The sequence below is a fragment of the Hordeum vulgare genome, chromosome 2H (assembly GCF_904849725.1).
Source record: "Hordeum vulgare subsp. vulgare chromosome 2H, MorexV3_pseudomolecules_assembly, whole genome shotgun sequence".
Classification (NCBI taxonomy): domain Eukaryota; kingdom Viridiplantae; phylum Streptophyta; class Magnoliopsida; order Poales; family Poaceae; genus Hordeum; species Hordeum vulgare.
In genome coordinates, this window is record NC_058519.1 from 187,984,294 (window position 1) to 188,128,472 (window position 144,179).

The following is a 144,179-nucleotide window of genomic DNA, read 5'->3' on the forward strand; positions in this document are numbered from 1 at the left end:
TACACTTTCTCTGTAAAGCTGTCCATCCATCACAGTAAAGGCCTTGGACCTGCAGACGATCTGTCGAGCTTCAACCTTGTCTTCTCGGAGTTCTCACCTTAATATTTATGGAATATATGGCACTATCCAATCAGGCGTAATCACCAGAATCCACATCACTAGATCTATGACTGCTGGGACGTCAACCTCAGCCTGATTGGGGCGCTTATTGTTTGCGGGGGCTCTTTAGTGAAGGGATCTTACTCCACCGAAGGAGAATGTATGTGTTCCAGAAACACATTTCTAGGTACAGGCCTCCGAGTGGATCCGATCTTTGCTAGATCATCAACTCCTTGATTCTTCACTCGGGGAATATGGTGGAGTTCCAAACCATCAAATTTCTTCTCAAGCTTCGTTACTGCATGGCAATATCCAGCCATGGCACGGTTCCTGACGTCCTACTCCTTCATCACCTGATTAACCACCAAATTTGAATCACCGTATACCATCAGGCGCCTAACACCGAGTGTGATGGTTGTACGTAACCCGTAACGGAGTGCCTCGTATTCGGCTTTGTTATTGGAGGAATCAAAGTGAATTTGGAGGATATAACTGAGTTTGTCACCCTTTGAGATACCAATACAATGCCAGCACTTGACCCATTCCACATTATAGAGCCATCAAAGAACATGGTACAGTGTGCCGAGTGGATTTGAATTGGCAGCTGTTGTTCTATCCACTCGGCCATGAAGTCAGCAAGCGCTTGAGATTTGATGGCCTTCTTTGCTTCAAACTTAATATCAAAGTATAGGAGTTCAATAGCCCATTGGGCCATTCGACCAGTCGTGTCTTGATTGTTGAGGATCTCAGACAATGGAGAATCGCTGACGACTGAAACTGAGTGATGTTGGAAGTAGTGTGCCACCTTCTTCGCTGATGGAAATATACCATAGATGAGCTTCTGATAATGAGTATACTTTGCTTGGAAGGATTCAATACTTCGGAGATATAGTAAACTGGACGCTGGACTTTATAAGGCTTGCCCTGTTCTTCTCGCTCGACAGTGAGAAATGTACTGACGACTTGGTTAATGGCTGCAATGTGTAGGAGCAAGGGTTCTTTGCTGTGCGGAGAAGCAAGCACTGGCTGGGTGGAAAGCAGGGCTTTGAGCTCAACAAACGCTGCTTCTACCTCAGGATTCCACTTGAACGTATGAGACTTCTTCATTAGTTGGTATAAAGGCAAAGCTTTCTCTATGGGGTGAGAAATAAACCTACTCAAGGCTGCCGAGCAGCATGTGAGCTTGTGGACATCATACACACACTCAGGGTGTTGCATTCGGACAATGACACCGATCTTCTCGGGAGTGACGTCGATCCCCCGTTCGGAAACGAGGAAACCGAGTAACTTACCACTAGGAACTCCAAAAGTGCACTTGGTTGGGTTTAATTTGATATCATATTTCCTCAAGTTGGCCAATGTTTCCGCCAAGTCAGTCAACAGGTCAGAACCTTTGCGAGATTTGACTACAATATCATCCATATAAGCCTCGACATTCCGACTGATTTGGTCGAGCAGGCATTTCTGAGTCATACACATGAAAGTAGCACTAGCATTTTTCATACCAAAAGGCATGGTGATATAACAGAAACACCTGAAAGGGGTGATGAAGGTAGTCTTTATTTCATCTGGCCCAAACGGACGGATCCGATGGTAACCAGAGTATGCATCGAGAAAAGATAAACACTCGCATCCCGCAGTTGAGTCGGCAATCTAATCGATGCGGGGGAGTGGAAAATGATCTTTTGGGCAGGCCCGATGTCACATCCCTGGAACCCTAACCATAGTATAGCATTGTGCTCATATCTTCTTTGCATTGCATCCAAGAAAATTGCAACAAGATCAAAGCAAGTGGTGAAGCAAAACTCAAAAACCCTAGCCACTTCTCAAATTCAAAGAAATTCCAAACTTGTTAAAATCAATGAACCCAAAATGGCCTCAAGAAAAGTTCAACTTTTCTGATAAATCTTGAAAGCAAATCATCAGGGAAGAAAACTATTTCTGAAACATATTTGGCATTTTATTTAAATTCAAAAGGCCACTGAATTCAAGTTTAAATTTGAATTCAAAAACTATTAAGTTTTCGAAAATGTTGAAAACTTCAGGAATGGTTGGAAATATTCCAACTAATATTCTGGTGTGTTCAAAATATTTTTATAAACTATTTTGGAGCTGAAATAAATAGAAAATCAAATTAGTTAGCAAACCAGAAAACAAAACAAAAAAATGAAGAAGAGCTTACCTGTCGCCCTGAGGAGGCCCAGCACACCAGGGGCAGGGGCGTCTTCTTCCTCCTGCCTTCTAGCAGAGGAGCGAACGCCCACGGCGGCTCCTCCACCTCCTGCTTCGTCGTGCCACGCTCCGGTGCGCCCCAGGACAGCGCGACAGCGGGGATAACCTCCCCGAGCACGTACCTATCCATCCCCGCTACCCATTCCTCCCCCTCCTCTCGGTTCCTTCCTCTCCTTCTGCCGCCATTGATAGAAGCTCGAGCTCGAGCTGCCCGAGCCTCTGGCCACAGGATAGTCCCTCTGAGCGCTCCAACCTCTCCGCCTCGTCAAGCTAGCCGCGTACGCCGAAGCTTCTGATCTCCCCGAGCCCTGATGCGCCATATCGTCGTCATCTTCAACCTTCAGCCGCCGGCGAGCTTCGTTGGATTCATCACCCACGGTGCCTCCCCGAGCCATCCGAGCTTTCTACTGCCCTCACCGTGAGCTTGCGCTTGTTTCCCCTCTTCTTCCCCTCGGTTTCGCGCACCCTAGACACTAGACCGACGAGCCCAAGCTCCGGCCGTCGCCCCAGCTCGTCGCCGGTGACCTCCGGTCCTCCCGAGTCCTCCCTGAGGCCCGTACTGGATGAGGCCGAGCCTGGGCATCCTACGAGTGCTGTCGGCCCTCGCTCACGAGCACCACAGCCATCTCCGGCGACTCTTTGGCAAAGATTCACCGCGGATCTGGTCGCCGCCGGTCAGTTTCTGGCAGGATCTGACCTGGCCTCGCTAATCCACAGTTTTAAACACTAAGCAGTCGCTGACAGTGGGCCCTAGACACAAGTCAAATGCAATCAGGGGCTAGTCAGCGCGGGATTAACCCTGTGAGGCTGACCAGTGGGTCCCCCCTGTCGGGTTTGACCTGACCAGGTCGGCCGACGGCTGACGCCATGTTGACGTGGGCCTGACGCAATAAGTAGCTTTTCTGATTTAAAAGAATTCCAAAAAATGCCGAAAACTTCTATTAATCATAGAAAATAATCTGTAACTCCAATGAAAATAATTTATATATGAAAAAGTATCTGAAAAATCCAAGGAATCTGAATATGTCATTTTCAAACATGTTTGAAAATGTTAACTTGACCAAACATGTAAAATGATGAATAGGTTAATTTTAATAAATACTTTGGAGTTAGAATTTGAAAATCATTTGAATTCCACTTCAAATGCTATGATCAAACAATGTTCAATATGATCAATAAATACTTTGGTTGCTACATCAACATACCACCTTGCATCCTCATGCCATGCTCATGCATCATCTTGTTGCATATGATTGTAATTGATTTATATTGTTTTTACCGGTAGGCCCCTCTCCTCCGAATTCCTCCGAATATCCGACTGACGGATATTGTCCCTCTAATGAGCAACAAGGCAAGCAACCATTTTGATCATCCCGATAAATCCCATGTTCTTGCACCTCCACTTACTTATTGCATTAGGATCAAATGCTTCAAATGCCTTTGCCACGTTAGTTGAACCCATTTCCTTTGCATGACCTGTCCTTGTCACAGTAAATAGCTGAACCTTGCAACCTAGCATACCTGGTAGATGCTTGAGCCATGATGTGCCTTATCCTGCTATGCATGCTATGCTTAGAGTTGTGAATGGTCTGTCATCTAGGTGATGAACAGAATTGTGAGAATGTTGCTACTTTGATTCCTCTATGGAGGATCCTTTGCTGCAGTCCACTGCTGAGATGCTAGAGAATAGAGACAGGGATGCTCGTGCCCTCCGTATGGAGCTTTATGCTACATGTGCCCGTTTGTGGACGGCTTTGACGCACCTGGCACCGGTAGTCCAGAGAGGGTATGGAGATATGGAGATGTTGAACCCTGTTAGAACCCATCTTTCGGCTCATGTTGACTGGCCTGCTATAGGAGGAGTCACCCCTCTTCGTGGACCTCTACTACCACCAGTCAGGGGACCAAGGCCACATCCGTGTCCTTACAGATCCCCGGGATCTCAGGCTAGAGTATTTCCTGATCTGCAGGTTGAGCTTCCAGGCCATGGAGGCAATCTTTATGAGATGTTTTATGCGGATGCCTGAACCGTGAGTGGAAGGATAGTATGGTAGTAGATGTACTTTCATAGTCCTGTGTGACTTCTGAAGTATGCTTGTGTCGTGAAATGAATTCCGGAGGCATAGATAAATAATGTATAGGAAGCTTGTAAGCCTCTGATGAGTAGTTTCATATTTTCAGTACTTTCTTCTACGGTTAAGGTTGTACTGAACTATGTAAGGGTGTGTATGAACCATAGTGTATATATAGCAGTTGCTTGTTACCATGCTGTTCGGATATTCATTTCCGCATTCCATGTGTTCAGTGCATTCTTAATCCATAGCTAGCATTGATGATGATATTGGTCTAAACTGTGAGTTTGTTTGTCAGGATGGTGTTCACCAGGTTAAACCGTGCCCCTGCTCATGAGCAAGGCGAGGGTAGTCAAGCGTCGCACGAAGAACTGCCTTACCCGCCCTCTCTGGCGGAAGTTATGCTTGAGGCAGAGAGAAACAAAAGGGAGCCAACCGACTGTTAGAGCGTATTGAGAAAAATACGGCTCGTCAGCCTAGGAATGCTGCAGTGTCCCTCAATGACTTTGTGAAGCTGAACCTCCAAAGTTCCATCACTCCGTCGATCCCCTCGATGCTGATGATTGGCTGTGCAGTATTTCACGTAAGATTCGCTCTGTGAATGTTTTTGAGGCCGACAAGGTGACCTTTGCGGCGTACATTCTGGAAGGACCCGCCAATCTGTGGTGGGAGAACTTTGAAGCTATGCGTCCTGCTGAGCCAGCAGCCACATGGTCAGACTTTAGTGCAGCCTTACGTCTGCACCATATTCCAGAGGGCCTGATGGACAGAAAGAGAGAGGAGTTATGCCTATAGCTGCGAGTTCGGTAACCTCACCCGGTATGCAACAGAGGAGGTGTCTACTGATGCCAAGAAGCAAGCAAGATTCCGTAAGGGTCTAAGCCCTGAGCTTCGTCGTGATTTGCATCTCCATGAGTGTACAAGCTTCCAAGCCCTGGTCAACAAGGCGATCAATGCCGAGACTGGTCATACCGACTATGAAGCCACAAAGAAGCACTCCCGTCACTCTGGCTCATCGTCTGGTTCCGCGTTTCCAAAACGTAGGCTGTGGGTTCCAAACAGTTCTCTGCCGCCAAGATACACTCCGAGGCCATCCTATGTGGCGCCTCAGACGTATCAGTCCAACCGTCCAGCAAAAACCTATGGTGGTCCAGCTAGCAATGCTACACCACATGCCAACCAAGTGATCTGTTACAAGTGTGGAGAACGAGGGCACTATTCCCGTGAGTGTCCTCAGAATGTGGGTGCCAAGCAACCCGGAAACTCCGTTGGGCAAGGCAAGTTGGGCAAAGCTTACTATGTGAAGCCAACTCCTGCACGTGGCCGTGTGAACTATGTTTGAGCAGAAGAAGCTGCAGAGGATCCCGACGTCATACTGGGTACGCTTCTTGTTAATCATCACCCAGCGTCGTTTCTATTTGACACTAGGTCTTCTCATTCTTTCATTTCAGAAAGTTATGCACAGTTGCATAACATGTCTTTCTGTGACATGCCATTCCCATTGGTTGTCCAAACCCCTGGTAGTAAGTGGCAAACCTCCAGGATAACCTATGACAATGAAATTCTAGTAGACACGCTAGTTTTTCTAGCATCATTGATAGTCCTGAAATCTTCGGATATTAATATCATCTTGGGTATGGACTAGATGTTAGCTCACTATGCCAAGATTGATACTCATTCTAGAAATGTTCAGCTTACCCATCCCTCGGGTGAGATAGTCAATGTCTCTACTCGAGTTGCCAAATGCCAACTCTATTCCCTCAATGCCAACCCTCTTCCGGAACATGAAGAAATTCCGGTAGTCCGTGACTTCCCAGATGTTTTTCCAGAGGAACTGCTAGGAATTCCACTTGACAGAGATGCAGAGTTTGTGATAGATCTTGTTCCGGGAACTGTTCCAATAGCCAGAAGACCATATAAGATGGCACCCCTCGAGCTAGCCGAACTTAAGAAGCAACTAGATGAGGCCTTGAATAAAGGTTTCATTCGTCCTAGCTCTTCTCCCTAGGCTTGCCCCGTCCTCTTCGTCAAGAAGAAGGATGGAACGGATCGGATGGTTGTAGATTATCGACCAGTGAATCTGGTCACCATAAAGAACAAGTATCCACTCGCCAGGATCAACGATCTGTATGATCAGCTCGCGACAAGGATTAGATTGCATTCTCATGCAAGATCATCATGTGATTGCATACGCATCTCGACAGTTGCGTCCACATGAGGATAATTATCCCACACATGATCTTGAGCTTGCAGCTGTAGTCCATGCACTCAAAACCCGACGACATTACCTTCTTGGTAATCGTTGCGAAATATTCACTGATCACCAAAGTCTGAAAAATATCTTCACCCAGCCGGATTTGAATCTCAGGCAAAGACGGTGGGTTGAGTTGATCACGGATTACGACTTAGGGATAACTTACACCCCGGGGAAGGCCAATGTTATGGCTGATGCACTAAGTCGTAAGTCTTATTGTAACAATTTGATGCTACAACGAGGTCAACCATATCTCTATGAGGAATTTCGGAAGTTAAATCTTCATATTGTTCCTCAAGGATTCCTTTATACCCTGGTGGCGAAGCCTACTCTTAGGGATCAAATCATAGCTGTGCAGGCTTATGATAAGGGTATATCCCGTATCAAGGAGAATATTGCTAGCGGAAACACTAGGGATATCTCCATCAATGAGAAAGGTGTTGTGTTCTTTCAGAACCGTTTAGTGGTTCCTAAGAGCAAACGTCTGCGGCAATTGATCCTTAAGGAGGCTCATGATTCTCCTCTCACCATTCATCCTGGTAGTACTAAGATGTATCAGGACCTACGCCAGAGGTTTTGGTGGACTAGGATGAAGAGAGAAATTGCTGAGTTCGTTGCTAACTGCGACGTTTGTCGTCGTGTTAAGGCAGAACATAAAAGGCCTGCTGGCACCCTTCAACCGTTAGCTATTCCTGAATGGAAATTGGATAAAGTCAGCATGGATTTCATTACCCGATTTCCCAAGACCAAGAAAGGAAATAATGCTATCTTTGTGGTCATTGACCATCTCTCCAAAGTAGCTCATTTTCTTCCAGTTCGTGAGAGTATAACAGCTAGCCAACTAGCAGAGTTATATATCTCTCGAATAGTGTCTCTTCATGGTGTTCCCCTGGAGATTGACTCAGACCGTGGGAGTATCTTTACTTCTCGCTTCTCGGAAAGTTTTCAGAATGCTATGGGGACTCACTTATCTTTTAGCACTTCTTTCCATCCGCAATCAAGTGGTAAAGTAGAAAGAGTGAATCAAGTCCTAGAAGATATGCTCCGAGCTTGTGTTGTATCGTTCGGTATGAATTGGGAGAAGTACCTTCCATTCGCCGAATTTGCTTATAACAATAATAATCAATCAAGCTTGGGCAAACCCCTTTTGAAGTTCTGTATGGACGAAGATGTCGAACACCTCTTAATTGGTCAGAAACCGGAGAGAGGCAACTCTTTGGCCCGGATATGATCCAGGATGCAGAAGAGCAGGTTCACATTATTCGTGAAAAGTTGAAAATAGCCCAGTCTCGTCAAAAGAGCCAATATGATCGTCATCATAAGGCTGTGACCTTTGAAGTTGACGAGAAGGCTTACCTCCGGGTTACACCTTTGAAGGGTACCCATTGATTCGGTATCAAGGGCAAGTTGGATCCTCGTTACATTGGTCCTTTTCGCATTCTTGCCAAACGAGGAAAAGTTGCCTACCAGTTGGAACTTCCTCCGCATCTTTCCAAGGTTCATGATGTCTTCCGCGTCTCGCAACTCAGGTGTTGCTTTTCGGATCCTATCCGTGAAGTGGACCACGAAACGCTTGATCTCCAAGATAACCTTTCATACCGAGAATACCCTGTTCGTATTCTTGATCAAGCTAATCGTACCACTCGATGTAGAAACCTCAAGTTTCTTAAAGTTCAATGGTCCAATCATTCTAGAAAGGAGGCAACAAGGGAAAGAGAGGATCGTCTCCGACTTGAGTATCCCGCGTTATTCCCGACGACTTCTAAATCTCGGGACGAGATTCTTTTGAGTGGGGGTGAGTTGTGACATCCCGGGAACCCTAACCAAAGCATAGCATTGTGCTCATATCTTCTTTGCACTGCATCCAAAACTTGTTAAAATTGCAACAAGATCAAAGCAAGTGGTGAAGCAAAACTCAAAAACCCTAGCCACTTCTCAAATTCAAAGAAATTCCAAACTTGTTAAAATAAATGAACCCAAAATGGCCTCAAGAAAAGTTCAACTTTTCTGATAAATCTTGAAAGCAAATAATCACGGAAGAAAACTATTTCTAAAACAGATTTGGCATTTTATTTAAATTCAAAAGGCCACTGAATTCAAGTTTAAATTTGAATTCAAAATTTTTAAGTTTTCAAAAATGTTGAAAACTTCAGGAATGGTTGGAAATATTCCAACTAATATTTTGGTGTGTTCAAAATATTTTTATAAACTATTTTGGAGCTGAAATAAATAGCAAATCAAATTAGTTAGCAAACCAGAAAACAAAACAGAAAAAATGAAGAAGAGCTTACCTGTCGCCCTGAGGAGGCCCAGCCCACCAGGGGTAGGGGCGTCTTCTTCCTCCTGCCTTCTGGCAGAGGAGCGAACGCCCACGGCGGCTCCTCCACCGCCTGCTTCGCCGTGGCATGCTCCGGTGCGCCCCAGGACAGCGCGACTGTGGAGATAACCTCCCCGAGCACGTTCCTATCCATCCCCGCTACCCATTCCTCCCCCTCCTCTCGGTTCCTTCCTCTCCTTCTGCCGCCATTGACAGAAGCTCGAGCTCGAGCTTCCCGAGCCTCTGGCCACAGGATAGTCCCTCCGAGCGCTCCAACCACTCTGCCTCGTCAAGCTAGCCGCGTACGCCGAAGCTTCGGACCTCCCCGAGCCCTGCTACGCCATATCGCCGTCGTCTTCAACCTTCGGCTGCCGGCGAGCTTCATTGGATTTGTCGCCCACAGTGCCTCCCCGAACCGTCCGTACTTTCCACTACCCTCACCGTGAGCTTGCTCTCGTTTCCCCTCTTCTTCCCCTCGGTTTCGTGCACCCTAGCCACTCGACCGACGAGCCCGAGCTCCGGCCGTTGCCTCAGCTCGTCGCCGGTGACCTCCGGTCCTCCCCAGTCCTCCCTGAGGCCCGTAATGGATGAGGCCAAGCCTGGGGATCCTCCCAGTGCTCTCGTCCCTCGCTCCCGAGCACCACAGCCATCTCCGACGACTCTCCAGCAAAGATCCGCCGCGGATCTGGTCGCCACCGGTCAGTTTCCGGCAGGATCTGACCTGGCCTCGCTAATCCACCATTTTAAACACTAAGCAGTCGCTGACAGTGGGCCCCATACACAAGTCAAACGCAATCAGGGGCTGGTCAGCGCGGGATTAACCCTGTGAGGCTGACTAGTGGGTCCCCGTGTCGTGTTTGACCTGACCAGGTCGGCCGACGGCTGACGCCATGCTGACGTGGGCCTGACGCGACAAGTAGCTTTTCTGATATAAAAGAACTCCAGAAAATGCCCAAAACTTCTAAAAATGATAGAAAATAATTTGTAGATGAAAAAGTATCAGAAAATTCCAAGGAATCTGAATATGTCATTTTCAAACATGTTTGAAAATATTAACTTGACCAAACATGTAAAATGATGAATAGGTTAAATTTAATAAATACTTTGGAGTTAGAATTTGAAAATCATTTGAATTCCACTTCAAATTCTATGATCAAACAATGTTCAATAATAACCAGCAACCCATCATACCATTTCCATGCATGCTAAAACAAGATGATCTGAGCATCAAGTCGAATCAATTAAAACGGTATTCGAGAATACCTCGTTTGAAGTGATATTTGAATTTGATTCAAATCCACTTCAACCTAATAATGGTAGCTACATCAGTATACCATCTTGCATCCTCATGCCATGCTCATGCATCATCTTGTTGCATATGATTGTTATTGATTGATATTGTTTTTACTGGTAGGCCCCGCTCCTCCGGATTCCTTCGAATATCCGACTGACAGATATTGTCCCTCTACTGAGCAACAAGGAAGCAACCATTTTGATCATCCCGATAAATCCCATGTTCTCACTCCTCCACTTACTTATTGCATTAGGATCAAATGCTTCAAATGCTTTTGCCACGTTAGTTGAACCCATTTCCTTTGCATGACCTGTCCTTGTCACAGTAAATAGCTGAACCTTGCAACCTAGCATACCTGGTAGATGCTTGAGCCATGATGTGCCTTATCCTGCTATGCATGCTATGCTTAGAGTTGTGAATGGTCTGTCATCTGGGTGATGAACAGAATTGTGAGAATGTGTTCAGTAAGTAAAGGTTGTGTGTTGAACCTGATTTGGTAAAGGTACCGGTGAAAGGCTATGTAGGAGTACATGGCGGGTTGTTTCATTGGAACCGTCCTTAGGAACTGAGTTCCGTGTATGTAATCCAAGACTAGATACTACCACACGTTGGGATACTTAATTCACCCTCTCGACTTATTAATCGCTTAGTACTCGGTCCAGGAGTTGCAAGTAGTTTCTGGTGTTTATAGTCATGCTGGAGGCCGTGCACAGCGCTGACCTGAGAGGTGGGTTGTGATGCGGTAGGCAGTGGCATGGTGTACCAAGTGGCACCCGGATGGTGGGCTTCTGAACCCTGCGTACATCGTTTGGGGCCGTGGTGGAAACCTCGGCCGGACTTCCGTGCGGGTTACCCTCAGATAGGCGATAGACCAGGACTAAGTATTAGCATGGTTAACGATCGTGGCCGACTCCCTTGCTGGGCTTCCGCTTGAAGGTTGCCGAGGTGCATGACGTGCACATGGCGATAAGTGGCGAGAGCGTGTGTGAAGAAGTACACCCCTACAGGGTTATGATCTATTCGAATAGCCGCGTCCGTGGATATGTACTACTTGGAGACATATGTTGTTCATAGATAACTTTAATGGCTACTCATAAAATTTTCAAGATAAGCGTGAGTGTCGTGGACCACATTTCCGTATGGAGCCGGAATGATTCCACAATGGAGTATTGTTGTGGTGTTAGTGGACTCGTGTGCGCGAAATCAAGTTGTCAAAATTATTTGAAAATGCAAGTTGTCTAGCCACGAGTCAAATGTTGGCTTTCTGCATGAAACCCCACAATTCCTTATTGATACATTGCATGAGTAGATAATTATCCTAAAGTCTTGCTCAGTACCTCCGTACTCACGTTTGCTTAATAATTTGTTCAGAGGTTGTTAATGACCCTAATGGAGGGTTCATCCTAGACATCGACGACGACGAGTAGCTGGTATCCCAGCTACGGTCTGGCCCTAGGGTGGGCTGTAGTATAGTCAGGCCATGTGCCTTCTAGTTTCATCTATCTGTACTCTTACAGTTTAATTACTTCCGCTGGCTTGTAACTTGAATGACTGTTATGACGGGTCGTGAGACCCCTATTGTGTAATATTATGTGTGAGGCTCTTCCGAGTCTTCTAAATAAATTTTATATGATTATGGTAATGTTGTGATGCCATTGATGTATCTATACATATCGGTATGCCATGCGTACATGTGTTGTACTTGATATGTACGGGGTTCGATTACCTAGCCGTAGGCTTTAGTAGCATTCCTTACAGGGAAATGCCCCTTTGTGATCCAACGAGCCATGGTAGTTCGCTTTAGTAGCATTCCTTACAGGGAAATGCCCCTTTGTGTCCGGCATGTGTTCTTCTTAGCTGCTGTGTCTGTCCCCGTTGGGGAAATGTCACGCGATGTAATGGAGTCCTCGTAGCTTGCTACGACTCGTCTACATTCGCTGGTGACCGACACCTGCTTTGCTGGGTCATGTATGCCTGTCCCTGTGCGGAATTGCCGGTTTGGTTTATGACTAGATATGTCGATCCGGGTTCTCTGTCACTAGATTGCTAGCGACACAATTGCATACGCGAGTCAAAAGGCGCAAACGGTCCCGGCTAAGGTAAGGCTGCAGCCGTGGGGATAACCGTGCGCCGCAAAGATTCCTATGGCTTAGGATCGGGGTCCCGACACCCGATTGATATGTTTAAAGTCAATACACATGCAAAGCGACTTGTCTTTCTTGGGGACCATGATGACATTCGCAAGCCACTCGGAGTGGTAAACCTCGCGTATGAACTTAGCCTCCAAGAGTCGAGCCACCTCGTCGCCGATTACTTTCCGTTTCTCTGCCGCCGACCGATGAAAATGATCTTTGACAGGCTTGGCCTTTGGGTCGACTCTCAGTTGGTGCTCAGCAATTTCCCTAGGTACACCCGGCATGTCAGAATGGTTTGATGCAAAGATGTCCCAGTTCTCACGGAGGAACTAGACGAGCGCGGCTTCCTATTTGTTGTGGAGTGTCGTCGAGATGTTAGTCGGGGCAGCCTTGGGATCTGTCTGGTGAATATTCAGTTTCTTCACGTCACCCGCTGACTGAAAAGAAGACTCAGAAGCGGGCTTCTTGGAATGCAGCAAATCAGCGGGATCAGTATTCTTCTTGTATTCTTCCAACTACACCATAGCCATTTGATGGTCGGCAATCTTGGAGCCTTGCTGAAGGCACTTCTCAGCCCTTTGTCGATTCCCTGTGACTGTGCTCACACCCTTGGGCCTGGGCATCTTCAACTTGAGGTACGAGTAACATGGATGGGCCATGAAACGGACATAAGTCGGTCGACCAAGGATGGTGTGATACGCGATGTGGAAGTCTATGATAACCCACAAGTATAGGGGATCGCAACAGTTTTCAAGGATAGAGTATTCAACCGAAATTTATTGATTCGACTCAAGGGGATGCCAAAGAATATTCTCAAGTATTAGCAGTTGAGTTCTCAATTCAACCACACCTGAAAGATTTAGTATCTACAGCAAAGTATCAGCAGCAAGGTACTATGATAGCAGCAGTAGAAACAGTAACCAGCAGCAGCAAAGTGACAACAGTAGCAATTGAGTACCAGTAGCAGCAGCAACAGAAGTAGCGGCAAAGTAACATAGAAAGGACCAGTAGTAAAAGACTCGTAGGCATTGGATCGGTGATGGATGATTATGCTAGATGCTATTCATCATGGAACAGTTATAACACAGAGAGATAAGTCTAGCTCCAGTTCGTTACTCTAATGTAGGCATGTATTCGTTTGTAGTCATACTTGCTTAGGGAAAAGAACTTGCATGACATCTATTGTCTATCCCTCCTATGGCAGCGGGGTCCTTATGGAAACTACGGGATATTAAGGTTCTCCTTTTAATAAAGAACCGGACCAACGCATTAACACTTTGTGAATACATGAACTCCTCATACTATGGTCATCTCCGGGAGTGGTTCCGGCTATTGTCACTCCGGGATTGCCAGGTCATAACACATAGTAGGTAACTACAACTTGCAAGATAGGATCAACATAATAGGTTCAGATCTAAAATCATGGCACTCGGGCCAAAGTGACAAGCATTAAGCATGGCAAAGTAGTAGCAACATCAATCTCAGAAAATAGTGGATACTAGGGATCAATCCCCGTCAAAACTAACTGGATTACATGATAGATCTCATCCAACCCATCACCGTCCAGCAAGCCTACGATGAGATTACTCATGAACCATGAAGAGCGTCATGGAATTGGCGATGAAGGAAGGTTGATGATGACGATGGCGATGATTTCCCCTCTCCGGAGCCCAGAACGGACTCCTGATCTGCCCTCCAGATGAAGAACAGGAGGTGGCGGCGCCTCCGTATCGTAAAATGCGATGTACTCTTCTCCTTGATTTTTTTTCCGGGCAAAACGGACTAAATAGAACTCGGATTGGAGGCGGTGGAGTTTTGTGGGGCCCACAAGCCTGTCAGGCGCGGCTAGGGGGGCCACGCCTGGTGGTCTTGTGGGCTCACAGCTCCACCCCTCCGGTTGATTCTTGCGCCAGTATTTTTTATATATTCCACAAAAATTCTCCGTAAATTTTCAGGTCATTCCGAGAACTTTTATTTCTGCGCAAAAACAACACCATGGCAATTCTGCTGAAAACAACGTTAGTCCGGGTTAGTTCCATTCAAATCATGCAAATTAGAGTCCAAAACAAGGGCAAAAGAGTTCGAAAAAGTAGATACGATGGAGACGTATCAACTCCCCCAAGCTTAAAGCCTTGCTTGTCCTCAAGCAATTGAGTTGACAAACTGAAAGAGACAAAAGAAAAACTTTTATGAACTCTGTTTGATCTTGTTGTTGCAACTATGTCTAACTCATAACCAGAATTTCAGCAAGATCACAAGCTAACCACATAAGCAAATGACATCTAGGTCTCACGGTAAACTCATATCAATGGCATAATCAACTAGCGAGAAAATAATAACAAGTCTCTAACGTCAACACTTCAATCAAAACAATCATGAAGCAGTACAAACAGATGGTATCTCGCTAGCTCTTTCTGAGACCGCAAAACATAAATGCAGAGAACCTTCAAAGACCAAGGGCGGACTAAACATTGTAATTCAAGGCAAAGAACATCCAGTCACAGTCATACTCAATCACAGTTAAAAGTAAAGCATAAAAATGACAGAGGTGCTCTCTAATTGGTGCTTTTATAAGAAGAGGATGACTCAACAGGAACATAAATAAACACGCCCTTTGCAGTGGGAAGCATTGATTTGCAGAGGTCCTAGAGCTGAAGCCTTGAAAACAGAGATAGTAATTTTGGGTGGCATGCTTTCATTGTCAACGCAATGACCAAGAGTTTTCACCATCTTCCACGCTACACATGCTATAGGCGGTTCCCAAACAGAAAAGTAAAGTTTTGACTCCCCCACCACCGATCAATCACACTCCACGACTAGCTGAATCCTCAGGTGTCGTCCATACCAACATCAATCCAGGGGGAGTTTTGTTTGCAATTATCTTTTCGATTTGAGCATGGAACTGGGAATTCCAATTACCGGCCCCTTTCTCGTGAATGATAGTGAATAAACACATATCGAGGATAACACGCCTAGCATGGAAGATACTGATGGCCCCCTGTCACCACATGAGCGGTTCGGGCATGCAAAACAGATTATTTCTTGAAGATTTAGAGAGTGGCACGTGCAAATTTACTTGGAACGGCAGGTAGATACCGCATATAGGTAGGTATGGTGGACTCATATGGAACAACTTTGGGTTTATGGAAGTGGATGCACAAGCAGTATTCCCGCTTAGTACAAGTGAAGGCTAGCAAAAGACTGGGAAGCGACCAACTTGAGAGTGACAACAGTCATCAAAATGCATTGAGATTAACTAACATTGAGTGCAAGCATGAGTAGGACATAAATCACCATGAACATGAATATCATAGAGGCTATGTTGATTTTTTTTCAACTACATGCGTGAACATGCGTCAAGTCAAGCCACTTGAAACATTCAAAGGAGGATACCATCCTATCATACTACATCATAGTCATCTGAAAATTCATGTTGGCATCCAAGACAAACCATTATAAGCTCCTAGCTAATTAAGCATGGCATCAGAAACTATGATCTCTAAGTTATCATTGCAAACATGTTTCTCTCACAACAAAGCTGAATCAGGAACGATGAGCTAGTCATATTTATGAAAACAAAATAGATCGAGTTCATACCAGCTTTTCCAGGCTCAGTCACTTCATCATATATCGTCATTATTGCCTTTCACTTGCACGACCGAACGATGTGAACAATAATAAGCGTGCTCGTGCATTGGACTAACCTGGAATCTGCAAGCAAATACAAAGGAGAAGACAAAGTAATATGGCTCTATGACAGATAAACAGATATGCATGCGAGAGCCACTAAACATTGTAACCATGGTCTTCTACCTTGACCCAAGGAAAAAAGAAAACTATTTACACGGGAAAGCTCCCAACAAGCAAAAGAAGAAAAATAAAATCTTTTTGGGTTTTCTCAAACTAGACAGACACACGAAAAGAAAACTAGAAAAAAAAATAAACTAGCATGGATGATACACTGGCAAAGTGTGAACACCGACAAACAAAGTGAAAGCATAAGCAAGAATGTGCGGTCGTTGAGAAACACGTGCTCCCCCAAGCTTAGGCTTTTGGCCTAAGTTGGTCTACTCCCAAGGATGGTCCGGGAGATACCCAAAATCATAATGGGGGTTATACGGGAGCGCTGCAGCCACTGCCTGAATAGCTGCCTCACGGAGACGAGCAACCTTTGCCTCCCTCTCATACTCTTCTGTCTATCCTCTGGTTATGTAATATCTTTGTTTTACCTGAAAGTCAAAGAAGGCAGGAGCAGGAAGGATAATATGGAAAACACACTGCCGGTTAAATATCAAACGGTATAGGAGAGATTCATCATCCCTCTCAAGGAACTGATAGCGTGTCAAAGCGGTGCGATCAAGGAAAGCTGTATGGAGCGGGGGATTTCCTTCGCGGATGGGTACTCCAAGAAAATTTTCTATGCGAGTGGCATAGATCCCACCAAAGAAATCCCCTTCATTTACATTATTATTCAGCCTCCTTGCTATAATAGCTCCCATGTTGAAACTTTTATAACCCGTTACTGCGCTCTTAAGAATACTAAGGTCGGGTGCGCAGAGGTGACAATGCTCAATATTGCCATTAATACATCTACCTATGAAGAGGGCAAAATAATGCAAGGCAGGAAAATGAATGCTCCCCATGTTAGCCTGTGTAATATCTCTAGTTTCTCCAACAGTTATACCAGAGAAAAAATCTCTAACCGAAGGTTTGGAAGGATCATATAGACTACCCCAAATAGGTATCTTGCAAATTCTATTGAAATCCTCTAAATCCATGGTATACGATTTGTCATAGAGATCAAACAGTACGGATGTGTCACGGCCAACTGAAAATTTGAATCTACGAACAAAAGAGGCAGTGAGAGCAACATCCTGTTCACATTTATCGGAGATGAATTCTTCGAGTCCGACTTGTGAACAAGTGTATCAAACTCATCTTTGAAACCTGCCTCAATCATGAATTCATCATAAGGCCATTCACATGGTTGTACCTGTGCGTTCCTCGGTTGGTAAGGATCGGGCTTCCGAAGCGCAAGACGGGGACCTCCCTTGATTGAGGAACCACCATGATAGTTTCTCATGAACATCTTCCTTTTCTGAAATTTTCAGTGACCCAAAGGAAATGTGAACAGGACTCAACTAAACTCGTAGAAACTACTCCCACAAGTGCCTAGAGGCCATATTACGCATCAAAACTACTTGGGACCAGCTAAAATTTGCATGCAAAGCTCAAGAACCGGGTCACCAAGGCAGCAAAAATACTCAAAGTATAAGGCACTAGAGCAAAAACTAATTGGACCAATTGAGGAGTCACTTACCAAGGAGTAATTTCCCCTAAACAGTTCGGAAAATGGTGCTTTGAGCAAGGAGATCGAAAATCCCAGCATGAAGAGCAAGAACATGGGTTTGAGCTGCGAAATGATTTTTTCTAGAGGTAGGAGAAGCAGATGGGAGCTAGAATGAGTGGAGGGGGTGCACGTGGGCCACACAAGCCTGGTAGGCATGGCCAGGGGGGTGCCCGCACCTCCAGGGCTTGTGGCCCACTGGTGCAGCCCCCAGACTAGCTCTTCGTCTCAGTATTTTTCAAAAATTCCAGAAACAATCATACTTGATTTTCAGGACATTCGGAAAACTTTTATTTTTGGGGTACTTTTCTACGGGACGCTAAAAGCAGAAAACAGGGAAAACTAAACTAAATCTATCATTTTTCTTCTAAGCAACCGAAGGTGAAAGCTTGAAACAGAGGTTTCTGACTCCTCGATTCATCCATCTCATGGTCATCGACACAAATCCGTCAATGAGGTTGATCAAGTCTCCTTGACAAACCTTTTCGAATCGCAAAAGAGAACGAAGAATTGTCGCATAGTCACTAGGTTACCTCTATGGGGATGTGTATCTCCCCAACAAGCAAATCATACTTCATCTTAACAGGAGGAATAGGGCATTCAAAGCTCCCAATAAGAATCGATGAAGTTTTTTTGATAGCATTGATGCAGTGTACTCGATATTGTTTCTTCGGAAAGTGCACCGTATGCTCATTACTGTTGACATGGAAAGTGACATTGCCTTTGTTGCAATCTATAATAACCCCTGTAGTGTTTAAAAAGGGTCTTCCGAGGATGAACGCCATGGCATCATCCTCGGGAATATCCAGAATAACAAAGTCTGTTAAGATAGTGACGTTGGCAACCACAACATGCACATCCTCGCAAATGCCGATAGGGAAAGCAGTTGATTTGTCGGCCAGTTGTAGACATATTTCAGTGGGTGTCAACTTATCCAGTTCAAGTCTACGATAAAGAGAGAGAGGCATAACAGTAACACCGGCTGCAAGTTCTCATAAAGCAGTTCTAACGTAGTTGTCTTTAATGGAGCAAGGTATAGTGGGCACACAGGGATCACCTAGTTTCTTAGGTGTTCCACCCTTGAAGGTATAATTAGCGAGCATGGTGGAAATCTCAACCTCAGGTATCCTCCTTTTATTAGTCACAATATCTTTCATGTACTTAGCATACGGAGACATTTTGAGCATATCTGTCCAACGCATTTGCAGAAAGACAGGTTTGATCATTTCAACGAATCGCTCAAAATCCTCATCATCCTTTTTCTTGGATGGTTTGGGAGGAAAGGGCATGGGTTTATGAACCCATGGTTCCCTTTCTTTACCATGCTTCCTAGCAGCGAAGTCGTTCTTATCATATCTCTTATTCTTAGGCTGTGGGTTATCAAGATCAACAGGTTCAATCTCCACATCCTTATCATTGCTAGGTTGAGCATCATCATGAACATCACTATTGATATTATCATTAGGCTCATGTTCATCACCAGATTGTGTTTCAACATCAGAGACAGAGACGTCGTTTGGACTCTCAGGTGTAGCAGCAACAGGGTTGCTAGCGTGCAAGTTCCTATCATCTTTTATCTTCTCTCTAGGATGACTAGGTGCATCAGTGCTAACTCCTTGAGAATATTGTTCAATTCTCTTAGGATAACCCTCAGGATACAAAGGTTCCTGGGTCATTATACCGCCTCTAGTGACGACTCTAACAGAATTGTCATTCAACTCATTGAGCAAGTCATTCTGAGCCTTAAGTACTTGTTCTACCTGAGTAGTAACCATAGAGGCATGTTTACTTAGAATCTTAAGATCATTGATGTTTCTGTCCACACAAGCACTTAAATTACTAAGCATACGAGCATTCTGTTCCAATTGTCTGCTAACATAATCATTGAAACTTTGTTGCTTGGCAACAAAGTTATCAAATACATCCAGGCATAAGCTAGCAGGTTTATCAAAAGGAATACCACTCTCATTGAATCTACGCAGAGAATTTACTTCTACTACCTATATCGGGTTATCAAGACCACGAATCTCTTCGATAGGTGGTAGATTTTTGACATCTTCAGATTTAATGACTTTCTTTTTCATAGATTTCTTAGCTTCTTGCATATCTTCAGGACTGAGGAATAAAATACCTCTTTTCTTCGGAGTTGGCTTAGGAGGTGGTTTGGGAATAGTCCAAGCATTCTCATTGCAGAAGATATTATTCAATAGAATCTCAGCTTGTTCTACGGTTCGTTCCCTAAAAACATAACCGGCACAACTATCTAGGTGGTCTCTAGAAGCATCGGTAAGTCCATTATAGAAGATATCAAGTATTTCATTCTTCTCGAGAGGGTGATCAGGCAAAGCATTCAGTAGCTAGACGAGCCTCCCCCAAGCTTGTGGGAGACTCTCTTCTTCAACTTGCAGAAAGTTGTATATTTCCTACAAGGCAGCTTGCTTCATATGGGCAGGGAAATATTTTTCAGAGAAGTAGTAGACCATATCCTGGGGACTACACACACAACCAGGAGAAAGAGAAGTGAACCAGGTCTTAGCATCATCCTTTAGCGAGAAAGGGAATAGCTTGAGGATATAGTAGTGGCGGATCTTTTCCTCACTAGTGAATAGGGTGGCTATATCGTGCAGTTTGGTAAGATGGGTTACAACCGTTTCACACTCATAACCGTGAAAAGGATCAGATTTGACCAGAGTGATTAACTCAGGGTTGACAGAGAATTCATAATCCTTATCGGTCACAAAGATAGGCGAAGTAGAAAACTTCGGGTCGTATTTCATCCTAGCGTTCAGAGATTTTTCTTTCCACTTGCGCAGTAAATTCTCAACATCATAGCTATCCTTACACGCAAGGAAATCCTCAGCTATCTCTCCCTCCCTAACATAACACTCAGGCATATCAAGCAAAATAGTATCAAGCATAGCATCATCATAAGCATCATGGGAAGCAGAGGTAGCATCATCAAGCACAGGCGACATATCAAAATTTCTAGCAGGAGGTGGTGTCGCAAACTTACTCGTAACTGAAGGTGAATCAAGTGCAGAGCTAGATGGCAGTTCCTTACCTGTCCTCGTAGTTGAGGGCAAGACTTTAGTTTTTGGATCTCTCCGATTCTTCATAGTGACCAGCAGACATATATCCCAATTGACTCAGAGAATTTAGCTGTGCTTCCCCGGCAACGGCGCCAGAAAATAGTCTTGATAACCCACAAGTATAGGGGATCGCAACAGTTTTCGAGGGTAGAGTATTCAACACAAATTTATTGATTCGATTCAAGGGGAAGCCAAAGAATATTCCCAAGTATTAGCAGTTGAGTTGTCAATTCAACCACACCTGAAAGATTTAGTATCTGCAGCAAAGTATCAGTAGCAAGGCAGTATGATAGCAGCAGTTGCAACAGTAACCAGTAGCAGCAAAGTGACAGCAGTAGCAACAGAGTAAGAGTAGTAGCAGCAACTGCAGTAGCAGCAAAGTAACATAGCTAGGACCAGTACTAAATAACTCGTAGGCATTGGATCGGTGATGGATTTTTATGCCGGATGCTATTCATCATGCAACAGTTATAACACGGAGATATAAGTCTAGCTCCAGTTCATCAATCTAATGTAGGCATGTATTCCTTATGTAGTCATACGTGCTTAGGGAAAAGAACTTGCATGACATCTATTGTCCATCCCTCGTGTGGCAGAGGGGTCCTAATGGAAACTAAGGGATATTAAGGTTCTCCTTTTAATAAAGAACCAGACCAACGCATTAACACTTGGTGAATACATGAACTCCTCATACTATGGTCATCTCCGGGAGTGGTTCCGGCTATTGTCACTCCAGGGTTGCCGGGTCATAACACATAGTAGGTGACTACAACTTGCAAGATAGGATCAAGAACACACATATATTGGCGACAACATAATAGGTTCAGATCTAAAATCATGGCACTCGGGCCCTAGTGACAAGCATTAAGCATGGAAAAGTAGTAGCAACATCCATCTCAGAACATAGTGGATACTAGGGAGCAATCCCCATCAAAACTAACTCGATTACATGATAGATCTCACCCATCCCATCACTGTCCAGCAAGCCTATGATGAGATTACTTATGAACCGTGAAGAGCGTCATGGAATTGGCGATGAAGGAAGGTTGATGATGACGATGGCGACGATTTCCACTCTCCGGAGCCCAGAACGGACTCCGCATCTGCCATCTAGATGAAGAACAGGAGGTGGCGGCGTCTCCGTATCGTAAAACGCGATGAACTCTTCTCCTTGATTTTTTTCCGGGCGAAACGGACTAAATAGAACTGGGATTGGAGGCGGTGGAGTTTTGTGGGGCCCACAAGCCTGCCAGGCGCGGCCAGGGGGGCACGCCTGGTGGGCTTGTGGGAACACAACTCCACGCCTCCGGTTGATTCTTGAGCCAATATTTTTTTTATTCCACCAAAATTCTCCATAATTTTTCAGGTTATTCCGAGAACTTTTATTTCTGCGCAAAAACAACACCATGGCAATTCTGCTGAAAACATCGTTAGTCTGGGTTAGTTCCATTCAAATCATGCAAATTAGAGTCCATAACAAGGGCAAAAGAGTTTAGAAAAGTAGATACGATGGAGACGTATCAGTCTACAACTTCAAACGTCAGACTTTTCTTTGCGAAAATTCTTGTCAGTACCGAACACTACATCCAATGTAATGTGATCGAGTGACCTAGCCTTCTTCCGAGGGATGACTCCCTGGAATTGCATGTTGCTCTCATTGAGTCGGGACATCAGAATGCCCATCCCCTTAAGGGTATCTTCGTATAAGATGTTCAATCCACTCGCCCCGTCCATAAGTACCTTGCGGACGAGTGCCTCCCACAACAGGATCCACCACCAGAGCTTATCAATCGGGGGTAGCGACATGAGGGGGTGATCTGACTAGTCAAAGGTTGTAGGAGTCTGAGACCACTTGAGGTATGTGCGGGTGGCCGGAACAGCGATGTTGACTTCTCTGTTAATAACTTTCAGTCGACTTTTGATTTCTATATCGGCAAAAATCATCAAGTAGACCTCAGGAAAATCCTCCTTATCCTCATCATCCACCTTTTCAGAAGTTTTCTCACTCGATAGCTTTTCCTTGAACTACTGGATCAACAATCTGCATTGTCGAGTGGTGTGCTTGGGAAATATCAAATTGCCTTCATCATCTTTCTTCGTGTGGATTTCCCATGGCATATCTAGAACGTCTATTCGTGACTGATTCTTCAATTTCTTTGGGGTAAATTGTCCTTTGTACTTCCCCTTATTCTTTCCTTGTGCTGCCAGAGTGGCTGCTTCTGCCTGCGCAGAATCGTCAGTTTTACGCTTGTCGTTTCCGATTGGAATTGCCACCGGCGGCATCATTGTTGACTACTTTCCCTTTGTCGCTGTGGAGGCGGTCCTCCTCTTTGCCATTGGCGTATCGGGTGGAAATCTCCATCATCTTGCTCAAGGACATATCTCCTGTCCGACTGAACTTCAGGTAAAGATATCTGTACCTAGTACCTGCCTTGAAGGCGCAAACAACTTGGTGCTCGGAAATTTTTTCCACCGTGTGATGGAGGGTGGTCCAACGCTCAATGTAATCTCTCAAAGTTTCATTATGTTTCCGCACACAGTGTTGTAGCTCAGATAAACCAGCAAGATGTTTGCACGTTCCCTCGAAAGTTTTGATGGACACTTGGGCAATATCCTCCCAATAGTAGATGCTATAAGGAGCCAACTGATTAAGCCACGCTCGGGCTGAACCGTCCAGCATCGAACACAAATGCTTCATGGCTACATTGTCAATGCCTCCACCGATTTGCACCGCCAGTCGGTAATCGTCTAAACATGTTTCTGGCTTTGACTCACCAGTGAACTTGTTTATTCCAGCCGCCAACTTGAAGTTGGGGGGAATCTCAGCGGACCGAATAGCTCTGCTGAAACACTCTGGGCCGGAAACAACAGCACCACTTCCACTCGGATGATCTCTATCGTAGCCATCTCTCTGAGCCCAACCTCTATCAATCCGCCTCTGTGCAAGTACATTGCTCGCATCGAACCTAGGATTCTGCTCATCCCCGAACATACGCATGTCGTCATAGTATTGGGCACATATGTACCACTCCGCGGAGGAGTAAGTGCTCGACGGAAGTCGTCACGGTGATAACGAGGAGCAAACTGATCTCGCCCCTGATATCTGTACTAATCTTCATGGTAACCTCCGCCTCTGCGACACATAGGTGACCCCGGGCTGTGAGCCGACTGAACTGTGTCCGGACTAGGTGAATCACCGTGTAACCTGTTGTGCGACTGAGAAACAACTGAATTCTGCTCTTGCGGTGCGTGAAGCAATGCTCGGATCTGCTCCAAGCCTCTGCCAGCCTGTGAACATGACGGTTGAATAGATCTGCAATCCTAGCAGCGGTCGCAACATTCAGAACTGGAGTACAGAATACCTGGATGTTGTTTTGGGATCCACTCGGAAATAACTATCGCTGACGTCAACTAGAAACTGGTAGGTGCTGGCGGGTGCACTCGTTGAGAATATCCTCATCTCGGCGTTGTTGTGCATTCAATGGTTCTCCAGCCTCGCGCCCTTCACGGCCGAAACTAGGCGGGCTTTGATGTGAACCCGCCATGAAAACCTTAGCTGCCGGATTGAAGCTCTCGCACTCGGAAGGAACAGCAAACTGATCTAACGCCGAGTCGAATACGACGTGAAGTGATTCGGCAGGCTTGATAGCTGCAACTTGTGGAGATGACATTTGGCGAGCTGCCGCATGACTTACACAATGCTGGAGCCGCAAGCGACCTGATCGCTTGCGGTAAAGAATAGTGGGGAGAGCAAACGACACCAGAGTCATTGGCTGCCGAAGAAGAACGCCGCAGGAGCTTGCACGAAAGTGCGTCACCCAACGGATCGGGAGCGCCTCAACGTCAAGAGGCGCTTCCTGAAGCCATGCCGAGTCATCGATGACGAAGGTGAGTACACCGAAACGGATCTCGTGGCCCAGGAACAAATCGCCGCCGGAAGACATGACGAAGGAGAAAATTGCAAACTCGCCGGAAGTCGCTCAGACTCCTGCCCTATGGTGGGCGCCAACTGTCATGGGAACAAGTCTGACAGTAGAAGTTAGGGGGTACATAAAGAGAATGCAGAGTCCTAGCTACAGCGAGATTGTACACACGAATGGATGAGTTCAGGATCCTCTCGTGGACGTAAGCCCTACGTCTCAGTGCTCAGGAGCTTTTGTCGTGTGGAATGTGTAGGTTACAAGGGGTGCGAACCCTTGTGCCAGAGGGGAGGGGTGCCTTATATAGAGTGCGCTGCCCCTCATCAATCCCCAACAACCAAGAGTTAAATCATGGTAATAAAGGTAAACATTACTGGTAACGTACGTAAAAATGGTACTTATGGCGACCAATCGAATGCCTGTCCATTGGCCTCCCTGGAGTGGCTTCTGATCTTCTGCAGTAGACTGGCTTTTGGTTCTTCCGAGTGGAAGGCAACTGTCGAATGGAGGGAGAAACCTCCGAGTGGATGTAGTGTCGAGTGACACATGTGCCATGGTGATTCCAGTCGGAGTCTTCCTTGTAGTCTTTAAGTTATCCAAAGTAGTGTCCTTAGGTAGGACACGTAGGCCATGCCTATGACCCTACCCTAGGTACATATCTCGATCAGGTAGCACCCTCTATCTAATTTATGAGGATACAGTGTGAAAAATGGACATTGATCCATCAATAAGCAAACCTGGCAAAACCACCTTGAAAGGAGTAATTACTCGCACCAAGGCTCGCTTTTCAGGCATGATAACCCTACACGTAGTGTTTTGTTCACCTGACAAATTTCATAGCGAAGATTTGGTCTTCAACATTGTCCCCTTTCGAAGCAGGTACCATGCACACCTCAAGTCGAAGATGCCATGACCTAGGGGTGTCATTGAAGTCAATGGTAACACCGAGCGATCCCTCCGAACTAAGGAGCACACTGCAACTTTTGCAGCCAAAGTACTACTTGGAGACTTGACTCTCAAGTCAAAGCTAACCGTCAAGGAGCATAACCGAGCTCGCGCCCCGTCGTAGTTACATATCACTCCAGCTAAATAGGGATATGCTCTTCACAGAAGCACCTTGCCTCCAGCAAAGTATTTTCCTCGAAGGCACAATTTTGTGCTTAATATACCATGGGAAGCTATGGGGAATACAACTTAGTGTTCGGGTAAACCGAACCATGGCCAGTATAGTCTTCGGACACATATAGGTACCGTTAAAGACCGATATTTGTGTTAACCAAACCCATCGGCGGCTTCTCAAGACTGCCATTGTTTAAAGAACAGTTTATTGAAGTTCTCCCCTTTTAAGGAATATTTCCTCAAGAGTGAAGGCGCACACATGCAGCAGGGTGTTTGAGAAACATCGAGCCGTCTATACCAAACCCTTTGTAAACCTCCACTCTATAAACTTTTATTCTTTATATGCAGACCATCTATTGTGACATTAGGCGCAGAATAACTATTCTGACATCACTTTCGAGTTGCATGGTTAACGCGAGTGCACTATGTCCCGATCGAACGAGCATTGCAATGTGAGCAGAAAAAACTCAATGCGTTTTTTCTGCATTGTTTTCACTCCAGTTTCTAGACTATTTGTCAGAACGAGGTGTATAATAAACATTGGATAGCTATGGAAAATACGCAGCTTAGCCATGTTGAACACTTTTCGGGATACCTCACGGTTTATGAGCAGTTTCGAAAATGGTGAGTGCCTCACGGGTGACGGCGAGCGTATTATCGCGATTTTTTCTAACCCGCTCATGGGAATGAAGCAAACGATATGCCGTTGGAAATAAATCGTCGAGGCGCAACATTTTCTTGCATATTGTACTCTCTAATTCCCTATGGTTTAAGAGCAATTTCAAATTTACCGAAATGCAAAATTCTCTTTTTTTATTTTTTTTATTTTTCGGTATGGTTTTCGTGTAGTTTTTTAAACGTTTGTTAGAACGAGGCATGCGATACATCGTTGGACAGCTATGGAATATGCGCAACTTTCATATGTTGTTCATTTGTTGAGATTTCTCACACTTTTAAGAAGTTTTGAAATTACTGAAACGTGGACACTGTTTTTCGCGACACCTAAATCGACGCGTGAACCGCATGAGACAGAAGAACGCGCTACATCAAAAGGGCAAGTGAACTTCATAATTTCTCTCGTGGGAAGTATTTGTTTTCAAAACGAGGAAGTGGACAACACTTCTCACCGAGCGTAAGTGATCCACAAGATATCAAGAAAGGAACCATATTACTTATTTTACCTTTTTTCATAACATTTTTCCCGCGCTTCACGTTTGGAGTAAGTGAACCGCAACACTACTAAAAATCAATCCCACGAGTTTTATTGTCATTTTTCGTACTTACCTTTTTCACGTGTAGAGAACATAATTATCTTTTTTTCATACCTATATTTTTCACGCGTAGACCAAACGAGTGGACCACGTGGAGTGAGTGATTGAACAACTAATAAGTGAGTTACTTTTGAGATGTTTTTGTTTCTCTTTAGGTTTACTTTAAGTAGTAACGGACCACACTGATGGGACAAGCGGATTGCATGTCTTTTTTGTGTTTTCCTATTTTTGCTGTTTATTTTTTATTGCTCGCCTATGCCTACAAATGAAATGCACTAAACTATAAAGTCAAGAGTACAATACCCAATAGTTGACTGCATTGCTCAAGGCATAACAAGTTTGTGAAAGAAAAAAGCACCAAAAATTATAGCCAATTCCCCCCCCCCTACACACACCCGCACTGCAGTGCAACTCTAATCGATCCAACTGATCACACATATGCCGCACTATTGTTTCACAATGATCCAGCAATAGCGAACCACACTGTTACTTCATATTGCTAGGAAACAGAATCAAACCACACGCCCGCTCTAACTGACCTTCATGTCATGGCCAGCCCCCAAACTGCAAGGCTGGATTGCAACTTCCGTGAGCTGAATGGCTGGTCTATGAGACCTTCTTGTTAACATAGAGAGCATGTCTGGTCGAACTGCACCTTCGCAGGACGAGGGGAGTTCTTGCCAGACAACTTCTGTTCAACACAAACAAAGATAAAAATCAAGGTGTGGCCGGAAAATGAAACCTACAAAAAAATAGCAAGTGAACCTCTCCAACACACAAAATAAACTTCCTTTGCAAACCACAAATGAATCCTTCCGGGTGCAGATAATGAAGTGCACTGCACAATAAACAACACATAAAAAGTGCAATATGGTCACTGGGGTGCCACATGGTGGTTAACGCAGAAAGGCTCGTCGAGGTGAAGGGCATAGTGGAGGTCACTGGAGAGGATCTGGAGTAGAGGGTGGGGTCGCATGATGCGCTGCGCACCACATGCCTGGGGAAGACGGACTACAAGCATCACCAGGGGACAATAAGCATGGTCGGTGGACTACACATAGTTATGCTCCACATCGCACTGGCGCACCATGCACACTGCGTGTGGCGAGCCTCGCCACTCTACCACTACCAGAGAGGATGACGAGGAGGACCAACTGCATGGCCACACGCGCCTCGTGCACTGCAAGTCCGAGGACGTATGGACTGCAAGGGAAGAATGGGCAACATGTTAGGGGCACATTGGTTGCATAAGGTCTTCTGGTTCAGCACTACGCTGGTGGAGGCCCTCGCCCGGATGCCCAAGCACCTCGGAGGTGGGGTGGAGCATGGGGTGAAGGTTGGACGTTTAGCACTCGTCGCCAGCCTTCATGGACGTGTAGTCCACCATCGCACCTGTTTGTCTCATATGTCCTCCTGCAGGAGTATGGTGGGAACCTGCGACGGCGTCGCTTGGATCCACATCACGTGCCTCACCGAGGCCCACAGAGGCCTGATCTGAGGCGAAGCGACCGCCCAGATCCAAAGCAGATGAGGGGTAGGTGGTGATGGAGCTCGAGCACGACTGTGCTAGCTTGCCGGTGTGATGTAGCCGGGATGTCTCGCTAGTGCGTGGCGTTCCGGAATGAGGGCCGGCTCCACCCGGATTCATTGTCGGGGAGGTGAGAGGGGAGGCGCACACATTGTGCAGTGTGGGTGGGGGATGGAGGGAGACGAAGGTGGAGGTGGTGGGTGGGAGGGGCACGTGGAGATGTTCAGGGAATTTGGGTCGGCTCACTTGTTTTTTATTTTCTCGGTCGGATGAGTGTGCGGACCGTTGGTGTCAGAATAAGCCTAATAATGTCAGAGTAAGACTCTTAAGGGTGGTATCGGATAGACCCACCCTATATTTATATATAGCCGCTTGCTAAGTTCGAATGTATGATTAAAAGTTTTTCGGAAATAAGGAACACTCTATGTGGTTCACAAGCTTAGAAATGTCTTTTGCCTCCTTGTTTTTCCAAATTGTTTTTCAAACACCAACACAAGCATGTTTTCATGCACATCTTAAATATTGGCTAAATTGACAGGGCGCTTGGCCGTAGTGACCACCCTTTCGAACCATTACAATACTATTTGGCATTCACATGTGCAGAGTCTTTGATTCGTATTATATGCGTCGGTTCTGAATTATGTATTTGCTCAAAGGATGGGTTGCCCCACTCCTATGCTTACCCATTTATGTTTTGCAGTTCGGCCAAAAGGATAAAGGGAGAACCGCTGCGATTGTACTTCCAACTAGTCTTGTTAAGTACCTCATCGGAGAAAGCCGAAAATTGACCGACACAATATGCGAGAACTGGTGTGCGATCTCCAGACAACGTGTTAAACTAAAAACCATTGGGGGTTCATCACGTTCTACGAAAGGATTGAGATCATTCAGACCAAAGTGATTATAGGTTCTTAGACCATGGCTTAATCCGAATATCACAATTTACAAAGGGGCTAAAATTGGCACCCGCGGTCAAGCTCTTATGGTTAAATGAAAGATGTAAAGCCACATAGTCTGGTTGCATGGTTTTCTCCTGCATTACCGCCTTAGGCGCCAAGTCATTGGCTAAGGGTCACAACACGGGAGGCCAAAAACGCCCCACCAGTATCTGGCAGGGGGCTTGTGCCGACGGCTGGAAACTTTCAGAAAATAAAACAACCACATAGGAGTTGCAATTAAAAATACATGGTATGACATGCAAAAATTAAAAGGCATTGCATCGTCCAAATATTTCTACATGATAAAATTTTCAATCAAAGGTCAAATCCTTGGAGCATTGTGCTTCTATAGTCCGTGCACCTTCCATGGCAGAGGAGAAATATAGCTTCGTACGTCTATGCTCCATTCCGGGCGGTGGAGGCACGGTGGCTATCTTCAAAGGCTCCACCTTTGGCCAGTGCATCATCGTCCATAAAAGGACATCCGAGCTCCCTCGAGGCTGACAGAGTGCTTCATGCTGTCAATTTGGGACAATTAACTTTTGCACGAAGCCAAAATAGCCGATGGTCAGCGGCTCTATCGGCCAAATCCTCATGCATACGTATTTCATGGACGATTTTATCATCTTGTGCAGCTCCATTAGTTGTTTCAACTGATTGGAAAAAAGCAGGGGTTGCTCGGGGATTGAAATTGTGCCCGGAAAAGCCTTTGCTGGATGGAGTCCTCCTGGGATGCATAGTGCTTCATCGCTTCCACCGCATTTTTTGAGAGATCTGCAATCGCACCTAGAGAACTTCACACTCGAGTAAGCAATGCAAATCTTCATTCCCTGAATGTACACTGTATTAAATATCTCTTACCATCTGCAATTTTCCTGATCTGTTGTATCTCTCTCTGAATATAGTGTCCCTGCTTCCGCGCTTCTTGGAGTGTGGCGGTTGCCGAGGTTAGCTCGGAAGAGTTTCCTTTGTACTTCTACTCAAGAGACTCATTTTTCGTGATGGACTCATTTAGCTCTTGCTGTACTTCACTAACCTAGGCCTCGGATTTATCGCTAGCAGCCTTTGCATGTGCGACCACTGCTCTTCGTTCGATGGCCTCCTGCTTGGCCTTGTCCAGTTCAGGTTTAAGCCGATGAACATCAGGAGCAAGAGTTGTTATGGTCATTCAGATAAAATGCTATTAGATACAAAAATATCAAACACCTCAATGAGAGAGCTAAGGCTTGAACGCTTACTTTGTGAGTCTTCAAACCAGTTGTTGATGCAGTCCAACTCGTCCTCGTAAACCTTTAGTTTCTGGTTCATCTTCGCCAACTCCACAGACTTGGGGGCTGCTGCTGACGTAGAGGCGTGTAGAAGAGCATTTTTCAGACATTTATAGTTCTTAGATTTTTTTTAGAAATCTACTACTAGGGTGTTTCTTATCAACTCACTAGAGTCTTGGGGGCTACACGCAACTTTTTCCAAACTATTCTAAACCCCGCATGAGTCAATTTCACTCACACATGGCTCGGAGGCTACTGAGAATAAGATTGCATACACACAATGCAAAAAATAGAATCACTTTATAAACGCAAAAAGTATGTGGATTACCTTGATGCGTGCGAGGAGCGCATCTAAAGCTTCCTTCAGACTGTTATCAACGGAATAAATGCTTTGCAATACTGCAGTCTGATAACCCACAAGTATAGGGGATCATTTGTAGCTTTCTTCGATAAATAAGAGTGTCGAACCCAATGAGGAGCCAAAGGCAGAACAAACATTTCTTCAAGTTCTATTGACCGTCGATACAACTCTACGCACGCTTGACGTTTGCTTTACCTAAAACAAGTATGAAACTATTTTGCAAAAATAAAACTACGAGTACTTTGCGAGAATAAAACTACGAATAAATTGCAAGGTAATAAAAAGTGGATAGCTTTTGTCAACAAGAAAGTCATTTGTCCCTAGGCAATCGATGACAAGTACCGGTAATCATTCTTGCAATTTTATATGAGGGAGAGGCATGAGCTTACATACTTTCTCTGCTTGGATCATATGCACTTATGATTGGAACTCTAGCAATCATCTGCAACTACTAAACATCATTAAGGTCGTGAAACCCAACCATAGCATTAAGTATCAAGTCCTCTTTACTCCCATATGCCATAACCCACTTATTTGTGTTTAGGCTGCTGTCACCCCTGCAACACTGACAATAAGCAAACCATGAACATATTGCAACACCCTACAGCAGGGTCCCCTCACGTTTGCGTGATATGGAGGGCATTGTAGGATAGCACCATAAATAAAATATACAATCATACTAGCCAAGATCACGATTAACCCATAGGACAAAACGGATCTACTCAAACATCATAGGATAGCCAAATATCATTGGGAAATAATATAGGAGTTGAGCACCATGTTTAAGTAGAGATTACAGCAGGGAGAAGGGGTGTTACACCCCTTCATAGAGGGGGGGGGGAGTTGGTGTTGACGGTAGCAAGGTTGTTGATGTAGATCGTTGTCACGATCCTTGCCCCGACGGCACTCCGGCGCCACCGGGAGAGAGGGGGAGAGAACCCTCCTTGTTCTCCTTCCTTGCCCCCCCCCCTATATGGGAGGAGAGTTCCCCTCTAGTCCATGGCCTCCATGGCGGCGGAGGGGCGGAATCCCCTCCGAGTTTGGATCCCCCTCTCTGTTCTCTTCTATTTCGCGCTTCCCAGATCTGACCTAACATGATCTCTTAAATTCCTGGAGATCTGTAACTCCTATTGCGCTGAACTTTTTATACGATTTTTTCCATAAATTATCTTTCTTGCGCTAGAAGAAGGGCTCCAACCAACGTTCGAGGAGGGCACAAGACACCAGGTTGTGGGCTCTGTTGGCCCCCCTTTGTGTTGATTCCACCTCCCAAAAATCACATAAATTCCACAATAATTCTCCGTTAAATTTTATCTCGTCTGGACTTTGTTTGATATGGATTTTCTGCGATGCAAAAAAACATGCAAAAAAATAGGAAGTGGCACTGGGCACTATATCAAGAGGTTAGTCACATAAATCATATAAAAAGTTGCCAAAATTATGTTAAAGTTCTATAATATTTGCATGAAACAATCAAAAATTATAGATATCGACGGAGATGTATCACACTCAGATGAGTGCGACACTCTTCCGGAATGGAAGAGTCATTGGGACCCTCACTACAAGAATCAGACACTTTGTCGTCTCCCATAATAGATGGCAAAGAGGTGCTCCACCGACGACAAAGCTCTTTTCCGTTCCTTGCTGTCGGGAAAGTTCCTACGACTACTTTCGACGGCATAGTACCTTCTTTGCCGTGTGTCTTCCCTAAGCGGACGGCAAAGGCCTTTGCCATCCACCTACGATACACATCAGACGACAAACATCTTTAGATGACAGCCGAGAGGAAATGCCTCCATTAGGGGCTAACGAAGGTTGTTTGTCGTCTACTCTCTCATTATCTTTGTCGTCTGCCTCGCTCATCAACTTTGCCGTCGGCCTATATGGGCTAGCCCTTAGTTTGCCAAGCCGGCTGCTCATATTCTTTGTCATCTGCCTCCCTCATATTATTTGCCGTCTGCCTCCCTCAGGCCCTGTGCCATCTGCCAGTGTAGGGTAGCAAACGACAAAGAGCCTATATGGGCCAGCTGCTGGGTGCCACGTGGCACCTTTTCCATCTGCTGCGTGATGGCAAAGTCCTTTGCCATCAGCTAGCAGACGGCAAAGAGCCCAGATTGTCATAGTTTTGTTTTTTTAATGTTATTTCACAACACACACACACACACACACATATATAGCACATATATGATATATAGGTCACAACACATATATGATATACATATAAAGTTCATCAATGCCATTTGTTCATCAATGTAAATCCCATATATCGAAAGAACCAACATATACAAAGTTTTATCCATATATATACATATACATATAGTTCCACATATTATGGTCATCCATATATACATATACATATAGTTCCACATTGTTCATCAACTCAAATAGAAACTAGAACTAAAGCACTCCATCAATGGTAGCTTCCATGCATTGTGTACATCCAATCTGCAAAATGGGAATAAGAAAGTCAGAAGAAGAACAACAACAACATATGACATTTTTGATCTTATTATGTCACTTTGGAGGAAAATAAGCTAAGTATATGACCATTTTGAGCTAACGAAGGTTATTATGCCATTTTGGACCTAACTAAGCTAATTATGTCAATTTGGATGGAAATAAGCTAACTATGTGACATTTATGAGGTAACAAAGGTTCTTATGCCAATTTTGACCTAGCTAAGCTAATTATGTCATTTTAGAGGAAAACAAGCTAAGTATATAATATTCATGAGCTAACCAAGGTTCTTATGCCATTTTGAGCTTATTATGTCTTTTTGGAGCTAAATGGGCTAATTATGTCATTGTTGGGGAAAATAAGGTAAGGAGAATATGAAAGAGGATAAGAAAGAGGAGAATAAGAAGAAGAAGGAGAAGAGTAAGAAGGAGAAGAAGGAGAAGGAGGAGAAGAAGTAGGACTCCTTCTCCTTCTTCTTCTTCTTCTTCTCCTTCTTCTTCTCTTCTTATTCTTCTTCCTTCTTTTCATTTTCCTACTTCTTATCCTCTTCTCCTCTTCTTGGAGCTAAATTAGCTAACTATGTCTTTTTGGAGCTATATGGCCTAACTATGTCATTTTAGAGGAAAACAAGCTAAGTATATAATATTCATGAGCTAACCAAGGTTCTTATGCCATTTTGAGCTTATTATGTCATTTTGGAGCTAAATTAGCTAAGTTATGAGCTAACCAAGGTTCTTATGATGTTTTTACCTAACTAAGCTAATTATGTCATTTTGGAAGATAATTAGCTAAGTATGTCTTTGTTGGAAAAAATAAGCTATGTACAAGAAGAAAGAGAAGAAGAAAGAAGAGAATAAGAAGGAGAAGAGAAAGAAGAAGAAGAAGAAGCAGAAGGAGGAGGAGGAGGAGAATGAGAAGGATAAGGAGGAGGAGGAGAAAAAGAAGAAAAGAATAAGAGAAGAAGAATGAGATGAAGGAGGAGAGAAGAAGAAGGAGATGCAGGAGGGCTCCTTCTCCTTCAAGGAGAAAAAGGAGGAGAGAAGAAGAAGGAGATGAAGGAGGGCTCCTTCTCCTTCTCCTCCTCGATCTCCTTCTTCTTCTTCTCTTCTTCTTCTTCTTCTTCCTTCTTTTCATTTTTCCTCTTTCTTCTCCTCTTGTCCTCTTCTTGGAGCTAAATTAGCTTATTATTTCTTTTTGGAGCTAAATGGGCTAATTATGTCACTGTTGGGGAAAATAAGGTAAGGAGAATATGAAAGAGGAGAAGAAAGAGGAGGAGAAGAAGAAGAAGAAAAGAAGAAGAAGGAGAAGAAGGAGAAGGAGGAGAAGAAATAGGACTCCTTCTCCTTCTTCTCCTCCTTCTCCTTCTTCTTCTCCTTCTTCTTCTCTTCTTCTTCTTCTTCCTTCTTTTCATTTTTCCTATTTCTTCTCCTCTTCTCCTCTTCTTGGAGCTGAATTAGCTAAGTATGTCTTTTTGGAGCTAAATGGGCTAATTATGTCATTTTAGAGGAAAACAAGCTAAGTATATAATATCCATGAGCTAACCAAGGTTCTTATGCCATTTTGAGCTTAATATGTCATTTTGGAGCTAAATTAGATAAGTTATGAGCTAACCAAGGTTCTTATGATGTTTTTACCTAACTAAGCTAATTATGTAATTTTGGAGGATAATTAGCTAAGTATGTCTTTGTTGGGGAAAATAAGCTACGTAGAAGAAGAAAGAGAAGAATAAGGAGAAGAAAAAGAAGAAGGAGCAGGAGGAGGAGGAGGAGGAGGAGGAGGAGAAGGAGAAGGAGATGGAGGAGGAGGAGAATAAGAAGAAAAGAAGAAGAGAAGAAGAAGGAGAAGAAGAAGGGGAAGAATAAGGACAAGAAGGAGAAGATTAGAAGAAGGAGAAGAATAAGGAGAAGAAGGAGAAGAAGGAGGGCTCCTTCTCCATCTTGTCCTCCTTCTCGTTCTTCTTCTGCTCTTCTTCTTCTTCTTCTTTTTGTTCCTTCTTTTCATTTTTCCTCTTTCTTCTCCTCTTGTCCTCTTCTTGGAGCTAAATTAGCTTATTATGTCTTTTTGGAGCTAAATGGGTTAATTATGTCATTTTTGGGGATAATTAGGTAAGGAGAATATGAAAGAGGAGAAGAAAGAGGAGGAGAATAAGAAGAAGAAAAGAAGAAGAAGCAGAAGAAGGAGAAGGAGGAGACTCCTTCTTCTCCTTCTTCTCCTTCTTCTTCTCTTCTTCTTCTCTTCTTCTTCTTCTACCTTCTTTTCATTTTTCCTATTTCTTCTCCTCTTCTCATCTTCTTGGAGCTAAATTAGCTAAGTATGTATTTTTGGAGCTAAATGGGCGAATTATGTCATTTTAGAGGAAAACAAGCTAAGTATATAATATTCATGAGCTAACCAAAGTTCTTATGCCATTTTCAGCTTATTATGTTATTTTGGAGCTAAACTAGCTAAGTTTTGATATAACCAAGGTTCTTATGATGTTTTTACCCAACTAAGCTAATTATGTCATTTTGGAGGATAATTAGCTAAGTATGTCTTTGTTGGGGAAAATAAGCTACGTAGAAGAAGAAAGAGAAGAAGAAGGAGAAGAAAAAGAAGAAGAAGGAGGAGGAGGAGGAGGAGAAGGAGAAGGAGAAGGAGGAGGAGGAGAAGAGGAAGAAACGAAGAAGAGAAGAAGAAGGAGAAGAGCGAGGAGAGAAGAAGAAGGAGAAGAAGAAGGAGAAAAAGGAGAAGAAGGAGGGCTCCTTCTCCTTCTCCTCCTCCTTCTTACTATCTTCTTATTCTCTCGTTCTTCTTCTTCATCCTTCTTTTCATTTTTCCTCTTTCCTCTCCTATTGACCTTTTCTTGGAGCTAAATTAGCTTATTATGTCTTTTTGGAGATAAATGCGCTAATTATGTCATTGTTGGGGAAAATAAGGTCAGGAGAATATGAAAGAGGAGAAGAAAGAGGAGGAGAAGAAGCAGAAGAAAAGAAGAAGAATAAGAAGAATAAGGAGAAGAATGAGAAGGAGGAGAAGAAGTAGGACTCCTTCTCGTTCTTCTCCTCCTTCTCCTTCTTCTTGTCCTTCTCCTTCTCTTCTTCTTCTTCTTCTTCTTCCTTCTTTTCATTTTTCCTATTTATTCTCCTCTTATCCTCTTCTTGGAGCTAAATTAGCTAAGTATGTATTTTTTGAGCTAAATGAGCTAATTATGTCATTTTAAAGGAAACAAGCTAAGTATATAATATTCATGAGCTAACTAAGGTTCTTATGCCATTTTGAGCTTATTATGTCATTTTGGAGCTAAATGAGCTAAGTTATGAGTTAACCAAGGTTCTTATGATGTTTTTACCTAACTAAGCTAATTATGTCATTTTGGAGGATAATTAGCTAAGTATGTCTTTGTTGGGGAAAATAAGCTACGTAGAAGAACAAAGAGAATAAGAAAGAAGAGAAGAAGAAGCAGAAGAAAAAGAACAAGAAGAAGAAGGAGAAGGAGGACGAGGACGAGGAGAAGAAGAAGAAAATAAGAAGAGAAGAAGAAGGAGAATAAGAAGGAGAAACATGAGGAGAGAACAAGAAGGAGAAGACGGAGAAGAATAAGGAGAAGAAGGAGGGCTCCTTCTCGTTCTTCTCCTCTTTCTCCTTCTTCTTCTCTTCATCATCTTCTTCTTTTTCCTTATTTTCATTTTTCCTCTTTCTTCTCCTCTTGTCCTCTTCTTGGAGCTAAATTAGCTAAGTATGTCTTTTTGGAGCTCAATGGACTAATTATGTCGTTGTTGGAGAAAATAAGGTAAGGACAATATGAAAGAGGAGAAGAAAGAGGAGGAGAAGAAGAAGAAGAAAAGGAGAAGAAGGGGAAGAAGAAGGACAAGAAGGAGAAGGAGAAGAAGTAGGACTCCTTCTCCTTCTTCTCCTCCTTCTCCTTCTTCTTCTCCTTCTTCTTCTCTTCCTCTTCTTCTTCTTCTTCCTTCTTTTCATTTTTCTATTTCTTCTCCTCTTCTCCTCATCTTGGAGGTAAATTAGCTAAGTATGTCTTTTTGGAGCTAAATGTGCTAATTATGTCATTTTGGAGCTAAATTAGCTAAGTATGCCTTTTCGGAGCTAAACTAGCTAAGTATGTCATTTTGGAGCTAAATTAGCTAAGTCTGTTTTTTTCGAGCTAAACTAGCTAATTATGTCATAAATTAACTAGAGAAAACTTACAGTCATGGTCATTGAGGAGGAGAAGCACCAGGGTTGCTCGCGGCGGCTTCGTTTGGAGACGGTTGCCGTGGAGAAGGGTCGTGCGATGCCGCTCGGGAGTTATTCTGCAGAAAAGATATTTTGCAATGTCTCAGTTAGCATGATGACACTCAATTGTTAATACTAGTTTATAATGACCATTGAAATGAAACTCATCGTGCCAATCGCAGAGAAGACGGGCATCGGCGGAGGGGCCTGACAAGTCTTCTCGCACATAGACTGCACATTTGGTTTTGAAAAGTCGGTCGTATTAGTTAGTAATGAAACAAACATTACACACATGATTTGGATAATGTGAAAAAGAAACTTACCACAATAAGATCGTACATGGCTAGGTGACCCGCCTCATTCCGGGCCCTCTCCTCCTCAATCAACCGAGTCGTGGTCCGGTCCCTCTCCTGAAGAGCAGCCTGGCTTGCCAATCTCTCTTTCTCAAGAGCAACCTGGTTTGCCGCTCTCTCTTTCTGAAGAGCAACCTGCAATACCATTGCTCGTTACCACAGTAATGATTGATAGCCACACACACAATGAAATGGATGAAAGTTTTCTGAGTCCATACAACTTACCTCGATGTCAAGATCGACTGGTCGTGGACGAGGCATTATCTCAAGACAGGAGCTCGACTAGCGCGCCTTGTTCTCTGGGAGAGTGAGTGGACAATGTATTATCCCATCTCCAATGGCTATCGAGCCATGGGGCCTCCCGCCACGAGATACCATCACCAGCTCTGGATCCAGAGTTCCTGGCTCGGGTTAAAGTCCTCCCCTTTGAAATCCTTCCCCACGTCCATGTATTTCACTAGCTTGTGGCTGGATGAGATGTTGGTGAAGTTCTTTGGATCATCCTCGTCACACTCACAAAATGCCTTCGCCTTTTTGTAGGAGGCAGTATGGGCCATGCCATAAAGGTCGTACAACTCTGGCATCTCCGTCTTATTGTGATGCGCCTAAAAGAGAGGAACAAAGTATTACTAAGGGACTCAAGCTAGCATAAGAACGAATTGCATGAATCATGAAGCAAACCACATACCTAGTTTCGTCCGAACTGAAGTAAATTGGCGCTGCCTTCATGGTGTGGCACACCAACCATTTGGCTGCGCCGATCCTTCGCATTGTCGTGGACGGCTCGCCAGTTGCCTGTGCACCACTCATCCACCAACGCCTCCCAACAATCCATCTTATCCGGACACCATCTCGGGGGAACCTATAAGTTATTAGAAAGAATTTTGAGAGCTACGCCTATGAATCAAATCAAAAAAACTATGTACAAGGCCTTAATAATAGGTAATTACCTTCATGTACTTCTCCTTCTTCAGATAATTTCCGCGGCACTCCTTCTTCTGCTTCTTAATACCACGTGTGACATAGTAGTCTCGAATAGCCCGCGGCCGAGCCTCGTGGCATAAGTTCTGTAATAACCGCCTACACTCGGCCTCGAGAACCTTGGCCGCTGCCTCCTCATATTCCTCCTCACACCTATAGAAGGTCTGCAATCAAACGAGACAACACCGATTAGTACAATAATTAACTATATTGTTAATTTTAGATTGTGTAAAAGGATAAATTACCCAAAAGTTGTTGATCACCATCTCGGCCTTCGTGTGGCATAAGACACCATCTATAATCTCCTCCGGCGGGGACTGCGCAGCCTGGTAGTGCTCCCAGGCAAATCCTAGTTTAGGAACCTGACCATCACCAGGCAACGTGACAAAACCCCGGGAAATTTGTCTGGCAAAACACACCAAGGATGGTGTTCGGCTTGCGGACTCCAACAGGATGTTTCCATCCCCTCCAGTATGACAATGTCAACACATTAGAAATTTGAAGAAACTTGAAGGCAAAAGCTAAAAAAAGAGTAAATGTACTTACCTATCCCCTTCAGGCTTAATCACTGGCCTCTACTCGCAGGTAGCCGGCACGACCGAGAGACGTGTGCTACCACGCTTGTACATGGTGGCCCCGTCCACCTGCACGCCGCCCTCACTATCTATAGACTCATCCCCGCCATCAACAGAATAACCACCCGGATGCTCGATCCAATCCGGCACCTCGGTCTGATTCGGTCAGGCACCCCATCCGGACGTCTCCACATTGGCCAAAGCCTCTGTGGCAGGACTCTCTTGGGTCGTAGCCTCAGGAACCGGAGTCTCGTGGGCCGAACGCACCTTCACCCGAGGCTGATCCTGGACCGGAGTCTCATGGGCCGAATGCCCGTCCACCTGAGGTTCCTGGACCAGAGTCCCTGTAGCCTCCTCCGCAAATGGATCCACCATATTAGTCCTATGCTCGGGTGAATGAGCTGGTGGTGGTGGCGAGGACGACGCAACAGTCCGCCTACATCTTCCGCGGCCACCACCTTTCCCTGTACCCTTCCCCTTCTTCCCTACCCGACCAACACCTCTCCCAGTGGGCAATGCCGCCGACGAAGAAGCACCCACGGGTGGTGTCATCAGGCTGTCTGCCTAGGCTCTACGGAGATATATGGGTGGAATGGAAGTACCACCCCTCGTGTGGGCCGCCGAAGAAGAAACCGTCGAGCGATCTGGACCCGCCCCCACCATCTTTCAACACCTCTTGACCTGCCATGATAAAGATTATAAGAAATTAGTACAACACAAAAAATTGAATAACTGACATGAATAATAATATGTACATATATAATTTAAGTTGGGATGCATACAAACTAATAATCATCATCAATAAATGCATCATGATCATCACTACCACGCATGTCTTCATGAATGACGTGGTCATCGGGTTCAACGACATGAAGTTGTGGAAGGCCTTGCTATAATCGGTCAAGCATTGACAGGTCATCCGCATCAGTAACCTCTTCTAGTTACAGCTTTGTTGGTTCCGGCTCAGGGGTGAAGTTGGATTCATTATCGCTGTCTACTTCCATATTCTGGGGTGAAGCACGGCGGTTCTTGAAATGTTTCTTGGAAAGATGTGTTTCTTGGATGAATTCTCCATCATATGTGTCTGGGTTAATGTGAGGTTCATAATCCTGTTCATTTGGGGGAGGTGTTCTAACACGTGGCGACACTTCATAAACAACATACCAACCTTCTAGATTCTTATCAGTAAGGCATGCCTACGGTAGATAGAAAACTCGGGTCGACTATTGAGCCGTAATATAGACACCGGGAACATCTAAATGGGTGTTTGGATTGATTTCGACTAGTCCTATATTTTCATGAGTCCTTCTAGTATCCTTCGGCTGGAACCAATAACATTTGAAGACTACGACGTTCGGTGCGTTTTCACCATAGAATTGAAGTTCATAAATTGCTTCAACTCTTCCATAATACTCGATACCACCTTCGCCGATAGCAGAGACACAAGAATTTGTAGATTTCCGGTCGGGCATAGATAGCTCTTTGCCAAAGGTACGAAAGAGATAGCCGTTGATGTTGTAGTTCTCAAATGAACGAACCTTATAGTCAAAACCATTAGCAGCTTGTCTCAATTCGGCGTCCATAGACTCTGAATTAGCCTACAAGTTTAATAAGAAACGATTGTTGCATCAGCCGTAAGTTATACCAAAAGATGAAATGGTCCATTATTGATAATTACCGTTTGTTTGAACCAAGAGATAAATCCGGGATAGCCACCTCCATGCTTTGCCAGAAGCTCATACTCTTCGACGGAATCATTTTGGATCACCACTCCATCCGAGAATTTGGCGACGTATCGGCTGCATGAAATATCCGGGAATAAGAGCAGTTCAAAGGAATTAGAAGTCACGGAAAAATGTGCCGAGAACTTACTCGATGTACGGCCGCACTTCTATTAGGTTGTTCAAGATATACAACTAAATATTCCGCCATTCTTCGAGATCCAAAGTTATTGGTTTTGAAGCACCGACTGGTGCGAGCTTCCCTTTGAATAGGCTGAGGTTGGATCCACCTTTTTAGGGTCTGCATCATTGTACCGAGGCTTTGGATTATGCAAATGATAATTGGCTTCGTAGTGTGTTGTCACAAAGTTTGCCACCTCCTCAGTAATGAATGCCTCAGCCATCGATGCTTCAATTCTACGCTTATTTTTACATTTAGCTCGAAGCGTCTTCTGGATCCTCTCAGTTGCATAGCACCAACGATTTTGCACGGGCCCACCCACTCTTGACTCGGTCGGTAGATGTAAAATCAAATGCTGCATTGGATTAAAGAAGCCCGGCGGAAATATATTCTCTAACTTGCACAACAAGTCTAGTGCAAACACCTCCATGTCATCTACCACGCCATGCGACTATTCTTTCGCACAAAGAACACGGAAGAAATAGCTCAGCTCCGCCAGTACTAGCCATTCATCCTCAGGACTAAAGCCACGTAACATCACCGGCATTACCCGCTCAACCCATATGTGCCAATCATGACTCTTGAGACCAAAGATTTTTAATTTTTCAAGACTCGCTCCCCTCTTTAGATTCGTTGCATACCCATCGGGGAACATCAAGTGCATTTTGACCCACAAGATAATTTCCCTCATAGCTGGCCTTCCAAGATTAAACCAGGCCTTTGGTTTCGACCATTTGTGCTTTCCTTTGCCTTCACGCATGTTTTGTAACAGTCTATGACATAATGTTTCTTGATCGACTCTAGCCTTAGTATTATCCTTTGTCTTCCCATGTATGTCAAACAATGTACCAAAAATAGCCTCTCCGATATTCTTTTCAGTGTGCATCATGTCGATATTGTGTGGAAGAGGGTGGTCTTTGAAGTAAGGCAAATCCCACAAGCATGGCTCGTGAGTCCAGGCATGTTTTGAATTATACCCCTTGGAATACCCGGGACGCTCTGGATCAGGCTCGAGGGCGTTTAACAGATCCAGGATCTGTTGTCCTGTCAATGCAGGTGGTGCCAAGTTTTTGACAACTTTACCTATGGTAAAGTTCTTCTTCTCTTTTCTGAACTAATGGTCAGGATCCAGGAACTATCTATGCAAGTCAAAGCAAGAATTCTTCCGACCCTCTTGGAACCAATGAAACTGAAGAGTTGCCTTGCATGTGGGGCACGGAAACCTTCCATGCACACACCATCCACAGAATAGCGCATACGCTGGCAAGTCATGCATAGAGTACATGTACCACACATGCATTTTGAAGTTTTGTTTTCTAGCGGCATCGTATTTCTTGACCCCATTATCCCAAGCTTTTTGCAATTCATCCTTAAGTGGCTCCATGTACGCATTCATATTCTTCCCCAAATAATTGGGCCCTGGAATTATCAACATCAGAAATATGTTCTTTCTTTGCATAATCTGTCGGGGGGATTGAGTGGAATGACAAATACAGGCCAACAACTGTATTGGGTTGCCGTCATGCCGAAGGGGTTAAAACCATCTGTGGCGACGCAGACTCGAGGATTCCTTGGATCTTCCGCTTTATCCTGATGCAATCTATCGAACTCTTTCCACGCTTCCCCATTTGATGTGTGTACCGCCATCTTATTCCCATCCGCATCTAGTTCCGTTCTTTTGCCCAATTTGTGCTATGTCATTTGTCTCGCTGTCTCTTCGACCATGAAAAGACGTTGAAGCCTTGGTATGATTGGCATATACCAAAGAACATTAACTACAATTTTGGTCTGGCTCTTCTCACCCATACCGTTGTCTACCACAAGATACCTACAAGACTTGCAAATGGGACAATAGTCCAAGTGTGCATACTCCTTCCTAAATAAGGCACATCCATTCTCACATGCACCTATCTTCTCATAGGGCATCTTAAGTACACGAAGTATTTTGTCCGATTGGTACAGGTTTGCAGGCACGACATGGCCTTTGGGTAGAAAGCATCCAAATAATGTAATCATCGCGTCGTAGCATTCTCTTCCCAAGTTGAACTGAGCCTTCAGAGCCATTACTTGTGCAATGGCATCCAGCTCACAAAGCTCAGTGTGCTCATGGAGAGGACGTTTTGAAGACTCCAACATTTCATAGAACGCCTTTGCAGATTCCTCCATCTCATCTTCCGAATCCCGAGCATCATCAGAGTCTTGCACCATGTCTTTGATCCCGGTAACGTGCTCGTCGGTGCGACGATGAACCACCTCAGCTCTGGTGCCTTGTATAGACTCACCATGAAATGTCCACACCGTATAATTAGGCTTTAAACCCCTCCTCTGTAGGTGTTTAATCATTACACCCTCTGTCCTCTTTTTATAGTTGTCGCATCCAGCACAAGGGCACTAGTTTGTTTCCTGGCCATTTGCAAATGCGGCTTTCACAAACTCCTTGGTTTTTAGAAACCATTCTTTCGTCATGTCCTTCTGACTAGGCTGACCAGTGTACATCCACGCACGATCACTCATCTTGCCTAGCTAGTAAACACACAAGAGATATATTTATATATAATTCAGCATATATATTCATCAATTAATCAAGTTCCTCAGTTTTATTACATCCATACAACCTATATGCTAATAGGTAAAGATACGTCCTAATCCCACCCGAGTATGTGTACATTGGGTTCGTTTTCCCATCCTCTGCTCCGAATTCAACACAGAATTTTGGCAGCACCTCCCCGCTATTCTCATGATACACGTCTCCGCAATAAACAGAGGGGATGTGTATCCAGAGAACAACAGGGAGGCACTGACGAAATTATGCATCGGATCCGGAACAAAGAATATGGGAAAACAAACCCAATCTACACATAGTCGGGCTGTCCATGGATAACGTTGGACAATTCGGAAGAATCACGGTTATAAATATATGCAAATGCATGCATATTTATAACTGTAACCCTTTCGAACGGGAGACGCATACTGGTCACCTATACTGATAAATTAATTTAATTACCTATATCTAGCAAGTTTCCTCCGAAGACCGACCCACAGCAAATGAATGGGCGAGGAAGAGATGACATTTGTACTCACCCACGAATGCAGGGGCGGAGCTCGTAGAACGCACGGGGAGGACTTCGCACAATAGACCTCACAGTGACGAGACAATTGTCACATGTAAATCCACCCGATCAACACAAATATTTTGTGTTCAAATAAAATCGAAAAATATATGACCTAACACAAATATATGACCTATATAGATGTCATCTAGGGCTCCATAAAAAAATATTTCTTGCCGGGGTGTCGTCGAGATGTCATGTCGAGGCGTCATGTCGGGGTTTCGAGGCATCGTGTCGGGTGTCGTGGTGTCAGGGTTTCATTTTCTTCTTCTTCATCTTCTTTTTTTCCTCTTCTTCCTCTTTTTCTTCTTCTTCTTCTTCCCTCCTTTTCTTCTTCTTCTACTACTTCTTCTTCTTCTTCTTCTTCTTCATCATCATCATCATCTTCTTCTTCTTCTTCTTCTTCTTCTTGTTCTTCTTGTTCTTGTTCTTCTTCTTCTTCTTCTTCTTCTTCTTCTTCTTGTTCTTCCTTCTTTTCCTATTTCTTCTTCTTATTCTTCTTCTTCTTCTTCTTCTTCTTCTTCTTCTTCTTCTTCTTCTTCCTCCTTCTTTTCCCTTTTCCTCTTCTTTATTCTTCTCCTCTATCCTCTTTTTCTTCTTCTTCTTCTTTATCTCCTCCTCCCGCTCCTCCTCCCCCTCTTCTTCTTCTTATTCTTCTTCCCTTATCTACTTAACCTAGCACTATACCTATCGCTAAACTTATATAGCACTAAACAGAAAAAATAACAAAAACATAATCTACCACTAAGTAACTAAAAAAGAATCTAGCTACCACTAATTAACAAAATAGAATCTACCACTCAACTACCTACTAAATCTACCAATTAACAGAATCTACCACTAGTCAACACTCGGTCAGATTCTCACAACTGTTGAAAGAGGAGCTGGGAATGATGGTGGCCAGTCCACCGGTTCATTTGACCTCCCAGAAGGCTCTCTCATCTTGGTTGCTTGAATGGCTCGTTGCCGCTGCTGACGATGAGAAGGAGCTCATGCTACAAGCTACTTACGGGCTATGGCTCGCCAGAAACAACACAAGGAGGGGTGGAAGCTGCAGCAGCCACATGAAATAATAGATTCTTTGAAGGTGCAACGGTCAGATTCGAAAGCAGCGAAAAAGACAAGGGTGTCAGAGCCGGAGCAAAAAACCATCCAGAAATGGGAGCCTCCTGTCAATGGATGGGTAATAATAAACCTTGATGACGCGGTCTCGAAGCTAGGAACAAACGATGGTGGTGGGGTAGTATTCAGGGATCACAATGCGCTGTTCTTGCCTGGAGTTAGCCATTTATTCCCAGACATTGTTGATCCCATAGTGATAGAAGCATTGGCGTGCAGAAGGGCACTACAGGTGGCTGTTGGTCCTAACATCCAACGGGCACATTTGGAACTGGATAGCATGGCACTGGTGGTGAAGATTAATCATCCGTAAAGGAACTTGTCTGCTGTCGGGCCTTGGGTACAAGATATCAAGACAATGCTTAGTTCTTTCGACTAGTTCAAGGTCACTTGGATTCGTCATTCGGGTAATATGGCCACTCATAAGCTAGCTAGGGTAGGTGTAGGGGAGCTTCGTAGTGAAACTTGTCTGCTGTCGGGCCTTGGGTACAAAAAATCTACAAATTAATTAACTAAATCTACCAACTAACTAAACTACCAACTAACTTAACTAAATCTACTAACTAACTAAACTACCACTAAATCTACTAATTAACTAACCTACCAACTAAGAACTAACACGAACAAAATCCAAAATTTAAATGGGCATTACCACTAGCAACTAACCTAACTATACTAATTAACAGTAGGTAATTAACAACTAACCTAACTAACATAATTAACAAATTAAATGAAAAAGGGAAAAAATACGGACTCACGGGAGGGGGGCGGTCGGGCGATGAGGACAACACAGGGAGGATGGCCGTAGAGGAGGAGGGGGCGTGTGGAGGAGGCGGTGCGCTGGGAGGAAGGGGTAGTGGTGGAGGAGGGGCGGCACGATGGTGAAGGAGGGGGCCGTGGGGAGGAGGAGGGCGCGATGGTGGAGGAGGGGGCAGTGGTGGAGAAGGGGCGAGCTCCGGTGGCGGTGCTGGAGGAGGAAATCCTGGGGAGGAGGAGGTCGCGGTGGTGGAGGAAGGGTGGTGGTGGAGGAGGGGGCACAGGGAGGAGGAGGGCCTGATGAGTAGGAGGGCGCGGTGGTGGAGAAGGGGCTAGCTCCGGCAGCGGTTCGCGCGTGGGGAGGTGGGGAGGGTGAGCTCCAGCGGCGGTGGGGGTTTCGGGGGTGAGAGAGAGATCCGTTAGGGGAGAGAGGGGGTGTGGGGGTGGAGGTGACGACCGTTAGGGGAGAGAGGGGTGTGGGGGTGGGGGCGAAGGCTGTTAGGGCGCCATCCTCTTTGCTGCCCCACCGTCAAAGAGGTGTAAGGCAGACGGAAAAGAGAGAGGTCGTTAAGGGGAGAGAGGGGGTGTGGGATGGGCCGCCCCATGCTCCTTGGCGTCTGCCTTAATATTCTTTCTCGTCAGCTCGCACACGGCAAAGATAAGACTGATTGAAAAGAGTATCTTTGCCATCAGTCTGGTTTTTGGTAGCCGATGGCAAAGAGGGTCTTTGCCATCAGCCAGCAGACGGCAAAGAAGCAACAGATGGCAAATTCTATGATTCCAGTAGTGCCTCCTCCCTCACGGCAGTCCACCCAGTTTGGATTTTCTCCACTGAGGATGGTTCCGGATGCAACTTAGCAATCTCCGTGTTGGGGAACGTCCCATGGGAAACGAAAAATTTCCTACGCGCACACAAGATCTATACATGGTGATGACCATCCGCGAGAGGAGAGATTGGATCCACATACCCTTGTAGGTCGCTAAGCGGAAGCATATATAAGGTGGTTGATGTAGTCGAACATCTTCGTTATCAAAATCACAATCCATCCCGCGATCCCATCATGATCCGTCCCACGATCTCATCACGGTCCATCCCGATCTAGTGCTTAAAGAACGACACCTCCGCATTCAGCACACGTACATTTCGATGACGATCTCCGACTTATTGATCCACCAAGAGGGGGTGGAGAGGTAGCTGAGTTCTCCAACAGCCTAACAGTGTGGCGGCGATGGTGGTGGATCTGATCCGGCACGTCTTCGTCGTGCACTGCCGAACCATTCTAGAGGAAGAACGAACTAGAGGGAGGGAGAGGTGGATGCGCCTTAGATTGTGGTGTGGATGCACTCTCTTTTCTTCACTATATATAGGAGGGAGGGGGAAGAGGTGGCGCCCTTGGGTTTCCCCTAGGGTTATCGGGCCGCGCCCAAGAGGAGGAGGCGTCCTCCTCCAAGTGGGTTTGGTGGAGGCGCTAGGAGGACCAATTCTCTTAGTCAAACTCACCCCTCCTCCACTATTTCGGCTGCATAGTCCCATGAGGCTCGCTGCTTAGCCCACCAAGGGCTGGTGTGCCACCTCTTATGCCCATGTGGCCCGCTGGGGTCGGTGGTCCCACCCAGTGAACCCCTGGAACACGTTCGTCACTCCCGGTACATTACCGGTAAAGTCCGAAACTTTTCCAGAACCCGAATACCTCTTTCCTATATATCAATGTTCATCTACGGACCATTCGAGAACTCCTCGTGACATCCGGGATCTCATTCGAGACTCCGAACTAATTTCTGTCACCAACATACATAACTCAACTATACTGAAACATCACCAAACCGTAAGTGTGCAGACCATGCGGCTTTGAGAATTCTGCAAACTCCGGTCAATAACCAATAGCGGGAATCCAGTCAATAACCAATAGCGGGACCTGGATGCCCATATTGGCTCCTACATATTCTACGAAGATCTTTGTCGATCGAACCTCTATGTCAAGGATCAACTTAATCATGTATGTTGTTCCCTTTATCAAATAGTATGTTACTTGCCCGAGATTCGATCGTTGGTATCTCCATACCTAGTTCAATCTTGTTACCGATAAGTCTCTTCACTCATTCTGTAATACAAGATCCCGTGACTAACTCCATAGTCACATTGCTTGCAAGGGTTGTTGTGATGTTGTATTACCGAGTGGGCCTTGAGATACCTTTCCGTCTCACGAAGTGACAAATCCTACTCTTGATTCACGCCCACCCAACAAAGACCCTCGGAGATACCTATAGAGCACCTTTATAGTCACCCAGTTATGTTGTGACATTTTATACACAAAAGGTATTCCTCCGGTGTCTGGGAGTTGCATGATCTCATGGTCATATGAACACATACTTGACATGCAGAAAATAGTAGCAATAAACAACACGATCGCATGCTACGTTCATAGTTTGGGCCTTGTCCATCACATCATTCTCCTAATGATGTGGTCCCGTTATCAAATGACAACTCATGTCTATGGTCAGGAAACCTTGACCAGCTTTGATCAACGAGCTAGTCCTTAAAGGCTCACTACGGACAGTGTGTTGACTATATACCCACACATTTATTTGAGTTTCCAATCAATACAATTATATCATGGATAATAAATGATTGTCATGAACAAGGAAATATAATAATAACTAATTTATTATTGCCTCTAGTGCATATTTTCAACAGTCTCCCACTTGCACTAGAGTCAATAATCTAGTTCACATCACTCTGTGATTCACACCCAATAAGTTCTGGGGCTTATCATGTTTTGCATGTGAGAGAGGTTTTAGTCAACAGGTCTGAACCTTTCAGATTCGTGTGTGCTTTACAAATCTCTATGTCTAAGTGTAGATTCTGCTACCATGCTCCATTTGGAACTATTCCAAATGACTGCTCCACTATACGGATCCGGTTTACTACAGAGAGGCATCTGGATTAGTGTCAAACCTTAACGACGAATTCTTTTAGCACTTCCATAATCGAGAAAAATTCCTTAGTCCACTAGTTACTAAGGATAACTTTGACCACTCTTCAGTGATCCATTCCTGGATCGCTCTTGTACCCCTTGACTCACTGATGGCAATGCACACATCAGGTGTGGTACACAACATGGCTTACTATAGAGTCTACGACTAAGGCGTAGGGGACGACCATCGTCCTTTCCTGTTCTTGATGCTTAATGTTCAAGTAGCTCAATCCAGGTTTTCCTTTGAAAAACACTTTTCAAACAACTTATATGCTTTCCAAAAATTCTACATCATTTCCGATCAACAATATGTCAACCACATATCTCATCAAAAATTATATAGTGCTCCCACTCACTTTCTTGGAAATACAAGTTTCTCATAAACTTTGTATAAACCCAAAAGCCTTGATCATCTCATCAAAGCGTATATTACAACTCCCAGATGCTTGCTCTAGTCCATAGAAGGATTGTTGGAGCTTGCATTCCTGTTACAATCCTTAGGATCGACAAAACCTTCTGGTTGTATCACATACAACCTTTCCTCAAGGAAACCGTCAAGGAAACAATGTTTTGACATCCATCTGCCAGATTTCATAATTGAAAAATGCAACAACTACTAACATAATTCCGACAAACTTTAGCATCACTATGGGTGAGAAAGAATCATCGTAGTCAACTCTTTGAACTTGTCGGAAACATCTTTGCGATAAGTCGAGCTTTCTTAATGGTGACATTTACCATCATCGTCCATCTTCCTTTTAAAGATCCATCTATACCTAATAGCCTTATGACCATCAAGTAGTTCTTCCAAAGTTTACACTTTTTTTCATATATGGATCATGTCTCGGATTTCATGGACTTCAGCCATTTGTTGGAATCCAGGCCCACCATCGCTTATCCATAGCTCATAGGTTCATTGTTGTCCAACAACTTGACTTCCAAGATGGGATTACCGTACCACTCTCGAGCAGTACGTGTCCTTGCCGACCTATGAGGTTTGGTAGTAACTTGATCCGAAGCTTCATGATCACCATCATCAGCTTACACTTCAACTGGTGTAGGCGCCACAGGAACAATTACCGGCGCCTTTCTACTCTCTAGTTGAAGTGATGGTTTAATAACCTGATCAAGTTCCACCATCCTCCTGTTGGGGAACATTGCATGGGAAACAAAAATTGTCCTATGCACACGTAAGACCTATCCACGGTGATGATCAATTACGAGAGGGGAGATCCGATCCACATACCCTTGTAGATCGCTAAGCGGGAAGCGTTAAGAAACACGGTTGATGTAGTCGAACGTCTTTGCAATCCAAATCGCAAGCCGTCCCACGAACTCCGTCCTAATCTAGCGCCGAACGGACGACACCTCTGCGTTCAGCACACGTATGACTCAATGACGATATCTGCCTTCTTGATCTAGCAAGAGGAGCGGAGAGGTAGATGAGTTCTCTAGTAGCACGACGGCGTGGTGGTGGTGGTGGTGAACTAATCCAGCAGGGCTTCGCCAAGTTCTGCCGGACTAATCTAGACTAGGGAGATGATCTATGGAGGAGAGGGCAGCACGTGGTTTTTCTAGTGGTGTTTGCCCTCAAAACCTCAACTATATATAGGAGGAATAGGAGGAAGGGCTGCCTTGCCTCCTACTCCAAGGAGGAGGGCTCGGCTGAACCAAGGGAGGAGAGTCCTCCTCCAATTCGTTTTGGTGGAGGACTCCCTTCCTACTTGGCCACCTCCTTCCTTTTTTCCTTTTTCCTTTTCCTTTTGCACTTAGCCGAAATTGGACATCTTGGGCTGGTGCACCACCTTTAGGCCTATTAGGTCCTCTCCCGGGTGGGTGGCCCTCCCGATAAAACCCCAGAACCCATTCGTCACTCCAAGCACTTTACCGGTAATGCCCGAAAACTTTTCGGAAGCCAAATGCAACTTTCCTATATATGAATCTTTATCTCCGGACCATTCAAGAGCTCCTCATGACGTCTGGGATCTCATCCGGTACTCTGAACATATTTCGGTCACCAACTTACATAACTCAATAATATCGAAACGTCATCGAACCTTAAGTGTGCAGACCCTCCGGGTTCGAGAACTATGCATACATGACCTCACACACTCTCTAGTCAATAACCAATAGCGGGACCTGGATGTCCATATTGGCTCCTACATATTCTACGAAGGTCTTTATCGGTTGAACCTCTATGTCAAGGAATTAGTTAATCCTGTTTAACATTTCCTTTGTCCTTCTGTATGTTACTTTCCCAAGATTCGATCGTCGTTATCTCTATACCTATTTCAATCTCATTACCGGCAAGTCTCTTTACTCGTTCCGTAATACAAAATCCCGTGGCTAACTCTTTAGTAACATTGCTTGCAAGGCTTGTTTGTGATGTTGTATTACCGAGTGGGCCCCGAGATACCTCTCTGTCATACGGAGTGACAAATCCTAGTCTTGATCCATGCTAACTCAACGGACACCTTCAGAGATACCTGTAGAGCACCTTTATAGTCTCCCAGTTATCTTGCAACGTTTGATACACACAAGGCATTCCTCTGGTGTCAGTGAGTTACATGATCTCATGGTCATAGGAATGTTACTTGACATGCATAAAACTGTAGCAATAAAATAACACGATCACATGCTACGTTTATAGTTTCGGTCTTGTCCATCACATCATTCTCATAATGATGTGATCCCGTTATCAAATGACAACACTTGTCCATGCCTAGGAAACCTTAACGATCTTTAATCAACGAGCTAGTCAACTAGAGGCTTACTAGGGACAGTGTTTCGTCTATGTATCCACACATGTTTTTGTGTTTCCATTCAGTACAATTCTAGCATGGATAATAAACAATTATCTTGAAACAGGAAATATAATAATAACTATTTTATTATTTCCTCTAGGGCACATTTCCAACAGTCTCCCACTTGCACTAGAGTCAATAATCTAGCTTCGCATCACTATGTGATTTACAATGTAATGAATCTAACACCCATACAGTTCTGGTGTTGATCATGTTTTGCTCGTGGAAGAGGCTTAGTCAGCTCGCCTCCAATATTCAGATCCGTGTGCACTTTGCAAATATTTATGTCCACCTCCTTGATGTAATCGCGGAAGGCATTGAAGCGTCGCTTTATGTGTCTGGTCCTCTTGTGAAGCCTTGGTTCCTTGGCTAGAGCAATGGCACCAGTTTTGTCACAGAACAGATTTACTGCATCTAGTGCACTTGGCACAACTCCAAGATCTGTCATAAATAGCTTGATCCAGACACCCTCATTAGCCGCAACCGAGGCACCTATGTACTCCGCTTCGCATGTAGAATTAGCTATGATGCTCTGCTTGGAACTGCACCAGCTTACTTGATCCCCATTTAGAATAAATACGTATACGGTTTGTGACTTAGAGTCATCCGGATCAGTGTCAAAGCTTGCATCTACGTAACCCTTTACAACAAGCTTTGTGTCACCTCCATAAACGAGAAATGTTTCCTTAGTCCTTTTCAAGTACTTCAGAATATTCTTGACCGCTGTCAAGTGCTCCATTCCTGGATTACTTTGAAACCTTCCCGCCATACTTATGGCAAGGCTGGCATCAGGTCTTGTGACCATTGCATACATGATAGACCCTATGGCTGAAGCATAGGGGACGAAACTCGTATTTTCTCTATCTTCTGCAGTCATTGGGCATTGAGTATTACTCAACTTTATACCTTGTAACATAGGCAAGAACCCTTTCTTGGATTGTTCCATTTTGAAATTCTTCAAAATCTTATCAAGGTATGTGCTTTGTGAAATTCCTATCACGCGCCTTGATCCATCTCTATAGATCTTGATGGATAATTGTTGGGGAACGTTGCACGGAAAAAAAATCCTACGCACACGAAGACCTATCATGGTGATGATCATCTACGAGAGGGATATTGGATCCAAATACCCTTGTAGATTTCTAAGCGGGAAGTGTTAAGAAATGCGGTTGATGTAGTGGAACGTCTTCGCGATCCAAATCGCTGTCGTCCCACGATCTGTCCCGATCCAGCATCAAACGGACTGCACCTCCGCGTTCCGCACACGAACAACTCGATGACGATCTCTGCCTTCTTGATCCAGCAAGAGAGACGAAGAGGTAACTGAATTCTCTGGCAGCACGATGACATGGCGGTGATGATGGTGGAGCTACTCCGGCAAGGCTTCGCCGTGTCATACCGATCTAGCTACGAGATGTCACGGAGTAGTGGAGGGAGAGAGGGCTGCACAAAGGTTTGAGGTGCAAAAACCCTCTCAAACCTTCACTATATATAGGAGGAACCAAAGGGAGGGTGCCTTGCCTCCTCATCCAAGGAGGAGGCTTCGACTGAAGCAAGGAGGGAGGAGTCCTCCTCCAACTAGGTTTGGTGGATGACTCCTTCCCATCTTGTCCACCTCTTTCCATTTTCCCTCTTTTTTGGCCTTGGACAAAATAGGCTTATTGGCTGGCCTCACCAGTACACAAAGGGATGGTGCGCCACCCATGGTCCTATTAGGTACTCTCTCGGGTGGTTGGCCCCTCCCGGTAAAACCCCAGAACCCATTCGTCACTCCCAGTACTTTACGAGTAATGCCTAAAATCCTTCCGGAAGCCAAATGCAACAATCCTATATATCAATCTTCATTTCCTGACCATTCAGGAGACACTCGTGATGTCCAGGATCTCATCCGGGACTCCGAACAACATTTGGTTACCAACATCAATAATTCAACTATACCGAAAATGTCATTGAACCTTAAGTGTGCAGACCCTGCGGGTTTGAGAACTATGTAGACATGACAGAGAAAGTCTCTGGCCAATATTCAATAGCCGGACCTGGACGTCCATATTGGATCCTACATATTCTACGAACATCTTATCAGTTGAACCTCTATGTCAGGGATTCACACAATCCCGTATATCATTCCCTTTGTCCTTCGGTATGTTACTTCCCCGAGATTCGATCGCCGGCATCTCCATACCAATTTCAACCTCGTAACCGACAAGTATCTTTACTCATGCCGTAATACAAGATCCCGTGACTAACTCTTTAGTCACATTGCTTGCAAGGCTAGTTTGTGATGTTGTATTACCGAGTGGGCCCCATGATTTGATCGTCGGTATTTCCATACCTATTTCGATCTCATTATCGACAAATCTCTTTACTCGTTCGTAATACAAGATCTCGATGCTAACTCTTTAGTCACATTGCTTGCAAGGCTAGTTTGTGATGTTGTATTACCGAGTGGGCCCCGGCATACCTGTCCGTCACACGAAGTGACAAATCCCAGTATTGATCCATGTTAACTCGACGGACACCTATGGAGATGCGTGTAGATTACCTTTATAGTCACCCAGTAACGTTGTGACGTTTGATACACACAAGGTATTACTCCGGTGTCAGTGAGTTACATGATCTCATGATCATAGGAATGTATACTTGACATGCAGAAAACAACAGCAACAAAATGACACGTTCATATGCTACGTTTATAGTTTGGGTCTTGTCCATCACATCATTCTCCTAATGTTGTGATCCTGTCATCAAGTGACAACATTTGTCTATGTCTAGGAAACCTTAACCATCATTGACCAACAGGCTAGCCAAGTAGATGCTCATGAGGGACATTGTTTTGTCTATATATCCACACATGCATTTATGTTTCCATTCAATACAATTATAGCATGGATAATAAACGATTATCTTGAAACAAGAAATATAATAATAATAACTATTTTATTATTGCCTCTAGGGCATATTTGAAACAGTCTCCCACTTGCACTAGAGTCAATAATCTAGCTTCACATCTCTATGTGATTTATAACGTAATGAATCTAACACCCATACAGTTCTGGTGTTGATCATGGTTTGCTCGTGGAAGAGGTTTAGTCAGCGGATCTGCAACATTTAGATCCGTGTGCACTTTGCAAATATTTACGTCCTCCTCCTTGATGTAATCGCGGATGGCATTTAAGTGTCTCTTTATGTGTATGGTCCTCTTGTGAAACCTTTGTTCCTTGGCTAGAGCAATGGCACCAGTGTTGTCACAGAACAGATTGTTTGGGTCAAGTGCACTTGGCACTACTCCAAGATCTGACATGAATTGCTTGATCCACACACCCTCCTTAGCCGCGTGTGAGGCAGCTATGTACTCCACTTTGCACGTAGAATCAGGTATGATGCTTTTCTTGGAACTGCACCAGCTTACCGCACAACCGGTAAGAACAAATATGTATATGTTTTGAGACTTAGAGTCATCGGGTTCAGTGTCAAAGCTTGCATCAACGTAACACTTTACGACGAGCTCTTCGTCACCTCCATAAACGAGAAACATTTCCTTAGCCCTTTTCAGGTACTTCAGAATATTCTTGACCACCGCCGAGTGTTCCACTCCTGGATCACTTTGAAACCTCCCTGCCATACTTATGGCCAGGCTGACATCCGGTCTTGTGCACAACATTGCATACATGATAGACTCTATGGCTGACGCATAGGGGACGACACTCATCTTTTCTCTATCTTCTGCAGTTACTGGACATTGAGTCTTACTCAACATTATACCTTGTAACACAGGCAAGAACCCCTTCTTGGATCCATTTTGAACTTCTTCAAAATTTTATCAAGGTATGTGCTTTGTGAAAGAGCTATTAAGCGCCTTGACCTATCTCTATAGATATTTATGCCCAATATGTAAGCATCTTCTCCTAGGTCTTTCATTGAAAAACTTTTATTCAAGTAATCCTTTACGCTTTCAAAATACTCTACATTTTTTCCAGTCAGCAATATGTCATCCACATATAATATTAGAAACGCTATAGAGCTCCCACTCACTTTCTTGTAAATACAAGCTTCTCCAAAAACTTGTATAAACCCAAACGCCTTGATAACCTCTTCAAAGTGTTGATTCCATCTCCGAGATGCTTGCACCAGTCCATAAATGGATCGCTCGAGCTTGCACACTTTGTCAGCATTCTCTGGATTGACAAAACCTTCGAGTTGCATCATATACAACTCTTCCTTAAGAAATCCGTTAAGGAACGCCGTTTTGACATCCATGTGCCAAATTTCTTAATCGAAAAATGCAGCTATTGCTAACATGATTTGGACGGACTTAAGCATCGCTACGGGTGAGAATGTCTCATCATAGTAAACTCCTTGAACTTGTGAAAGACCCTTCGCCACAAGTCGAGCTTTATAAACGGTCAAATTACCGTATGCGTCTGTCTTCTTCTTAAAGATCCATTTGTTCTGAATAGCCTTGCGACCTTCAGGTAATACTTCCAAAGTCCATACTTTTTTTTTCATACATAGAGCCTATCTCGGATTTCATGGCTTCTAACCATCTGTTGCAATCTGGGCCCACCATTGCTGCTCCATAACTTGCACGCTCATTGTTGTCGAACAATATGATTGACAAGACATGATTCCTGTACCACTCCGGAGTAGAACGTGCTCTTATTGACCTGCGAGGTCTGACAGTAACTTGATCTGAAGCTTGAGGATCATCATCATTAGCTTCCTCTTCAACTAGTGTTGCCTCAACAAAAATTTCTTTCTGCCCTGCGCCACCATCTTGTTGAAGCAGAGGTTCTGCAACCTCATCAAGTTCTATCTTCATCCCACTAAATTCTTTCTAGAGGAACTCTTTCTCAAGAAAAGCTCCGTTCTTAGCGACAAACACTTTGCCCTCGTATGTGAGATATAAGGTGTACCCAACTATATATTTTAGGTAACCTATGAAGACGCACTTTTACGCTTTGGGTTCCAGTTTTTCAGGCTGAAGCTTTTTGACATAACCATCACATGCCCATACTTTAAGAAATGACAACTTTGGCTTCTTGCCATACCATAGCTCATATGGTGTCATCTCAACGGATTTTGTTCGTGCCGTATTTAAAGCGAATGCAGCTGTCTCCAATGCATAGCCCCAAAATGATAATGGAAAATTGGTAAGAGACATCACAAAACGCACCATATCTAATAAAGTATGATTACGATGTTCAGACACACCATTACGGTGTGGTGTTCCACGCGGTGTCTATTGTGAAAAAATTCCACATTGTCTTCAGTGAGCACCAAACTCGTAACTCAGATATTCACCTCCTCGATCAGATCGTAGGAACGTGATCTTCTTGCTACGATGATTTTCAACTTCGCTATGAAATTGTTTGAACTTTTCAAATGTGTCAGACTTGTGCTTCATCAAGTAGATACAACCATACCTACTAAAATTGTCACTGAATGTGAGAAAATAATGATATCCTCAGCGCGCCTCTATGCTCATTGGTCCACACACATCAGTATGTATGATCTCCAACAAGTCATTTGCACGCTCCATTGTTCTAGAGAACGGAGTCTTAGTCATCTTGCCCATGAGACATGGTTCACATGTGTCAAGTGATTCAAAATCAAGTGACTCCAAAAGTCCATCAATGTGGAGTCTCTACATGCGCTTAACTCCAATATGACCTAAGCGGCAGTGCCACAAGAAAGTGGCGCTATCATTGTCAACTCTACATCTTTTGGTCTCAATGTTATGGATATGTGTGTCATCACAATCAAGATTAAATATGAAAAAACCCCACACATTGGGTGCATGACAATAAAAGATATTACTCATATAAATAGAGCAAATATTATTCTTTGACTTAAATGAGTAACCGTATCGCAATAAACAAGATCCAGATATAATGTTCATGCTCAACGCAGGCACTAAATATAAATTATTTAAGTTCATAACTAATCCCGATGGTAACTGAAGTGAGACCGTGCCGACGGCGATCGCATCAACCTTGGAACCATTTCCCACGCGCATCGTCACTTCATCCTTCGCTAGCCTACGTTTATTCCGCAGTTCATGTTTCGAGTTGCAAATGTGAGCAACAGAACCGGTATCAAATACCCATGCACTACTACGAGAGCTGGTGAGGTACACATCAATAACATGTATATCATATATACCTTCTTTGGCGCTGGCTGCCTTTGTATCGGCCAGATACTTGGGGCAGTTACGCTTTGAGTGACCAGGGCCCTTGCAATAATAGCACTCAGTTTCCAGCTTAGGAGCAACCTTGGGTTTCTTCGTCGGAAGGGCAACAACTTTGCCACCCTTCTTGGATTTACCCTTCCTGCTTTTGCCGTTTTTCTTGAAACTACTCGTCTTATTGACCATCAACACTTGATGTTCTTTCTGGATTTCTGACTCAGCGACTTTCAGCATCGCAAATAACTCGCCGGGTGACTTATTCATCCCTTGCATGTTATAGTTCAACACGAAGCTATGATAGCTAGGTGGCAGTGATTGAAGAGTTTTGTCAGTGATAGCTTCTTGCGGGAGTTCAATCCCTAGCTCAGCTAGACAGTTAGAGTACCCAGATATTTTGAGCACATTTTCACTGACAGACGAATTTTCCATTTTGCAAGCATACAACTTCTCAGAGGTCTCATACCTATCGATCCGGGCATTCTTCTCAAACGTAAACTTCAACTCGTGGAACATCTCATTTGCTCCATAACGTTTCAAAATGTCTTTGAAGTCCTGGTTCTAAGCCATACAAAACAGCACATTGAACTAGTGAGTAGTCATCCTTAAGCACTTGCCAAGCGTACAAGACATCTTGGGTTGCCGTAGCGGGTGGTGCATCACCTAGCGCAGCATCAAGCACATATTGCTTTTGGCCAGCTTGGAGGATAAGCCTCGGATTTTCAGCCCAGTCAACAAAGTTGCTTCCATCATCTTTGAGCTTAGCTTTATCTAGGAATGTATTAAAATTCAGGGTTGCTACTGCGCGAGCCATTGATCTATGCTATCCCACAAACAACAACGCCAGAAATTGACACGTTGACAGAGGCTGGGCTTGCGTTGGTTTTTCCCTTGAAGAGGAAAGGGTGATGCAGCACAGGAGCAGTAAGAATTCCCACAGTTTGAGAACCAAGGTATCGATCTAGAAGGAGGGTCTCGTCAAGTCCAGAGTACCTGTGCAAACACAAACAAGCTTGCACCCAACGCTTCAAAGGGGTTGTCATTCCCTTCAAGATTGTTTGCAAAGTGAGATCTGAAGGCGGAAAGTGCAACGAAGTAAAAAGTGTAAGGCTGAAAATATGGTGTGGAGTAGACCGTGGGGGCCATAGTGTTCACTAGAGGCTTCTCTCAAAATAGCAAGTATTACGGTGGGTGAACAAATTACTGCCGAGCAATTGATAGAACCGCGCAAAGTCATGACGATATCTAAGGCAATGATCATACATATAGGCATCACGTCAGAGACAACTAGACTGATACTTTCTGCATCTACTACTATTACTCCACACATCGACCGCTATCCAGCATGCATCTAGTGTATTGAGTTCATGTAACGCTTTAAGCAAGATGACATGATGTAGAGGGATAATCTCAAACCAATGATGAAAACCCCATCTTTTTACCCTTGATGGCAACAACACGATGCGTGCCTCGCTACCCCTTCTGTCACTGGGTGAGGTCACCGCACGGTATGAACCCAAAACCAAGCACTTCTCCCAATGCAAGAATCATAGATCTAGTTGGCCAGACAAAACCCACAACTCGAAGAGAATTACAAGGATATGAAATCATGCATAAGAGAGAACAGAAGAAACTCAAATAAGATTCGTAGATAATCTGATCATAAATCCACAATTCATCGGATCTCGACAAACACACCGCAAAAGAAGATTATATGGGATAGATGTCCATGAAGATCATGGAGAACTTTGTATTGAAGATTCAAGAGAGAGAAGAAGCCATCTAGTTACTAGCTATGGACCCGTAGGTCTATGGTGAACTACTCACGCATCATTGGAGAGGTCATGGTGTTGATGGAGAAGCCCTCCGTGTCCAAATCCCCCCTCCGACAGGGCACCAGAACGTGCCCCAGATGGGATCTTGCAGAGACAAAAGCTTGCGGCGGCAGAAAAGTACTTTCGATGATCTCCTGATTTTTTCTGAAATTTACGGGAATATATAGGCGAAAGACCTAGGGCAAAGGGCGTGTAGGGGGCCCACAAGCCTGGATGGCGCGGCCTCCCCCTGGCCGCGGGGTGGGGGCTTGTGGGGCCCCTGAGGCTCCCCTGCCTTGGCTCCCAAGCTTCCCGATCTTCTTCCGTTCCAGAAAAAAATCTTTTCTGGGATTTTCTTCCGTTTGGAATCCATTTCAAAATCTACTCTGAAAGGGGTCAAAAACATGGAAAAAACAAGAATTGAGAATTGCCACTGAGTTAATAAGTTCGTCCTAAAAAATATATATATAAGGCATGCAAAACATCCAAAGTTTGACAAGATAATATCATGAAACCATCAAAAATTATAGATATGTTGGAGACGTATAAAGCATCCCCAGGCTTAACTCTTGCTCCTCCTCGAGTAGGGAAGTGATAAAGAATGAATTTTTGATGTGGAATGCTACCTAGCATAATTGTCCTTTGCAACTTCTTTCACGTGACATGAATGTTCAGATCCGTAAGATTCAAAACAATAGTTTGCTATTGACATGAAAACAGTAATACTTCAAGCAAACTAGAAAAGTAATCATGAACTTTCAAAATAACAAGGCCAAAGAAAGTTATCCCTACAAAATCGTATAGTATGGCTATACTCCATCATCCTCACACAACTAATGTAAATCATGCACAACCCCGGAATTGGGCAAGTAACTGTTTTCACACTCTTACTTTCTCAAACTTTTTATAACTATCACGCAATACATGAGCGCGAGCCATGGATATAGCACTATAGGTGGAATAGAGTGTGGTGGTGGTTGTGAGACAAAAAGGAGGAGATGGTCACATTGACTCGGTGTATCAATAGGCTATGGAGATGCCCATTAATAGATATCAATGTGAATGAGTAGGGATTATCATACAAAGGATGCACTAGAGTTATAAGTATGTGAAAGCTCAAAAGGAAAACTAGTGGGTGTGTATCCAACTTGCTTGCTCACGAAGACCTAGGGCAATTTTGAGGAAGCCCATCATTGGAATATACAAGCCAAGTTATAAAATGAAGATTCCCACTAGCATATGGTAGTGACAAAGCAAGAAGCTCTCAATTATGAAGAACATGGTGCTAACATGAAGCACAGGTGTGGAAAAAGATAGTAGCATTGTCCCTTCTCTCTTTTTCTCTCTTTTCTTTTTTTCATTTGGGCTCTTAGGCCTCTTTTTTTCTCTCTTGTTTTGGTTTTTGGGCTCTTTGGCCTTTTTTTTATTTCCTCACATGGGACAATGCTCTAATAATGATGATCATCACACTTTTATTTACTCAAAGCTCAAAGATCACAACGATGATGACTCCATAGGAAATGCCTCCGACAGTGTACCGGGATGTGCAACGATCTAGCATGGCGTATGATGTTGAAACATCTCGCTAGCTATCTACGATCATGCAATGGCAATATGAGAGTGACGACACAAATCATGAGACGAAACGGTGGGAGTTGCATGGCAATATATCTCGGAACGGCAATGGAAATGCCCTAGTAGGTAGATATGGTTGTTGTTTTGAGGAAGGAATTTGGTGGGTTTGTGCACCGGCGAGAATTGCGCGGCACTAGAAAGGCTAGCAACGGTGGAAGGTGAAAGTGCATCTATACCATGGGATCACATTAGTCATGAAGAACTCATATACTTATTGCGAAAGTTTTTATTAGTAATTGAAACAAAGTGCTAAACGCATACTCCGAGGGGAAGGGTTGGTAGGTGTAAACCATCGCGCGATCCCGATCTCTACACAAAGGATGGCAATCAATAGATCAATTATGCTCCGACTTCATAACATAGCGGTTCACCATATGTGCATGCTACGGGAATCACTAACTCCAACACAAGTATCTCTAGATTTACAACACCCTACTAACATAACTCTCAATGTTACCGAATCCATGTCTCAAAACTAATTGAGAGGAATCGAAACTTCTCTTTCTACTCAATGCACACGAACATGGAGGTTTTTGCATCGTCTTTGGGTACCTAACACATTTGGGACTACTTTCATAGCATATGCCAACTACCAAATCACGCACTGCCGTGCTCTAAAGATATAAGTGAAGCACAAGAGCAAAAGTATCTAGCTCAAAAGATATAAGTGAAGCATAAGAGCAAAAGTATCTAGCTCAAAAGATATAAGTGAAGCACTATGAGCATTCTAGCAAAATCACGATGAGTGCATGTATCTCTTTCTCAAAAAGGTGTGCATCAAGGATGATTGTGACCAAACAAAAAGAAAAGACTCCTAAGATAGAAGACGCACCAAGCAAAACACATATCATGTGGTGAATAAAAATATAGCTCCAAGTAATATTACCGATGGATTGAAGACGAAAGAGGGGATGCCTTCCCGGTGCATCCCCAAGCTTAGGCTTTTTGGTGTCCTTGAATTTGGCTTGGGATGCCTTGGGCATCCCCAAGCTTGAGATCTTTCCACTCCTTATCTCTTTGTCCATGAGAACATCACCCAAAACTTGAAAACTTCACAACACAAAACTTTAAACAGAAACTTGTGATAACATTAGTACAAGAAAACAAACTACCACTTCTTTTGGTACTGTAGAAAACTTGAATTCCATCTATATTGATGATTGGATACTTTATTATCACTTTTCCATGGCTAGTACCCCCCGATACGAACCATAGTTTCATCAAAACAAGCAACCAACTCAACAGAAACAGAATCTGTCAAAAACAGACCAGTCTGTAGCAATCTGTATACTTCGTATACTTCTGGTACCTTAACAAATCTGAATAATTTCGACGTCCTCGGAAAAAGCATATATATCAGCAGCAAAAATAATCAGCTCAAAATCTCTTTCTGAATAAAAATGAAAAATCATCTTGTGAGCGAAAAGTTTCTGTCTTTTTCCAGCAGGATCAAACAACCATTACCAAGACTAGTCATAAAGGCTTTGCTTGGCTCAAACAAAAAAGAAACACAAAAAACACAATCACAACAGAATTATGAAAGTGTGGACGGAACAAAACAGAAAGAAAAAGATAAATTCATTGGGTTTCCTCCCAACAAGCGCTATTGTTTAACGTCCTTAGCTAGGCATAGAAGCGATAGAATCACGTATCATCGTCTTTGGTGCTCAAACCATAAGTGACCCTCATCATGGATTAATAAGGAAATCTTATTTTCTTTCTAGGAAAGTGTTCCATGCCCTTCCTTAAAGGAAATTGAAATCGAATATTCCCTTCCTTCATATCGATGATAGAACCGATAGTCCTTAGGAAAGGTCTACCAAGAATAATGGGGCATGTAGGATTGCAATCAATGTCAAGCTCAACGAAATCCACGGGTACATAGTTCCTATTTGCAATAATAAGAACATTATTGATCCTTCCCATGGGTTTCCTGACAGTAGAATCAGCAAGATGCAAATTAAGAGAACACTCTTCAATCTCACTAAAACACAGAACATCACATAAAGACTTTGGAATCGCAGAAACGCTAGCACCCAAATCACACGAAGCATTGCACTCATAGTTTTGATTTTGATTTTGATCGTAGGTTCCCACTCATCATGAAGCTTTCTAGGGATAGAGACTTCCAATTCAAGTTTCTCTTCAAGAGATTTTATCATAGCTTCGATGATATGATCGGTAAAGGCTTTGTTTTGGCTATAAGCGTGTGGAGAGTTCAACATGGATTGCATCAAAGAAATGCATTCAATCAAGGATAAACTATGATAATTGAATTCCTTGAAATCTACGGTAGTAATTTCATTACTACACAAAGTTTTAACGTCTTCTACTCCGCTTTTAATGCTTTTAGCATCAAGATAGCTGGACTCCGAATCATTGGGGCACTTTTCAACCAAAGTGGATTCATATCCAGCCCCATAATCATTAGATTTGACACAAGAAAACAAGATTCAATGGGAGTCACACCAAGCACTTTAAGATCTTCGTGATTCTCATCACGAGAACACGCCTTTTCAAGCCATTCATGTCTAGCACGAATTTGGGCGGTTCTTTCATGGCTCTCAATCATGGAAACACGCATAGCTTTCAAAGTTTCATCCATGTTGATTTTGGGAGGAGCACATCTAACTCTCAAAGCATCAACATCACAAGAAATTCTATCCATGCACTTAGCCAAATCGTCAATTTTGAGTAGTTTTTCCTCTATGGACGCATTGAAAATCTTTTGAGAGTTGATGAACTCTTTGATATTACTCTCTAGATCAGAGGGTTATCTATTGTAATTTCCATGAGTATTGTTGTAGGAGTTTCCAAAGTTATTAGAGGAGTTACTAGGAAAAGCCCTAGGAACATAGTTTCCTCTAAAGGCATTGTTGTTGCCAAAGTTATTCCTACCAACAAAATTAACGTCCAAGATAGCGTTGCTACTCTCAATCAAAGAAGACAAAGGGATATCATTAGGATCCAAAGGAGCACTTCTACTAGCAACCAAATTCATTAACTCATCCATCTTAGCACTCAACGAGTTAATTTCTTCTATAGCGTGTACCTTCTTACTAGTAGGTGACCTTTCAGTGTGCCATTGAGAGTAGTTTGTCATGATGTTGTCTAAGAGCTTTGTGGCTTCCCCTAACGTGATTTCCTTGAATATTCCACCTGAGGCGGAGTCCAAGATATTTCTATAAGCAAAATTCAAGCCAGCGTAAAAGATTTGAATAATCATCCAAAGGCTCAAGCCATGAGCGGGACAATTTCTAATCCTTAATTTCATTCTCTCCCAAGGTTGTGCAACATGTTCATGATCAAGTTGCTTGAAATTCATGATATCATTACGGAGAGAGATGATCTTAGCCGGCAGAAAATACTTGGATATATAAGCATCTTTGCACTTATCCCAAGAATTGATACTATTTTTGGGCAAAGAAGAAAACCTAGTTTTTGCACGATCTCGCAACAAGAAAGGAAAAAAGCTTCAATTTAATCACGTCATTATCCACATCTTTTTTCTTTTGCATATCGCAAAGCTCAATGAAGGTATTGAGATGGGATGCGACATCTTCACTGCGAAGGCCAGAGAATTGCTCTTTCATAACAAGATTCAGCAAAGCGGCATTGATTTGTATGACTTTGCACTAGTGGCGGGAGCAATCGGAGTACTAATAAAATCGTTATTATTAGTATTCGAGAAGTCACAAAGTTTGGTGTTTTCGTTCATGGTGAATTCAACAAGCAAGCAAGCACATAAGCAAACAAAAAGCAGGAGAAAAAAGGCCGAACGAAAAGCAAACGAAAAAGGCAAATTGGTGAAGTGGGGGAGAGGAAAACGAGAGGCAATTGGCAAACAAAGTAAATGCAAGAGATGAGTTTGCGACACCTACTTGGATTAGTTCTTGACTTGATCTTCCTCCCCGGCGACGGTGCCAGAAATTCTTCTGCTATCCACAGAGACAACAGCGCCACCAATTGACACATTGACAGAGGCTGGGCTTGCATTGTTTTTCCCTTGAAGAGGAAAGGGTGATGCAGCACAGGAGCTGTAAGTATTTCCCTCAGTTTGAGAACCAAGGTATCGACCCAGAAGGAGGGTCTCGTCAAGTCCAAAGTGCGTGCGCAAACACAAACAAGCTTGCACCCAATGCTTCAAAGGGGTTGTCAATCCCTTCAAGATTATTTGCAAAGTGAGATCTGAAGGCGGAAAGTGCAACGAGGTAAAAAGTGTAAGGCTGAAAATATGGTGTGGAGTAGACCCTGGGGGCCATAGTGTTCACTAGAGGCTTCTCTCAAAATAGCAAGTATTACGGTGGGTGACCAAATTACTGCCGAGCAATTGATAGAACCGCGCAAAGTCATGACGATATCTAAGGCAATGATCATACATATAGGCATCACGTCAGAGACAACTAGACTGATACTTTCTGCATCTACTACTATTACTCCACACATCGACTGCTATCCAGCATGCATCTAGTGTATTGAGTTCATGATGAACAGAGTAACGCTTTAAGCAAGATGACATGATGTAGAGGGATAATATCAAACCAATGATGAAAACCCCATCTTTTTACCCTTGATGGCAACAACACGATGCGTGCCTCGCTACCCCTTCTGTCACTAGGTGAGGTCACCGCACGGTATGAACCCAAAACCAAGCACTTCTCCGAATGCAAGAATGATAGATCTAGTTGGCCAGACAAAACCCACAACTCGAAGAGAATTACAAGGATATGAAATCATGCATAAGAGAGAACAGAAGAAACTCAAATAAGATTCATAGATAATCTGATCATAAATCCACAATTCATCGGATCTCGACAAACACAACACAAAAGAAGATTACATCAGATAGATGTCCATGAAGATAATGGAGAACTTTGTATTGAAGATCCAAGAGAGAGAAGAAGCCATCTAGTTACTAGCTATGGACCCATAGGTCTATGGTGAACTACTCACGGATCATCGGAGAGGTCATGGTGTTGATGGAGAAGCCCTCCGTGTCCGAATCCCCCCTCCGACAGGGCACCAGAACGTGCCCCGGATGGGATCTTGCGGAGATAGAAGCTTGCGGCGCTAGAAAAGTACTTTCGATGATCTCCTGATTTTTTTCTAGAATTTATGGGAATATATAGGCGAAAGACCTAGGGAAAAGGGCGTCCAGGGGGGCCACAAGCCTGGATGACAAGATAATAGCATGAAACTATCAAAAATTATAGATACGTAGGAGACGTATCAATCTACAACATCAATTTCTGCAAATATTACTCAGACTATGTTCAAGACAATTTAGTTTAGCTAATCATATTACTCAAAACTCCCACTCAAATAGACATCCCTCTAGTCATTCGAGTGTCGCATGATCCAAATTCAGTAACTCAAGTCCGATCATCATGTGAGTTGAGTATAGTATCAGTGGTGAACATCTCCATGTTGATCATATCAACTATATGAATCATGCTCGACCTTTTGGTCTCTTGTGTTCCGAGGACATTTCTGTACATGCTAGGCTCGTCAAGTTTAACCCGAGTGTTCCGCGTGTGCAACAATTTTGCACCCGTTGTATGTGAACCTTGAGTCTCTCACACCCGATCATCGGATGGTGTCTCGAATCGATGAACTGGCGCAACAGTGCACAGTCGGGGAGAACACAATTTTATCTTGAAATATTAGTGAGGGATCACCTTATAATTCTACCATCGTTCTAAGAAAAATAAGGTACATAAAAGGATTAACAACACATGCAAATCATAAGTGACATGATATGGCCATGAACTTGTGCTTCTTGATCTCCATCACCAAAGCACCGGCATGATCTCCATCGTCACTAGGGCCGCACCATGATCTCCATCATTGTGCCGCCATCGAGGTTGTCGTGCTATCTATGATATTACTACTAAAGCTACTACCTAATGATATAGTAAAAGTATCTGCAAGCACAAGCGTTAGTTTAGAGACAACCCTATGGCTCCTGCCAATTGCCGTAGCATCGACGTGCAAGTCGATATTTAACTATTACAACATAATCATCTCATACATCCAATATATCATATCATGTCTTTGGCCATATCACATCACATGCATACCCTGCAAAAACAAGTTAGATGTCCTCTAATTTGTTCTTGCATGTTTTACATGGTTACTATGGGTATCTAGTTTGATCGCATCTTACTTACGCAAAGCCACAATAGTGATATGAAAATCGCTATTTAACATTGTCCAAGGTCCGCCTCGCTCAAATCCGATTCAACTAAAGTTGAAGAAACAAACACCAGCCAGTCATCTTTATGCAACAAGTTGCATGTATAACGATGAAACCGGTCTCTCGTAAGCGTACTAGTAAAGTTGGTCTGTGCCGCTTCAATCCAACAATACCGCCGAATCAAGAAAATACTAAGGATGGCAGCAAATTGAACAACAACACCCACAAACTCTTTTGTGTTCGACTCGAGATATCATCAACGCGTGAACCTAGCGCTGATACCACTGTTGGGGATAGTTTCATGGGAAACAACAAAATCCCTATGCAAACGAAGACCTATCATGGTGATGATCATCTACGAGAGGGAGATCAGATCCACATACCCTTGTAGATCGCTAAGCGGGCAGTGTTAAGAAACACAGTTGATGTAGTGGAACGTCTTCGCGATCCAAATCACCGCCGTCCCACGATCCGTCCCGATCTAGCACCGAATGGACGTCACCTCCGCGTTCAGCACACATACAACTCGATGATGATCTCCACCTTCTTGATCCAACAAGAGAGATAAAGCGATAGCTGAATTCTCCAGCAGCACGACGGCGTGGCGGTGATGATGGTGGAGCTAATCCGGCAGGGCTTCGTCGTGCCGTACCGATCTAGCTACGAGGTGTCACGAAGTAGTGGAGGGAGAGAGGGCTGCACAAAGGCTTGAGGTGCAAAAACCCTCTCAAACCTCCACTATATATAGTAGGAACCAAGGGGAGGGTGCCTTGCCTCCTCCTCCAAGGAGGAGGCGTCGACCAAAGCAAGGAGGGAGGAGTCCTCCTCCAATTATGTTTGGTGGAGGACTCCTTCCTATCTTGTCCACCTCTTTCCTTTTTTCCTCTTTATTTTTGCCTTGGCCGAAATAGGCTTATTGAGCTGGCCTCACCAACCCACAAAGGGATGGTGCGCCACTCATGGGCCTATTAGGTCCTCTCCCGGGTGGGTGGCCCCTCCTGGTAAAACCCCGGAACCCATTCGTCACTCTCGGTCTTTTACCGGTAAGGCCCGAAATCCTTCCGTAAGCCAAATGCAACAATCCTATATATCGATCTTTGTTTCCGGACCATTCCAAAAACACTCGTGACATCCGGGATCTCATCCGGGACTCCGAACAACATTCGTTTACCAACATCAATAATTCAATTATACCAAAAATGTCACCGAACCTTAAGTGTGCAGACCCTGTGCTACTACAACAAAAGACCTTCCAACGGCGCCAGAAACACGTGCTGACAGGAGACTGTTCTTGTCTTGATACTCCTCAGCAACGGCACCAGGAATCCTTCTGCTACGGCTACGCCTTTAGGGACTTCCTAGGAAAATATGCAAAGGATTTCCCCGTGGCCTTGGAGCCTTGCGTTGGTGTTCCCTCGAAGCGGAAAGGGTGATGTAGCACAGCGGTGGTAAGTATTTCCCTCGGTTTTGAGAACCAAGGTATCGATCCAGTGACGGAATATCACAAGTACCCGCACAAACACAAAAAGCTTGCTCCCAACGCTATGAAGGGGTTGTCATTCCCTTATAGATTGTTTGCCATGTGATAACTGAAAGCAACAAAGTAACAAAGCAAAGTAAAAGCAAAAGTGGAAACGATAGGTGTGAATAGACCCGGGGGCCGTAGATTTCACTAGTGGCTTCTCTCATGAAAGCAAGTAGACGGTGGGTGAACAAATTACTGTCGAGCAATTGATAGAACCGCGCAAAGTCGTGACGTCATCTACGGCGATGATTATATCTATAGGCATCACGTCCAAAACAAGTAGACCGATACTTTCTGCATCTACTACTATTACTCCACACGTCGACCACCATCCAGCATGCATCTAGTGTACTAAGTCCAAAAGAACAGAGTATCGCCTTAAGCAAGATGACATGATGTACATGGACTATCTCATATCTACGACAAAGCCCACCTTGTTACCCTTGATGGCAACTACACGACGTGTGCCTTGCTGCCCCTATTGTCACTTGGAAAGGTCACCACACGGTAAGAACCCAAAACCAAGTACTTCTCCCATTGCAAGAATCGTAGATCTAGTTGGCCAAACAAAACCCAAGACTCGGAGAGACTTACAAGGATATCAAATCATGCATATAAGAAATCAGCAAAGACTCAAATATATATCATAAATAATCTAATCACAAATCCACAATTCATCGGATCTCGACAAACACACCGCCAAAGAGGATTACATCGGATAGATCTCCATGAAGATCATGGAGAACTTTGTATGGAAGATCCAAGAGAGAGAAGAAGCCATCTAGCTACTAACTATGGACCCGTAGGTCTGAAGTGAATTACTCACGAGTCACTGGAGGGACGATGATGTTGATGTAGAAGCCCTACAACTCCAAAGTCCCCTCCAGCAGGGCACCGGGAAGGGTCTCCAGATGAGATCTCGCGGAAACGGAAGCTTGCGGCGGCGGAAAAGTGTTTTCGTGGATTCCCTGATTTTTCTGTATTTTAGGGAATATATAGGCGAAGGAGCTAGGTCAGGGTGGCGCCAGGGAGGCCACAAGCCTGCAAGCCGCCGCCCCCTGGTGGCGGCTACAAGGCTTGTGGCCCCCCTGTAGCTCTCCTGGATTGGCCCTCAAGCCCCCTGATCTTCTTCTGTTCGGGAAAATTTTATTTCGGGGATTTTATTCCGTTTGGACTCCGTTCCAAAATCAGATCTGAAAAGAGCCAAAAACACAGAAAAAACATGAAGTGGCACTTGGCACTGAATTAATAAGTTAGTCCCAAAAAAGATATAAAAGGTACATAAAACATCCAAAGATGACAAGATAACAACATGAAACCATCAAAAATTATAGATACGTTTGAGACTTATCAAGCATCCCCAAGCTTAACTCCTGCTCGTCCTCGAGTAGGGAAGTGATAAAGAATGAATTTTTGATGCTTTCGTGCTACCTAGCTTAGATGTCCTTTGTAACTCCTCTTATGTGACGTGGATGTTCAGATCCATTAGATTCAAAACAATAGTTTTCTATTGACGTGGAAACAATAATAATTCAAGCAAACTAGCAAGGTAATCATGAACTTTCAAAATAACAAGGCCAAAAGAAAGTTATCCCTACAAAAGCATATAGTCTGGCTATGCTCTATCATCATTGCACAACGAATTTAAATCATGCACAACCCTGGTATTGGCCAAGTAATTGTTTTCACACCTTTACTTTCTCAAACCTTTTCAACTCTCACGCAATACATGAGCGTGAGCCATGGTTTTAGCACTATAAGTGGTGTGGAGTGTGGTGGAGGTTGCAAGAAAAACAAGGACAAGATGGTCACATTAACTAGGCATATCAATGACTGTGGAGATGCTCATCAATAGATATCAATGTGAATGAGTAGGGATTGCCATACAAATGATGCACTAGAGCTAAGAGTATGTGAAAGCTCTTAAAGAAAACTAGTGGGTGTGCATCCAACTTGCTTGCTCACGAAGACCTAAGGCAAATTTGAGGAAGCCTATCATTGGAATATACAAGCCAAGTTATGTAATGAAAATTTCCCACTAGCTATATTGTGGTGACAAAATAAGAGACTCTCAATCATGAAGATCATGATGCTTAATAAGCACAAGTGTGGAAGGATAGTAGCATTGTCCCTTCTCTCTTTTCTCTCATCATTTTTTTTGGTGGGCTCTTTGGCCTCTTTTTTTTGGTGGGCATATTTGGCCTCTTTTATTTCCTCACATGAGACAATGCTCCATCAATGATGATCATCACACTTTCAACTCAAAACTTAGAGCAACGATGACTCTATATGGAATACCTTCGGTAGTGTACCGTGACAATGATCTAGCATGGCATAGACATTAACTGAAACATCATGCTAGCTATCTTATGATCATGCAATGGCAATGTAGAAATGGTGGCACATGTCATGGTGGTAGTTGCATGACAATATAGGTAGGTATGGTGGCTGTTTTGAGGGAGGCTAATGGTAGGTTTTGTGCACCGGCGAAAGTTGCACGACACTAAGAAGATAGTGATGGTGGAAGGTGAAAGTGCATCTAAACCATGGACTCAACATTAGTCATGAAGAACTCATATACTTGTTGCAAAAGTTTTATTAGTAATCAAAACAAAGCATTCAATGAATACTCCTAGGGGAAGGGTTGGTAGGTATAAACCATCGCGCGATCCCGACCGCCACACAAAGGATGACAATCAATAGACTAATCATGCTCAGACTTCATCACATAGCGGTTCACCATACGTGCATGCTACAGGAATCACTAACTTCAGCACAATGATTTCTAGATCCACAACACCTTACTAGCATAACTTCAATATTACCATAACCACAACTCAAAACTAATTGAGATGAATCAAACTTCTCTAACTATTCAATGCACATGAAGGTGGAAGTTTTCATATCCCTTTGGATAACTACCCGTTTTGAGACTACTTTCATAGCATAGATCTACTATGAAGCCACGCACCGCTGTGCTCTAAAAGATATAAGTGAAGCACATAGAGAAAAACCAACTAGCTCAAAAGATATAAGTGAAGCACATGTGAGCTGAATTGTCTACCAAAGGATATAAGTGAAGCTCGACAAAATCACGGTGAGTGCATGTCTCTCTCTCTAGGTGTGCAGCAAGGATGATTGTGGCACAACAAAAATAAAAGACTCCTACGATACAAGACGCTCCAAGCAAAACACATAACATGTGGTGAATAAAAATATAGCCCCAAGTAACGTTACCGATGGATTTGAAGAAGAAAGAGGGGATGCCTTCCCGGGGCATTCCCAAGCTTAGGCTTTTACGACATCCTTGAATCTCTTGGGGTGCCTTGGGAATCCCCAATCTTGAGCTCTTGCCGCTCTTTATCTTTTTGTCCATAAGAACTTCAACCAAAACTTGAAAACTTCACAACACGAAACTTAAACAGAAACTCGTGATAACATTAGTATAAGAAAGCAAACCACCACTTCCTTAGGTACTGTAGCAAACTTAAATTCTACTTATGCTGATGTTGGGTTACTGTATTTTCAATCTTCTATGGCTAATACCCCCGATACTATCCATAGTTTCATCAAAATAAGCAACCAACACAACAAAACCAGAATCTGTTAACACCAGACCAGTCTGTAGCAATCTGTATACTTCGTATACTTCTCGTACTTAAAAAATTCTGATAAATTACGATAGTCTGATGAATTTGCGTAGCAATCAGCAGCAAAAAGAATCAACTCAAAATCTCTTACAGAAAAAAAAATTAAAATTCGTTTTGTGAGCAGAAAGTTTCTGTCTTTTCCAGCATGACCAAACGATCATCCCCAGGACTAATCATAACGGTTTTGCTTGGCACAAACGCAAAGAGAAATACAAAAAACACAATCATAACAGAATTATGAGAGTGTGGAAAACACAAAACATAAAGTAAAAGGATAGGTTCATTGGGTTGCCTCCCAACAAGCACTATTGTTTAACGCCCTTAGCTAGGCAAAAGGTGATGGAATCACGTATAGTCATCTTTGGTGCTCAAACCATAAGTAGCCCTCATCATAGATTCATAAGGAAATCATATTTTCTTTCTAGGAAAGTGCTCCATGCCCTTCTTTAAAGGAAATTGAAATCTAATATTCCCTTCCTTCATATCGATGACAGCACCAATAGTCCTTAGGAAAGGTCTACCAAGAATAATGGGACATGAAGGATTGCAATCTATGTCAAGTACAATGAAATCCACGGGTACATAGTTCTTATTTGCAACAATAAGAACATCATCGATCCTTCCCATGGGTTTCTTGACAGTAGAATCCGCAAGATGGAAATTAAGAGAACACTCTTCAGTCTGACGAAAATCAAGAATATCACATAAAGACTTTGGAATCGCGGAGACACTAGCACCCAAATCACACAAAGCATTGCACTCATAGTTTTTGAACTTGATTTTGATAGTAGGTTCCCACTCATCATGAAGTTTTCTATCTATAGAGACTTCTAATTCGAGCTTCTCTTCAAGAGATTTCATCATAGCATCTACGATATGCGCGGTAAAGGCTTTGCTTTGGCTATAAGCATGTGGAGAGTTTGCAATGGATTGCATCAAAGATATGCAGTCAAACAAGGAGCAATTATCATAATTGAATTCCTTGAAATCCAAAGTGGGGGTTTCATTACTACCCAAATTTTTTATTTCTTCTACTCCACTCTCCACACCTTTATCATCAAGATGGGTAGACTCCGAATCATTGGGGCGTTTTTCAACCAAAGTGGATTCATATCCAGCCCCTTCATCACTAGGTTTGACACGCGAAAACAAAGATTCAAGAGGAGTCACACCAAGCACTTTAAGATCTTTGTGATTTGCATCACTAGAACAGACCCTTTTAAGCCATTCATGCCCAGCGCGAATTTGGGCAGTTCTTTCTTTGCTCTCATTCATGGAGACACACATCTAACTTTGAAAGCATCAATTTCACAAGACATCCTATCAACGCTCTTAGCCAAATCGTCTACTTTGAGGAGTTTTTCCTCTATGGATGCATTGAAAATCTTTTGAGAGTTGATGAACTCTTTGATATTACTCTCTAACTCCGAGGGTAATTTGTTGTGATTTCCATAAGTGTTGTTGTAGGAATTTCCATAATTGTTAGAGGAGTTACTAGGAAAAGGCCTAGGAACGTAGTTTCCTCTAAAAGCATTGTTGTTGCCAAAATTGTTCCTACCAACAAAATTCACGTCCAAACTAGTGTTGCTACTCTCAATCAAGGAAGATAGTGGCATGTCATTAGTATCTAAAGGAGCATTCCTACTAGCAACCAAATTCATCAACTCGTCCATCTTAGCACTAAGCAAGTTAATTTCTTCTATAGCGTGTACCTTTTTGCTAGCAGGCGACCTTTCAGTGTGCCACTGAGAGAAGTTGGTCATGATATTTTCTAGGAGTTTTGTAGCGTCTCCTAACGTGATTTCCATGAATGTTCCACCTAAGGTGGATTCCAAGATATTGCGAGAAGCGAAATTCAAGCCAGCATAAAAGATTTGTATAATCATCCACAAACTAAAGCCATGAGCGGGACAATTTCTAATCATAAGTTTCATCCTCTTCCAAGATTATGCAACGTGTTCAGGATCAAGTTGCTTGAAATTCATGATATCGTTACGTAAGGAGATGATCTTAGCTGGCGGAAAATACTTGGATATGCAAGCATCTTTGCACTTATCCCAAGAGTCGATATTATTTTTAGGCAAAGAAGAAAACCAAGTTTTTGCGCGACCTCGCAACGAGAAAGGAAAAAGCTTCAACTTAATCACGTCATTATCCACATCTCTTTCTTTTGCATGTCACAAAGCTCAATGAAGGTATTGAGATGGGATGCGGCATCTTCACTAGGAAGGCCAGATAATTGCTCTTTCATAACAAGATTCATCAAAGCTGCGTTGATTTCATACGATTCCGCACTATTGGCGGGAGCAATCGGAGTACTAATAAAATCATTATTATTGGTACTTGAGAAGTCGCAAAGTTTGGTGTTTTCAGCCATGATGACTTCAACAAGCAAACAAGCACACAAGCAAGCAAGAAACCGGCGAAGGAAAACGGCAAAAAAGCAAAAAGCAAAAGAAAACGACAAAGGAGAAAGGCAAATGAAAACGGCAAATATGAAGTGGGGGAGAGGAAAACAATAGGCAACTGGCAAAAAATAGTAAATGCAAGAGATGAGTTTGTGAGACCTACTTGGATAGATCTCTCCTTCCCCGGCAATGGCGCCAGAAATACTTTTGCTACTGCAACAAAAGACCTTCCAACGGTGCGAGAAACACATGCTGACGGGAGACTGTTCTTGTCTTCATACTACTCAGCAACGGCACCAGGAATCCTTCTACTTCGGCTACGCCTTTAGGGACTTCCTAGGAAAATATGGAATGGATTTCCCCGTGGCCTTGGAACCTTGCATTGGTGTTCCCTCGAAGCGGAAAGGGTGAGGTAGCACAGTGGTGGTAAGTATTTCCCTCGGTTTTGAGAACCAAGGTATCGATCCAGTGAAGGAGTATCACAAGTATCTGCACAAACACAAAAGCTTGCTCCCAACACTATGAAGGGGTTGTCAATCCTTTATAGATTGTTTGCCATGTGAGAACTGAAAGCAACAAAGTAACAAAGCAAAGTAAAAGCGAAAGTGGAAACGATAGGTGTGAATAGACCCGGGGGCCGTAGTGTTCACTAGTGGCTTCTCTCATGAAAGAAAGTAGACGGTGGGTGAACAAATTACTGTTGAGCAATTGATAGAACCGCGCAAAGTCGTGACATCATCTATGGTAATGATTATATCTATAGGCATCACATCCAAAACAGTAGACCGATACTTTCTGCATCTACTACTATTACTCCATACGCCGACCGCTATCAAGCATGCATATAGTGTATTAAGTCCAAAACAACAGAGTAACGCCTTAAGCAAGATGACATGATGTAGATGGACAATCTCATATCTACAACAAAGCCCACATTGTTACCCTTGATGGAAACTACACGATGTGTGCCTTGCGGCCCCTACTGTCACTAGGAAAGGTCACCACACGGTAAGAACCCAAAACCAAGCACTTCTCCCATTGCAACAATCATAGATCTAGTTGGCCAAACAAAACCCAACACTTGGAGAGACTTACAAGGATATCAAATCATGCATATAAGAAATCAGCAAAGACTCAAATATATATCGTAGATAATCTGATCACAAATCCACAATTCATCGGATCTCGACAAACACACCGCCAAAGAGGATTACATCGGATAGATCTCCATGAAGATCATGGAGAACATTGTTTGAAGATCCAAGAGAGAGAAGAAGCCATCTAGCTACTAACTACGGACCCGTAGGTCTGAAGTGAACTACTCACGAGTCACTGGAGGGGCGATGATGTTGATGTAGAAGCCCTCCAACTCCAAAGTCCCCTCCGACAGGGCATCGGGAAGGGTCTCCCTATGAGATCTCGCGGAAACGGAAGCTTGCGGCGGCGGAAAGTGTTTTCCTCGATTCCCTGATTTTTTCTGTATTTTAGGGAATATATAGGCGAAGGAGCTAGGTCAGGGGGGCGCCAGGGAGGCCACAAGCCTGCTAGCCGCCTCCCCTGGTGGCGGCTACAAGGCTTGTGGCCCCCCTGTAGCTCTCCTGGCTTGGCCCTCAAGCCTCCTGATCTTCTTCTGTTCGGGAAAAATTTATTTCGGGCATTTTATTCTGTTTGGACTCCGTTCCAAAATCAGATCTGAAAAGAGCCAAAAACACAGAAAAAACATGAAGTGGCACTTGGCACTTAATTAATAAGTTAGTCCCAAAAAAGATATAAAAGGAACATAAAACATCCAAAGATGACAAGATAACAGCATGAAACCATCAAAAATTATAGATAACCTGCGGGTTCGAGAACTATGTAGAGATGACCGAGACACTCTCCGGTCAATATCCAACAGCGGGACCTGGACATCCGTATTGGATCCTACATATTCTACGAAGATCTTATCAGTTCAACCTCTATGTCAAGGATTCACACAATCCCGTATACCATTCCCTTTGTCCTTCGGTATGTTACTTGCCCGAGATTTGATCTTCGGTATCTCCATACCTATTTCAACATCATTACCGACAAGTCTCTTTACTCATTCCGTAATACAAGATCCCATGACTAACTCTTTAGTCACATTGCTTGCAAGGCTTGTTTGTGATGTTGTATTACCGAGTGGGCCCCGAGATACATCTCCGTCACACGGAGTGACAAATCCCAGACTCGATCCATGCTAACTCCGCGGACACCTTCGGAGATGCATGTAGAGTACCTTTATAGTCACCCAGTAATGTTGCGACATTTGATACACACAATGTATTCCTCCGATGTCAGTGAGTTACATGATCTCATGGTCATAGGAATGTATACTTGACATGCAGAAAACAACATCAACAAAATGACATGATTGTATGCTACGTTCATAGTTTGGGTCTTGTCCATCACATCATTCTCCTAATGATGTGATCATGTCATCAAGTGACAACACTTGTCTATGGCTAGGAAACCTTAACCATTCTTGACAAACAGGCTAGTCAACTAGAGGCTTACTAGGGACATTGTTTTGTCTAAATATCCACACATGCATTTATGTTTCCATTCAATACAATTATAGCATGGATAATAAACGATTATCTTGAAACAGGAAATATAATAATAACTATTTTACTATTGCCTCTAGGGAATATTTCCAACATTTGATGTCCATCTCGAAAGCATCAGCATGATCTCCATTGTTACTCACACAACACCATGATCTCCATCACCATTATATCCATCATTGTCCTGCCATTGAGGTTGTCGCACAAACTATGCTTGTACTACTAAAGCTACTGAACTAGCGAGAAAGTAAAGCATCACGAAGTGCAAAAATAAATTAAAGACAACCCTATGGCTCATGTTGGTTGCCGTAGCATCGACATGCAAGTCAATATTTAACTATTACAACATGATCATCTCATACATCAAATATATAACATCATGTACTTGGCCATATCATATCACATCATACCCTACAAAAACAAGTTAGACACCCTCTAATTTGTTGTTGCATGTTTTACGTGGATGCAATGGGTATCTAGCCAGAACGATTCTTACCTACGCAAACCACAAATGTGATAAACAAGTTGCTATTTAACCTTCTCCAAGGACCACCTTTGTAAAATACGATTCAACTAAAGTAGGAGAGACAGACACCCGCCAGCTATCTTTATGCAACAAGTTGCATGGCAGACGATGGAACCGGTCTTTCGTAAGCGTACGAGTAAGGTTGGTCCGGGCCGCTTCATACTACAATACCACCTAATCTAGAAAAGACAACGAGGCTAACAATCGGAATATCAACGCCCACATACTCCTTTGTGTTCTACTTGAGATGTCATCTACACATAAACCTAGCTCATGATGCCACTATTAGGGAATGTCGCAAGGGAAACAAAAAAAATTCCTACATGCGCACAAGATCTATCCATGGTGATGACCATCTACGAGAGGAGAGATTGGATCCACATACCCTTGTAGATCGCTAAGCGGAAGCGTATATAACGCGGTTGATGTTCTTGAACATCTTAGTTATCCAAATCGCACTCCATCCCGCGATCCCATCATGATCCGTCTCGCGATATCATCACGATCCATCCCGTTCTAGTGTCGAACGGATGGCACCTCCGAGTTCAGCACACATACAGCTCGATGACGATCTCCGCCTTCTTGATCCAGCAAGAGGGGGTGGAGAGGTAGTTGAGTTCTCCGACAGCCTAACGGCGTGGCAGCGATGGTGGTGGAACTGATCCGGTAGGGCTTCGTCGTGCACTGCTCAACCAATCTAGAGGAGGAACGAACTAGAGGGAGGGAGAGGTGGGTGCACCATAGATTGTGGTGTGGCTGCCCTCTACTTCCTCCACTATATATAGGAGGGTAAGGGAAGAGGTTGCGCCCTAGGGTTTCCCCTAGGGTTGCTCAGCCGCGGCCAAGAGGAGGAGGAGTCCTCTTTCAAGTGGGTTTGGTGGAGGCACTAGGAGCACTCCTCCTCTTAGTCAAGCTCCTCCCATCCTCCACTATTTCGTCTGCATAGGCCCATGAGGCTGGCCGCCCAGCCCACCAGGGGCTGGTGCGCCACCTCTTAGGCTTATGTGCCCCCCCGGGGTGGGTGGCCCCTCCCGGTTAAACACCGGAACCCATTCGTCACTCCCGGTACACTACCAATAATGCCCGAAACTTTTCCAGAACCCGAATACCTCTTTCCTATATATCAGTCTTCGTCTTCGGACCATTCTGTAACTCCTCTGACGCTCGGGATCTCATCCGAGTATCTGAACAAATTTCGGTCACCAGCATACATAACTCAACTATACCAAAGCTTCAATGAACCTTAAGTGTGTAGACCCTGCGGGTTCGAGAACTATGCAGACATGACCGAGACACTCTCCGGTCAATAACCAATAGCAGGACATGGATGCACATATTGGTCGTTCATATTCTACGAAGATCTTTACCGGTCGAACCTCTATGTCAAGGATTCAGTCAATCTCGTACGTTGTTCCCTTTGTCCATCGGTATGTCACTTCCCCGAGATTCAATCATCGGTATCTCCATACCTAGTTCAATCTCGTTACCGGCAAGTCTCTTTACTCATTTTGTAATACAAGATCCCGTGACTAAATCCTTAGTTACATTGCTTGAAAGGCTTGTTGTGATGTTATTTTACTGAGTGGGCCCTGAGATACCTTTCCGTCACACGGAGTGACAAATCCTAGTCTTGATCCACGCCAATCCAACACAGACCATCGGAGATACCTGTGGAGCACCTTTATAGTCACCTAGTTACGTTGTGATGTTTGATACACACAAGGTATTCCTCCCATGTCCGAGAGTTGCATGATCTCATGGTCATAGGAACACATACTTGACATGGAGAAAATAGTAGCAATAAACTGACACGATCACATGCTACATTCATAGTTTGGGTGTTGTCCATCACATCATTCTCCTAATGATGTGATCCCGTTATCAAATGACAACTCATGTCTATGGTCAGGAAATCTTGACCATCTTTGATCAACGAGCTAGTCCTTAGAGGCTCACTAGGGACAGTGTGTTGTCTATATACCCACACATGTTTTGAGTTTCCAATCAATAAAGTTATAGCATGGATAATAAGCTATTATCATGAACAAGGAAACAAAATAATAACTAATTTATTATTGCCTCTAGGACATATTTCCGACACTCCCTTCACGGAGAGACTACTACTGGCTGTGTTGGAGAGGGAGCATCCTCCGGAGTTATCTTCAGAGGAGACCTAGAGGTTCCGGACCCTCCATCCTTTCTTGTCTGGAGGGTGAATCCTCCTGGTCCTTTGTGGCTCACATGTCAACCTCGGCCATAATATCTTCGCCCCCGACCATAGTTTCCGACGCACGGGGCCTCTCAAGATACCACCTCCCCGATCTCCTCGGTAATAGGGCAAGGTGTGTAGGTCGATCCAATCCCGCTTTCAGCCAGATTGGCTGGCAAGGAAACCCACTCCAAAATTTCATCGATGGGGAAGTCACGTTTCGGGATGAAATACGGAAAATCGGCCTAGTTGCAGCCACGACACTTAAAGGAATGGAGTGTTTAGATTTTTGATAATTACCTTTGTGCTCGGGGTTTCACCCTAAGGGTCCTCCGATGGACCAGTGCTTCATCCTCGGACTCCTCGTCCGAGTCCGAAGTATCCGGAAATAAGATCGTGGGGACCTTATGTTGCTTCTTTGGAGCAACGGGAGCTGGATCTCCCTCGACGTCTTTGGACACTGCTCTTTTCTTCGCATGGGTGTTGTCTCTCACCTCCTCCTCATCTTCTTCTTCTTCTCCCTCGAGGTTGGAGGGAGCCAGCGTCTCTTCGGACCTAGTGTATGGTGGACCCTTTGACTGAAGACCCTCCTAGGTCTTCTTCTTCCCCTTCTTATGCTCCTCCTTCTTCCTCGGAGCCGTGTATGGCTTCTCGACTAACATGGCTGCCAATAGCGATGTCATATCGTCTTCGGGAAAAGGTGTCGCACTGTTGATCTGCTTGGACTTTTTTAGCCAGATCTGCAAGCATGGGAGAAGGAAGAAGTCAGTACCTTGTTAAAAGGAAAGAATTAAAACTAAAGATATGATAAAAACCTTAATGACCCAGAAAGGTTAAGGATGGAAAGGCCTATGTCTTCCTCCTCGACGGTCCAAACGTTTTGCAGCTTAAAAAGCACCTTCCACAGATTCTCGTGAGTAATGCGGAAAAGTTCCACATAGGGCGTGGCACACTATCCGGATCCTCCGGATTATGGTCCCACATTGCGACGGGCCAGTGCTGGTAGGGGACAAGGTGGCGATGCAGCATTACCTGGATTACATTGCTAAGCTCGATCTTCTTCTCGAGTAGATTGGAGATCTTCTTTGTGAGCTCCTTCACCTCCGCCCCCCAATCCATGGTCTTTTCCGTCACGGACACAAGACAGGTGGGAGGGTTAGATCTAAACATTGGAGGAGCTGTCTCGCCTGTGTTGCGTGGATCGGTGATGTAGATCCACTATTGCTGCCACGCCTTGACAATATCTATGAATGTGCCCTTTGGCCATTTGGCCCCATTAAGCTTGATGATCATCGACCCCCCGTAGTCAGCCTACTTGCCATTAACGACCATGGGCTTGACGTTGAGAACCTTCAGCCATAGGCTGAAGTGGGGTTGGACCCGCAAAATACCTCATAGACTCTGATGAAGGGTGAAAGGTGGGTAATGGATTTTGGAGGGAGATCATGGAAGTCAAGTCCGTAATAGAACATGACGCCCTGATACGTCTCCAATGTATCGATAATTTATTAAGTAGTCATGCCATATTTGCCTATGTTTGTAATAACTTTATATGGTATTGATGCACTTTATATGATTTATTTAGTACTAACCCGGATTGACGTTGTTTTCAACAGAATTACCGTGGTGTTGCTTTTTGTGCAGAAAATGTAAGTGCTCGGAATCTCCCGAAACTTTTTATGATTTTTTCTAGAAGATGTGAGCAACGTTGGAGCGGAGAACCACCAGAGGAGGGATGCCACGGAGGCACAAACCAACAGGGTGCAACCTGGGCCTTGGCCCCGCCATGATGTCTTGTGGGCCCCACATGGCTCCGTTGCGCGTGATTCCAACACTGAAAAAATCCTATAAATCCCACAAACCCCAAAAATAAAGAGAGAACTTCTGCTCCGCCGCCGCAACTCTGTGTATTGCTGAAAAACCAATCTAGAGCGATTCCAGTACCCTGTCAGAGAGGGAAAACCAACATCGGTGGCCATCTTCATCATCCCGGCGGAGGCCATGACGAGGAGGGAGTAGTTCACCCTCGAGGCTGAGGGTATATACCACTAGCTCTTTGTTCAATATCTCTCTCTCGTGTTCTTGAGATGGCACGATCTCAAGAACACGGGCTTCGTTAATATAGTAGGATCATATGATATATTTCTCTTACCATCTAGTTGTGATGAATTGAGTCTTTTCCTTTAAGATCTCGTCATGTTGGATTGAGCATATTGGTATGAAAACACTTGATGTAAGTCTTGCGTGGGATACCCGTAGTAACATTGGGGTATTCTATTGATTCACATGATATATGTTGAGGCATCAATTTGCAGGTTTCGGTGACCTTGGGGATCTATGCATAGGGGTTGATTGCACGTTTTCATACCATGTTCTCCGATAGAAATCTTGGGGTGCTCCTTTCACGTTCTTTGTGTTGGATTGAATATGATAGCTATGAAATCGTTTGATGCATGTCGGACAATTTACCCACGGATACTTGAGGTGACATTGGAGTATCTAGGTGACATTAGGGTCTATCGATATGTATCATTGGTAATATTCTAGTATGAACTCTTATATAGATTGAACACAAAGGATAGCTTGATGTTATCTTAGTACAAACTCTTGAATAGATTGAACGGAAAGGATAGCGTGATGTTATCTCAGTACGAACTCTTGAATAGATTGCTCGGAAAGAATAACTTTGAGGTGGTTCTACTACCTACACCAATTTCATCTTATTGTTCTCCATTAGATAGGAACTTTGGAGTGATTCTTTGTTGCACGTTGAGGGATCCAACTATGTTAGCATTGTTGAGAGATTGCACTGGTGAAAGTATGTACCCTAGGCCTTATTTCCAAGCATTAATACAATGTTTTGCTCGCAGTTTGCCACTTGTTACCTTGATGTTTTATTATTTTCAGATTACAAAAACCTATATCTACCATCCATATTGCATTTGTATCACCATCTCTTCGCCGAACTAGTGCACCTATTCAATTTACCATTGTATTGGGTGTGTTGGGGACACAAGCGATTTCTTGTATTTGATTGCAGGGTTGCTTGAGAGACACCATCTTCATCCTACACCTCCCATAGATTGATAAACCTTAGGTCATCCACTTGAGGAAAAAATGCTACTATCCTACAAAACTTTGCGCTTGGAGCCCCAACACGAGTCTACAAGAATAAAGTTGTGTAGTAGACATCACACCCTGAAAAAATGGGTAAAGGGGAAAGCCTAAACCCCGAATAAAATGAGGAATAAAAACAAATGTCTCCCCATTTTTTGGTGTGGGGATAACCCGACCCTTCTCAGAAGCACGATGGCCGATATTCTCCGGTAGGTAACCGGAGCTCTTCAGCTCCAGGGTGTCCTTCTCACTGACGGAGGAGACTTCCCACTTGCCCTTGGAGCCTGACCTGGCTATCGTCAAATTGATGGAAGGATTCTAAAGGATGAGAGAAGAAAGAAAGCTTGAGCGTTGGTACTTTGGGGCATGGAATAGCAATGGTGTTGCGAGAACTGAGGTGCGTGAAGGGGCTGTGGTGACAGTTTTACCTTTTATGGCTCACCCAAATACCAAGAGTCCCACCGCTGCGCCGTGAGCTCTATGGTTTCCTGATAAAATTGTGGGATTATGGACGTGTGGGATAACCCAAATCGTAAACCATATCCCTGGAAAAGAGGGACACGATATTCATGAGGGAACGTGTGAGTAAAAACGGTCTTGAACTGCTCTTCCATAAAAGGTTATAGGACTTGACCAACTGCGACCTCTCGGACACAGGAGGAAAAGGCACTATTCATGGTCAAATGGTCGGCCTGAAAATTGACACACATACACACACACACACACATATATATATATATGCACACACACACACACACACACACACATATATATATATATATATATTTGAAGGAGCGAAGGTTATCGGGAGTGGAATTATCGCCGGTTAATGGATGAGAAGAACTCGCCTTGCAGCCAAAAGTATTTATAACGCAACGAGAGGTGGAAAGTTTCGGCCTTGGAGGCCAGTTAGGGAGCTACTAAGGGAGCCCGGGAGTAAGGGGTCCTTGGGCCGCCAATCTATTCTCATGGGTCGGACTCTTGGGCATGTCCGATCATCATTTGAGGTCTTGGAATCAAGATGGACTGTTCCGAAGACTTGGCGTACAATCCAAGGCGATTAGTAATCGGAATATTCCTTACCTATTTTAACCGACTTTGTTTAACCCTAGCACTCCTAGTATCTGTATAAACTAGGGGGAAATAGTTTGTAGGATACATTAATCTCATCACGATTAGGCTTTAGACCGCAACATCTGATGTCGACATAGATCAACTTTGTACTCTGTACTAGTTCATCAATACAACAAGAGCAGGTCGTAGGGTTTCACCTCCATCAAGAGGGCCCGAACCTGGGCAAAACATGATCTCCTTCGTACTGTGTTACCCATCAATCCAAGATCCACAATTCGAACGCCCTACTCGAGAAGAGTCGGTTTTGACATTGACACACGCCTTGAAACCGGATTGGGGTGGAGACAACTATACACACCAGAAACACATCCAGAAGGTAGAAGCCTAGCCCCCGGAGTCATCTTGAGGGGGAATTGTCAAGGAGGAGACCACCATCTTCACCACCACGTGCAAAGGAAAGTTGGCATCATCACCACTATCATCATTATCATCAGCAATGTCATCATCATCATCATCCACATCTATTTCCATCTCGTTGTAACACCAGGAACCCTAGTGTGTCATATTATGTGTTGATCATGTGACTCATCCATATTTTCCATCACCATTCTCATGATGCTTGTTGTCCCTAAGTACGAGTAAAGCCCTTAGTTCTAGGGATATGGATGAAACCTTTGTATGCATAGGATCTGAAACATTATATTCAATATGAGATTCTATGTTGAATTCTTAGTTTAATATAAGTGAACTGTGGTCCTTATTATAGTATACTATGGTCCTTATTATAATTTCAGTAGGACTCAAATGTCGAGCCTACAGTAGAACATCTATATAAGTGGATGTATGATTCATGGGTTCTTGTGATCGACCGCAATTGCGGTGGCTAAGTTATATGTGTGTTGCATTTTAGATGACTCCACTCGCACTAATAATGTGATAAAATCTAGAAATTTGTCGCTCACACATTTTACCTCGCACAAGCGGATACCTCTTAAGGACATCTCCAACAGCAAAGCGTATTTTTTTTTCTCATCCGTCTACGGATAGGGGGGCCAGTCCACGAACATGGATGTGGAGGCTGCCATCCAACCATAGCCGCATACATTTTAACAAAAGTTTGAACCAATCGGACAAAATTCATGCAAATAGGGTCGGATTTCTTCTAAACACGACTTAATTTCATACAAACATGACTAATTTCATATAAACTTGACGGTTTTCTTATAAACATGACGGATTTCATATATTTACATCAACTAAGCGGTGCTCGTCTCGCTCTAAAGGTATAACTAATGCACCTAAGCTATGATCGCCAATGCCCGTTCCTCATGTCAGGCCATGAGACCCAAGAACTGAATCCTTGTCTTCTCTAGCTCCCTTTCAGCGCTCTCCAGCTCTGCATTGGTAACCTCCTTCACACAAACCCCGGGAAGTGAAGCTTTCTGCCTCCATGTTGGTGCCAAACGGCTAATCGAACGACGAGGTTGAGGAAACCAAGGTTTGCCTCAATGAGTGAGGAGGGGCGGTGGCCTTCTTGGAACCGAGAAGCGGCGACTTACTATGCACTACTCTTCCCTGGTGTCGGCAACACTCCTTGTAGGTGGTTGTCATGGTGGGGCGCGACTTTAGCGATGTGCTCCTCCTCATCATTGGTCTCGCAAGTGTTGACGCACTCCTTTTAGGTGGCCGCCACCCCCGCCACCCGCTAGCGGTATCGCGAGCGTGCAAGGCGGATCTCATAGGCGGAGCGGTAGGACTCGACCATCGCCTCCTACTCCTCCAAGTTTGTGCCCTACGCGACTGACCTGCCAGCGCCGAGCTGCTCCTCCACATGCATGTACTCCGAAAGGAGGTGGTAGTTGTGGGAGGCGTGTGCATGCTCCTCCTGGAACAGCTCCTCCCGCACCATGTCCATGTAATGGGCATAGGCCTCGCTGATGGTCATCGTTCAATGCACCAGTGGTGGTGGAGCGAAGGAGGAGGAGGAGGAGGAGGAGGAGGAGGGTGTCGGTTCATCGTTGGCAGCGTCCTCCATTGGGACGGTGTTGTCCTCCGACTGCCTGCCAGCCAGCCACCAACAATGGCAGTCATCTCCTTATTCTGGTCAGATGTGAGTCCATCTCAATGAGCTTTGGTGGGGAAGGAATTGATGGTGGGAGTGGTGCGAGGACGGATCGGAGGTTAGATGATTGTGAGTATGACCGCGGCACTGATTTATATAGAAATGGTGTCTGACAAAGGGACACACTAGTGGTGTCGGAGAAGACACCTCGGCAAGCGTGTTCCATTACTGTGGGCGGCAAACAGCTGGGTAAGCGACCGTTGTGTTGTTTGAACGTAAGGCAGTCATGTGCACTGGGAAGCGGCGAGAGCGACTCTCTCTCGGCCGGTCCACCACTTTAATGCCAACATGTGTAAACGGTCACTTCTGCTCTGGTTGGGTATGAATGCAGGCGTTGAAGCTCTAGAACAGCGTTGACCGAAAGTGTGCGGTAGGACGAGCCATTTTGGGTGGGCCAGGGCGGTCATGAGCGGCATGGGAGCAGTTGGAATTCTCGTAAAGCCAACATGTTTATTTTCTATTTCCGGGAGAAAGTGGTGCGGTCCGATACAAGACCGCGTTGGATGGCTTAGAGAACATGAACAGTACACGGTTTGAACGGATGCAGAAAGTTCACGAATTGGAGATGCACTAAGGGAGTGCACCTGTACTGCTCGGGAAAACTGTACGGGGGATCAGGAGATCATCTTTTTAATAGAGAATACAACTCAGCTGCAAGGACGACACGCCTAGTGGTAAACTTGTGTGGCAAAATTTCGTGTTTTGACCCTGATAAGTCTCCAGCATATATATAATTTGTTATTGTTCCATGTTTTTATATTTGCATTCTAGGATAATTTTTGAGTATTCATTTACCAATTTTTTTATTTTTTTAGAACTAACCTATTGACCTAGTGCCTAGTGGCATTTCCTATTTTTTGTGTATTTTTTGTTTCGTAGAAAATCCATATCAAATGGAATCCAAACATGATAAAAAACTATGGGGATTTTTTTGAATATATGTGAATTTTGGAAGTCGGAACCAATGCAACACGGTGCCCGAGGGAGGCACAAGCCAACATGGCATGACCTGGAGGCGCCTGATGGCCTGTGCCCACCCCTTAAGGCATTTAAACCTCTCCTTCTACAGCAAGAGTGATATTTTCACAATACAAATCCCCTTAAAATTTCATCTAGATCAGAGTTATTGATCTCCAGCTATTTAAGAAACAATGAAGGGACAGAAAATATGTCGCAAAAACAGGAGAGAAACAGAGAGAGAGAGATATCCAATATCGGAGGGGTTGCTGCCCTCCAGGAGCCATGGAACCATAGACCACAGGAGAAACCCTCCTCCCACCTAGGGTGGAGGGCAAGGAATAAGAAGAAGGCGAGGGGGGGCTCTCTCCCCCTCCCTCCCGTTGGCGCCGGAGCACTGTCAGGGAAACCATCGTTACGACGATCGACACCAACAACTTCACCACCTTCGTCACCACCACCATCACCATCCCTGATATATCTACAGCGGTCCACTCTCCCGCATCCTGCTATATCCCCTACATGAGCATGTGCTTAATGCTATACATTATTACCCTATGACATGTGGCTAACCTATGATGTTTGAGTAGTTCCTTTTTTCATATGGGTTGATTGATGATCTTGATTGATTTGAATTGTGTGGTTTATATTTTTGTTGCCCTAAGGTGCTTACACAAGAAAGATTGACGCTGGACGGTTTGCAATATGTGCATGATTCGCTTATAGTGGGTGGCTAGAGTGATAGAAGCAGACAGCCGAGTAAGGGGAGTTGTTTCCGTAAGGGAGTAAATGGGACTTGATGTTTAATGCTATGGTTGGGTTTTACCTTAATGATCTTGAGTAGTTGCGGATGCTTGCTAGAATTCCAATCATAAGTGCATATGATCCAAGTATGGAAACTGTGTTAGTGTATGCGTCTCCCTCATATAAAATTGCAATAAGGATTACAGATCTATTTATCAATCGCCTAGGACAATCTCGCAAATCATATCACCACTTATTCACACTCGCTATATTTACTTTGTTGTTATTTTATTAAAACAACACCTAACTTTTATTTCCTAGTTCTTTGTTACCTTGCAAACCTATCTATTAAACCTAGTAAGTACTTCTAGTTTCATTCCCGCAAAATAATTTCATACTTGTTCTAGGTAAAGTAAGCACTAGGGTGCGTATAGTTTTATCAGTGGTCAATAGAACTTGATATAATATTAATTCTACCTTTAGCTCCTAGTTGTGTTCGACTGTCACATCCCTAGCTTCCATTTGATGTTTAGCAAGATTGTCCTCATGTATTATTCTTGCATTAAAAATGAAAATAGAAATCAAATAAAAACCCTAGCACTTCTATATTCAACTCAATTCAAGTCTTGTGATATATCAATGAACCCAAAATGGCCTTCATAAAAGCCCACCCTTTTGATAAATATTGGAAACAATATTTCACGGGTGGAACTTATTTTTAAAATACATTTGGCATTTTATTTAAACCACAAAAGCCACTGAAATCACCCAAATATGTGATTTTAAATATTTCAGAATAACATAAAATGTTGGAATATTTATGTGGGCTTGGAAATAATTGAAATACCACCCACAACTATTTTCTCTATTTATAGAAATAGTTCGGAGCGAAAATAAAATAAAACAATTGTCAGAAATGATTTAACAGAAATCAGAAATGAAAGAAAATAGAAAAGGGTTACATGTCGCTCACCTTGGCCCAGTCCAGCTTCTTTCTATCGTCTTCATCCTCGCCAATGTGCTGCAGGAGGTGGCCGCCGCTTCCTCCGGCGAGGCCACGCACCAGGGTGCTTGCCTCACCACCCCATCGCGCTAGCCGCAAGGAGATAACCTTCCTGAGCCCGTTCAAATCCTCTCCCTCTCCCCATTCGCTCTCATGCTCCCCCTCCTCTCAATCGCCATTAGAGCCGAGCTCGAGCTCGAGCTAGCCGTCATCTCTGGCCACAGCATGCCTCTCCGAGTGCCTCAACCTCTCCGCCTCGTCGAGTACGTCATCCATGCCATCAGAATCAAGCTCCCGAGCCCTGCATCGCCCCAACGCCGTCACCTTCTTCCTCGAATCGCCAACGTTTTCTGCCGTCGTTCTCCCTCTCCAGGCCATCGCCGAGCCCGCTCTTGACGCCTATGCAATCCCCATGAGCCCCGGATTCTTTTCCCCCTCTTTTCCCCGTCGATCCCAAGCCCTAGCACCCGATTCCACCAGAGCCCGATGAGATCTGCCGCGGGAGCTCGTCGTCGGTGAGGCTCCGGTGATGGGTTGGTCCATCCGAGACCTTCAATAGCTTCAGCATGCCGCGTAGGTGTTGTAGAAGCCAAACCCCGACCCATTTGCGCTTTGTTTCGATGACCTCGACATTTCCCGAGCTCCGGCAGCCGCCGAGCTCGTCGTCGGCGTCGACTCCGACCGTTTCAACCACAAAGACTTACAAAAATGAGCTCGCGGGTGAAGGGTCGTTCCTCTGGTGCCTTCCGCTGCTCGTTTGGTCGCCAAAGGAGCATTTCTGATGCCCTCCGCCGTCCCTGGAGCCACCGGCGGCTCATCGCCGGTGGGTTTGGCCCCCAGCACCGGTGGGTTGACTCCCCAGAGTCACTGACAAGTGGGGCCAGCCCCTGGTTAATTAGAACTAATCTAATAAGAATTAAATAAAATATTGAATACTAATCAGTCACTGACATGTGGGCGAGCCACTGCTAATTAGCTATTTAACTTAAAGTTTAACTAAAAACTAACCAGACTCACTGACTAGTGGGTCTGATACGCCCATTTTGCATCATGCTTTCATGTTGATATTTCCGCTTTATGGACTGCTATTATACTTTGTGGTACCATACTTATGCCTTTTCTCTCTTATTTTGCAAGGTTTATTTGAAGAGGGAGAATACCGGCAGCTGGAATTATGGACTGGAAAAGGAACAAGTATGAGTCCTCCATTCTGCGCAACTCCAAATGCCCTGAAAATCAACATGGAATTTTTTGGGAATATAGAAAAAATACTAGGCGAAAGAAGTGCCAGAGGGGAGCTGCCAGGGGCCCACAAGCCTGGTAGCCGCGGCTACAGGGCTTGTGGGCACCCTAGTGGCCCACTGGCCCCCCTCTTCCGCTATATGAAGGGTTTCGTCTGGAAAAAATCAAGGGGGAGCTTTTTCGAGGAGGCGCCGCCGCCACGAGGCGGAACTTGAGCAGAACCAGTCTAGAGCTCCCTCCCGGAGGGGGAAATCGTCTCCATCGTCATCACCAACACTTCTCTCGTCGGAGGGGAGTCATCTCCATCAATATCTTCATCAGCACCATCTCCTATCCAAACCTAGTCTATCTTTTGAAACCAATCGCCGTCTCGCGACACCGATTGGTACCTGTAAGGTTGGTAGTAGTGTTGATTACTCTTTGTAGTTGATGCAAGTTGGTTTACTTGGTGGAAGATTATATGTTCAGATCCATTATGATATTCATTACTTCTCTGGTGATGAATACATCCATGCTTTGTGAGTAGTTACTTTTGTTCCTGAGGACATGGGATAAGTCTTGCTATTAATAGTCATGTGAATTTGGTATTCGTTCGGTATTTTGACATGTTGTATGTTGTCTTTTCCTCTAGTGATGTTATGTGAACGTCGACTACATAACACTTCACCATATTTGGGCCTAGAGGAAGGCATTGGGGAGTAGTAAGTAGATGATGGGTTGCTAGAGTGACAGAAGCTTACACCCCAGTGTATGCGTTGCTTCGTAAGGGGCTGATTTGGATCCACTACTTTAATGCTATGGTTAGAGGTTGTCTTAATTCTTATTTTGTAGTTGCGGACGCTTGCGAGAGTGGTTAATCATAAGTGGGAGGCTTGTCCAAGTAAGGGCAGTACTCAAGCGCTGGTCCACCGACATATCAAACTATCAAAGAAACGAACGCGAACCATGTGAACATGATGACAATTAGCTTGACACATTTCCCATGTGTCCTCGGGAGCACTTTACTTCCTATAAGACTTTGTTCAGGCTTGGGCCTTGCTACAAAAGGGATTGGGCCACTTTTCTGCAACGTTGCTATTACTTGTTACTTCTTACTTTTCACCTGCTACGTTTCACCTCACTACACCATCACTTATTACCGCTACTTTCAGTGCTTGCAGTTATTACCTTCCTGAAAACCGTTTATCAGAGCCTTTTGCTCCTTGTTGGGTTCGACACTCTTACTTATCAAAAGGACTAAGATTGATCCCCTATACTTGTGGGTCATCAAGACTCTTTTCTGGCGCCGTTGCCGGGCAGTGAAGCGCCTTTGGTAAGTTGAATTTGGTAAGGAAACATTTATATACTGTGCTGAAATTTATTGTCACTTGTCACTATGAAAACTGTCCCTTTGAGGAATTTGTTCGGGGTATCTTCACCACGAACGAAAGCACGAGGAGTTTCTCCTCAACCTAAGGTACCTACTGAAAATATCTTTTATGAAATTCCTTCGGGTATGCTTGAGAAACTGCTGGCTAATCCTTTTACAGGAGATGGATCATCACATCCATACTTGCATCTAATCTATGTAGATGAAGTTTGTGGTTTATTTAAGCTTGCAGGTTTGCCCGAGGATGAGGTAAAGAAGAAAGTCTTTCCTTTATCTTTGAAGGATAAGGCGTTGACATGGTATAGGATATGTGATGATACTGGATCATGGGACTACAATCGGTTGAAATTGGAATTTCATCAAAAGTTTTATCCTATGCATTAAGTACATCGTGATCGGAATTATATTTATAACTTTTGGCCTCGTGACAGGGAAAGCATAGCTCAAGCTTGGGGGAGGCTTAAATAAATGCTATATTCATGCCCCAATCATGAGCTCTCGAGAGAAATTATCACTCAAAACTTTTATGCTCGGCTTTCTCATCAAGATCGTACCATGCTTGACACTTCTTGTACTGGTTCTTTTATGAAGAAGGATATTGACCACAAGTGGAATTTATTGGAGAGAATTAAATGTAACTCTGAAGATTGGGAGCTGGAAGAATATAAGGAGTCACGTATGAATTTCCAGTTTGATTGTGTTAAATCTTTTGTTGAAACAAACACTTCTAGAGATTTTAGCGCTAAGTATGGACTTGACTCTGAGATAGTAGCTTCTCTATGTGAATCTTTTGCTGCTCATATTAATCTTTCCAAAGAGAAGTGGTTTAAGTATCATCCTCCCGTAGAAGTCAACATAGTTAAACCCAATCTAGTTGAAGAGAAAGTCATTGCCTATAATGACCCTATTGTTCCTTGTGCCTACACTGAGAAACCACCTTACCCTGCTAGGAAAAAAGATTATTCTAAAGCTCCAACTGTAATACGTAGGGGTTACATTAGACCACTTGCACCCCCTGAGGAAATTAGTGTTGAACCTAGTGTTGCTATTATCAAAGATCACTTAGCCGAAGACATAGACAGACATGTTAACAAATTCTGTGAGGACTCCGCTAGAATTGCTAAACCTCACGCGAAAGACAAATATGGACCTGTAGTTGGCCTGCGTGTTGTTTCTGTCAAGATAGGAGATCACTGTTATCATGGCTTATGTGATATGGGTGCTAGTGTTAGTGCAATACCCCGGTCCCTATATGATGAAATCAAAGATGAGATTGCACCTGCTGAGTTATATGGGTGCTACGCTAGCTAATAGAGATACTATCTGCCCTGTAGGAATTGTGAGAGACGTAGAAGTCCTGTGTGGTAAGACGAAGTATCCTACTGATTTCCTCGTCCTTTCTACTGCACAAGATAGCTTTTGTCACATCATATTTGGTAGACCCTTTCTCAACACTGTCAATGCTCATATTGATTGCATTAAACATACTGTCACTGTTAGTTTCGAGGGTGTGTCTCATGAATTTAACTTCTCCAATTTTGGAAGACAACCCCATGAAAAAGAGTCGTCTGATAGGGATGAAATCATTGCTCTTGCCTCTATTGTCGTGCCTCCTATGGATCCGTTAGAGCAATATCTGCTTGAGCATGAAAATGATATGCATATGGATGAAAGAGATGAGATAGATAAAATTGTTTTAGAACAATATCCTATTCTAAAGAATAATCTGCCTGTTGAACTGCTTGGGGATCCTCCCCCACCAAAGTATGCCTATCTTGATGAGAAGGAGATATATCCTGTTATTATTAGTGCTCACCTCTCTAATCAAGAAGAGAAGAAGTTATTTGAAACTTTGAGGAAGCACCGTACTGCTATTGGATATACTCTTGATGATCTTAAGGGTATTAGTCCCACTCTTTGTCAGCACAACATTAAAACCGATCCTGATTCTAAGCCAGTCGCTGATCATCAATGGAGGTTAAATCCTAGGATGAAAGAGGTCGTGAGAAAAGAAATATTAAAGCTTCTAGAAGCAGGAATCATTTATAATGTTCCTCATAGTGATTGGGTAAGTCCAGTACATTGTGTACCTAAGAAGGGAGGTATCACCGTCGTTCCTAATGATAAGAATGAACTAATCCCATAGAGGATTATTACTGGCTATAGGATGGTGATAGACTTCTGAAAACTGAACAAGGCAACCAGGAAAGACCATTATCCTTTGCCGTTTATCGACCAAATGCTAGAAAGGCTATCTAAACACACACACTTCTTCTTTCTAGACGGTTATTCAGGTTTCTCGCAAATACCTGTAGCACAATCTGATCAGGACAAAACCACTTTCACCTACCCCTTCGGTACCTTTGCTTATAGACGTATACCTTTTGGCTTATGCAATGCACCTGCCACCTTTCAAAGATGTATCATGGAAATATTCTCTGACTTTTGTGAAAAGATTGTTGAAGTTTTCATGGATGATTTCTCCGTTTACTGTTCTTCCTTTGACGATTGCCTCAGTAACCTTGATCGAGTCTTACAGAGATGCAGAGATACCAACCTCGTCTTGAACTGGGAGAAGTGCCACTTCATGGTTAATGAAGGCATCGTCTTAGGACACAAAATCTCTGAGAAAGGCATTGAAGTTGATAAGGCTAAGGTTGATGCAATTGAGAAAATGGCTTGCCCCATAGATATCAGAGGTATACGAAGTTTCCTAGGCCATGCTGGTTTCTATAGAAGGTTCATTAAAGACTTCTCTAAGATTTCTAGGCCTCTTACCAACCTCTTGCAGAAGAATGTTCCTTTTGTTTTTGATGAGGATTGTGAGGAAGCTTTTGAAATACTTAAGAAGGCCTTGATAACCGCACCTATTGTTCAACCACCTGATTGGAATATGCCCTTTGAAATCATGTGCGATGCTAGTGATTATGTTGTTGGTGCTGTTCTAGGACAAAGAGTTGACAAGAAGTTGAATGTCATTCACTACGCGAGTAAAACTTTAGACAGTTCCCAAAGGAACTATGCCACTACGGAGAAGGAATTTTTAGCAGTCGTGTTTGCGCGTGAAAAGTTCAGATCTTATATAGTTGACTCCAAAGCCATTATTCACTCTAATCATGCTGCTACTAAGTACCTTATGGAGAAGAATGACGCTAAGCCTAGGCTAATCAGATGGGTTCTCCTGCTACAGGAATGTGATTTGCACGTTGTTGATCGAAAGGGTGCTGATAACCCTGTAGCAGCTAACTTGTCCAGGCTAGAGAATGTCCTTGATGACCCACGACCTATTGATGACAGCTTTCTCGATGAGCAACTGTATGTCATCCGCACTTCACATAGTGCACCGTGGTATGCTGATTACGCAAACTATATCGTAGCCAAATACATACCACCCAGTTTCGCCTACCAGCAAAAGAAGAAATTCTTGTTTGATTTGAGACACTACTTTTGGGATGATCCTCGCCTTTATAAGGAAGGAGTAGATGGTGTTATTAGACGTTGTGTGCCTGAACATGAACAGGGACGGATCCTGCAGAAGTGTCATTCCGAAGCCTACAGAGGACACCATGCTCGAGATAGAACTGCTCATAAGGTATTGCAATCAGGTTTCTATTGGCCCACTCTATTCAAGGATGCCCGTAAGTTTGTCCTGTCTTGTGACAAATGCCAAATAATAGGGAACATTAGTAAACGTCAGGAAATGCCTATGAATTATTCACTTGTCATTGAACCATTTGATGTCTGGGGCTTTGATTATATGGGACCCTTCCCGAGTTCCAATGGCTATACTCACATCTTAGTTGTTGTTGATTACGTCACTAAGTGGGTAGAAGCTATCCCCACAGAAATGCTGATCACCACACCTCTATTCAGATGCTTAAAGAAGTCATTTTCCCAAGATTTGGAGTCCCTAGATATCTGATGAGTGATAGCGGTTCACACTTTATTCATGGTGTTTTCCGCAAGATGCTCGTTAAGTATGATGTCAACCATAGAGTTGCATCTCCTTATCATCCTCAGTCTAGTGGTCAAGTGGAGTTGAGTAATAGGGAGATCAAATTGATCCTACAAAAGACTGTCAATAGATCTCGAAAGAATTGGTCTAGCAAACTTGACGATGCACTATGGGCTTATAGGACTGCTTATAAGAATCCCATGGGCAAGTCACCGTATGAAATGGTTTACGGTAAGGCCTGTCATTTACCTCTTGAGCTAGAACACCAAGCTTATTGGGCAATCAAAGAGCTCAACTTCGATTTCAAACTTGCCGGTGAGAAGCGGTTGTTTGATATCAGCTCATTACATGAATGGAGGGCCGAGGCATATGAGAATGCCAAGTTATTCAAGGAAAAGGTTAAGAGATGGCACGATAAAAGAATACAAAAACGTGAGTTCAATGTAGGTGATTATGTCCTGCTATACAATTCTCGCTTAAGATTCTTCGCAGGCAAGCTTCTCTCTAAATGGAAAGGTCCCTACGTTGTCGAGGAAGTATATCGTTCTGTTGCCATCAAAATCAACAACACGGAAGGTAATTTTCCGAGAGTGGTAAATGGACAAAGAATCAAGCATTATATCTCTGGTACTCCCATAAATGTTGAGACCAATATCATCAATATCATAACTCCAGAGGAGTACATAAGGGATGTTTATCAACCTTTTTCAGACTCTGAAAACAAAGAGGTATGTGTTTCAGTAAGTAATTGGACTCCAAAACTTTTCCGGTAGGAAATTTTCTCCATTTTGGAATTTATGGAAAATTAGAAAAATAAAAAGCAGTCTGGAGGGCTTGTGAGCACCTCGTGTGCCTCCCGGACTCCGTTTTCTTGCGGAGCACTCCTTCTGGTCCAGAAAAAATCATTATATATGCGCTCGAGGGTTTTGATCTCCGTATCGCGCAGTTTTCCTCTGTTTTCGTTTTGAGCCTGTTGTCTGCCGCAGATTTAGGTCAAGATGTCTTCTCAAGATTCAGAAGAAGATATCTATGTGGCCGATGACCGTGCTAACTCCTGTATTAATGGGGACTTAGAGCCTTATGGTTGGACCACAGATGAGGAAGAGGATCATGAACCAAAGGGGAAGGAGCAAACAAGCTCTAACGAGGAGGAGGCTCCTCTACCTCAACCTGCAAACACCCTTGTGGAGTTCAAGAAGACAAGCCTCCCCAACTCGAGGAAGAAGCATAAGACTTTGTTTATCCCTTCTCGTTTCCTACAGGAGAGTAAGCAGGAATTATGCCAAATGGGGCTGAAGCTTGAAGAATAAAACGACGATCTGAGGGAACATAATTTCATGCTCCATTGGAAATTAAAGAAGCTGAAGACCTCTGCAAAGACTCCACCACCATCTCCACCAAAGGAAGACAACTGAGCATTGGTATGGGAAACTCCCTTGGCTTGTGCGAAGCCTGGGGGAGTTGCCCTAGTATCGTATCACCTTTATATCTTTCGCTTTTACCTTTGGTTTAGTTCTTTCCTTTTTAGTTTTTATTTCTTCTCTTAGTGGGATAAGTCCTTAGTGTTTAGTTTGAGTCTTTTGCCTTGTGTCTCCCCTGATGTATTCGAGCTTGCGAGCTATGTAATAAAGATTATCTTAGTCAAGGGCTTTGTTTTGTGTCGTGATCAAAATTATGAAAAGAACGATAGCATGAAAGATCATGAGATGATCTTATGGAAAGAGATAGCTTCACATATAACAAGTATGATGATTGAAACTTGTTGAGAATAGACCAACATAGACCCCAGTCAAAGTTGCAATTAATAAGAACTAATAAGGAAAGAGAGGTTCACATATAAATATATCATCTTAGACACTTTCTATAATTGTGAGCACTCACCAAACTATTACATGCTTAGAAGTAGATGTTGGACAAGGAAGACAACATAATGAATTGTGTTTGCTTGATTCCAAACAATGTTATATGTCTAGTGATCCCTTAGCATGTGACGATTGCTTCCACCTCATATTAGCCAAAACTTCTGTACTAAGTAGAAATACTACTTGTGCATTGATATTTCTCAAACGTATCTATAATTTTTGATGGTTTCACGCTGTTATCTTGTCTTCTTTGGTTGTTTTATGTACCTTTTATATCTTTTTTGGGACTAACTTATTAATTCAGTGCCAAGTGCCAGTTCCTATTTTTTCCGTGTTTTTGACTCTTTTCAGATATGATTTTGGAATGGAGTCCAAACGGAAGAAAAACCCGGAATGATTTTTCCCCGAACGGAAGAAGACAAGGGGGCTTTTGGGCCAAGCCAGGTGGGCTCTAGGGAGCCCACAAGCCCCCACTCCGTCACCAGGGCGGAGGCGACGGTGGGCAGGCTTGTGGCCTCCCTAGCCGCCCCTTGACCTAGGTCTTTGGCCTATAAATTCCCAAATATTCCGCAAAAAATCAGAGGAGTCTCGAAAATACTTTTCCTCCGCCGCAAGCTTCCGTTTCCGCGAGATCTCATGTGGAGACCCTTCCCTGCACCCTGCCGGAGGGGCCTTTGGAGTTGGAGGGCTTCATCATCATCATCATCTCCCCTCCAATGACTCGTGAGTAGTTCACTTCAGACCTACGGGTCCGTAGTTATTAGCTAGATGGCTTCTTCTCTCTCTTGGATCTACAATACAAAGTTCTCCATGATCTTCATGGAGATCTATCCGATGTAATCTTGTTTGGCGGTGTGTTTGTCGAGATCCGATGAATTGTGGATTTGTGATCAGATTATCTATGATATATATTTGAGTCTTTGTTGATTTCTTATATGCATGATTTGATATCCTTGTAAGTCTCTCCGAGTCTTGGGTTTTGTTTTGCCAACTAGATCTATGATTCTTGCAATGGGAGAAGTGCTTGGTTTTGGGTTCTACCATGTGGTGACCTTTCCCAGTGATAGTAGGGGCAGCAAGGCACACATCAAGTAGTTGCCATAAAGGGTAAAAAGATGGGGTTTTATCATTGGTTTGAGATTATCCCTCTACATCATGTCATCTTGCTTAAGGCGTTACTTTGTTCTTATGGACTTAATACACTAGATGCATGCTGGATAGCAGTCGACGTATGGAGTAATAGTAGTAGATGCAGAAAGTATCGGTCTACTTGTTTTGGACATGATGCATATAGAAATAATAATTGCATAGATATTGTCACGACTTTGCGCGGTTCTATCAATTGCTCGACAGTAATTTGTTCACCCACCGTCTACTTGCTTTCATGAGAGAAGCCACTAGTAAACACTACGGCCCCCGTGTCTATTCACATCCTTCGTTTACACCTTCGCTTTTACTTTGCTTTGTTACTTTGTTACTTTTAGTTCTCACTTGGCAAACAATCTATAAGGGATTGACAACCCCTTCATAGCGTTGGGAGCAAGTTTTTGTGTTTGTGCAGGATCTTGAGATACTCCTACACTGGATTGATACCTTGGTTCTCAAACTAAGGGAAGTACTTACCACCGCTACGATACATCACCCTTTCCGCTTCGAGGGAATACCAATGCAAGGCTCCAAAGCCATGGGGGAAATCCTTTGCATACTTTCCTAGGAAGTCCCTTAAGGCATAGCCGCAGCAGGAGGATCAAGCCAAGTATTCTCCCATCGACGTGCCTATTTCTGGCGCCATTAGAAGGTCTTTTGTTGCAGTAGCAGAAGTATTTCTGGCGCGGTTGCCTGGGAGGAGAGCTCAAGATCTATCCAAGTAGGTCTCACAAACTCATCTCCTGCATTTACTTTTGTTGCCAGTTGCCTCTCGTTTTCCTCTCCCTCACTTCACATTTGCCGTTTTCATTCGCCTTTCTCCTTCGCCGTTTTCTTTTGCCCTTGCCGTTTTCCTTTGCCGGTTTCTTGCTTGCTTGTGTGCTTGTTTGTTTGTTGAAGACATCATGTCCGAAAACACCAAACTTTGCAACTTCTCGAGCACTAATAATAATGATTTTATTAGTACTCCGATTGCTCCCGCAACTAGTGCGGAATCGTATGAAATCAAGGCAGCTTTGCTGAATCTTGTTATGAAAGAGCAATTCTCTGGCCTTCCTAGTGAAGATGCCGCATCCCATCTCAATACCTTCATTGAGCTTTGCGATATGCAAAAGAAAAGATATGTGGATAATGACGAGATTAAGTTGAAACTTTTTCCTTTCTCGTTGCGAGATCGCGCAAAAACTTGGTTTTCTTCTTTGCCTAAAAATAGTATCGATTCTTGGGATAGGTGCGAAGATGCTTACATATCCAAGTATTTCTGCCGGCTAAGATCATCTCCTTACGTAACGATATCATGAATTTCAAGCAACTTGATCATGAAAACATTGCACAATCTTGGGAGAGGATGAAGCTTATGATTAGAAATTGTCCCACTCATGGCTTGAGTTTCTGGATGATTATACAAATCTTTTACGCTAGCTTGAATTTCGCTTCTCGCAATATATTGGACTCCGCCTCAGGTGGAACGTTCATGGAAATCACGTTAGGAGACGCTACAAAACTCCTAGACAATATCATGACCAACTGCTCTCAGTGGCACAATGAAAGGTCGCCTGCTAGCAAAAAGGTGCACGCTATAGAAGAGATTAACTCGCTTAGTGCTAAGATGGACGAGTTGATGAATTTGGTTGCTTGTAGAAACGCTACCGTAGATCCTAATGCCATGCCACGATCTTCTTTGATTGAGAGTAGCAACGCTAGTTTGGACGTGAATTTTGTTGGTAGGAACAATTTTTGCAAAAACAATGCTTTTAGAGGAAACAATGTTCCTAGGCCTTTTCCTAGTAACTCCGCTAACAATTATGGCAATTCCTACGGAAACACTTATGGAAATCACAACAAATTACCCTCTGATCTAGAGAGTAATATCAAAGAGTTCATCAACTCTCAAAAGATTTTCAATGTGTCCATAGAGGAAACACTACTCAAAATAGACGTTTTGGCTAAGAGCGTTGATAGGATGTCTTGTGATATTGATACTTTGAAAGTTAGATGCGCTCCTCCCAAGATCAACTTGGATGAAACTTTGAAAGCTATGTGTATCTCCATGAATGAGAGCAAAGAAAGAACCGCCCAAATTCGCGCCAGACATGAATGGTTTAAAAGGGTGTGTTCTAGTGATGCAAATCACGAAGATCTTATAGTGATTGGTGTGTTTCCTCTTGAATCTTTGTTTTCGCGTGTCAAACCTACTTATGGAAGGGCTGGATATGGATCCACTATGGTCGAAAAACGCCCCAATGATTCGGAGTCCACCTATCTTGATGATAAAGGAGTGGAGAGTGGAGTAGAAGAAGTCAAAATTTTGGGTAGTACTGAAACTCCCACTTTGGATTTCAAGAAATTCAATTATGATAATTTCTCCTTGTTCGAATGCATTTCTTTGATGCAATCCATTGCAAACTCTCCACATTCTTATAGCCAAAGCAAAGCCTTTACCACGCATATCGTAGATGCTATGATGAAATCTCTTGAAGAGAAGCTCGAACTAGAACTCTCTATACCTAGAAAACTTCATGATGAGTGGGAACCTACTATCAAAATCAAGATCAAAAACTATGAGTGCAATGCTTTGTGTGATTTGGGTGCTAGTGTTTCTGCGATTCCAAAGTATTTATGGGATATTCTTGGTTTTCATGAGATTGAAGAGTGTTCTCTTAATTTGCATCTTGCGGATTCTACTGTCAAGAACCCCATTGGGAGGATCGATGATGTTCTTATTGTTGCAAATAAGAACTATGTACCCATGGATTTCATTGTACTTGACTTAGATTGCAATCCTTCATGTCCCATTATTCTTGGTAGACCTTTCCTAAGGACTATTGGTGTTATCATCGATATGAAGGAAGGGAATATTAGATTTCAATTTCCTTTAAAGAAGGGCATGGAGCACTTTCCTAGAAAGAAAATAAGATTGCCTTATGAATCTATGATGAGGGCTACCTATGGTTTGAGCACCAAGGATGACTATACGTGATTCCATCACTTTCGCCTAGCTAAGGGCGTTAAACAAAAGCGCTTGTTGGGAGGTAACCCAACGAATATATCCTTTTTCTTTCTGTTTTGTGCTTTGCACACTTTCATAATTCTGTTATGATTGTGTTCTTTGTGCTTCTTTTTGCGTTTATGCCAAGCAAAACCGTTATGATTAGTCTTGGGGATGATCGTTTGGTAATGCTGGAAAAGACAAAAACTTTCTGCTCACGAAAAGAATTTTCGTTTTTTTCTGTAAGATCTTTTGAGTTGATTCTTTTTTCTGCTGCTTGCTACGCAAATTCTTCACACTGTCGTAACTTTTAAGAATTTTTGAAGTAACAGAGGTATTTTCCAACGCAAGGCTCCAAGGCCACGGGGGAAATCCTTTGCATACTTTCCTAGGAAGTCCCTTAAGGCGCAGCTGCAGCAGAAGGATCAAGCCAAGTAATCTCCCGTCGACATGCCTATTTCTGGTGCCATTGGAAGGTCTTTTGTTGCAGTAGCATGCATCCATAAACCTTCAACCCAGTTTTGCCATGAGAGTCCACCATACCTACCTATGGATTGCGTAAGATCCTTCAAGTAAGTTGTCATCGGTGCAAGCAATAAAAAGTTGCAATCTAAAGTATGTATGATTTATTATTGTGTGGAAAATAAGATTTGTACGAACCTGTGATGAGGAAGGCATAAAAGCGACAGACTACATAATAAAGTTCTTTATCACAGGGGGCAATATAAAGTGTAGTTCCTTTACACTAAGAGGTCGTATATCCAAACCTTAAAAGCGCTTGACAACCTCTGCTTCCCTCTATGAAGGGCTTATCTTATACCTTTACTTTTGTCCTTGTGAAAGTCATGGTGATCAACACCAATTCCCTATTCCGTCTTCAGCTTGGTGAACGTCATATGCTAGGGAAAGATCTATATTCATATATCAACTTGGAGATGAGTACTTATGCGTTATTATTGTTGACTTTACCCCTGAGGTAAATGGTTGGGAGGCAAAATTATAAGCCCCTATCTTTCTCTGTGTCCAACTGAAACTTTGCTACCATGAGTACCATGTGAGTTGTAACAATTGTGGAAAACAAAAGAGATGATTGAGTATGTGGATTTGCTTTACAACCTCTTATTTGACTCTTTCTGATGTTATGATAAATTGCAATTGCTTCAATGACTATGGACTGTTGTTGGCTACTTCTCGGTAAGGTTTTTGATTCATACTTTGCTTTGTGAAGGAATTGTTACTTTCCCATAAGAATCTTTATGATGTATTGCTGTTCTATGTGTGATCATGATGCCCTCTTGTCCGTATTATGTTTTATCGACACCATCATCCCTAAACATGTGGACATGTTTATGGATCTTGGTTTTCGCTTGAGGACAAGCGAGGTTTAAGCTTGGGGGAGTTGATACGTCCATTTTCCATCATGCTTTCATGTTGATATTTATCGCTTTATGGACTATTATTATACTTTGTGGTACCATACTTCTGCCTTTTCTCTCTTATTTTGCAAGGTTTATTTGAAGAGGGAGAATACTGGCAGCTGGAACTCTGGACTGGAAAAGGAGCAAGTCTGAGTCCTCTATTCAGCGCAACTCCAAATGCCCTGAAAATAAACATTGAATTTTTTGGGAACATATAAAAAATACTGGGCGAAAGAAGTGCCAGAGGGGAGCTGCCAGGGGCCCACAAGCATGGTAGCCGCGACCTGCCCCCTGGCCGCGACTATAGGGCTTGTGGGCACCCTGGTGGCCCACTGGCCCCCTCTTCTGCTATATGAAGGGTTTTGTCCGAAAAAAATCAAGGCGGAGCTTTTTCGAGGAGGCGCCGCCGCCACGAGGCGGAACTTGAGGAGAACCAATCTAGAGCTTCGGCAGGACGATCCTGTTGGGGAAACTTCCCTCACGGAGGGGGAAATCGTCGCCATCGTCATCACCAACACTCCTCTCGTTGGAGGGGAGTCATCTCCATCAACATCTTCATCAGCACCATCTCCGATCCAAACCCTAGTCTATCTTTTGTAACCAATCGCCGTCTCGCGACGCCGATTGGTACCCGTAAGGGTGCTAGTAGTGTTGATTACTCGTTGTAGTTGATGCTAGTTGGTTTACTTGGTGGAAGATTATATGTTCAGATCCATTATGATATTCATTACTTCTCTGGTCATGAATATATCCATGCTTTGTGAGTAGTTACTTTTGTTCCTGAGGACATGGGATAAGTCTTGCTATTAATAGTCATGTGAATTTGGTATTCGTTCGGTATTTTGACATGATGTATGTTGTCTTTTCCTCTAGTGGTGTTATGTGAACGTCGACTACATAACACTTCACCATATTTGGGCCTAGAGGAAGGCATTGGGGAGTAGTAAGTAGATGATGGGTTGCTAGAGTGACAGAAGCTTAAACCCCAGTCTATGCGTTGCTTCGTAAGGGGCTGATTTGGATCCACTAGTTTAATGCTATGGTTAGACGTTGTCTTAATTCTTCTTTTGTAGTTGCGGATTCTTGCGAGAGGGGTTAATCGTAAGTGGGATGCTTGTACAAGTAAGGGCAGTACCCAAGCGCCGCCCACATATCAAACTATCAAAGTAACGAACGTGAATAATGTGAACATGATGACAATTAGCTTCACAGATTTCCCATGTCTCCTCGGGAGAGCTTTACTGCCTATAAGACTTTGTTCAGGCTTGTCCCTTACTACAAATGGGATTGGGCCACTTTGCTGCACTGTCGCTATTACTTGTTACTTGTTACTTTTCACCTGCTACGTTTCACCTCACTAGACCATCACTTGTTACCGCTACTTTCAGTGCTTGCAGTTATTACCTTGCTGAAAACCGTTTATCAGAGCCTTTTGCTCCTCATTGGGTTCGACACTCTTACTTATCGAAAGGACTAAGATTGATCCCCTATACTTTTGGGTCATCAGGGTCCCACTGGTCAGGTTTGACTTTCAACGGCGAGATTGACCTGCTGATGTCATGCTGATGCAGTAATTCAATTTCTGTTTTAAAACAATTCCAGAATAAGTTCAAAACTTTGGAAATTCATAGAAAAATAAATGTAACTCCAAATTTGACAAATAATATATGTAAAATGATCAAAAAAATTCTATGAACACAATGGTGCTACTTTCATGCATGTCAAACAAAGTTATGAAACAGCATGAGGTCAAATCAATTAAAGGAATTTAATAAATGTTCTACTTTAAGTAATAGTTGAACTTGAATTCAAATCAGCATCAAACCAAATGTTTGATAGCCACACTAGCTCATGCTACATTTCATTTCATGCTATGATCATGCATCATATTGTTGCATATGAATGATACTGATTATCGCTATTATTTTGGTAAGCTTTGCCCTTGCGGATACGTCCGAATATCCGACTGACGGATTTAATTCTTCCGCTGAGCAACAAGGCAAGCACCCTTTTGATCATCCCGATATAATCCCATGTTCCCGTTCCTCCTCGAACTTATTGCATTAGGACAAAATATTTCAAATGCTTTACTTCTGTAGCTGAACCTATTCCTTTGCATGACCTATCATTGTCACAGTAAATAGCCAAAACCTTGCAACCTAGCATACCTGGTAGTTGCTTGAGCCTTGATGTGTCTTATCTTTCTATGCTTGCTATGCCTAGAGTTGTGTCGGGTCTGTTTCATGTGGGTGATGAACATGAATGGATGAATGTGTTCTAGTGACAAAGACTAAGGGTGGAACCTGATTTGGTAAAGCTACCGATGAAAGCCTATGTAGGAGTACATGGTGGGTTGTTTCATTGGAACCGTCCTAAGGAACTGAGTTCCGTGTATGTAATCCAATACTAGTTACTACCACATGCTGGGCCCTGAAATGTGATCCCGCTTGACCTACTAATCGCCTAGTAGTCGGTCCAGGAGTTGCAAGTAGTTTCTGGTGTTTATAGTCAGGCTGGAAGTCGTGCATAGTGCTGACCTTAGAGGTGGGCTATGATGCGGTAGGCTGTGGCATGGTGTACCAAGTGGCACTCGGATGGTGGGCTTGGGAACCCTGCACACATCGTTTGGGTCCGTAGTGGAAACCCCGGCCAGACTTCCGTGCGGGTTCACTTTCAAATACGCGATAAACCTAGACTAGGTATTAGTGTGGTTAACGGTTGTGGCCGACTCCCTCGCTGGGCTTCCGCTTGAAGGTTACCGAGGTGCATGACGTGCATGTGGTGATAAGTGGCGAGAGCGTGTGTGAAAAAGTACACCCATGCAGGGTTATGATCTATTTGAATAGCCGCGTCCACGGATATGGACTACTTGGAGACATATGTTGTTCATAGATAACTTTAATGGCTACTCATAAAAGTATCAAGATAAGTGTGAGTATCATGTATGGCATTTCCCTAGGGAGACAGAAAGGAGTCCATGATAGTGTATTGTTGTGGTGGTAGTGGACTCGTGTACGACTTATCAAAGTTGTTTAAAACTATTTAAAATTGTACTTTAGTCTAGCTAAGAGTCAAAGCTGGCTTGCTGCATGAAACCCCGCAACCCCCTTATTGATACATGTGCATGTGTAGATAGATCTGTTCTAAAGTCTCATTGAGTACCTTTGTACTCATGTTTGTTTAATAAATGTTTCAGAAGATACCCATGAGCCAACATGTGGGTTCTACCTAGACCTCGATGATGACGAGTAGCTGGTGTCCCAGCTACGACCTGGCCCCTTTCAAAAGGGATCTGTAGATAGTCTGGCTTTATGCCTTTTCCTTTCAACTGTTTGTACTCAGACAGCTTTAATGCTTCCGCTTGGTTTGTATTACTTTGCTTGTATGACTTAAGTGTCGGGTCAGGTGACCCCTACCTGTATGAACTTAATATGGAAGACTCTTCCGAGTCTTCTAAAATAAATGTTGTGATGTTGTATGGTTATGTTGTGATGCCATTGTTGTATCTATGCATATCAGGTATGTCATGCATACGTGTGATGCACTGTGATATGTATGGGATTCGACACCTAGTCGTATGCCCTTAGTAGCTCTCTATACAGAGAAATGCCACTTTGTGTTTCCACCGAGCCTTGGTAGTTCGCTACTTATCCGGACACATTGGTTGACTGGCATGTATCCTTCTTAGTTGTTGTGTCTGTCCCTACGGGGAAATTTCACGCGGTGTAATGGTGTCCTTGTAGCTTGCTATGACTCGTCTACACTCGCTGATGACCGACACCTGCTTTGTTGGGTTATGTATGCATGTCTCTGTACAGTTGCGCCACTTGAGTTTATGACTAGTTATGTCGACCCGGGTTCTTTCTCGTTGGAATGCTAGCGACACAATTGCATACATGAGTCAAAAGGCGCAAACGGTCCCGGCTAAGGTAAGGTGGCAGCCGTGGGGTTAACCGTGCGTGAGACGGCAAAGGGATGCGATGTGTTACAGGCTGGATTCCTATGGCTTAGGATCGGGGTCCCGACATCGACACTCTTACTTATCTAAAAAGGCTACAAACGATCGCATGCACTTGTGGGTTATGGAGACCTTTTTGTGGCGCCGTTGCCGGGGAGCAATAGCGTAGTGGTGTATATTCTCGTGTGTGCTTGTTTGCTTTATCACTAATTTATTTTTATTTTCTGTTCTTAGTTGTTTTACATCTTTAGTTAGGGATATGGAAAACCCCCACCAAAAAATTAGTTGTACTTGCTACTCATGGAGATGGGGAACTTCCTAAAACCCTCGATGGTGGTTGTGTGAAACACATTCATTACTGCTTTGATAATCCTGATAAATGCTCATTCGACTTGATAATGGGAGACACATTGGATCAACGTGAGTACGTTAGGATTTATCGCTTGTCTTTAAAAGGGAAACACCTATGGGACAAAATTAAAATGTTGCGTTGGTACGATTGGGATTTATGCATGAGAAGTGATTATACTTGTTGCTCTAAGAGTAAGGGTCTACAACTTACCTTTTGATGTGAATCTAATGATAATAAAACTTTGGCTTCTTATGCTAATGGTATATATGATTACTATGATGTGGAACAAATAGAAGAATTTGTTTATTTTAAGGGTGCATAAGAAATTTCTTCTTTGATTGAAATGTATGATTATATTCCTTAAAAATATGTAAAATTTGCCATACTTAAATATTACTATGAGAATTATGAATACAATGCTGATATTAATGAATTTATTGAAAGAATGACTCGTTCCTTGGAAGATAATAATACTTTGCAAGAATCTATGGAAGATGAAATTGCCGAAACTCTGATCTCATTAGATGAAAAAGACGATGAGGAGAGTGGAGAACAAAAGGATAAAGAGCGTATTTGCTACCCGTGCCTGCCTTCTAATGAGAGTTACTCTTGAACTCATAAATTATGTAATTTCCCTTCATGCTTACTGAAGGTTGAATGCTATGATAATTGCTATGATCCCTTGGATCCATTTGAAATATCCCTCTTTGATGAACTTGATGGTTGATATGCTTGTGGCCATGATGCCAATATGAATTATGCTTATGAAGATGAACTTGCTATAATTCATTATCTTAAGCATGAAATTATTACTATTGCACCCACACATGATAGTCCTATTATATTTTTGGTTTCTCCCAACTACATGATATCGGAGAAGTTTGAAGTTATTAAGGATTATATTGCTGGGTTGCATTTTACCACTACACATGCTGATTTTGATGAATATAATATGAATGTGCTTGCTGCTCCTACTTGCAATTATTATGAGAGAGGAACAAAACCTTCACCTCTTTATGTTTCCAATATGATAAAATTGCAAGAAACTACTTATGCTATGTATTGGCCTTTACTTTGTGTGAATGAATTGTTTTTGTATGACATGCCAATGCATAGGAAGAGAGTTATACTTTGTTGTTACATGATATACGTTGCTTTGTGCTCACTACTAAATAACAAATCAGTGTTAATCAAAATTGGTTTTGATATACCTTGGGATCCGGGTGGATCAATTACTTAAGCACCATATGCCTAGCTTAATGGCTTTAAAGAAAGCGTTGTCAGGAAGACAACCCGGAAGTTTTAGAGAGTCATTTTGTTCTGTTGTGTGCTTTTAAAATATTTTAAAACAAAAAAATAAAGTCGGGAACCTAAACCTTTTTCAAAAATAAAAGTGAAAGTGAGAAGGACGAGCACCGTTGAAGTGGGGGCTAGCCTTGAACTTTGTTCATGCCCATGGAAACTTTGTGAATCTCGATTGCATAAACTTTGGAACAAAAATAATTATCCCCTTGTGAAAATACATTCTATTATAATACCAATATTTACCTTTAGGATGTTTGAATTGCTAGTTTGATATTTGTTCTGCAAAAACGGAAACATTGGCTGTTGTGTTTGATTTTTCATATTTTACTAGAATGTCAAAAAAATCTGGAATTTTTACACAATACGTTTATATAGATTTTTTACAATGTAATAAAGTTTCATAAATTTTTATGTTACAGAATTATAAGATTCATCTGCATCTTTACAAACTGTCCCATTTTTCACAGTTTGCTGTTATAGTTGCTTTGCATGCTTATGTTTTGAATTCTTGTTGAGCCTGTTACTTGAGAACCATAGAATTGTGATAAAATATAGTGGTTAATGTTATGGCAGGACATGACGAGAGTTGATGTTTTATGAACTATCCTCTCTAATGAAAGTTCTATGAAGTTTTGTGTGAATGAAGTGTTCGAAGATGGAGGAGGTATTGATATGAGAAGAATAAGGAGAGAGAAGAGTTCAAACCTGGGGATTCCACAGGCACCCTAAGTAAATATTCAAGGAGACTCAAGCGTCTAAGCTTGGGGATGCCTTGGAAGGCATCTCATCTTTCTTCTTCAACAACTATCGCTATGTTTTGGTTTTTGTTTTTTCACATGATATGCGTAAATTCTTGGAGTGTCGTGTGCTTTTATTTTACTTTCATAAATGCACCATGCTGGTATGGGAAAGTTCATGGTTGATTTATAGAAGCTCTTTGCACTTCACTTATATATTTTGGGTATGGCTTTATAGAATGCTTCATGTGCTCCACTTATATCATTGAAAGTTGGATGCATGTTTCTCTACATATAGAAAATCATTATTTTAAGAACGCTCTTTTGCTTCACTTATATTTATTAGAGCGTGATCTTTTGTACAAATAAATAAACTCTCATTCTTCACTTATATTTTTTGAGATTTAATAAATAGTGACGGTAATTTGCATGCGTTATAAGACTAGTCCAAAAATAATAGGTATTTAAGGAGTGATAATCAAAACCTTCATGTAGCACACTAAAGAGAAATTATGGGTTAATGATATTGATGATATTGATGTGGTAATGTGAAAGGGTGTGGGTGCATCATTTTTGATTCATAGAAGTGCCAGTATTAAGAGGTGTTAAACTTCTTGTTCACCTAAAAATTAAAGGGCATGGTGATGATGTGTGATCATTTCTATTCCTCTTTGAAATCATAGTGTTGTTTCGAGTCCGAATCATGTGATGGTTAATTTTTCCCAACGCTATCTCTCGGGACATACGAGTAGTACTTTGATTTGAGATAAAACTAATTAAAATTTCCATAAGTATATGAGTTCTTTATGACAAATGTTACACCACGGATATACCCACTCTCACCTCCACATATTTTCTAGCCTCTTCGGCGCCGTGCATTGCCCATTCTCACCTCAAGGATCGGTGCAACTTTTGCCGGTGCATCCAAACCTCGTGACAGATACGCTCTATTGCAGATAAGCCTCATTATATCTTCCACAAAACAGCCACCATACCTACCTATCATATAATTTCATTGCCATTCCATGATATATTGCCATGCATCTTCCACCGTCACTTCATATGACTTGTACTTCCATTATCATATTGCTTTGCATGATCGTAAGATCGATAGCATGATATTTCCATGGCTTGCCCATTTTTTGCTATATTTTTCAACACTAGATCATTTCACATCCTAGTACACTACCAGAGTCATTCTTATAGAGTCATATCTTCCTACCAATATTTCATATCGAGTTGTAAGTAAATAAAAGTGTGATGATCATCATTATTACAGTATTATCCGAGTGAGGAAATAAAAATGGGGGAGGCCAAATGAGCCCACCATAAATAATGAGGAGGAAAAAAGGAAAAAAGGCCCACCGTGAAAAAGATAAAAATAAACAAATAAATGAGAGAAAAAGAGAGAAGGGACTTTGCTACTATCCTTTACCACACTTGTGCCTCAAAGTGCCACCATGTTCTTCATATAGAGAGTGCTAGTGGGAATTATTCATTATATAACTTGGCATTTTATATTCCGATGACGGGCGTCCTCAAATGCGGGAGGTCTTCATGAAAAAGCAAGTTAGATGCACACCCATTTAGCTTCAGTCGAGCTTTCATACACTTATAGCTCTATTGCATCCGTTGGATGGCAATCCCTACTCCTCGCATTGACATCTATTGATGGGCATATCCATAGCCTATTGATACGCCGAGTTGATGCGGGACTTTCTTCTCCACTTTTACCACTTTGAAACCTACCACCATATTCCATTCCACATATATGCTATGCCCATGGTTCACCCTCATGTATTGTGTGAAGCATAAAAAGTTTGTGCATATTGAAAAAGTACGATCCAATTGCCTGACTTGGGCACCGTGGTGCTTGACATTTGTATTAATGTGGTGAGGATGACGTCAGGCCTTGCTAATATAATAGGATGAATGGGGGTTAACATTCTTTGAGGATAGTATACTTTGAAAGATTGATGATTTTGCTACTTGTTCTTAGAAGTATTACGATGTCAATGTTTGTTAATTTTTTATTTCTAATTGAGAATGCATGCAAAACATTACATATTGGGTAGCCTATCACATCAAAAATTCTGTGTTTATCATTTACCTACTCGAGGACGAGCAGGAATTCAGCTTGGGGAAGCTTGATACGTCTCCAACATATCTACAATTTTTTATTGTTCCATGTTATTAGATTTTCATTCTAGGACTCTTTTTGATTAATTATTTACCAATTTACATTATTTTTGAGCACTAGCTTATTGACCTAGTGCCCAGTGTGAGTTCCTATTTTTTTTGTGTTTTTTGTTTTACATAAAATCGATATGGAACTGACTCCAAGCGCGATAAAAATTTATGGAGATTTTTTTGGAATACTTGAGAATTTTTTAGCGGCAATAAACGCAACACGGTGCCCGAGGGAGGCACAAGCCAACAGGGTGCAGCCTGGGGGCGCCCTGATGGCTTGTGCCCACCCCATAAGTTGATTGAGGCTCTCCTGTTGCTGCAAGATAGATATTTTCGCGATAAAAACCCCCTCAAAATTTCAGCCCGGTCGTAGTTACGGATCTCCAGATATTTAAGAAATGATGAAGGGCCAGAAAACTGGTCGCTGAAACACGAGAGAAACTAAGATGGAGAAATCCAATCTTGGAGGGGTTGTTGCCCTCTCGGAGCCATGGCGGCCATGGACTAGAGGAGAAACTCTCCTCCCACCTAGGGAGGAGGCCAAGTAAGAAGAAGAAGGAGGGGGGATCTCTCCCCCTCTCTCCTTATTGCGTCGGAGCGCCACCAGGGCAATCATCGTGACGGCGATCTACACCAACAACTTCGCCACCGTCATCACCACCACCATCACCTTCCCTCGTCTATCTTTAGTGGTCCACTCTCCCGCATCCGGTTGTACCCCTACTTGAATATGGTGCTTAATACTATATATTATTATCATACGATGTGTGGCTATCCTATGATGTTTGAGTAGTTCCTTCTTGTCATATGGGTTGATTGATGACCTTGATTGATTTGAGTTGTGTGGTTTATATTGGTGTTGTCCTAAGGTGCTTTCCGTGATGCGCACACGTGAAATATTCGTGCTGGAGGGTTTGCAATATGTGCATGATTCGCTTATAGTGGGTGGCTTGAGTGACAGAAGCTTACACCCAAGTAAGGGAGTTGTTTGCGTATGGGAGTAAAGGGGACTTTGTGTTCAATACTATGGTTGGATTTTACCTTAATGATCATTAGTAGTTGCAGATTTTTGCTAGAGTTGCAATCATAAGTGCATATGAACCAAGTACGAGAATTTTATTAGCGTATGGTTCTACCTCATATAAAACTCGAATAATGATTACGGTCTAGTTATCAATAGCCTAGGACAACTTGCAAATCCTACCAGCACTTTTCCACACTGTCTATATTTAATTTATTGTTCTTGTATTATAACAACAGCTATCTTTTATTTCCACGTTCTTTATTACCTTGTAAACTTATATATTACACATACTAAGTACTTCTAGTTCCCTTCCCGCAAAATAGTTTCATATTTGTTCTAGGTAAAGTAAGCATTACTGTGGGGAAAGTTTTGTCGGTGGTCGATAGAACTTGAGAGAATATTAATTCTACCTTTAGCTTCTCGTTAGGTTTGACACTTTTACTTATCAAAAAATGCTACAAACAGTCCCCTACTCTTGTGGGTTATGAACCCTTTTTTGTAAGTTTAGCCGGATCTAACCCCGCTTAAATTTTTCTTAATATGAGACCCTTTTCCTAGCACCAAGGGGTATGGCTGTAGAGTTACATACCCTACCGCCTGGGCCATTGGAGGTATGATAACAGAAGCAGTCATGTGCCTAATGGCATGGTGCTGACATGGCAGATGACCTATCTCTGGAGCCTTTGGCGGTAGGCTGTAACAACCTACCACCGACGCCTTTGGTGGCGGGAGGCCATATTATTCTAGGTCTGCGTATTGGAACATGTAATCGCAGATTTTTTTGCGGTAAGTTTACACAACCTACCAAAAAGGACCTTGGCGGTAGGGTGTGATCATAGTGCATTTTTTGCACGCAACTTGTAGTTTGTCGGTTCAAATTTTTTGCCGCATGAATATTGTAGACTTAAAAACATAAAATATGTAGACTAACACAATATAACATGTATCACACCTTGATACGAATAATAGTTCAACTAAGAAACATAACACAAATCCAAATAGTAGTAAATACTTTCACATAGCAAATAGTTTCATGAAGCCAACATAAATAGTTTCACTAAGAGGCAGTAGCTCAAAGGCAAGAACTTGACTTGCTCCTCGCCCTCTTGGATATATGATCCTCGTTGTTTTTTGAGTGGATCTCACCCGCCTTCTTCTTGTGCCGAGGACGGCGCGCTCTCTGAAACAGGGATGGGTTTGCCAAATCGCTCTTCGTCAAATTCCTCGTCTCAAGCTGGGTTATCTGAGTTGGTGGAGATCCTTCATTGTCATCTTACTCCTCCCCCTCCTCCTCCTTGTCTTCTTCATCTTTACCTTCTTCCTCCTCGTCCTCCTCAACCACCCTAAATGATGAGACAACATGGCTCGATGAAACGAGGCTGCGCATCGGGGCTGCACGGGCATAAGTATCAGTAGAGCTAGCACACCCAAAGCAGGCCCACGAGCTTGTGACATTTGTTGATGAAGTTCTGCAATAAGAATGAAACAAGAATATAATACGGATCAAGTTTATAATTACGAACGAACACGATCATAAGAAAGAATGAGAGTGTATTCGGCTAGATGTTACCTTCACCTTTCCCCTCAACTTCTTCTTGGTATCTCGAGACCCAGAGGAAGAACTTGGCGCATCGGAGCCATCAAAAATGCTTTTGTTCAGCTCTGAAGATAACGAAAGAATAAATGAGTCACAATCACTAAACTAGATTTCACCCAACCGCTAGTTCAATACTGATCAGCACAACTTACCACTTTGTTCATGAGGGGTCCATACTCCCCAAATCCGCCTTGTATCTCTCTGATGTTGTCATGGTAGGCTTCATTATCGGAGCCGTCATCGTACGGTGATTTGGCATCTGCAGTTGTCCACTTGGGCCTCACGTGCAAATGATGCTTGATGCCATCATCGTACCACCCCATGTGATCCTCGTAGTCATCATAGTCGGTCACTTTCCTTTTCACATATTTACGAGTTTTCCACTCCTTTCGTTCCTGCACATATTGGCCATGTGTTTCTCCCCAGTCTATCATCGACTCATTCTTCTATCTCCTCATCCTGCAAGGCATAAGAAAGAATTTAAGACATCATAAGAAATAATGTAAAACAACAAAACAAAAACACTGAAATACAGAACAACACACTCACAAGTGTTGGTCGGAGCCACCGGTGTCGATGTGACCGCCCTGTGAGGTATGTTGCGCCCTACCAAATTGTGTGGCAATGCGATGTGGTGAGTGGTACTCGACGGCATAGACACAAATCTTGGGCACGATGCACCACTTGAGAAGTGTGGCATGCCTGCACATGACGTTCAGCTGAAACCCCCCACTCTCATTCAGCATACGTTTGCCATTTAACATAGTACAAAAAATTTGCTAAGCTCACGTGAAAGTGCCAACAAAAATATTCATAATCTAGTTCATATACCTAGAATACCGTGAGAGCAACAAGCTCGTTGGTGAAGACCTTGTACAAAGCCTTGGATGTGCCCGTGCAGACACCCACCACGTCCCAAACGTACGCGACGGTCGGGCATAGAGCTTCGTCGTCATCTTTGCCACCGTGCCAGTTTGCCAGAACGCCCCATCGAGATTTGCTAACACATATAAATGGAGAGGGGCCAGACAAATCCACACATACTAGAATTTTCTTCCGTCCTATGGGCTGCATCGTCAAGATACAAAACACATATTGATGATCAGATGACATAATTTAAAGCATAACACCTCAATAAAAATAGTGAGATATTCTCTTACCGAACGGTATAGGTAGGCGAGGCCGGAGGCCCCCCATTTATACTCTGCATCCCAGTCCTTTTGGAAGTCGAGATACATCCATAGGGCATTGTCCCCCGAGGAGTATGGAAACATGACATTTGTGAGAATATACCACATGTAGGCCCTCGCGTACTGCTCCACCGTTGAGGGATCGACATCTACCGGGCTTTTGCTTTGTTTCTTTACGTGCCAAGTGAGCGATACACCGGATGTCGAGATACCCTTAGTGTCGGGGGGGGGGTCATCGATGTGGACGCTAACCCTATCATGCTAGTTCTTCCTCTCCACTCGTCCAGTGAGAGCATGACCCTCGATTGTTAGGGCCATAATCATCCCCCAATCCTCGATGGTCACTGTCACACCCCAAAAATTTAATAATACTTTTATAAAATAATATATTGCCTAGAATAAAAATTTTGAGAAATAATTTGCTTCATGACTCTTTTCAAAACCTCTTTCCAAAAACTTTTCTTTTCAAGTGCCATTTTAAAGATCATTTAGTGCTTGAGACCATTTTAAATTATTTATTTAATAAAATGGGGATATTATTTTGGCCATGTTTATTTAAAATCTGGATTTATGGGTTTTCAATTGATTTTTGGAAACACTCCTTTTTCCTTTTATAAAATTCTTTCCCAAGTAAATGTTTTTGAAAATTTATGTTGGTACCTGAGTGCTTGCATCAAGACATTTCTTTTCTTCTCACAAATTCATGGGAGATTTTATTTTATATTTTTGCCAAGGTTTCTTTTATTCAAAAATGACTTTTATTTCCTTTAAGGTCTTGTTTTTGCACTACAACCTTTATATAATGTTTTCTACAAATTCTACAAAAATTTGTAAGTGACAATTGATGTCCGTGGATCATATTTTTGTAAAAATATATCCAAGTGTTTTAAAAAAATGTGTTGATTAACTCCTTTTCTATTCTGGCCAAAAGTGGAGTTTGTACTACAACCCCTACATATATTCTTTCAAAAACTCTATAAAAATTTGGGGATGTCAAGTAATGCATGGTATTCACTTTTATGCAAGAACCCGACCTTGTGCTTTTGAAAATTTTAGCAAAACAATACTTTTTCTATTCTGGTCGAGTTTGGTACTTTGTACTGCAACCATGTTTTCCCTTGGTTTGATTGCCTTAAGATTTTGCATGCTTGTGTAACACCACAACAAAACCTTAACTCCATGATTTGAGCCCCATTGGATGATTTTAAATGCATGTTATATTAGCCTCAACTTTCTGTCCAGAAATGATTTTCCCTAACAATTGCTTTACCAAGTTTTTTCTTTTGCCCAACCAACTTGATCATCTTAACTAACACCTAAGGAGAGTATGATCTGGAGTTCTTGGGTCGCAGAAAAGCTCTTTGGAAGCCTCTGGCATTTCATCAAGCACATGTGGTGCATGTCCAGACTTGGCACCAGCTTTGACCTGCACTATGGAATTGCCCCACTGTGCAAACCAGCATGTCTAGCACGTTTTCTATGAGCCCTAGTTGAGTCATGTTTAATTGGAGTAGCTTTGGAGGTGTTTGGAGGCGCCCATCATTGGGTAAAACACCTTGCGTGTGTGCTCTGGGCTCGTTTTGCACGCGGGTGTCGAGCCGCCGCGTCTGCGCACCCCTTGCCACTGTGGTCTGTTGTAGAGTTGCGTCAACGCTCTCCCCCGACAGTTTGTCGCCGCCCAGTGTCGCACAGCGCTTCGGCCGTGGAAGCGTCGGCAGCCTGCCGAAGGCAACAACCTCTGCCACAGCAATGGCAGCACAGCCTAAGCCATCTCCGGCCGCCAGCTGGCCGCGGTCCCTCCCCTACGCCGTCCTCCTGCTGCCGCTGCATGTGTTGAGCACTGTCGCCGCCCCTGCTTCACACTGCTGCTCCCCTGCCATTGCCAGAATATGTCGCCATTGTTCTGATTCGAGAGCTACCGTGGAACCGACCCTGAGCCGGCTATAAAAGAAGGACTTGAACCCCCTTTGAGCAACCAGCGCCTCCCCTCGGCACTCAGAAACTTCCCCCTTGTTCCAATTCTGCCTGAGATGGTCTCTCTGCTCCCCCTTGCAGCAGCATCGCCGCCAGCCTTCGGCAAAATTCAGGCAGCCCGAGCCCTGCCGTTCTCCTCTCCATCGCCTTTTAGCCTCCTCAAGCCTCACCAAACCCATTCCTAGTGTTGGTTCAAGCCATAGCCGCTGTAGGCCGAAGCTGCATTCGCCGGAGCCCCCGGTCCACCGTGGCAGAAAGAGCGCTCGGCCCTGAGCTCCCCAGCAGCCCGTGTCCCCTCTAGGTGATGTGGTTCTCATCCCTCAGCACGCGGATGTGCTCAGCTCCGGGAGCAGATCCCCCTAGCATCGTCAAGCATCGTCGGAGCTCGCCACTGTCCCTGCTAGACACGCGCTGGAGGTGCGGGATGAATCCAACCGGTGGGCCCCACCCATCAGTGAGAGAGAGTCGTCGCCCTGGTAGCGCTAGCCTATGGGTGCATCTTCCTCGTAGGTAAGCCCCTTCACGCGTGTACGTCTTCGGCTCTGGAAGGCCTATTCCTCCCCGAACCGTGTCTTCTCTGTTTCTTTCAAAAACAGAATAAAACAAAAACTTAAAATGGCTCTAACTTTTTATAAATAAACTCCAAATGGGCTGACTCTTTTTCCTACCTCTTTCTAATTTCCTTTAGTTTATTTAGATATTTATTTCAAAATATTCAGACAACTTTGGTGTTTTGTTTTGTGTTTGTGTGTTAATTCAAAAACTTTCAAAATTGGACTTGGAGAGAGGAGGCTTGTTCCAATATTTTGGGGTGCCCCTCACCCTCCTCAAACTCCAAAGGCAAGTATCTTGAACTCAAATTTGCATAAAGTTGTGTGATGTTTGTGGTGGTGCAACTATTGCGTGTGTTTAGATTATTTTAATTAAAGTCTTGCCTGAAATAATACCTAGCATAAGAGCATGTGATGGATATTGTTATTGCTAAGTTATGGAAGGCAAGTGGTGAGTGGTTACTGCCTCATACTTCGTATGCTACATTGGTCTGGACAACCTCGGAGTAAGGTGTGTCTGGTGGAAATGAGACCATAGGCTGACACCTCGTGGGACGAGAGTGGTCAGTGAAAGCATGTCGGGGTATGATGGTAGTAACCCTGAGATAATTCCTTCAGCAAGATTGTGTGGTACTAACCCTTGCACGAAAATATTAAACCTCCTAAGTCAATCATAGATCGAGTCTTGTCTGTGTGTCACCTTACCCTTCATGCTATCACAGGTCTTCCCAAAAGGGAATATGGTCTAGTAGGTCGTAAATCTATTACCAGGTACACACCAAGTAGAGAGGCCAGGATGAAGGTATCCATGGCCCTTGACTAAATCTAGTCATCCGGTCAGGGGGCATGGGTGTTTCTGATCTGGGACCGAGAGGCAACGGTCGTTCCCTTGTAGCGCATGATATAAATTTGATCCCATGCTAGTTGAGGTTGGAGCCTCCCCGTCTTATGGTTTTTCTTTGGCAGCGTAGTTCGAGTGATGTCGGTCTCCGCGGGAGAAAAATGGGTGTGTACTGGTTCTACGAGTTTACTTCTGAGATACCGTATGTGGGATTAGTCTGAGTGACTATTGAAACCCGTGGGCTATGGGTAAAGAGTACACCCTCTGCACTGTCAAAACTATTCGAGTAGCCGTGTCCACGTTCAAGGATGACTCATTGACTAGTCAAGTGTCAGTCTGAGTGTTGTTCTTCGTAGGAAGTTAAGGAAATCGTAAGAATAATCAGGTAATGTGGTGGAATGCAATATTATTATTATTATTATTAGTAGTAGTAGTATTACTGTGGACAAACCCCTATGATTATGATTGTTGGATATCCTTGGGACGCTTCTACCTCCTAGATATTCCATATTTATTATTGTTTCTTATAAGCCCTTTCTGTGGTGTCGCTCAGATGCCCGACTAAGGCATGCTTATTATTAATTCTTATAAGCCCTTTATGTGGTGTTTCTTAGACGCGCGATTGTAGCATGCTCGTATTATTTCTTATATGTCCTTTTTGTGGTGTCGCTTAGATGCCCGACTGTGACAACTGTTATTGCTTGCATGTGAGCCCTTTAGGTGGTGTCGCTCCGACGCCCGAGTGCGGCACGCATGTTATTACTTATTCATTATTACCTTCCTTGCTTGTTTATCCATGAATTAAATTCTAATGGCATGGTAGAATTGTTAGTGGATCATGCATGCATCTCATTTTCTTTAACTTGTTTGTTTTCTTGATGTTTGCGAGTACTCACTGGCCTGTCCCTTGCTATTGTCTTGGCCAGACTGCGTTCGGGGAGGAGCACGCTGCCGTCAACCCTCGAACCTAGGGGTCCAGGATAGCAGCCTTGTGAGATAGCAATTTATCCATGTCAAATGTTCATGTGGGAATGGAGTCCCATGGACTCTGGAGATTCCTCGAGTCGCTTCCGCAGTCAACCTCAGACTTTTGTCCAAACTAGTTGACATTTATGGTCTTCTAACCAAGATTTTGTATTTTTCTTGGATATTCTGTATCAAGTGAGTGTCTACCAACTAACAGTAGTCCTGTGGTTGATGAACACAAAGACCTGTTTTCTGGAAATTATTCTCTGAAAAACCGGTCGCTATCACTTTGATATCAGAGCCAGGCTGACCATTGGCTAAACTTGTCTTAGCCAGGTCGCTATCCCTACCTCGGATATTTATATATCCACAACCCAGCCTAGCTAACCCAATAGCCAACCATAGCGGCAATCCGACACATTTTCGTAGTCGGTGCCTAACCTGTTAGCCCAGCCCTTACGCTTTGTGTCTATGGCCAACACCAGAGCTGTCGCATCCCCTAGTGTGTGATGAATGACTCCCTACCCTATATAGGAAGGCCTTGCCTCAACCCAGCAACCTGCAACTTTGAGACCACTACCCTAGTAAACCCCCTTGACTTGCAAGATGCCTGGCCACATTCTTTGCAACGAGACCACCGTGTCTGAGCCTGGAGACTTCATAGTCATCCTCGGCGACATCAGCCGCCAAGTTTTTGGAATAGAAGAGCCTCTAGTGTACGTTGCACATGAGGAACCAGTGAATGCGGTTATTCGTTACTTTTGGGCCTCGGTGCACCTCTATGGAGGGAATTCGTTGTTGGAGTGCCCTCACCATTTCACTGGTAGAGCAGCCACCACGAAGCCCAAGCCCGTCAGATTGCAGCCCGAGAAGCTATAGTGCAACTACGACATCTGTCGCCATGGATGGATAGCCAACCGTTCTGCTACTATCCTAGTTGTGAAGGCTATAGTAGTTTGACCCGAGTTGCCAGTGAAGACCTTGAGGCAGACACAGCCCTGGTGCAGGTTGTGCGCTATTTGAGAGTGCAAGAGGAACTCATCGATTAGATCACCTCTAACTTGGTCATGAGCCACACACCAACTGCTCGCCGGACCCCGGCAAGCCATGAAGCCGCAACCGCCTCAAGTATACAACCCATATTGGTTGCAAGACCTATTGGATCTCTGAGGTCTGCCCCAGCATTTATGTTAGCCCACTCGACCATGACCCTAGCAGAGCTTCACCGTAGTTTGGATGCCTTCTTCAATGAAGTTATGCCAAGGGCACGCCGTCCAAGACGTCGTCACCACCGCAACCCTGCAGCCCTGTTCCATGGTCCTATTGACTCAGGAGCCATGGAAAATGGAGGAGCCTAATTGGTTGTTGAGCACGTCCGCTCAAAAGCCAACGAAGGTGGAACGAGTCCGTCAGAGTAGCAGTCAAGCCCTAGTAGTCGCGTTACCGTGTAACATTGGATTCACGTGTTTATGATCAACTTGTTTTTAATTAAGAAAATTGCAGGATGCCTGCACACCTTTGTTTTGAAAGTAAAGTTGTGTAAACCCGGCCACGTGGCCTAGATTAAATTTTTGGGCATGACCGCTTAGCCACCGAGCCAGCTACCCGAGTGATGTACCACCTGGGAGTTGATACTCGAGCTTCCACCCCGCTGAACCAGGTCACACCAGTGTCATACTGTGTGTCCCTAAACCAGGTACCTAGTGAGACCACCCAAGACCGCTCCTAGCACTTCTCACCAAGTGAACTACCCTGAGCCAGTCCTCCCCGTGACTAACCACTGGGATTCATCCGAATATTCTGGATGCAACCCCCACAATGGAAACCGTGTTGCCTCGTAGCCCAGTATAGAGCAGCCCTAGTGTGTCCATCCCTTGTCCTTTAGGGTGTTGACCCACCAACGGGTGGATAAATTACACACTCCTTCTATTGGGAAAAAATTCAGATTTTCCATTGGAAAGCCGTTATGGCCAAACAAAAGGGCGACGTTCTCCAGACTCCTTCTAGGAGAAGTAGAATGTGTTTTCCTGACCGTGAATACTTTCTTGGGAAGCCCTTGCCCATATCTTGTTGACCGCCCTCGGAGTGTACGTTAGTCTAGTAGTATGTCTCCCTAATACTAGGTGAGTAGCGGTGTACTATTTGATTACATTGTTTCCACCTTTATATGAGTGACGGTTTGCTATATAATTGCTTTGTTTGCGTCTGCACTTGAGTGATCATGCTTCGTGTTATCATGAGTGAGTCATTTTCATTCTCTAAGAAAATCTCGGGGACGAGATTTATTTTTAAGGGGGGTAGTGCATGTCACACCCCAAAAAATTAGTAATATTTTATAAAATAAAATATTTCCTAGAATAATTTTTTTGAGAAATAATTTGCTTCATGACTCTTTTCAAAGCCTCTTTCCAAAAAAAATTCTTTTCATGTGGTATTTTAAAGATCATTTAGTGCTTGAGACCTTGCTTGAGACCATTTTAATTCGATTAGCTTTGGAGGTGTTTGGAGGCGCCCATCATTGGGTCGAACACCTTGCGTGCGTGCCCTGGGTGTGCCAGAGCGCATGTTTTGCACGTGGGAGTCGAGCCGCCGCGTCCGCACACCCCTTGGCCTTTTGGTCTGCTGGAGAGTCGCTTCAAAGCTCTCCCCGATAGTTTATCGCCGCCCTATGCCATGCAGCGCTTCGGCCGTGGTAGCGCTGGCAGCCTGCTGAAGGCAACAACCTTTATCGCAGCAATGACAACACCGCCCAAGCCACCGCCGGCCGCCAGCTGGCCGCTGTCCCTCCCCTGTGTCGTCCTCCTGCTACCGCTGCTCCTGCTGAGAACTGCCGCCCCTGCTTCACCCTGCTCCTCCCCTGCCATTGCCAAAATCTACCGCCGTCATTCTTATACAGAGCTGTCACGGAACCAACCCTGAACCGGCTATAAAAGGAGGCCTCGAGTCCCCTTTGAGCAACCAACGCCTCCCCTGGCACCTCGGAAACCTCCCGCTTGCTCCAATTCTGCTTGAGCTGCTCTCTGTGCTCCCCTCTGGCCGCAGCATTTCCGCCGGCTTCCGGCACAATTCGGGCACCCCGAGCCCCGTCGTTCTCCTCTCCATCCCTTGCTAGCCTCCTCAAGCCTCACCGAACCCATTCCCAGTGCTGGTTCAAGCCATAGCCGCCGTAGGCCGAAGCTGCGTTCGCCGGAGCCCCCGGTCTTCCGTTGTTGAAAGAGCGCTAGGCCCCGAGCTCCCCACCAGCCCATTTCACCTCGAGGTGATGTGGTTCTCATCCCTCAGCACGAGGATATTCTTAGCTCTAGGAGCAGAACCCCTAGCATCGGCAAGCTTGCGGGAGGTGTGGGATGAATCCGACATGTGGCTCCCACATGTCGATGAGAGAGAGCCGTCGCCCTGGCAGCGCTAGCCTGTGGGTGCATCTTCCTCGTAGGTAAGCACCTTTGCGCGGGTACGTATTCAGCTGTGGAAGGTGTATTCCTCCCTGAACTTGTCTTCTCTGTTTCTTTTAAAAAAATCAAACAGAAACTTAAAATGGCTCTAACTTTTTATGAAAAAACTCCAAATGGACTGATTCTTTTTTCCTACCTCTTTCTAATTGCCTCTACTTTATTTACATATTTATTTCATAAATATTCAAACAACTTTGATGTATTGTTTTGTGTTTGTGTGTTAATTCAAATACTGTCAATATATGACTTGGAGAGAGGAGGCTTGTTCCAAGATTTTGCGGTGCACCTCACCCTCCTCAAACTCCAAAGGCAAGCATCTTGAACTCAAATTTGCATAAAGTTGTGTGATGTTTGTGGTGGTGCATCTATTGCGTGATTTTTAGATTACGTTAATAAAAATCTCGCTTGAAATGATGAATTTAGTTTTTTTCCGTTTGCCAAATATTTGCCGTCTGCTGGCTGATGGCACAGAGTGTTTTCACCGTCAGCTGCCACAAAGCAGACGGCAAAGAACTAGCTGATGGCATAGAATGTCTTTGCCATCAGTCATCTTTGTCGTCGGCCGTTGATGGCAAAGAGCCGCACAGCAGATGACAAATATACACGTGGGGCCCACCTGGCCGCGGGGACGTTAGGTCAAGCTGGAGCCCCTTCTTTGTCGTGTGCTAGCGGGCGACAAAGAGTCCGGAGGGAGATGAAAAAGTGTCTAGACTCTTTGTCGTCCGCCGGCAGACGGCAAAGAGCTAACTCCGTAATGGCCCCCACCCTGCCCCTCTCTCTCTCTCACTTACCTCGGCCATTGTCTAACGGCTCCAAAACCCCACTATATTCCACTCCTCTCCGGGACGCCCGCCGGCGCCACCACCGTTGCGCCGCCGCCCCTGGCGCCGCCCCGGTGCCCCGCAGCCCCGCCGCCGCTGCCCCAACACCCCCGACGCCACCCCGGCGCCCCAACACCCCCGGCCCCGCCGCCCCTGCTGGTGAGCCCCCACACCCCACCCCACCCCCACGGGAAATTAACTATTTGTTATTTAGTTTTTTGGAATTAGATTAAAACTACAAAGTTGATTTTTTATTATTGTTGTAGTAGTTGTTCTTCTTATTTTAGTTGTTGTAGTTGTTGTTGTTATTGTAGTTGTTGTAGTAGTTGTTGTAGTTGTTGTTGTTGTTATTCTAGTTGTTGTAGTAGTCGGTGTACCGGTTGATGAGCCCTATATTCTTAGCTTTACATATAAAGACCATATGCCACTAGTTAGTTAGCTTAATAAAAAGAAGAGGAAGAGCCGGTCAAAAAAAAGAAGAGGAAGAAGAAGAAGAAGAAGAAGAAGAAGAAGAAGAGGAGGAGGAGGAGAAGAGGACGGGTGGTGGAGGACCAGGAGGAGGAGGAGAAGAAGAACAAGAACAAGAACAAGAAGAGGAGGAGAAGAAAAAAATAAGAAGTAGAAAAAGAAGAAGAATAATAAGAAGAAGAAGAGAACAAAAAAAATAAGGAGAACAAGAAAAGAAAAAGAGAAGAAGAGAAGATGAAAAAAATAAGAAGGAGAAGAAGAGAAAAAATAAGAAAAGAAGAATAAGTAGGAGAAGAGGATAAAGAAAAATAGAAATAGAAATAAGAGGAAGAAGAAGAAGAAGAGGAGGAAGAAGAGGAGAAGAGGAGGAGGAGAAGAAAGAGGAAAAATGAAAAGAAGGAAGAAGAAAAAAAAAAGAAGAAGAAGAAGAAGAAGAAGAAGAAGAAGAAGAAGAAGATGAAGAAGAGAAGAAGAGAAGAAGAAGAAAATAAGAAGAGAAGGAGAAGGAGAAGGAGCCCTCCTTCTTCTCCTTCTTCTCTTTCTTATCTTCTCCTTCTTCTTCTCCCTGCATGAGCACACTGAGCTTTGTCAGCTGAGGTGGTCCGTCGTCGCGCCAGAGCTGAGGTGGTCCATCGTCGCACTGACGAGCATGGTACCGGTGTCGAAGACATGGTGCAAGATTTTGATGATGCTCGGGATTCAGAAGATGAGGTGGAGGAATCTGCAAAGGCCTTCTATGAAATGATGGAGTCATTAAAACGTCCTCTCCATGAGCACACTGAGCTTTGTCAGCTGGATGCAATTGCACAAGTAATGGCTCTGAAGGCTCGGTTCAACTTGGGAAGAGAATGCTACAACGCGATGATGACACTATTTGGACGCTTCCTACCCAAAGGCCATGTCATGTCTGCAAACCTGTACCAGTCGGACAAAATACTTCGTGTACTTAAGTTGCCCTATGAGAAGATAGATGCATGTGAGAAAGGATGTGTCTTATTTAGGAAGGAGTATGCACACTTGGACTATTGTCCCAATTGCGAGTATTGCAAGTATCTTGTGGTAGATAATGGTATGGGTGAGAAGAGGCCGACCAAATTCGTAGTTAGTGTTCTTCGGTATATGCCAATCATACCAAGGCTTCAACGTCTTTTCATGGTCGAAGAGACAGCTAGACAGATGCATGGCACAAATTGGGCAAAAGAACCGAACTAAATGTGAATGGGAATAAGATGGCGGTACACACATCGGATGGGGAAGCGTGGAAACATTTTGATGGATTGCATCAGGATAAAGCGGCAGATCCAAGGAATCCTCGAGTCTGCGTCGCCACGGATGGTTTTAATCCCTTCGGCATGACGGAAACCCAATACAGTTGTTGGCCTGTATTTGTCATTCCACTCGATGTCCCCCCCGGGCAGATTATGCAAAGAAAGAACATATTTCTGAAGTTGATAATTCCAGGGCACAATTATCCGGGGAAGAATATGAATGTGTACCTGCAGCAGCTTAAGGATGAATTGGAAGAAGCTTGGGATAATGGGGTGAAGACATACAATGCCGCTCGAAAACAAAACTTCAGAATGCATGTGTGGTACATGTACTCTATGCATGAGTGATGTCCCACAAGCTTATGGGATCGCAACAGTTTTTTGAGGGTAGAGTATTCAACCCAGATTTGTTGATTCGCCAAGACGGGAAGCGAAAGAATATTCTCAAGTATTAGCAGCTGAATGTGTCAGATTCAACCACACCTGAAAGATTAGTGTCTGCAAGCAAATAAGAGTGCTCGTGCATTGGACTAAAGCTGGAATCTGCAGGCAAACACAAAGGAGAAGAAAAAGTAATATGGCTCTTTGAAAGCTAAACAGGTATGCATGCAAGAGCCACTAAACATTGTAACCAATATCTTCTACCTTGACCCAAAGAAAAAGAAAACTATCTACACGGGAAAGCTCCCAACAAGCAAAAGAAGAAAAGAAAATCTTTTTGGTTTTTCTCAAACTAGACAGACACACGAAAAGAAAACAACAAAAAGAAAATCAACTAGCATGGATGATACAGTTGCAAAGTGTGAACACCGACGAACAAAGTGAAAGCATAAGCAAGAATGTAAACTTGGTGAGAACATGTACTCCCCCAAGCTTAGACTTTTGGCCTAACTTGGTCTACTCCCAAGGATGGTCCTGGCGAAACCCAAAATCATAATCGGGGTTATACGGGAGCGTTGCAGCCACTGCCTGAATAGCTGCCTCACGGAGACGAACAACCTTTGCCTCCCTCTCATACTCCTCTGCCTCTCCTCTGGTTATGTAATATCTCTGTTTTACCTGAAAGTCAAAGAGAGCAGGAGCAGGAAGGGTAATATGGAAAACACGCTGTCGGTTAAATATCAATCGGTATAGGAGGGATTCATCATCCCTCTCAAGGAACTGGTAGCGTGTCAAAGCGACACGGTCAAGGAAAGCTAGATGGAGTGGGGGATCTCCTTCGCGGATGGTTACTCCAAGAAAATTTGTTATGCGAGTGGCATAGATGCCGCCAAAGAAATCCCCATCAATAGCATTCTTATTCAGCCTCCTTGCTATAACAGCTCCCATGTTGAAGTTTTGTCACCCGTCACTGTGCTCTTAAGGATATTAAGGTCGGGTGCGCAGAGGTGACAATGCTCAATCTTGCCATTAATGCATCTGCCAATTAAAAGGGCAAAGTAATGCAAGGCAGGAAAATGAATACTCCCCATGGTAGCTTGCGTAATGTCTCTAGTTTCTCCAACCGTAGTACCAGCGCAAAAATCTCTGACCGAAGATTTAGGAGGATCATTGAGGTTACCCCAAATAGGTATTTTGCAAATTCTACTCAAATCCTCTAAGTCCATGGTATACGATTTATCATAGAGATCGAACAGTACCGATGGCTCACGTCCAGTTGAAAATTTGAATCTACGAACGAAAGAAGCAGTGAGAGCAACATCCTGTTCACATTTATCAAAGATGAATTCTTCAAGTCCGACGTTGCGAACAAATGCATAAAACTCAACTTTGAAGCCAGCCTCAATCATAAATTCATCAGAAGGCCATTCACATGTTTGGACCTGCGCGTCGCTAGGTTGGTAAGGATCAGGCTCCCGAATCGCAAGACGGGGACCTCTCTTGCTTGAAGAACCACCATGATAGTTTTTCTTGAACATCTTCCCTTTTCTGAAATTTGTAGTGACCCAAAGGAAAGGTGAACAAGGTTCAACACAACTTGTAGCAACTACTCCCACTAGTGCCTAGAGACCATATTACACATCAAACTACTTGGGACCAGCTAGAATCAGCATACAAAGCTCAAGAACATGGTCACCAAGGCAGCAAAAATACGCGGACAATAGGACACTAGAGAAAAAACTAATTGGACCAATGGAGGAGTCACTTACCAAGGAGTAATTTCTCCAAAACGGTTCGGAGAACGGTGATTTGAGTAAAGAGATCGAAAATCCCAGCAAGAGGAGCAAGAACAAGGGTTTGAGCTGCGAAATGATTTTTTCTGAAGGTAGGAGAACAGGATGGGAGCAAGAATGTGTGGAGGGGGTGCCTATGGGCCCCCACAAGCCTGCGTGGCGCGGCCAGGGGGGTACCCGCGCCCCTAGGGCTTGTGGCCCACTGCTGTGGCCCCCAGACAAACTCTTTGTCCCAGAATTTTTCAAAAAATCCAGAAAAAATCATACTTTGATTTTCGGGGTACTTTTCTACCGGACGCTAAAACAGAAAATAGGGAAAACTAAACTAATCCTATCATTTTTCTTCTAAGCAACCTAAAGTAAAAGCTTGGACCATAGGTTTGTGACTTCTCGATTCATCCATCTCATGGTCATCGAAGCAAATCCGTCAATGGGGTTGATCAAGTCTCCTCGACAAACCTTTTCGAATCGCAAAAGACAACGGAGAATTTCCGAATAGTAAGTAGGTCACCTCAATGGGGATGTGTATCTCCCCAACAAGCAAATCATACTTCATCTTCACACGAGGAATAGGGCATTCAAAGCTCCCAATAAGAATCTATGAAGTTTTTTCAATAGCATTGATGCAATGTACTCGATATTGTTTCTTCGGAAAGTGCACCTTGTGCTCATTACCGTTGACATGGAAAGTGACATTGCCTTTGTTGCAATCTATAACAGCCCATGCGGTGTTTAAAAAGGGTCTTCCGAGGATGACAGCCATGGCATCGTCCTCAGGAATATCCAAGATAACAAAGTCTATTAAGATAGTGGTGTTAGCAACCACAACAGGCACATCCTCGCAAATGCCGATAGGGAAAGTAGTTGATTTGTCGGCCATTTGCAGAGAGATTTCAGTGGGTGTCAACTTATCCAGTTCAAGTCTACGATAAATAGAGAGAGGCATAACACTAACACCGGCTCCAAGGTCGCACAACATAGTTCTAACGTAGTTGCCTTTAATGGAGCAAGGTATAGTGGGCACACCGGGATCACCTAGTTTCTTTCGAGTTCCACGCTTGAAAGTGTAGTTGGCAAGCATGGAGGAGATCTCAAGATCAGGTATCCTCCTCTTATTAGTCACAATATCTTTCATGTACTTAGCATACAGAGACATCTTGAGCATATCAGTCAAACGCATCTGCAGAAAGACACGTGTGATCATTTCAACGAAGCGCTCAAAATCCTCATCATCCTTTTTCTTGAATGGTTTGGGAGGAAAGGACATAGGTTTCTGAAGCCATGGCTCCGTTTCTTTACCATGCTTCCTAGCAGTGAAGTCAATCTTATCGTATCGTCTAGTCTTAGGCTGTGGGTTATCAAGATCAACAGGTTCAATCTCCACATCCTTTTCATTGCTAGGTTGAGGATCTTCATGAACATCACTATTGATATTATCATTAGATTCATGTTCATCACCAGATTGTGTTTCAGCATCAGAGACAAAGGCATCGTTTGGACTCTCACGAGTAGCAGCAACAGGGTTGCTAGCGTGCATATACCTATCATCTTTCTTCTTCTTTCTAGGATGACTAGGTGCATCAGTGCTAACTCCTTGAGAATCTTGTTCAATTCTCTTTGGATGACCCTCAGGATACAGAGGTTCCTGGGTCATTCTACCGCCTCTAGTGACGACTCTGACGGAAGTGTCATTCAACTCAGTGAGCAAGTCACTTTGAGCTTTAAGTACTTGTTCTACCTGAGTAGTAACCATAGAGGCATGTTTACTCAGAAGTTTAAGATCATTGACATTTCTGTCCACACAAGCACTTAAATGACTAAGCATACGAGCATTCTTTTCCAATTGTCTGCTAACAAAATCATTGAAGCTTTGTTGTTTGGCAATGAAGTTATCAAATTCATCGATGCATAAGCTAGCAGGTTTATCAAAAGGAATAACACTCTCATCAAACCTACGCAGATAATTTACTTCTACTACCTGTATCGGGTTATCGAGACCATGGATCTCTTCGATAGGTGGTAGATTTTTGACATCTTCAGATTTAATGCCTTTCTCTCGCATAGATTTCATGGCTTCTTGCATATCTTCAGGACTGAGGAATAGAATACCTCTTTTTTTTGGAGTTGGCTTAGGAGGTGGTTCGTGAATAGTCCAAGCATTCTCATTGCACAAGATGTTATTCAACAGAATCTCAGCTTGTTCTACAGTTCGTTCCCTAAAAACACTACCGGCACAACTATCTAGGTGGTCTTTGGAAGCATCGGTAAGTCCATTATAGAAGATATCAAGTATTTCATTCTTCTCAAGACGGTGATCAGGCAAAGCATTCAGTAGTTGGATAAGCCTCCCCAAGCTTGTGGGAGACTCTCTTCCTCAGCTTGAGCAAAGTTGTATATTTCCTGCAAGGCAGCTTGCTTCTTATGGGCAGGGAAATATTTTTCAGAGAAGTAGTAGACCATATCCTGGGGGCTACGTACACATCCAGGAGCAAGAGAAGTTAACCAGGTCTTAGCATCATCCTTTAGCGAGAAAGGAAACATCTTGAGCATATAGTAGTGGTGGATCTTTTCCTCACTAGTGAATAAGGTGTCTATATCGTGCAGTTTGGTAAGATTGGCTACAACCGTTTCAGACTCGTAACCTTGAAAAGGATCAGATTCGACCAGAGTGATTAACTCAGGATCGACAGAGAATTCAAAATCCTTATCGGTCACAAAGATAGGCGAAGTGGCAAACTTCGGGTCGTATTTCATCCTAGCATTCAGAGATTTTTCTTTCCACTTGCGTAGAAGTTTCTCAACATCATAGCTATCCTTACACACAAGAAAATCCTCACCTATCTCTCCCTCCATAACATAGCGCGTATCAGGCATAGTAGCAGGTTCTACTTAAATAGTATCAGCAGTTTCAGAGGTATCATCACATCTAGCAGCGACTCTAGCAATTTGTGCATCAAGGGCACCAAGTGGCAAAGCAGTATCAGGTATAGCAGGCCTAGTATCAAGCATAGCATCATCAGGCATATTATCAAGCATAGCATCATCAGGCATAGTATCAAGCATAGCATCATCAGGCATAGTATCAAGCATAGCATCATCAAGCACAGGAGACATATCAAGATTTCTAGCAGGAGGCAAAGTCGCAAACTTACTCAAAATTGAAGGTGAATCAAGTGAAGAGCTAGATGGCAGTTCCTTACCACTCCTCGTAGTGGAAGGCAGGATTTTAGTTTTTGGATCTTTCGGATTGCTCATAGTGATCAACAGACGTCACTCCCAAGTGACTCAGAGAATATAGCTGTGCTTCCCCAGCAACGGCGCCAGAAAAGGCCTTGATATCCCACAAGCGTATGGGATCGCAGCAGTTTTCGAGGGTAGAGTATTCATCCCAAATTTGTTGATTTCCCATGACGGGAAGCGAAATAATATTCTCAAGTATTAGCAGCTGAATGTGTTAGATTCAATCACACCTGAAAGATTAGTGTCTGCACGCAAAGTATCAGTAGCAAGGTAGTATGATAACAACGGAGCCAGAAACGATCGTGTGACAAGGCAGACTATTCCTAACTGTTGTATCAATGGCGCCAGTAAAAGCTTTGACAATCCCCAGCAACGGTGCTAGGAAAGGCCTTGTTGACGGTATGTTAGCGCCAACAAAGTCTTGCAACAAGTAACAACGGAGTAGCAAGGAACAATAGTAGAAACAGCAGCAAAGTAACGAGTAACAGCGAAGTGACGGCAGCAGCAAAGTGGCCCAATCCCTCTTGTAGCAAGGGACAAGCCTAGACAAAGTAACGTAGCGATAACCAGTAGTAAAAGACTCGTAGGCAGTGGATCGGTGATGGACAAGTGTGATGGATGTGATTCATCATGTAACAGCTATAACACGGAGAGATATGTGGCTAGCTCCCGTTCATCAATCTGATGTAGGCATGTATTCCGTATGTAGTCATACGTGCTTAGGGAAAATAACTTGCATGACATCTATTGTCCATCCCTCCCGTGGCAGCGGGGTCCTAATGGAAACTACGGGATATTAAGGTTCTCCTTTTAATAAAGAACCAGACCAACGCATTAACACGCGGTGAATACATGAACTGCTCATACTATGGTCATCTCCGGGAGTGGTTCCAGCTATTGTCACTCCGGGGTTGCCGGGTCATAACACATAGTAGGTGACTACAACTTGCAAGATAGGATCTAAAACACACATATATTGGCGACAACATAATAGGTTCAGATCTGAAATCATGGCACTCGGGCCCTACTGACAAGCATTAATCATAGCCAAGTAGTAGCAACATCAATCTATAACATAGTGGATACTAGGGATCAATCCCCGTCAAAAACTAACTCGATTACATGATAGATCTCATCCCACTAATCACCGTCCAGCAAGCCTACAATCAGATTGCTCAGGAACGATGGGGAGCATCTTGGAATTGTCGATGAAGAAAGGTTGATGATGACGATGGCGACAATTTCCCCTCTCCGGAGCCCGAAACAGACTCCAGATCTGCCCTCCAGATGAAGAACACGACGTGGCGGCGCCTCCGTATCGCAAAACCCGATGAAACCATCTCTCTGATTTTTTTTCCAAGCAAAACGGAAGATATAGAACTAAGATTGGGGGCGGTGGTGCCACGTGGGCCCCACAAGCCCTCATGGAGCGACCATAGGGGGTGGCTGCGGCCCAGGGGCTTGTGGCCCACTGGCACGCCCCCTCACATGGAACTTTGTGCATGTATTTTTCTTTCATTCCAGAAAAAATCTCTGTAAATTTTCAGGACGTTCTGAGAACTTTCATTTCTGCACAAAAAAAACACCATGGCAATTCTGCTGAAAACAACGTCAGTCCGGGTTAGTTCCATTCAAATCATGCAAATTAGAGTCCAAAACAAGGGCAAAAGAGTTCGGAAAAGTAGATACGGCGGAGACGTATCAATGACTTGCCGGCGTATGCGCTATTCTCTGGATGGTGTGTGCATGGAAGGTTCCCGTGCCCCCAATGCAAGGTAGCTCTTCAGTTTCATTGGTTGCAGGAGGGTCGAAAGTATTCTTGCTTTGACTTGCATAGACAGTTCCTGGATCCTGACCATGAGTTTAGAAAAGACAAGAAAAACTTTACCAAAGGTAAAGTTGTCAAAAACTGGGCACCACATGCGTTGACAGGCCAATAGATCCTGGTTCAGTTAAACACCCTCGATCCTGATCCAGAGCATCCAGGGTATTTCAAGGGGTATAATTCAAAACACGCCTGGACTCACAAGCCATGCTTCTCGGAGCTGCCTTACTTCAAAGACCTCCTTCTTCCACACAATATCGACATGATGCACACTGAAAAGAATATCAGAGAGGCTATTTTTGGTATATTGTTCGACATAGATGGGAAGACAAAGGATAATACTAAGGCTAGAGTCAATTAAGAGACACTATGTCATAGACTGTTACAAAACATGCGAGAAGGCAAAGGAAAGCAGAAGTGGTCGAAGCCAAAAGCTTGGTTCAATCTTGGAAGGCCAGCTATGAGGGAAATTATCTTGTGGGTCAAAATGCACTTGATGTTCCCCGATGGGTATGCAGTGAATCTAAAGAGGGAGAGAGTCTTGAAAAATAAAAAATATTTGGTCTCAAGAGTCATGATTGGCACATATGGCTAGAGCGGGTAATGCCAATGATGTTATGTGGCTTTATTCCTGAGGGTAAATGGCTAGTAATGGCAGAGCTGAGCTATTTCTTACGTGTTCTTTGTGCGAAAGAATTGTCGTCTGGCGTGGTAGATGACATGGAGGATTTTGCAACGGAGTTGTTGTACAAGCTAGAGAAGATCTTTCCATCGGGCTTCTTTAATCTAATGCAGCATTTGATTTTACATCTACTGATCGAGGCAAGATTGGGTGGGCCCGTGCAAAATCGTTGTTGCTACGCAATTGAGAGGATGTTGAAGACGCTTCGACCTAAATGTAAAAATAAGCGTAGAATTGAAGCATCGATGGTTGAGGCATTCATTACTGAGGAGGTGGCAAACTTTGTGACATCACACTACGAAACCAAAAATCATCATTTGGATAATCCGAAGCCTCGGCACAATGATGCATACCCTAAAAAAGGAGGGTCCAACCTCAGCCTATTCAAAGGGAAGCTCGCACCAGCCGGTGCTTGGAAACCAATAATGTTGGATGTCGAAGAATGGCGGAACATTTCGTTGTATATGTTCAACAACCTAACAGAAGTGCGGCCGTACATCGAGTAAGTTCACAACACATTTTCCCGTAACTTCTAATTCCTTTTAACTGCTCTTATTCCTGGATATTTCATACAACCGATACGTCGCCAAATTCTTGGATGGAGCGATGATCGAAAATGATTCCGTCGAAGAGTATGAGATTCTGAAAAACACAGGAGGCGGCTATCCCGGTTTCATCTCTTGGTTCAAATAAACGGTAATTATAAATAATGGACCATTTCATTTCTTGGTATAACTTGCGGCTAATGCAACAATCATTTTGTATTAAACTTGTAGGCTAATTCAGAGTCTATGGACACCGAATTGAGGCAAGCCGCTAATGGTTTTGAGTATAAGGTTCGTTCATTTGAGAAATACAACATCTACGGGTATCTCTTTCATACCTTTGGCAAAGAGCTATCTATGCCCAACCGGAAATCAACAAATTGTGGTGTCTCTGCGAAGGTGTTATCGAGTATTATGGAAGAGTTGAAGCAATTTATGAACTTCAATTCGATGGTGAAAACCCACCGAACGTCGTAGTCTTCAAATGTTATTGGTACCAGCTGAAGGACACTAGAGGGACTCATGAACATGTAGGAGTAGTCGAAATCAATCCAAACACCGATTTAGATGTTACCGATGTTTATATTACGGCTCAACAGGCGACCCAAGTTTTCGATCTACCGTGGGCATGCCAAACTGATAAGAATCTGGAAGGTTGGTATGTTGTTTATGAAGTGCCGCCACATGTTGTACCACCTCTCGCAAATGAATAGGATTATGAACCTCACATTAACCCAGGCACATATGATGGAGAATTCTTCCAAGAAACACGTCTTTCCAAGAAACACGTCTTTCCAAGAAACGTTTCAAGAACCGTCGTGCTTCAACCCAGAACATGGAAGTAGATAGCGACAATGAATCCGACTTCACCCCTGAGCCGGAACCAACAGAGCTGAAACTAGAATAGGTTACTGATGCGAATGATCTGTCAATGCTTGACCGATTACATAAAGGCATTTCACAACTTCACGCCATTGAACCCGATGAGCATGTCATTCATGAAGACATGCGTGATAGTGATGATGATGATGCATTTATTGATGATGATTATTAGTTCGTAAGATTCCCAACTTAAATTATATATGTTTTAATCTTCATTATTCATGTACATATTATTATTCATGTCAATTATTCAATTTTTTTATGTTGTACTAATTTCTTTTAATCTTTATCATGGTAGTTCAGCAGGTGTTGAAAGATGGTGGGCGCGGGTCGAGATCGCTCGACGGGTTCTGCTTCGGCGGCCCGCACAAGGGGTGGTACTTCCATTCCACCCCTATCTCTCCGTAGAGCCTTGGCAGACAGTCTGAGGACACCACCCGCGGGTTCTTCTTCGTCGGCGGCATTGCCCACTGGGAGAGGTGTTGGTCGGGTAGGGAAGAAGGGGAAGGGTACAGGGAGAGGTGGTGGCCGCGGAAGATCTAGGAGGACTGTTGAGACGTCCTCTCCACGACCGCCAGCTCATTCACCAGAGCACAATACTAGTATGGTGGACTCGTTTGTGGAGGAGGCTACGGGGACTCTGGTCGAGGAGCCTCGGGTTGACGGGCATTCGACCCATGAGACTCTGGTCCAGGATCAGCCTCAGGTCGAGGTGCGTTTGGCCCACGAGACTACGGTTCCTGAGGCTTCGGCCGATGTGGAGATGCCCGGATGTGGTGCCTGGCCGGAGCGGACTGAGGTGCCGGATTGGACCGAGGGTCCGGGTGGCTCAGGGGCGGGGATGACGGGAATGAGACTACGGATAGTGAGGGCGGCGTGTAGGTGGACGGGGCCACCATGTACAAGCGTGGTAGTACACGTCTCCCGGTCGTGCCGGCTACCCGCGAGCAAAGGCCGGTTATTAAGCTTGAAGGGGATAGGTAAGTACATTTACTCTTTGTTTAGCTTTTTCCTTCAAGTTTGTTCAAATATCTAATGCGTTGACCTTATCATACTGCAGGGGATGGGCACACCCTCGTGGAGTCCTCAAGCTGAATAGCGTCCTTGGTGTGCTTTGTCAGACAAATTTTCCGGGGTTTGTCATGTTTCCTGGTGAGGGTCAGGTTCCTACACTAGGATTTTCCTAGGAGCACTACCAGGCTGCGCAGGCCCCGCCGGAGGAGATTATATATGGTGTCTTGTGCCACACGAGGGCCGAGTTGGTGATCAAAAGCTTTTGGGTAAATTATACTTTTACACAATCTAAAATTAACAATATAGCTAATTATTTTATTAATCTGTGTTGTCTCGTTTGATTGCAAACCTTCTATAGGTGTGAGGAGGGATATGAGAAGGAGGCGGCCAAGGTTTTCAAGTCCGAGTGTAGGCAGTTATTACAGAACTTATGCCACGAGGCTCGGCCGCAGGCTATTCGAGACTAGTACGCCACACGTGGTATTAAGAATCAGAAGAAGGAGTGCCGCGGTAAAGTGTCTGAAGAAGGAGCAGTACATGAAGGTAATTACCTATTCTTAAGGCCTTCTACGTAGTTTTCTTGATTTGTTTCATAGGCATAGCGCTCAAAATTATTTCTAATAACTTATAGGCACCCCCGAGATGGTGTGCAGATAAGATGGATTGTTGGGAGGCGTTGGTTGATGAGTGGTGCACAGGCAACTGGCGAGCCATCCACGACAATGCGAAGGATCGATGTAGCCAAATGGTTGGTGTGCCACACCATCAAGGCAGCGCCAACTTACTTCAGTTCGGACGAAACTGGGTATGTTCTTTGCTTAATGATTCATGCAATTCATTCTTCATGCTAGCTTGAGCCCCTTACTAATACTTTGTTCCTCTCTTTTAGGCGGATCACAATAAGACGGAGATGCCACACTTGTACGACCTTTATGGCATGGCCCATAGTACCTCCTCCAAGAAGGAGGAGGCATTCTCTGAGTCTGACCTGGATGATCGAAATAACTTCACCAACATATCATCCCACCACAAGCTCGTGACATACAGGGACACGGGGAAGTCTAGGAAAGGGGACGACTTTAACCCGAGCCAGGAACCTTTGGATCGAGAGCTAGTGATGATATATGGTGGCGGCAGGCCCCATGGCTCGATAGCCATTGGGATGGGATAATATGTTGTCCACTCACTCTCCCGAAGATCAAGGCGCGTCAGTCGAGCTCCTGTCCTGAGATAACGCCTCATCCACGGCAAGTCGATCTTGCCATCGAGGTTAGTTGGACGGACTCAGAAAACTTTCATCCATTTCATTTTGTGTGTGACCATCGATCATTACTGTGGTAACGAGGAATGGTGTTGCAGGCTGCTCTTCAGAAAAAGAGAGCAGCAAACCAGGCTGCTCTTGAGAAAGAGAGATTGGCAAGCCAAGCTGCTCTTCAGGCTGCTCTTGAGGAGAGGGACCAAACCACGACATGATTGATTGAGGAGGTGAGGGCCCGGAATGATACGGGTCAACGGTCCCTATACGACCTTTTTGTGGTAAGTTTTTTTTCACATTAGCCAAATCATGTGTGTAATGTCTCTTTCATTACTAACTAATATGACCGACTCTTCAGGGTCTGTGCGAGAAGACCTGTCAAGCCCCTCCGTCGATGCCCGTCTTCTTGGCACGGTGAGTTTCATTTCAGTGGTCATTATAAACTAGTATTAACAATTGAGTGTCATCATGCTAACTTATACATTGCAAAATATCTTTTCTTCAGAATAACTCCCAGGCGACATCGCATGACATATCTCCAGGGCAACCTTCTCCAAACGAAGCCGCCGCGAGCAACCCTGGTGTTTCTCCTCCTTGATGACCACGACGGTAAGTTTTCTTTAGTTCACTTTTGACATAATTAGATAATTTAGCTCCAAGAAGAGGAGAAGAGGAGAAGAAATAGGAAAAATGAAAAGAAGGAAGAAGAAGAAGAAGAAGAGAAGAAGAAGGAGAAGGAGGAGGAGGAGGAGATGAAGGAGAAGGAGGGGGAGGAGAAGAAGGAAAAGGAGGATAAGGAGGAGACGGAGGAGAAGGTGACACGTTCTCCTCCTTCTCCTCCTTCTCCTTCTTCTTATTTTTCTTGATTTATTCTTCTTCTTCTCCTCCTCCTCTTTCTTATTCTCCTTACCTTATTTTCCCCAACAATGAGATAATTAGCCCATGTAGCTCCAAAATGACATAATAAGCTCCAAATGGCATAAAAACCTTGGTTACCTTATGAATATTACATTTTTAGCTTGTTTTCCTCTAAAATGACATAATTAGCCCATAGATCTCCAAAAAGACATAATTAGATAATTTAGATCCAACAAGAGGATAAGAGGAGGTGAAATAGGAAAAATGAACAGAAGAAAGAAGAAGAAGAAGAGAAGAAGGAGAAGGTTGAGGAGGAGATGAAGGAGACGGATGAGGAGGAGAAGAAGGTCACCTTCTCCTCCTTCTCCTCCTTCTTCTTCTTCTCCCTCTTCCTGATTTATTCTTCTTATCCTCCTCCTCCTCTTTCTTCTCCTCTTTCTTATTCTCCTTACCTTATTTTCCCCAACAATGACATAATTAGCCCATTTAGCTCCAAAATGACATAATAAGCTCAGAATGGCATAAAAAACTTGGTCAACTCATGAATATTATATTCTTAGCTTGTTTTCCTCTAAAATGACATAATTAGCCCATATAGCTCCAAAAAGACATAATTAGATAATTTAGCTCCAACAAGAGGAGAAGAAATAGGAAAAATGAAAAGAAGGAAGAAGAAGAAGAAGAAGAAGAAGAGAAGAAGAAGGAGAAGGAGGAGGAGGAGAAGAAGGAGGTGAAGAAGGAGAAGGAGTAGAAGACCTTCTCCTCCTTATCCTCCTTCTCCTTCTTCTTCTTCTTCTTCTTCTCCTTCTTCTTGATTTCTTCTTCTTCTCCTCCTCCTCCTCTTTCTTCTCCTCTTTCTAATTCTCCTTACCTTATTTTCCCCAACAGTGACATAATTAGCCCATTTAGCTTCAAAATGACATAATAAGCTCAAAATGGCATAAAAACCTTTGTTAGCTCACGAATATTATATTCTTAGCTTGTTTTCTTCTAAAATGACATAATTAGCCCATATAGCTCCAAAAAGACATAATTAGATAATTTAGCTCCAACAAGAGGAGAAGAGGAGAAGAAATAGGAAAAATGAAAAGAAGGAAGAAGAAGAAGAAGAAGAAGAAGAAGAGAAGAAGAAGTAGAAGGAGGAGGAGGATAAGAAGGAGGAGAAGAAGGAGAAGGAGGAGAAGACCTTCTCCTCCTTCTACTTCTTCTTCTTCTTCTCCTTCTTCTGGATTTATTATTCTTCTCCTCCTCCTCCTCTTTCTTCTCCTCTTTCTTATTCTCCTTACCTTATTTTCCTCAACAATGACATGATTAACCCATTTAGCTCCGAAATGACATAATAAGCTCAAAATGGCATAAAAACCTTGGTTCGCTCATGAATATTATATTCTTAGCTTGTTTTCCTCTAAAATGACATAATTAGCCCATATAGCTCCAAAAAGACATAATTAGATAATTTATCTCCAACAAGAGGAGAAGAGGCGAAGAAATAGCAAAAAATGAAAAGAAGGAAGAAGATGAAGAAGAAATCAAGAAGAAGGAGAAGAAGAAGGAGAAGGAGGTGAAGGAGGAGAAGTTGGAGAAGGTCTTCTCCTCCTTCTCCTCCCAATCTTCTCCTCCTTCTCCTTCATCTCCTCCTAGACCTTCTCGTTCTTCTCCTCCTTCTCCTCCTTCTCCTTCTTCTTCTGCTTCTTCTTGATTTCTTCTTCTTCTTCTCCTCCTCCTCTTTCTTCTCCTCTTTCATATTCTCCTTACCTTATTTTCCCCAACAATGACATAATTAGCCCACTTAGCTCCAAAACGATATAATAAGCTCAAAATGGCATAAGAACCTTGGTTAGCTCATGAACATTATATACTTAGCTTGTTTTCCTCTAAAATGACATAATTAGCTCAAAAACATCATATGATGTTCTTCTTCTGACTTTCTTACTCATATTTTTGTAGACTGGATGTACTACATGCATGGAAGATGGCATTCATGGAGTGCCTTATTAGTTCTAGTTTCCATTTGAGTGGATGAACAATGTCGAACTATATGTATATGTATCTATGGATGAACAGTGTAAATCTTTGTATGTTGGTTCTTTCGATATATGGGATGTACATTGATGAACTTTATATGTATATAATATATGTGTGGTGAACTATATATATATGTGTGGTGAACTATATATATGTGTTGTGAAATATATATCATATATGTGTTGTGAAATATATATATATATATATATATATATATATATATGCTATGAAATAATAATAAACAAACAAAACAGAAGCTATATGGGCTCCTTGCCGTCTGCCAGTTGATGGCAAAGGGCTTTGCCATCAGCTGGCCGACGGCAAAGGTGCCACATGGCACCCAGCTGTGCATTCTGGGGGGCAGCATCAGCTGGCCATATAGCTTCTTTTTCGTCTGCTTCCTGTGGAGGCTAACGGTGAATAGAAGAAAAAACGGCTATGCTGTTATGGGCTGGCACATACACGCAGACGGGAAAGACTATGGGGGAAGCATACGACAAAGGTTACGGGGGAAGCAGACGACAAAGGATACGGGGGAAGCATACGGCAAAGAGAAGGGGCAAGCAGACGACAAAGCCTCCTATAGCCCTAACGGAGGCGTCGCCTGTCGGCTGCCATCTCAAGTTCTTTGCCAACTGATCGGTGTAGATACTGCCAGCAAAGAGGTTTGCCGTCCGCTTAGGGAAGGCTGACGGCAAAGAAGCTACAATGCCGTCGTAAGCTGACACACAATCTTTGCCGAGAGGAGGCAGACGGCAAAGCTCTTTGCCGTCGGTGGAGTCCTCTTTGCCATATGTTATGGCGGACGACAAAGAAGCTGATTCCTATAGTGATAAGAGCATGTGATGGATATTGTTGTTGGTAAGTTGTGGAATGCAAGTGGTGAGTAGTTATTGCCTCATACTTCGTATGCTACCTTGGTCTAGACAACCTTGGAGTAAGGTGTGTCTGGTGGAAATGAGAGCATAGGTTGACACCTTGTGGGACGAGAGTGGTCAGTGAAAGCATGTCAGGGTGTGATTGTAATAACCCTGAGATATTCCTTTAGCAAGATTGTGTGGTACTAACCCTTGCAGGAAAATATTAAACCTCCTAAGTCGACCGTAGACTAGGTCTTGTCTGTGTGTCATTACCCTTCGTGCTTCCACAGGTCTTCCCGAATGGCAATACGGTCTAGTAGGTCGTAAATCTATTACCACGTACACACCAAGTAGAGAGGCCGGGATGAAGGTATCCATGGCCCTGGACTAAATCCAGTCATCCGGTCAGGGGGCATGGGTGTTTCCGGTCTGGGACCGAGAGGGAACGCTCGTTCCCTTGTAGCGCGTGGGATAAATTTCATCCCATGACAGTCGAGGTTGGAGCCTCTCCGTCTTATGGTTTTTCTCTAGCAGCGTAATCCGTGTGATGTCGGTCTTCACGGGAGAAAAATGGGTGTGTACTCGTTCTGAGAGTTTACTTCTAAGATACCGTACGCAAGATTAGTCCGAGTGACTATTGAAACCCATGGGATCTGGGTAAAGAGTACACCCTCTGCAGAGTCAAAACTATTCGAGTAGTCGTGCCCAAGTTCAAGGACGACTCGTTGACTAGTCAAGTGGCCGTCTCAGTACCGGTCTTCGAAGGAAGTTAAAGAAATCGTAAGACTAATCAGGAAATGTGGTCGATGACCATATTATTATTATTAGTGTGGACTAACCCATATGATTATGATTGTTGGATATCCCTAGGATGGTTCTACCTTCTGAATATTCCATATTTATTATTGTTTTATAAGCCCTTTTTGTGGTGTCGCTCAGCACCCGACTATGGCATGCTTATTATTATTATTTCTTACAAGCCTTTTATGTGGTGTCACTTAGACGCCCGACTGTGGCATGCTTGTATTATTTTTTATATGTCCTTTTTGAGGTGTCGCTTAGACGCCCGACCGTGACAACTGTTATTGCTTGCATGTGAGCCCTTTAGGTGGTGTCGCTCCGATGCCCGACTACGGCAAGCATGTAACTTATTTGTTGTAACTTATTTGTTTTCTTGATGTTTGCAAGTACATTCAAAGTACTCACTGGCTTGTCCGTGTCTATTGTCTTGGCCAGATTGCGTTTGGAGAGGAGCACGGCACACTCAACCCTGGAACCTAGGAGTCCACGATAGCAGCCTTGTGAGATAGGAATTTATCTAGGTTAGCTCTTCCTGTGGGAATGGAGTCCCATGGACTCTAGAGATTCCTCGAGTCGCTTCCGCCGTCAACCTTAGACTTTTGTCCAAACCAGTAGACCTTTATGGTCTTGTAAACCAGATTTTGTATTTTTCTTGGATATTCTGTATCAAGTGAGTGTGTACCAGCTAACAGTAGTCTTCGGGCTGGTGAACACAAAGACTTCTTTTCTGGAAATTATTTTCTGAAAAACCGGTCGCTACAGTCACCGTCATCTCCCCACATGGAAGACGGCATCTGTGCATCTCTAGCCTCCGTCGCTAACGAGTATCGGTGGCTTATGTTTGAACTGTAGGACAAAACCTAACAGTTAGGCTCTCCTCTAGTACGGCGCGTAACACTCGTCGTACTGCATCTTAAATGTCGTCCTGTGACCCCTCATCCGCAGTGGTGGGATCATGTGTCAAAATGAAGACCCAAATAAGTGGTAACTTATTTTCATCAATTCTAAAGATTTGGTTCAAGCAACATGGTAATTACCACTCCATTCTCAATGAAACGGGCATGATGACCCTTGTCGAATGCAGGGTCAAGCATGGTATACTTAGT